This window comes from Pavona decussata, unplaced genomic scaffold (genome assembly GCF_977016875.1).
Source record: "Pavona decussata unplaced genomic scaffold, jaPavDecu1.1 SCAFFOLD_134, whole genome shotgun sequence".
Taxonomy (NCBI): Eukaryota; Metazoa; Cnidaria; class Anthozoa; order Scleractinia; family Agariciidae; genus Pavona; species Pavona decussata.
Genome location: NW_028145547.1, coordinates 277,501 through 393,062, shown reverse-complemented (window position 1 = coordinate 393,062; position 115,562 = coordinate 277,501). Strand labels below are relative to the sequence as shown.

At 38.0% G+C, this 115,562-nt stretch overlaps 3 protein-coding genes and 1 pseudogene across 4 annotated transcripts in view; all 4 read right to left on the bottom strand.

Annotated features, from left to right (window-relative positions):
* Positions 1-5,624: 5,624 nt before the first annotated feature.
* On the bottom strand, positions 5,625-26,096 carry LOC146467571 (uncharacterized; annotated as a pseudogene). Its single transcript, XR_014867668.1, has 18 exons — positions 24,803-26,096; positions 23,773-24,131; positions 21,660-21,824; positions 20,823-20,930; positions 20,368-20,493; positions 19,501-19,597; positions 18,604-18,822; positions 18,022-18,401; positions 17,554-17,721; positions 17,090-17,200; positions 16,459-16,575; positions 15,996-16,086; positions 15,234-15,608; positions 14,858-14,968; positions 14,019-14,129; positions 13,363-13,473; positions 11,302-11,393; positions 5,625-7,026 (listed from the first exon to the last, which is right to left on the bottom strand). The product of XR_014867668.1 is annotated as an uncharacterized LOC146467571 (transcript).
* Positions 26,097-29,794: 3,698 nt separating this feature from the next.
* LOC146467570 (uncharacterized) lies at positions 29,795-61,307 on the bottom strand. Its single transcript, XM_085125485.1, has 18 exons — positions 60,590-61,307; positions 59,996-60,354; positions 56,060-56,224; positions 53,285-53,392; positions 52,796-52,921; positions 52,459-52,555; positions 51,562-51,780; positions 50,061-50,440; positions 49,598-49,765; positions 49,129-49,239; positions 48,212-48,328; positions 47,497-47,587; positions 46,771-47,145; positions 45,862-45,972; positions 44,315-44,425; positions 43,827-43,937; positions 40,721-40,818; positions 29,795-32,169 (listed from the first exon to the last, which is right to left on the bottom strand). Exons 1-18 carry the CDS (start codon positions 60,660-60,662, stop codon positions 31,531-31,533), a joined length of 3,459 nt encoding a protein of 1,152 aa, XP_084981611.1. The 5' UTR covers positions 60,663-61,307; the 3' UTR covers positions 29,795-31,530.
* A 10,838-nt stretch (positions 61,308-72,145) lies between these two features.
* The window catches only part of LOC146467565 (uncharacterized), a 148,591-nt gene continuing 105,174 nt past the window's right edge, over positions 72,146-115,562 (bottom strand). Inside the window, exons 3-15 of the mRNA XM_085125492.1 lie at positions 86,057-86,153; positions 85,167-85,385; positions 84,592-84,971; positions 84,120-84,287; positions 83,646-83,756; positions 83,037-83,153; positions 82,570-82,660; positions 81,804-82,178; positions 81,415-81,525; positions 80,621-80,731; positions 80,084-80,194; positions 77,362-77,453; positions 72,146-73,177 (exon numbers count right to left, since the gene is read on the bottom strand). Of these exons, the coding sequence (XP_084981618.1) occupies positions 72,554-73,177; positions 77,362-77,453; positions 80,084-80,194; positions 80,621-80,731; positions 81,415-81,525; positions 81,804-82,178; positions 82,570-82,660; positions 83,037-83,153; positions 83,646-83,756; positions 84,120-84,287; positions 84,592-84,971; positions 85,167-85,385; positions 86,057-86,153 (2,607 nt within the window). The 3' untranslated portion in view covers positions 72,146-72,553. The remainder of the gene's footprint in view (positions 73,178-77,361; positions 77,454-80,083; positions 80,195-80,620; positions 80,732-81,414; positions 81,526-81,803; positions 82,179-82,569; positions 82,661-83,036; positions 83,154-83,645; positions 83,757-84,119; positions 84,288-84,591; positions 84,972-85,166; positions 85,386-86,056; positions 86,154-115,562) is intronic.
* Positions 86,205-87,928, bottom strand: LOC146467569 (uncharacterized). The gene is made up of 4 exons (XM_085125620.1): positions 87,797-87,928; positions 86,940-87,047; positions 86,466-86,591; positions 86,205-86,219 (listed from the first exon to the last, which is right to left on the bottom strand). The coding sequence occupies exons 1-4, from the start codon at positions 87,890-87,892 to the stop codon at positions 86,205-86,207; spliced, it is 345 nt and encodes a 114-aa protein (XP_084981746.1). The 5' UTR covers positions 87,893-87,928.

The window sequence follows — 115,562 nt, the reverse complement described above, 5'->3', positions numbered from 1 at the left end:
TATAAACATCCCTTGCAAGTACAAAGAGAAGAAGATAAACTGCATTTTTTACGTCACAGATACTCCAGGGCCAGCTATTCTCGGTCTAAAGGCATGCACGGCACTGAAACTAATCTCATTACACTGTTCACTCAAGACAAATCAACTAGACCAGGCTGCTCCGACAAACAGCTTCGTGACCCCAGCTCAAAGCTCAGGTACTCGAAAGAAACGCCCGAATTACATCGAAAGTCAAGTACCACTCAAAGAGCGGCCACCAATCAGAAATAAGCAAGAACTGATGGAGATGTACCCAGAATGCTTCAATGGTACTGTTGGACCATCAAAGAACCAAGAAGAAGTTAGAGATTGGCACAAAGCGAGACAAGACAATCAGAGCTACTACTACAACAGGCATACCAGGGATCTCCCTAAAATACACATGGACCATGCCATCTTTGCACAAGATCCAGTGAGAAAAACGTGGAGCCGTGCTAGAGTCATAGATCAAGGAAACACACCCCGCTCATATATTGTACAAACTAGAGCTGGTGCCCAACTACGAAGAAATAGGATCCATCTTAGACCAAACAATGCTTCCAACAATCTGGCAAACAACTTGTCTAACTACATTCCCCAAGGAAGTATGGCTACGCAATCTTCAGGCGCCAATCCACGAGAGAAGAAGCAATGCACGACCCTCAAGCGCCAATCCACAATGTTCCACCTTAGCGGAAACCGAGGGGGGTCCAAGAAAAATCTCGCTCGGGACGTGAAGTCCAGGCACCAGAAAGACTTAACCTCTGACTCTTGTTTTAGTAGATATTATTAGTATGATGTATGATCTCTAGACAGTGAACCCTTTTCGAATGAATGTTTTTGTTTTGTTTGTTTTCGTTTCAATTAACATAGCTTTTTAAAAGAAGGGGATGTAACATATCAGCATGCATGTGCTAATTAGCAACTATTATATGTTATATTTTGTATACGCATATTTAAGTAGGCTAACACGTTTTATGTAAATGCAGAAAGCACACGTGGCCTGTGTGCAGGAGTCGGATGAAATAAAGTCTTCGACAACATACTACAGTTATTTTTCTTGTGCGAGAAAAAACTCCACCGTTTGCAGTAGTTCATTAAAATTAGGACTGACTTGACAACAATAGGACAAGCCGAGGAACAGTTGCTCGATTACTTGACCAGGCGTGCGTTTCTCAAAACTCCCGAGAACTTTTCGGGCCCGAAAACATTTCGGGGCGCTTTTTTGGTGTTTTTCTCGGGTCCCGAGAAGTGTTTCTCAGAGCACCCGAAAGTGCCCCGAATTGTCTCCCGATATTTTCGGGAATCTTTTCGTGTTAAGGCTGAAAAGATTATTTTAGAACACGGTTTTTTTATAGTACAATTTTAATTTTTTCCAGTGGAAAACTGTAACTGTATTTGTAAAATAAATTTACGTGATTTACAGATTTCAGCGCAGACACTATTGAGCTAACTGGTTCACAACGTGAAGACTGCTTGGTTTCTATTTTAATCTTGACCTTTCAAATTCACCGTTGTTGCAGTTCGTCACTGTTTCCATATATCTGTCAAACCGTCAAGACTTGTCAAAGTTTCCATGATACTATTGGCTACTCGTTTGAATGAACTGAAAACGTTGCTCGCAAATCCCCCAAAAATAAAAACAAGTCAAGGGATGTTTTGGTTTTGAGCAAGTTTTAGCGTCCTCGGACACTGCATTACCATGAACTCAAAATTTCGAGGTGGAGGCTGATAATTATATAAGAAATAAGTTGTACCGCAAGAAAATGGCTTATCACATTTGCAGCTTAGCGTTGTCCGATGAAAGTTTTCCAGAATCAGACAAGGTGGGTATCTTTCATGTTTTTTTAGTTGTTGTTTTTGATTTTCTTTTACGAAGTTGCTGTACAACCTGTTTGGCGAATACTTTTTCTACATTACCTGAGGATGAAATGATAAATTAAGAGATACCTAAGTCTAGATATAAGTCACTGAGGATGAATTTCAGTAGCCTGTGTCTTTTGAGCTAGCGCTTACTTACCATGCACCATGGATGCATGCACAAACGGGGAGTGGTAATAACTGTTTGAATGAGGCCTTCGGTTGCGGTTCGTGATTAAAGCGATCAAATTGTTCTAAGTCAACACAAAACTTAGGCCAACGTTGTCCACTGCATGAAGACTTATATCCTAAGTGAAAGCTTTCTATTTTACAATAAAATAAGCTTAAGTTGAGCTTTAATAATTCTTAAAGCACGAAATCGAGCGCCATGAATCAGTTACAGTTTTCGCAATCTCGGCGAGTAAATAGGCCAATTTCAGTTTGAAAACATTTGACTACATTTGTAGGTTTTGAAGTTGAGCTTCTTCTCAACCGATTTACGTTAAAAGAGACAATTAATTGTCCGTTATACACTTAAAATATAAACTTTAACCACACTATCAAACTCGGCAATATGCGAACCGCTGAGGAAACTATCATACTGTCTTTATTTGGTCCATAATCTCTCAAAAATCAAGTTTTTTTAAGTACAAATTTCACTTTTTTTGCCTTTTCGGTCGTCATTCTTTGAAAGTTCAACTGAAAATACCTGATTTGTAAGAGTTACCTTCGTAAATTTACTGGAATCAACAAAATCTTTAAGTTCATCTATACGAAGTTCTTGCGCGCACTAACGCATGTAAGCCTGTGAGATTTTCAGAAATTTTCTCTTTGTTTTTAAACATTTTTAGTTTAAGTCTAGCCCAGTATCTGTCAATTAACTCAAACTCTCGTTTTGGATAACTTTTTCCTTGATAATAGTAACGCAATACAACCATTTAACTGGAAAAAGCATTCCCGAAAACGCATTTCGAGAGCTTTCTAGCACCCAAAAATTATCGGGGAAAATTACGTGACTTTTCTTGGGCCCGAAAATTTCAGGTGCGCTTTGAGAAACACCAGAAAGCGTTTTCAGGAGCTTTACGGGGAGCTTTTCGGGCCCGAAAAGTTCTCGGGAGTTTTGAGAAACGCACGCCAGGACTGACTAGATGAATCACTCCTCTTCGCTTTCCTTCAACTTTGTAAAAAGAGTAAAACCAAAACTTTGACGGACAAAAATAGTGCTTAATGTATACAAAACGTTGTTTAACTTTTCGGTCTGAACAAAGCTAAATCGGTTGATCACCGCTCAGTCTCTTCGCCTCCAGTTGTTTCGAGGGTTAACATTCCTTTCCCACAGCTACCCCGTCACAGTTAATCTGTCTCTGTGAGAAACATTGTGCTTAAAAAAAGGACATTTGGCAAGTTGACTTTGATTTTAATGTTATTTCTTTTTTACAAGTTAAGTTTATGTTTATTTTGTGCTAAATAATGTACGACACTTCCTACCTACAGGACATCGTCACAATTTCTAATCTACACACGATATGTTTTGTCTTTCGATTTGGCTTTATCTATTTTGTAGAATATCAATATTTTTTTCTCTTTCATGAGCAGCTTTGAGCAGGAAAAAAATTCCACCCAGGGGTTCTCTTAATATTGTACGCGAGGTGTCATCGTATGCCTGGAAATGTAACATGAAACAGCCACAGTGTATTATAGTCACGCAGTTTTATCTTGCGCTTTCGAGACAAACTCGTGCCTTGCGACGCGCAGTGTTTTTCGGAGTGGTATTGTATGATTTTCCACGGTCAACTGCCGATTTTGCCATTGGTTTGCCTTCGTTTTCATAACATTTCCCATCCCAGACTGTCACAAAGGAATGGAATTTTTTGTATTTATCGGAGAGTAATTGCGGCGGGCAGCAATTTAATTTATTGAATAACAGCAGACCACTTCCTCTGCTCGGGGATTGACCTTTACACATGCATATTCGACTTGGTAAGTTTTATCTACCATCAAGCCGAGGAAAATAGTTCTTGGGTCATTCGTTTTTATTTTCTTCACCTGGGAATGCGATGCTCAGATAAATCGACGCCAGCTTCGAGAAAATAATGTACTTCTGAAATTGAGTTGTATTAGTGTGAATTGACACAGCTTTGTCTGTCTTTGAATTTGGCTAACAAATTTCCTCTCAGCATTTAACGCAAGTATCATAGGATTGAAATGTCGAAAAGCAACGTATACGTTTAGGAATTAGAACGATATTTTGGAAGGACGTACCTCTTCAGACCATTGCCGAGAGTCGAAGTCTTGTTGAATCTTTGTTATTATGGCGGGAAACTGATCGAGGTTGGGAAACTCGCGCGTATTCGACATGGATTCACGGTCATATAAAAGCGCTAGCAAGGCAAGGCATTGGTGAGTAGTGAAGTTTGTAAATAGGCTATATCAATTTTAAGATTCGGTTTTTTGAACTTATTGTATTGCATAGCTTGGCTCTTAGCCATTTATTTACTGCACTGTTTTTATCTACCGCGCGCCACATTAATTCAACCATCACCGCGCGATATTAATCCTGTTCTGATTTACTTGGGTAGTCAGTTTTTATTGAACTGTTGTTATCTGTCGAGCAGACTGCTTTACTTGGGTAGTCAGTTCTTCCCAGAACTGTTGTTATCTGTCGAGCAAACTGCTTTACTTGGGTAGTCAGTTCTTTATTAAGCTGTTGTTATCTGTCGAGCAGAACATTAACCGGCTAACCTCGCGCTATGAACACTAACTTAGGTTCTGCTTTAGCTTATCGAGCAGAATTCTCTGCTTCCACTAATAAATATCGCAATAACCAATTCTGCTCTACTTGGGTAGTCAGCTTTCTTTTCAGTGAGCTGTTGTTATCTGTCGGGCAGGATATTAATTAATCTAGCTTACTGTAATATTCTGCTTTGTAATATTTTGCTTCTGCGTTGCGCATAGCTGCTCTGTCGAGTACAAATGTAGTATACAATAACACTGCTTTGTAGTCCCAATTCTTTATAACTCTAAATGAGAGGAATACCAACCTCGCACTCCAGTTTATAAACTATTCCTTTTTTCTTCCATTTTAGGGACGACCGAATGCAACGCGCGGAGACGATCACTTGCTTTGTATCATCAATGTACAATTGTATCACTTTTCTTTCTTTCTTTTTTTTTTGTGGAAAAAATACTCCGAATTTTGTTTAATGTGGTTACAACGTTCACAAAAACACAGTGTCTGGCGCGGCTTGTGCTACAATAAATATTGTTACATTTTGTACAGTAAATAAATGTCCCAAACTCTGTGCCGCGATTCTACTGCTTTTGGCAGCAATTGTTTGCGTTTGTTCTTTGATTCGATGTTCTTTTAAAATGCTAAATTGCCCAGTTGCCTATTTTGAGTGATTCATATTATATTAAGTCTGTGCCCTGGAGTTACTATTCGAGCAAAGGAACCATGTCTTACAAAAAGCGTAAGAACCTTCGTTACTGGTTACCGTTCGCGTGGATAAAACGAAAGCATTCCTCGCGCGTTTGATCTGCACAAACCACGATGTCTGGGATTCTGTTTCTCTCTGCGTGACTGTCGGAACTCCGCACGTGTGAAAAAAGACCATTCCGACCATGAATTATAACACGCAAAGGTGCAAAACGGTTTCTCTTGTTGCAGTTAATGATAAGCCATTGGTGATTTCAACTCACCGTAAGCTCATTAGCATACATTTTTTTCTTCACCTAAGCTCATCATGTTATCATAAATTCACTAATAAAGATTTTATTGCTTACTAGCATCTGTTTTTTGGCCCTACTAGATGCAAAAAAAAAATATATTAAAATAAATTATCAGTTCTACAATGAAAATTTATTTCTCATGTGCTCAAGCGTTCTCTGTCAAGTGCAAGTTTATCAGCGTCAATTGAGTTGTTGAAAACGTTTGGCTAAGATGAAAGACTGGTTCTTACTTTTAAGACCAGTGCTTCAGTAGCCCTAACTACTAAAATCAATGCTTAACAAATTCGACTGCAAATTTGTTTATTTCTTTTATTGAGGAGGTTAGCTCTCATTTATCATCTAAATTAAATTTGGGTAACTCATCTAGTTTAATTATAGTCTGGAAAATAGCTATTAGAAGAATTGCATATATGTTAGCATACCGTATGGCCCAAAAGTTTGGCGGATGATTGACTCAATTTTGTGATTTGTCGATATTTTTGTACCTTGCGATGACTAAGTTCGAAAACTACCAGAACCGATTACAAAAATATTTCTTCGGATGGCAGATAATGAATAATTCATAGGTTGTACAACTGTAAAATTAAGAAAACTGAAATAACTATTTTCCGAAATACTTGCAGGAGCCCTTTGTGGGGGTTGTTCTTTCCATCTTTAAAAACAATAGCAAAGGTCCCAAAAACCAGAGAACGCACAAAAAAGCACAAGCAATGAGGTATTCAACATGGTATTCACCCTAATTACACCTGATAGAATGTTCAATTGGTATACATAGCAGCTACTTTATCCACAGATTGAGAGAATAACCAGTCGGAGAGGTACAGTCATCACCAAAGTCATCATCGCCGCCGCAGTCGAGGTTGCCGGATCCGAACCGAGCCCGATTAGCCTCTGTGATACCAATCCCATGATCCGCCCTGTTGCAATAATCACCTCCACCACCAATCATCATCACAGCTCCGTCACCGCCACCCCAGTCACACCAGAATGACAGATAAGAAGAGCTTTGAAGATTGCTGCTGCAGGATGCATGGCTGAAACCCACTGTTGATGAATAGCGTCCCCCAAAGTATGCATAACAGGATCCACGGCATGCGTCGCTGTTCCAGATGTTACCATATCTAAAGTTCCCGAAACCGGTAATAAAGCTTCTGAAAGTTCTTCCACCTGTGCAACCGCTAGGTACAACAAGGCTGTATTAGAGCTGTCATCACTGCGGGTTATTTTAATGTAACTGCCTCGGACGAGCCAGAATGCGGGTGATATCATGTCATAGTTGTTTGATGGACTGGTAACGCTACCGTACGATGTTGTTCGGTCATACCACCAGCTGCCGCTGTACTGCATCCAGTTTGCAGTGTCAGCATTCGAATAGCGTGAGATTAAAGTCCAGCCACCATTGGACATGTCACAGTAGACCTTAAAGCACAAAGAGGAATCGTTGAGTACCTTGCATGAAACCAATTTTACGAACTACGTTTAGCTAAGAAATCACACAAAAGCTGGAATGATGCATAAATGTAGAATGCTGGCGTCTGAATTGGGAAGTCATAGCTACATTTTCTAACAATAAAAAAAATAAGCCAGGAATTTTGAAAAAGGTGACAAATTATACTCGGGAACTCGAGTAGGAACACTGCCGTAGGCAGTGCTCCACCAAGTATGGCGGATTATTTCATAGGGGGCATGCCGTCAAGGATGGTCTGGTCTGTAAGTCCAGGTGGGGGTACGTCATAAGGTGGGCGCGAATTTGGTTAAATTAATGCTCATTAATGAGACCTATTCATCACGTGAACGTACTGAGTCAAGAATTGAAAGGAATTTCCATTGCGTTTTTATATTATGTGGCCAAGATGATTTGCTTACAATGAAATGCATGCGGGCTGTATTGCATAGCAGATGCTGTCCAACTTAGGTGATATCCCTAAGTGTAAATTGTAAGGAGGGGGAAGGGGGTCGGGAAGCCAGTAGTTCGTTCTTTTGCTGAGTGAGTTGCATTAGTAAGTAAGTAAGTAAGTAAGTAAGTAAGTAAGTAAGTAAGTAAGTAAGTAAGTAAGTAAGTAAGTAAGTAAGTAACAATTTTATTTAAAGAGGGTAACACATAACAGAATTTCTGATTAACTAGTGGCCCTCTCTCCTTAAAAATTAGTCAGTGCTTAAAATACATCTAAGATAGTCGCAGTAGGTTAAAAAACTAAAATATTGAAGTATGAAATACGAAATGTGATAAAGCAAGTTAAAAATATGTACACAAATTGAATATCTGAGTTAAAAACGTATCGCACACTATAAATTACACTAAATTACACTAACCATTACTGGTTAACATTGTTCTAACGTTTCTCTGATTCAAATTGCAGGTTGTATGAAGCTTGATGACTTAAAAGACATGGATAAGACACTAATTGGAGGCGAAAGATGTGATGCACTAATATATGGAACGGAAAATACGTGCAGCGGCAAAACTGCTGTAATTTCACTGCAGAAGTTTATGTTGTCAGTGTATAGGGCTAAAGGAGATGAGAACTACAAGGACTTCTAACTCAAATATCAGCTTTCCAGACATGTAGGCTGTAATAAGAGCTCTTAGACCCAACTTAACAACATCACCAACAATAAAAGACAACACACAAGGTCTCACTAAAAGTCCCAGGACCTTTGTTGAGAACTTTTGTTTTAGATTACAGTGCGTGACTCATTACAGCTGTCATTACTCTGCGCATTCCGTACTGCCCTCCAAATTGGCAGATAAACCACACCCCGTTTAAAATCCATTGGAAAAAAGTAGAAAGAAAATTCACGGAGAAAAGTACGGTTTATCTGTGAGAACATCTACAAGTGGGCCCTTAAATTTCCATGCAAATAAGGTCAAGCCTACATCCACTACTGACATCCAATAACATAGTTACCAAGCAATCCGAAAAGAAAAAACACTGTTTGTGACCTTGTCGAAAACCCTTCAAAACTGAGTTTATTGACGGTGGACTTGTAAGCGCCTGAAAAGCTTTATTGTGTCCAAGTTGATATGAATGGTACAAATAAATGTTGCGCCGCTTGTTTAAGTTCTAGTGGCACAAATGATGGCCAGAGAATTAACTCTGCACTGTATGTTGAAACGCAACGTAAACCCATGAATTTCCCACCGAGCGTTAGCCCTAGTAAGGAAATGGGAGACCCACAAGGCAAAGAAAAAATCTCCGACCTCGGCGGGAAACGAACCCACGACCTCGGAATTTGATCGTCCGTTGCTCTACGAACTGAAAAACGAGGACAGAACTGAGCAATTCGTGGATAATAATGGTGGTAATTACGGCAAATGTGAAGGCCTCCGAGGTCAGAAATGTTTTTCTTTGTTTTGTGTGGCTCCCATTACATTTCCTTACTAAGAATGACCCTCAGTAGGATTTTCATGGGTTCACTTAGCACTTTAACAAACGCTGCAGAGTTAATTCTCTGATCCGATCCATTATAGCTGGCAGGTATGACACACGCACTCAGTTCCAAAGCTGTAACTTCAAGTGACCGTTTACCCGGTTCGCGTCGGGCGGCTCCTGGTGATGTTCGTTTAGATTACAAACTTGCATAAAGGGGCCTAAGACAGCCTTATTTCCTCTATCTCTTGTTCTAGGTATTTAGGTTGTACAAATGTTTTGTAATAATCGTACTTCATTGATTGAATCAGTCAAACGAGAAGTTCACTATTCATAGTCCGATACTAGGCTGCAAAAGAAGTTTCACTTGCCCTAGCTTGTGTGCATTAGCAGGTTAGTATAACAATTGCTACTTTTTTCACCAAGTCACCTACTTGAGCTACGTTTTCTTCTGCTTGCTCTTTCGACAGCCATGTGTTTGGTTTCCTCTCCATTCTTTGTTATCAATGTTGTCTTTTGGTTATAATTTTTGTTTTTGAGTGTCATAATTTGTTCGACCACCCGCCCCCTTTCCCCAGTTGCAATAAATTATTTTGCCGGATAGAGCAAGGAACGCGACATCTCATGTTTAAGTTTCTTAACACTTTGAATGTAGCGAAAGGGGAGGGGGGGGGGGGGGGACGCGATCAAGGCGAGAGTGTAACTATATGTTGTCACGGCCACGGAGGTTGTGTTGTGTTCAGGGCTGATTATTTAAACGAAGTTTAGATCACGCTTAAAGGGGCAGTATCATGGGAGATGACATGATTTTTGACCAAAATTCACTAACTTTAAACTTTGAACACTGTGTTACTTGATTTCTCAAGCGCTAATTTAAAGAAATGTTAATAGTGATTCTAAGACGAAAGGTTGAACCAAAATATAGTACAACCGGCGATTTTTAGTGCGTTACAACAGCGAAATTTGAAAACGTCTGCCAGACGTTTTCAAATTTGAACCCCTCTCTATCTTGGTCATCTGCCGGCGAAAATATCCGTGGCTAGTTTCTTTGCATTCTGATAGCCTTTTAATGGAATTCTGTCATTATATCTTGGTTGCTATCAACCGAATAGCGTCTTTCCGATTTTCCATGTGTTACTAAAAATAGCGTGATACTGTCCCTTTAAGGTGCTCGCGGCTTCTTATTGGAGCGGAACGCACCCTTTATTTAAGAATTTTTGTGGCAAAATTTCTGTGGTTTTTGGTATGCTAAAAACGAAATCCACACCAAATTCAGATCTTACCTCCGATGCGCCAGGCCTGAAGAAGGACAGTTTGACTGTTCAATACGTAACTTTAAAAGCAACTTTAACCTCGAAAACTCCCGTTTGAAAAACCGGCGTTAAACTTATTTTATTGTCTTTTTTTTTTTTTTTTTCATTAAGAAAGAGAAAAGTTTGAGAAAAACTATTAAAGAACCTGCTGGGAAGAGCCTTACTTAATTTTTGTGACGTGATATCTAGTTCTTTGAAAACGAACCTCGTGTGTTTCGATTGGGGTTAAATTATTGTAATTTGGCAGAAGTACTAAGACTCCCACTTCTACTAAGATCGACCTACTTCGAATAAAGGAAAAGACGGCCAAAACATATCTTTTTTTTTTTGGTAAGAAGTTACAGGAATCAACACGAGAAGTGTTCCTGCTAACTTGCTGTTCTGTAGTTTTCCTTACCCATTGTGTGTCCTTACCCATTGTGTGACAGGTGAGTGGAATAATTACATTAATTCTTTCAGGACATAACAGCCATTTTCACGATTGATTTTTCTCATTTGCATTACAATGTTATCCAACGTCGATGCGAGGTAATTTCGGGCTAAAACTGCAAAATAGTCCGAAATTGCCTCACATACATGCTAGATTTCACTGTAATTCAAATGAGCAGAGTTAACCGTGAAAAGGGCTATTGGGATAGTAGCCCATTCAAGTGCATTACATTGACCAATAAAACCTGTCTAATCATAAACACATTGCTTGTATTTTGACGCAAGTTTCATGCCGACATCAATTTAAATTCTCGAAATGAATGTTCAATAAGACACGCTAATAACCAAATAGTTTCGAGAATTTGCTTTTTGGTCTATGAATGCCTCATTCATTATCAAGCATCAGACATCACACATGAATCGTCACTAATTACTGCTTTTTTTAAATAGCACAGCGTTTAAAATATAAATGTATCCCATTGATAATCTTGCACCTATGAATTACTAGAAGGTAGTGATTTTAGTACTTGATCAATATTAACATTGAAAACGTTGAAGAAACAGAAAGAATATAAACTAACCTGGAAAAAATGACCGTTGACTTTCAAAGAGTATGTTCCACTTGAGGTGTAGCCGGCTTGTAGGAGATTTTTACACGATACTCCTGCAACAACTTAACAAGAAAGAGAAAAAAACAAAGACTCAGATCTCGCAAAAAATGTGGAAATAATCAAGTTAAAATACATTATAAAAAAATTCTTATAGGTAGAAACAACAGCGGAAAATTAGCGAGATAAAAATAGTAAAAGCCTCAAACTAACTTCCAAACTGATAAGTTCACATATGTTGCTCAATTACGACAACCTCTAATTCGATAAACCCCATTATTAAAAACTCAATCATTGTATAATGCAATTCGAGGGATTTGATTGGCTTAGCGGCCATGGTATATTAGCCATTATACCATGGCCGAGAAATAGCGCCCATTAAATTGTCTGCTGGTTATTCTTACGCAGCGAATTCAGTAAGATTTAGGAATATTTCTTGATTGTTTTTAATAAAACAATTATTCCACTTGCGCTTGTTGGATATGAGATGATAATAGCCAACTCGGCGCTACGCGCCTCGTTGGCTATCAATCATCTCATATCCAACGCGCGCTCGCGGAATAATTGTTAAATAGTCAACATCCAAATAACGGGCATATTCTAGCGGAAATTAAAATTGTTTTCCTGGAAATTATGCTCGATTTCTGATTGGGTCATCGATTTTTACAGTAATCTGTTCATGTTGTCCTTTAGCAGCATGGTTAAGAATATATAAAAACTGTTCTAATGAGGCCTGAAACTGCTGTTTAAAAGTAAAAACTAAAATCCAAGCTTTCTCCGATCAACGGCATCATCAGGGATAAGAAAATATTCCGCGCACGCTATATATCATACGCAAAGAGAGTGTAGGGTGAAAGGTGAAATGTGTAAAAAATGTGACGTATGTGTGAAAGCTATAGAAATAAACTGTGAGTGGAATACAAATTTTTTTGATGATGGTTGTGGGCTATAAAAGCGTATGAGAGTAGTCTCTAAAATACAATATTAAAGTAGAAGGTCTGCGAATTCAGTACATTCCACTCGTGAATTGAGTGTGGGCTTGTATTTTCTAATGTAAAATGCTTCGTAGAGGCGTAGATTAGCGGGATCGTTTTCGCTCATAATAATCTTGATATTAATGCCTTTATAGTCGTTGTTCTGGCAGGAAGAGATATTTTTTTTTTTTTTAACGGAGGAGTTATCGTTATTGATATGTTCTCTTACGCGGTCATGGAAAAAGCGTGTTGTGCTACCAATGTATTGTTAATGACGCAGCTGTTGCACCTGAACTGATACACTGCATTTCAGTTACAGTGCCTGCACACTGTTACTGTTACTGTGCTGGTACACTGCATTTCAATTACAGTGCCTGTCACTCTTCCACGCTTTTCGATGTTAATCCCAGGGTTTCTCCCCTTATACTTCGCTTCTCCTCCCTCCACAAAAACCGACATTTCCAAATTCTGATTCGACCTGGAAGCAAGGACACTTTGAACGAGTTTCTGAGAGTTCCTTGGTACTCAGGGGAAGGCCAGAATGGAAATGTATTGCAACTTGAAAAAAATTGGCCAAGGTTTTCCAAAAAAATGATTTCAGCCTCTTTTTCATTGAGACAATCAATGTCAGTCTTTACTAACTGGGTCACCTATGATTTATTTTAAAAGAGAACTATCAACTTAATTGCTATCAAATTTTCAAACTTGAACGAATTTTAAATTGTAGCGCATTGCATAAAACTGATCAGAAATTTTTACATTATGAGCTATACATTTTGAACAATTATCCTAATCTATCAACAAACTTACTAAAGATCGCATTTACGAATGCGGTTTTAGAACTGAACAATCATTATGTGGGTAAAGTTCTGACTTCTCCCAAGAACTCAGTTGTTCCACAATTTAAATAGCAAATTCACGGAGATTATACTTTGTGTTTGACCTTAAACATCATAATGACGATTTCCTGAACTCTTCTATATAACTCCTCACACATTTCAGGTCAATGGAATATAAAACACCACACGGCTTATTTCATTGGTGCTATTCTACAAAGTACCTTCACATCTATGCCCGATGAAAACGCCTTGACAAACACAGGTAAAATTGTACACTCCATCTATACAAGTTCCTCCGTTTAGACATGGATTGGATATGCATTCATCCGTATCTGTAAAATAAGAATTTAGGGAACGTTACTCTAAAGCTGTCTTGCGCAGAGTTTCCTACAGCCTTGGCGCATGACGTAGTCAAAGCCGAGAGGCTCTGGGGTCGAGAATGTCTTAAAGGAGGTTTTACATACTTTATGCTCACATCACATGCGCATGCCTCCCTGACGGCTACAGAGTATTTTAAAATTTCAGTTAGATCGGCCAATATGGAAGGCAATATCCAAAACAATTCCAAAATAATTGCAAAGCAGCGAATTTTACACAAAAAATCCGTACATTTTGGTCAACAAACCGATCAAAATTTGGCTAATATGGAAAACTTACACATCATAAATAACCGTTTTTTTTTTTTTTTTTTTACGGCAAAACGCAGCTACTGCAACTGAAAGCCTTATTTCCCGAAATAAACGAGGGTATAGATATTGCTAAGACTAAAGTCATCCCCCAAAATTGAACATCAGTTGTGCAAGGTTCTTAACGGATAATGGAACTAAACATCCCTCATCTATATTTTGTATGATTAAAAGCATTTTGTTGTACATACGTTGGCACTGCTTGCCAAAATACGGTGAAGGGCATGCGCATGTGTAGTTATTGTTTCCATCAGTACAAGTGCCTCCATTCATACAGGGGTTGCTCGAGCATTCGTCAAACTCTGAAAGGCAATAAATACGTTAAAAAGTCAACGAATAATTAGAATTAATAGTTTCCATCCCTATAACAGAAAAATATAGCACGGCCCAACTTTGTCCGCTTTCAAAAGGTTAGATAATGAAAACAAAACAAAAATAAAACAACAAAATACAAATAAAAAAATAAGAATTTTATTGTCGGATCTCCTTTTGACGGCACAATTAAATGTCTGCGATGCACAAAGTAGCTGCGCTTGATTTGAACGTTCATAACGTCCTTAATATCAAGGAAACCAACACCAAACTTTTCATCAAATGGCAAAAATATGTTTATAATGACTTGATATTTCCATGCTTCAAACTTTGGATTTCTTACTTTTTAATAAAAATTTTTAGTTTATCCTCGCAACATTTACACATTTTTGACCTATTTTAACTTTTGTTTAGCGGTTTCCATGACTTTGAGATCAGTTTCGGATGGTTTTCTGAATTGAGAAACCAATATTGCGGATGTGCAGTTAAACGACGTGATATCCACGTCATATGCGGTCAGCATCCCATTTTGCGGACCTCAAAGGAAATAGATATGGAAACACTTCGTATCCTCCAAGGTTTGAAGTCACACTCTCAATACTCTTGAAGTTATTAGTGATCCGGTGGTGATGGTGGAGCAGCCTTGACACAGAAACTCAGAAAAATCCCAGGCGTAATAGGTTCAAAGAGAAATCAGAAAACTGAGTTGTATATTTACCTTCACATGTCCTTCCTTTGTGTGTCCGAGAGCAGACGCAAGTAAATCTCCTTTTGCCGTTCACACAGGTGCCGCCATTCAAACACGGATTGCTGCTGCAGTCGTCATAATCTGAGCAGAAAGATGTTTGAAAGTTGCATTCAAAGGAAATTAATTGTTACTATGACATAAAAGAAAAAAAAAACATAAGTCTAATCAGCTTATAAGAAAGTCCATTTCCTTCCTCCTCCTTCTCCTCCCCCGTTCCCTACCCATCTCCCCCGATTCAATAATAGTATCTCTTTGTTTCTTTTAGAGTCTCTTTCGAGAATATATATTACTCTCAGTATAGTGGAAGGTAATGTATCTAGTTGGGCAGAAACTAATTTCTGATTACCTTTCTTGCATGTGTACTGATGACAGGCAGAGCAATCCACGTCATTCCACATGTACCCATGCCCTGCCCCCAGGGTGTGAACGCAGTCCTCCCCTCTAAAGTCGTTTGGTTGGTTTTGAGCCCAGTAGCGAAATTTATCAGGACATCCATCTACCCAGCTGAACAATCCTTCTGTGGCAATGTCATTTAAACCGATCCACGCCTTGTCACCATTGTGCCTGTGCTGGATATATACGTTCTCTTCCTGGTTTTCAATAGCAGCTAGATTAGCGCCCATGGCTCTGCAGGTTATACTTGCATTGGACCAAGTCTCACATGTTTCGCTGGTGAAATAACAGGAGCCATTGTAGAAACTCCAGCCGGGCTCACAGACATCTTTGAAAAATAAAGTAATAAATTAAACTACGAAGCTGTTGTCGCTACCTTAATGTTTAAGGACAGACCAATGCTACAAAAAAGTTATTTCACGAATCGAAAAAGGGAAAAAAAAGCTAAAATTCTTTTAAGGTTGTGAACCAACCCATAATTTGGCTTGCCTCCTTAGCAGTAGCTTTTCCGTAGGAGAATAATATTTGTCCCGGCTGAAATAAAATTTTCTGTTTTCAAAAGAGGACTTTTGCATGAGAAGATAAATTAGACTTGGGGAAATTTTTTATACAGAAGCAGATCAAATCTGATACATCTAATAACATTCTCTTGAGAATCGATTTGTAGTTGAAGAATTTCAGCGCTATTTATAATTAGCTATGACTCAGAGCCTACCTGGCAAAACTGCATAAGACACTGAGAGAGGGTCGTGTTGTTGAACAAACAGTTCCTTCACACAAGCTCTAAAGCCTGTCTTGTTTATGTACTGCAAAGATACGAAAAATAAAATGTTTTAGAAATTAGTAACATGCAACCGTAAAGACAACTTAAGAGTTGGTCTGTTCCTAAAGTTGCCCATCAAGGCGTAGATGAGCTCCCGTTTTCTTGGCATAAAGTCACTAAAGGGTAACTATACTTCCCTATATAGGAAGCCAGTTTATCGCAACCTCAGTTCTCGCCTCTATAATACCCTCACCCGTTCAAAAGGAGACAGCAAGCTAGGACCAATTCTCAAACCAAGGTTCTCGCCTAACGAGCTCTTAACGATCACTCTACACTGTATGCCCACATCTCTTACAGTGCATCGCAAAACACAAGTGAAGCTAAGATTAACTTACAAATGCCGTTGTTATCTTACCTCAGCCCAAGCTGAAATGGAGTTGTACATAGGATTAAGGTTTCCTCCGCTTGTTGAATGGTTTGCTGACACCAAGACTTCGGGAGAGTCATTGTAATGCTTCTTAAACACGACATCCTAAAGGAAAGAAAATTCAACTGTTTGTGCATGATGGTAAAACAAACCTTTTGTAAGTTTAGAATATTTTCAAACAAAGAATGAAATAAACAATTGAAAAAGTCCACCAAGCAATTATGAACTATAGGATGAAACAACAAAAGGAAGGGAAGAAGAAATGAAAGAACGGGGAAGAAAGATAAGAAAGGAGAGACAAAATAGGGAAAGGAGAGATGAATGGTTGATTAAATTAAAAGTTGAGAATGTATGAGTGGGCAGGAGTGCATCTGATAGAAAAAGAGTAGAAGAGCAAAATAATAGAAAAAAAAAAACGAAAAAGCGAGTGTTAGCATACGTAAGTTTGTCTGCATGAGTGGGTTAGGGTGCATGCGCAAATGTAGGCACTACTGCAAGTGTGAACGGATAAGTGCATATGTTCCCGATCAGACGTGCGGGTGGTCATCTATAAAAGAAGTCGTTACCGTCTAAAGACCTTCAGAGGTTGTAAACGTGAGTGCAATAATGGCCTACCTACCTCACAAAAAGCATAGTTGAAATCTCGGGATGGCTTGTTCGAATTGGAGAAGTATATAGCTCCATGCTCTCTAAACAGAGGTCGGTGAAGCTCTTCAAACGCTATCCAATCCTGCAAAGAAGCCATTGTTTGTTATCACGTTGTCACTTGTAAACCGTCCAAGAGGTTATTGTTTATGAGAGAAAAAATAGCTATGGTGATCTTTCTATAAGAATGCCCAGTGCAAGTCTGTATAAATCGAAAGCAGCATATTTCCATTTGTGATAAAATGAAATAGACGGATCGAAAACATCAAGAGTATGCTTCAAGAAAAACTCCAAGAACAATTGTTTTCCTTTCATCTAGTCTTTTCCGTACCGTCCAACAAAGAGGTATAAATTGGATGCAGTTTTTCATACAACGGGCCTCGGTTGAAGTTTGAACTTGAGGAAATCATAAGACGAGTTACAACTAAAACCACTTACAACGTAAATACTTTGGTGAACTCCATCAAAGTTCTGTAATTCTCGGACGCAGATCTTAAAAGAATTTTTCGTGATATCTTCTAACCACACAGAAGATGCATCGTGCTTTACACCACGCCTTTCATGCTCCGCTGACACTAGAACTGTAGGCGTCGACTTAAACTTGCTCTATAATCAAGGACAACAAAAAATGATTAATTTTTAACGGCACTATGAGTGTTTATATGTAAATAGAAGCGGTAAAAAAAAATATCTTCTGCCTAAACTAAATTCGAATCTTGAAAGTCTCTGATTTGTGGGTTGAGAAATTATTTAATTGACCGTACTTTTTCCCATTATGTCTATAAGTTCAATATACCTTCCAGTACACTGACTAAGCTGGTGCGAAGGTTTGTGTTGTAACCACCGGAGCAGATCAAAATTTGAAACTCAGTTTTAAAAATGAACCAATACCAATTAGCTTCTTACCGAGGGAAGGGAGACGGTTCGACAACTCGTTCCAGTCCACCAAGTCGGCATGTCCATTTCACCAGACACTCCCCCGTCAGGGGCCCCCTGGTAGGCAAGCCAGTCAACAGTTGCAAACGTTTCTCCATTTCTTTTCTCGTTTCTCCCGGCCTGTGTAACGCAAACTGTAAAATTGTTCTCCATGATTTCTTCAACCCAAGCAACAACTGCTTCATGGACATATGAGGGATCTGAGAAGTTCACGTGATTGACAGAAACCTGTATGTGAACCGGTTTGTCAGGATAAAAGACATAAGGAGCCAGTGGAACTTGTTCACAAACCGCTTCAGCCCAAACTGGATTGTGGTGGAGGCGATGCCGGCCCTTTTGAGAAGGGAATCCTGCAAAAAAGTTAACAACACTAAGTCAATTCAATCCTATAATGGGACTACTGTTATCAGACGTGGACACCGTAGATGGTGTGTTTTGGTGTTGCTGCGGTGTTGTTGGAATCTCGTGTAACAATAAACTGTCATCGTCCACTTTACGTTTGTTTCAAATTTATCTACAGCTGTGGGAAAGAAGTGAAATCAGTGATGTTACCTGTACAATCACCCGGATGATAGACAGTGAAGTTTCCTCTCAGATGGCACATTTCTCGCTGGAACACACACTCGTTGTCATATGTGGTACCATTAGAGGAACACACAGGCTCTTCATACGACGGACAATTATCCACGCATATGCACCGCGCGTCCCTGGGACCAAATGCCTTACAAACGGCAAAGTACTTACAGGAGACATTAATGCACGGATCAACATCTGTAACATGAAATGCAAAGAATTTTTTGTTTTGTTTTTCTCAAATTAAGTACTCTAACTTTAGAGGGTTTATAAGGAATAAGTAAACGAAAGAAACAATTATAAAATGCATTATTAAATCGCAAGTTATGTAACGAGACTTAAAAATAGATTGGTAGTTGTTTCCTTGGAAGCCAAGCGATTGTGGCCCCTCACCTAAGGCCGGGTCATGTTCTGCATGCAAACAACTTTCAAATTTTTGTCCATTTCAACTGTTTTACCCAATGAAGGAATTTTAACAAACAAAAAGAAAAACTTCGGATGCTGTTTTCTGTTTTACAGCATTGTTATTATAAACGCCGTTTAATCTGTTCAGATTCTTTTGTTGAAAGTGGCTCAAAATTTTAGCAAACAGATTCAAATCCCCAAAATCTGCCAGTTGAGCTGCTGTTGGCTTTTCGAAAATTCTAGCTAACCTTATGTCACAAACGACATTTTTGTCCGTTCGTTAAGTTTCGTAACAGGACTGGATTAATAAAATCAGAATGTTTAAAAGTAAGTGATTTCAAATATGTTATTTTCATTTTTACATGTAGTAATACATACATGTACTTTTTTCATTGTGACTTCGTGGTGACTTTCGTGGTGACTTCAAAAAATATCAGAAAGTAAAACTGTCATATAATGTTGCTTATTTACCTCCAATAACTGCGTAATCAACTTTGACCGGATCATGTTGGCTCTTCATTCCTGCCAAGTCTTTTATGCAAATGCGGACATAAGAAATAGTTGTTTCCTGTGATAAGAGCAGAAATGAACTCAAATCAGTAAAATGGCAATCAATGTACTAAGCAGTAACTTGTTGCAAGGTTTCAAGGTTGAAGACAATTCTTTTTCATGAAACTTGAAAAGTCTCGAGGAGAATGGCTTGTGTTTTTCATGAAACTAATGAAAGGTTTCGAAGTCAATAGCTTGATGGAACACTGCCGGGTTTAACAGGATATTTATTTAACAAATAAATGATTTTATGCGCCTTTTAAGTGCATCTGTTCTGTGGCTTCCGTTCGGGTGGTAGTAAGGAGATACTCTAGCTAATTACCCTACATAAAGCTCGGTTAGACCATCATTTGTCCTCTTTGGCCTAGATCATACAACAGTGAACTAAGCATATCCAAGGGAAACTCGTCACTTCCCTCCCTCCCTAGCTCCCTTCAAAGCCACAGAATTTGTAAGCATGGTTAGGTCGGTGGCGGGTATCCCCTCACCTTTGCTGGGTACAGCTTTATTTAGAGTTATTCTTCTCTCATTATGTCATTATTTGCTAACAATAAACGGCCACGTGTGTGGCCAAAATATGCCAAACGGTGTCATGTCATCTTCCATCCCAGCAAACGGAGCAAAACCAAGGCAATGGTTACTAAGATCCAGGTTTTGATAATGTGTCTAACGCAAAGGCGCATAAATGTAATTTAAAGGTTGTAAATTCATGTGACTGTGATTCTTAAGGTTTTTTTCTTGTATTAAATAGACCGAAAAATCTACTTGTCAAGAATGATTATAACTTACCTCTATCCAGGTGTTAAGGACGTTGTTTTCCGGCTTAACAGAGTACACGTTCTTGCTATCGTATAGGTGATTGACTGTTACCACGACAACAGGAGGTGCATAAAATTTCTCAGTAAAATTAAGCACCTGTCACAAAGAAAAATGCAAGAGCGAAGCTGATTAAACTGAGATTTGCTTTACTTGTACAGGTCATACTTTAGTTTTCTGGTATTTTTACAGTTTACAGTCCAGGCATTCTCACGTGTGAGATCAAAACAGAAATAAGCGCCCCATCCTGTTATCAGCTCGCTCTTTTGATATCTCCAAATAACAACATTTCCCGAGAGCTAAATCGAATCTCTATGCTGAGTAGTTGGTTGAGGAAGAAACTATTTCTTTATTCATTTTCTGCTCTGATTTGCTTTTTCATCGCCTTCAAAAGTTCGTAAAACAAAACAAGAAGGAATGATCATTACCTTGCAGAAGGCGAAGTTGTCTTGTTCCAGGGGAGCCCCACCATTTTCAAACTGGAGTTTTCCTTGGAAAGTCAACTGAGCAATTTTCTGTGAAAACGCCAACCAGTCCTGAAGGAGAAAATAAAAAATGTTCGCTTAGATACAAGGTACTGATAATCTCTTAAAAAGATCGCGAACACGGAAAAAATCTAATGCGGCAGTTCTCTTTTGACCTTGTAGTTTAGTTTGAATTAGCCTACGTGGTAAAAAAAAAAAAAAAGAACAAAGAACAATGAACTAAGGAAAGGGTGGGAGAATTCTTTTCTATGTTAAACAGGCAGGCTGAAATGGTCTTTCATCTCAACTTTATGACACCTCAATCATCGTCAGCAGTGCATTGACACTAAATTTTGAACTCCACACACAGTACTAATCAGTAACTCCAGCAACAGCAAGTTTTCAGAGGTCAGTACACTTAAGCAAGTTGTATTCTACTCCTCTTGCGTTTATCTTTCTTTCGCCGCAGTTTGCAGTACATTTTTAAATTCCTTTAAGATTTTATGTCGATCCAGATCTCCGTCACAGATTCGCAACTATCACTGCTTTGTATCCTTGGTTACAGTCCAATGTTTTCTATGTCATACGACTGTTGCGTGACTGAACAGAAACGGATGTAAACTCAAGGGTATTTGAGCAAAATCTCTACCGTTTACCCCTGAAGGATATGATAAATTTAGTTTAAACACCGAATTAAAATTTGCTTAAAGCTGGGAATATATAAGTGTGTATAAAGAGGTCACGTGCCTTTTGAGGTAGGCGTCACGTGCACGTGCGCGTTAGCATAAATGAAAAACTAACCACTTGCAGATTCTGATGTTTTCCGTCAAATGTTTTCACTTCTCGGATACAGATTCGGAAATGATCTTCTCGTAATTCTTCTATCCACGTGTTCATGGCGTCCTGTGGTCTGGTGATGCCAGCGTGACGTACGGTGGCAAGTACTTTGGGGACAGAAGGAAATCGCTGTGAAGGAAGAAATAAAATTGTTTACATTTGGTAAGGGGTTACAGCGAGTATGGACTGCTTTATTTAAACCTTTGACCTTTTAGGCAATAAAAGAAGGATATCTTGTCACGAAAAGTGTTTCATGAATTCTTTTCATGTCGAACAAGAAATCACAACTCTTCCTGATTCCTATCCTTTACCTCCCGACCCTCATATTCTAACAAAGAAGACGACTGCCCCTGCTATGTACAGAAATGTCGCTCCAGGAAATGAAATTGTATTTGCATCCTTTTAATCGATAATAAAGTAGAAATTATCTAACGAATAAGAAGCACTTGAAGCTTTTCCAAAGACTTCTTTGAAAATCGTCCAGTTGTTTTGCTCCTCTCGTCTTCTCCATCCCTCCCCCCCCCCCCTCCAACCCCGGCCCATCCCTAACCCCCCCCCCCCCCCCCTTAACCTCCATGAAGAGACGTGCAAACCCTCGAGAAAAGAACAGATTTTTTTTAGGATGAAAACGACTTTTAGCTCAATAATAAGCTTAAGAAAAGCCACTCTATCAAGCCAGCTTATACCTAAACAGTGATAATCCTCACTTTTCGGTATGCAAATAATGTATAACTCATGGCAAGAATAAACTAGGTCAAGTACTGCTTGTCTGGGAAGAAGGGGCAGAAGTCATCAAATATTAAATCAAGGGAAACTTATAGATTTAAGAAAATGCGAGGGCATTATTTTATGAAAACGCGTTTAAGGATTGGAAACGCTTTTAAGGGTCTTTGCCATCGTGCTGATGATTTACGCCACAAACTATACTCCACTTCGTCTCATCCCTCCCAGGTTAACTATTTGTGAGAGCCGTTTGGTGAAATCTAACAAAGCTCTTGAGTTTACCTCTGGGAGTGGGGTTGGGGGCGGGGGTGGTACTTGAATATATTAATGACGAGGAGGTGCGAATGAGGCCAAGTTACTCAATCAAACACAAATCTATTTAGGAGCGTTGCGTGACAGCCCAAAAAACGGCTGCGAGGGAGACTAGTTAAACTGGTGTGCCAGGAGATAATCCCCCAAAAGTCGATTGTTCACCGCATACAACCCATTAAACTGGTCAAACTGCCAAAATCTTTTCCTCTCACATGAAAGGTTCCGAATGAAAATTTCAAACCCAAAACAGTCACCAGTTGAAAAAATTAATCTCAAAGCAACTCCCGTCATTAATACGTTAATACCTGCCTACTCCGTTCGGGGAAACCCTGCGGTGGATTGACGTTCTTTCCAGAGGGGGGTAGTAATCTGACTGCTAATCACTTGGTGTTTAAAGGTCTGGCTTGGAGCAGGCAGTTGTGATCTAGACTGTTCACGGTCCCCTATTTTTCCGTGGGATTTTTGACATTCGTACACTTCGATCGAACTCCCCTGACTAGGGCCCCCCATCGATAGTTTAGGCACTCTCCCCAGGTTGCGCTCGCCTTTACAAACGAAGATGGCGGGAGTTCGGTCTCGAAAATTCCACGGAAAATAGGAGACTGTAAGCAGTCCAGGTGTGATCTTACATGTTAGACCTCAGGTCAGTGAATCCGTTTCCAGTTGATTCATACAAAATGGAATAAAAACTGCTTTTTTTCCCGATGAGATTCCATTACCACTGCTTTGGCGAATTTGCCGACACAAATGCGAGCCAAAATTGTTTTTTGTTTGTTTTATAAAAATAGGTGAGACGCCTTAATTACATTGCGAAGCAACCCGCTTTTCTTCTTTGAGTGACATAACATGCTAACACGTAAGCTGGATGGCACAGGCAAAAGCATGTAGAGTGGATGATGTCATGGTTTATAAATAACCCCAAATTCTAGGAAAACCTCCTCAATATGCTACTTCCTTTGTGTTTAACGAATACTAGGTATCGTCAATTTTCTAAACTTATAAAATAGGAGCTTATAAAACTTTTGAAATAGGGGCTATTTACCTGTGCAAAGTCAACCCTTTCACACTGTGTTCCGCTAGTGAATGCATTGAAGGAGGCGGTGCCGTCAAGTGCTCCAGAAGGAGTTCCACGAAATGCAACCCAGTTCACAACAACAGATCCATTTGAACCAAGGCCTGATTCCAACACACAGACGCGGAAATTATTCTGCGTCACTTCGGCGGTCCACGCTACTGCTGAATCATGAACACTGGGCGGTTTATTTTCATGGCTGATGGATGCAAGAACACGAATATTGCCCGAGCTGGAAAATACCTGAGGGTATTGCACGGTTTTGCAATGAACCAAGTCAGGATATGACACGGAGAAGTTGACCTTTCCTTGCTGGAAGAGATTTTGCCCTGAGGGAAAATTGTATAAGAAACAGTCAAAAAGGAACAACTCAAACGTGACGTTTAAGTTTCCAAGGAACTTATGGCTTTGCTTTATCCTGAGAACAATTTTCAGCGATTCCAGGTTGAAACCATGTATATATTGCACTGCTAACTTTCCCGGTTTGTGGAAATTTCCGGGTGCGAGGCTATTGGAATACAAACTATTCAGCTGAAGTGTAGTCGATTTTTCTTGAATTTAAATTTTGGGCGCCCATGAGAGGGGAGGAAAATGTTGCAACATATAAAACACATCAGTTTAAGGTGCATTCGCATTAAAAGTGAATAATAGCGAGAAATTCCACACAAAAAAAACTGTGTACACATAACTGCTGACAGTGTCCGATAATAGGTTTGCGCACTTGTCCTTCCAAAGAGGTAAGAAACCTTGACCAAATTAATCAAAATTTACTCCGTTTAACTTTTGGTAAAATATCTCCACACGTAACTGAAAAGCTGCGGTTTTTGTTATCATTTTTTTCACAAATTTTAACTCCTTACAGCTAAATTCGTTTGAGTTTGTTATGAAGTGTGTGATTTGCTCTTATCTATCTTGCTTCGATTTTGAGCTATCTTAAGGTATTTCAACATTTTAAACGAAACATAGTTCGGTTACTAACAAATTACTGCACCGGCCTTACCTTCAACCAAACAGGAAAGTGTGCCCAAAATCAAAAGCGTAGCTAACAGCTGAAAATCTGTGGACAACCTCATTCTTGAAAGCGAACAATCGAACTGCTTTTTCAAGGTCTCCACCTGTCTTCCTCCGGTATCCTTGATACCACTGGCGGAAATTCACGTTGAATTCTCCTTATTAGCGGCCCATCCCTTAAACTGACCAAAGTTAGTATTCTCATTTCCTCTTTCCGGGTGGAAGTTTGAGAGAATCTTAATTTTAATCAAGGCGGAAGTAACTAGGAAAAGAAGCGACAAATTTGACAATTCAGAGGGTCAGAAAGTGATCAAATTCGCACCAGCCCTGAGAACATAGCATTTGATCAATAACGTCACTTGGCCAAGTGACGTATTTAATTTATGAAAATTATGACTGGAAGTGGGTCAAAGCATGGAATAACCTTTAGTAGATAACTAGTTGAAAACTAAAAATAGCAGTAATACACGATATTGACAGTTATGATTTAACGCGTATTACGTGGCCTTACACGCAAGAGTAAATCTGCAATTCTATGGTGGATTTTTGCCAGCCATTTAAAGGGGCGAAGTCGCAGGGTTTGGGTCAAACCTGTGTTTAAACAAAAACAATACACTAATTTTCGAACACGCAATGCTCCAGAACCCAGGAAAAAGTTAGGAAGTAACGTTTACAAAGTAACGAAACCATTACACAAAAACCGTAACAATTTGAGCGATTTTCCAAGACACATGGGAAGAAGTTCGAAACACTGGTCCAGCTTTTCCAAGTTGGACTTCATTTTCAACCCTAGCAATCCATAGCCAAAGACATAGGGTCAGTTATTGAAAGACAGTTTTGACAGTGTTTAACAAAACCACGTTCTAAGCCGTTTCCAATTTTGCCAACAATCATATGTAAACATTGTCTACTGCCGACAGTAACAAGACGGCTTGCATCCCAGACTAGAAAACTATTTATCTACTTAAAACAAACCACTTATAAACAGATTTGGCGCGGCCCACTGATTGTCTTAACCCACCGCCTAAGTTAGACCCTGTTTAAATAACTGGCCCATAAAGTTTAACTTATTGCTTCAGAAAAACAAGAGTTCGTTCCGAACAAAATAAACCATCATCTGTGACTTTCATGGAGTTTTTAGGTTTCTAAAATATAAAATAGATGAGATAGCTCTGTAAGCAGACCTAGACTGTAGTAGGGATGTAGCTGTTATTTTAATGACCTTTTAAACTTATATAAACAAACATACACGATCAATTTGGTGCAAGAATGTGCACGGACAATTGTTCTAGGAAATTATCTGCTCCAAAAAGCGGCAGTCTCCTGAATTGATCATAACTTAAAACAATTATGTGAGCCGAGGAGAAATATTTATTGTCTATTAAAAAACCTTTCTGAGCGCGTTGTGTGAGGCATTTTTTTTTCTTGTTTTCAAGTGTTTATTTTATATTCTTGAAAGTGTCGTTCGGCTCTGCCCTCAAGTAAAACGCACTGACTCAAGTAATTCTGATGGCGTTGACACCGGTCGGACAAACCTGATTGCCTTATTTTTAGTATTGAAATTTGTTGTTTAGCACGGGTTAACACAAATGGCTTCCTACTGCGCGTCCCCTCTTCTCGCGGTAAGCGATTTCCGCGTGCAGTCGCGCGTCATTCACCAAGGGATTACTCCTTACCTAAGAGAAAATTACTGAAAAGAGTTTTTACAATGGTCAGACTAGTAGTGTAGACTGGAATTTTTGTGGGTCATGTGAGAGATATTACCCATTTCGAGATTCTATATAATGCCGAAAGGGACGGTCTCAATCTTTTTTCTTAGGTTTTGTTTTTAAGAGCGCTGTTGCGAGAAATGTCAGAATCTCTCTGTATTTGTGTTTTAAGAATTTTAAGTCACAACCCAGATTAGCGATGTAATCCATAAGTTCACGCGATTCCCTTTTTTGTAAGTGTTATTGTTAAAGCAGTTGTCGGCGAAGGCAAAGCCTGGGGCGCCGGGGGAGGGGGAGGCGAAGAGCACAAACTGATATATCGGTTTTGTGAGTACAATGACAGGAAAGAATAAAATTATACTGGTGTTTGCCAGGAAGTTTAGTGTACAGTTCGGTTTCTATGAAGCCATCTTCAGTTTAAGGAAACCATGAGATCAAGAAAAGATGGAAAGATGTCAACTTGATGCGGATGGATTGAAGGGGGGGGGGGGTGGGGGAGTGGGAGGTGAATGTTATAAAGATCCATGTCGACAAATATTTTCAGTGATCTAAACATTTAGTACAGACGATGAAAGTACCGTCGATATTGCTTAGCCATGCATGTTGTCAGCCACGTGCCTTGTTTTGGTTAAATTAAAGTATTTTTGAAGCCGTAATGCTGGACCCCACTGGCACTTTAAACACAAACGCGCTAACAAACAACGTATTCCGACAGAAAACATTAATTGTCATCTTGTAATCGTGTAATGCTCAAGACGAATGAGGTGCTTTGGTAGCTTATTTCTTTCTCGTAATCGCGATACTCGAATTTCGCGAAAATCGAGACACCAAAGAAACTGTAATTACACTGTGCGAAGCTTTGCATGCCTTTAATATTAAAGGAAGTTTTGTCGAAATAAAAATCACGCAGAGCTTCCACGTCGAATAAAAATACATGCAAACAAATTGGACTAAAAACCAAAATTCATCCATTGAAAAATTTCACAACAAACTCATGATACGTACTCTACTTTAGTCTCATACCACTCAGGTTAACTATTTGAGAGAGCCGTTAGCGAAATTTAACAAAGCTCTTGAGTTTACCTCAGGGATTGGGGTTGGGGCGAGCGTCCGAATGAGGCCAAGTTACTCGATCAAATACAAATCTATTTGGTTAAACTGGTGTGCCAGGAGGTAGTCCCCAAAAAGTCGATTGTTCAACGCTTTAAACCCATTAAACTGGTCAAACTTCCAAAATCTTTTCCTCTTACATGAAAGGTTCCGAATGAAAATTTCAAACGCAAAAGAGTCACAAGTTGAAAAAATTTATCTCAAATCCAAAAAGGTCTTAGCAACTCCCGTCATTAATACCGGCCTACTCTGTCCGGGGATACGCTGAGGGGGATTGACGTTTTCTCCAGAGGGCAGTAGTAATACCACTGATCACTTGGTGTTTAGAGGTCTGGCTTGGAGTAGGCAGTTGTGATCTAGACTGTTCACAGTCCCCCATTTTTCCGTGAGATTTTGAGATTCGTATGCTTCGATCGAACTCCCCTGACTAGGGTCCCCTTTGGTAGTTTAGGCAACTCTCCCCAGGTTGCGCTCGCTTTTTCAAACTGATGACGGGAGTTCGACCGAAGCGTACGAGTCTCAAAAATACCGCGGAAAAATAGAGGACTGTAAGCAGTCCAGGTGTGATCTTACATGTTAGCCCTCAAGCAGTGAATCCGTTTATAGTTGAGTCATACAAAATGGATTTAAAACTGCTTTTTTTCCCCGATGAGATTTCACTACCACTGCTTTGGCGTATTTGCCGACACAAATGCGAGCCGAAATTTGTTTTTGTTTTTGTTTTTTGTTTTTTGTTGTTGTTATTGTTGTTTTTTCTTTTTAAACAGGTGAGACGCTTTAATTACATGGCGAAGCAACCCGCTTTTCATCTTGAGTGACATAACATGCTAACACGTAAGCTAGATGGCACCGGTAAAAGCATGTAGAGCGGATGATGTCATGGTTTATAAGTAACACCAAATTCTAGGAAAACCTCCTCGATATGCTAGTTCCTTCGTGTTTAACGAATACTAAGTAACTTTAATTTCCTTCACTAAAGTTATAAAATAGGAGCTATATACCTATGCAAAGTCAACCCTTTCACACTGTGTTCCGCTGGTGAATGCATTGAAGGAGGCGGTGCCGTCAAGCGCTCCAGAAGGCGTACCACGAAACGCAACCCAGTTCACAACAACAGATCCATTTGAACCAATTCCTGATTCCAACACACAGACGCGGAAATTATTCTGCGTCACTTCTGTGGTCCACGCTACTGCTGAATCATGAACACTAAGCGGCTCATTTTCATGGCTGATGGATGCAAGAACACGAATATTGTCAGAACTGGAAAATACCTGAGGGTATTGCACGGTTTTGCAAAGGAACAAGTCAGGATATGACACGGTGAAGTTGACCTTTCCATGCTGGAAGAGATTTTTCCCTGAGGGAAAGTTGTACAAGTAATCGTCAAAAAGAAACAACTCAAAGGACAGTGACGTTTAAGTTTCCAAGTAACTCATGACTTTACTTAATCCTGCGATTTTGTGACAATTTGATCCTAGTTTTAAACCCTGCATATACTGTGCTTTTAACTTTTGCGGTATGTCGAAATTAGGCAGGTGAGAGCCTATTGGAATACAACCAATCTGTTAGGCTGTATTTCCCTTTGATTTTTCTTGTTTTAATGCCATAAAAGCAGAATTTGGAACTTTTCTTGAACTTTTAATTATGGGGGCGGTGTATTCGAATTAACGTTAAATAATAGCAAGAAATTCCACAAAAGACTGTGTGTGCAAATCTGCTGACAGCGTCCGTTAATAAGTTTGCACACTTATACTTTAAAGGAGGTAAGAAATGGTATTAACCAAATCAGTCAAAATTTACTGCGTTTGGGTGAAATATCTCTACACGTTACAAGCTGCGGTATTTATTATCAGTATTTACAAATTTTTACTCCTCAAAATAGATTTCGGTTACTAACAAATTATTGCATGGACTTACCTTCAACCAAATAGGAAAGTGTGCACAAAATCAAAAGCGTAGCTAACAGCTGAACATCTGTGATAAGCCTATTCCTTGGAAGAGAACAATCAAAATGCCGTAATCAGGGTCTCGACCTGTCTTCCTCCGGTATCCTAGATACCACTGGTGAAAATTCATGTTGAATTCCCCTAATAAAGGGCCCATCCCATAAACTGACGAAAATTAATATTCTTATTCCTTCTTTCCGGGTGAAAGTTTGAGAGAATCTCAATTTTAATCAAGACGTAAGTAATTAGGAAAAGAAGCGACAAGTTTGAAAATTCAGAGGGTCAGAAAGTGATCAAATCTGCACCAGTCCTGAGGACCTAGAATTTGATCAATAACGTCGTTTGACCTAGACTGCCAGCAGTCCCTTTCTGGATAGTCGAGAGGTCGCGCAAAAAAGCCGAGCGCGAAAAAAATGGAGCGAACGAGCGGAGGGGGGCTTGGGGAGAGGCGGGAAAAAGGGGAAAGGAAAAGATTCCCCTCCAGTCTCTTCTCCTTTATTTCTCTTCGCTCCAGTCTCGCTGCTCTTTAAGCGCACTCTGTCGACTGACCAGAAAGGGACTGCTTGCAGTCTACGTTTGACTAAGTGACATATTTAATTTATGACAGTTATGACTGGAAGTAGGTCAAGGCATGGAATAACCTTTAGGAGATACCTCACGTTAAGTGTTAAGAACTAATACTAGCAGTAACACAGGATATTGAAAATCACAAAAACAATACACTTATTATCTTACACGCAATGCTCTCAGAACCCGAGGAAAAAAAACATGATATGAAATAATTTTTTCAAAGTAAACATACCATAACAAAAAACCGTGCATAATCAATTGGAGCGATTTTTCCAAGACAAATGTGTAGAACTTGAAAACTTTGGTCCAGCTTTTCCAAGTTCTGTTGGGATTCATTCCACCCTAGTCATCCATGGCCAAAGGCATTAATTTGTTGTTTGAGAAAACTAAGAGTCATATCGTAAAAATGGACCATCGTTGGTAGTTTTCTTTTATAACAAAAACTAATACTAAAAATAATTGGCAACCTTTTCAGCAGTGCCTAGATGGTGTTGAGAAAGGTCGACAATTGAAACCTGTTTTCATTGCCTTTTTTCCAAGCGCGACACTATCGTAATTAAAAAACCAGGAAAGATTTATTGCTGCTCGACGTTTCGGGGTCATATTGACTCCATTATCAAGAGACTAGTTAACTAGCATGCAGTAATAAATCGTCGAGCACTAATAAATCTTTTCTGGTTTTTTTTATGCCTTTGCTTCAGCAAATCGCTACTATCGTAATTGCCGGTTTAACAACGATGAAATAAGTTTGGACGGAGCATCGAAAAATACAAAAGAGAACTAGTTCACTTGATAAGTAACATCACAGTCACAAATAATCTTTAAGTGATGGAATAAACACGAGGAACTGCGTTTCATCTGAGTTCTAAACATTGAAAAGTGACTTGAAAAATGAGGCGCAGCACAGTTTTTTATTAAGCAACTTCGGGGTATTTGGAAATCTGATAAAGTACCCTTACGAGTGAATTTTATAGCTTCTAAAGCATTAATAAAGCTTGAAAAAATTTAAATGAAAAACATTTTCAAGTTTTATGATAATTAAGATCACATTTTCAAACCTCCTTCAAGGTTGTTATTTCCTTTTTTTTCTCTCTTTACGAATTATTTTAAATTAGTTTGGGAAATCAATAAACCGCACTCTGAAGCTCTTTGCAAAAAAAAAAAAAAAGAAATACAAAAATACAAAAAACATTATGCATCCAGCCCTTTGGACGACTTGAACTTCCTTTTAAGAGTTTTAAATCTTGGGATTTCTTTTGTTTTTACTATTAATTTTAATAGGCGACCATACTGTTTTTGGATTGTGGATACACTTTAATCCGTCTTGATGTGTTCTGTAGCTAAATAGATTCAGTATACCGCCAAAGGCTAATCTTAATCTATTTAATCCACAAGTTCAGAGAATAGCCATTAGGAAAATTGCAATTATCACCAAAGTCTCCATCACAATCTCCTGTGCCGAACCGAGCCTGATCAGCCTCTGTGATACCAATCCCATGATCCGCCCTGTGACAACTGTCACCACCACCGCCAATCATCATCACGGCTCCATCACCGGAACTCCAGTCACACCAGAATGCTAAGTTGTTATCACCATATATACCAAGATTACTGCCGCACGACACTGTACTAAATCCCCCTGTCGACGAGTAACTACCACCAAAATACACAAGACAATAGCGCCTGCATGAGTTGCTGTTCCAGATGACACCATTTCGGTAGTTACCAAAGCTTGTTACAAAGTTCCTGAAGGTCATCCCTCCAGTGCAGCCTCTAACAGTGTTTAGCAGATATGTATGGGAGCTGTCATCACTGCGGGTTATTTTGAGATAATCGCCCTGAACAAGCCAGAATGCGGGCGATATCATGTCATAGTTGTCTGAAGGACTGGTGACGCTGCCGTAAGATGTTGTTCGGTCATACCACCAGCTGGCGTTGTACTGCATCCAGTTTGCACTGTCAGCATTCGAGAAGCGTGAGATTAAAGTCCAGCCACCATTGGACATGTCACAGTACACCTTACAATGCAAAAGGATAAAGGCATTCAGTGACTTGCACGAAATAAACTTTACTAACAATATTTATAAAAGGAATCAAAAGTTGGAATAATGTAAGGAATGCTGGCGTCCAATTATGGAAGTCAGAGTAGTGCGTTCTTGGGATTATAGCTTTCTTGATAACAACCCTAACATCCGAGGAGGTAACCACTTAATTATTAGTTAAATGACAAACATTTAAACATGGTAAAATCAGATATTAGTATATAATAAAATGATATTGCCACAGAAAGCGATACCAATTTCAGAAATAAAATGGTATGCTAAGTAAAAAATCGTAGTGGCTGAAATAGAACGGCAGTTCTGTCAAAACCGGATAGCGTCGGATGTCGTCCCTATTTTGTCGCTTGTCTTTCAATTTGATATCCGCGATTTTTTCGACAAAGAAAAAAAGAAAGAATGTTATATTTGGTTAACTGTTCTAGTTTAAACTGACATGATGACTGTATTAAAATCGAGTAAACTGGTCAGTTAGTATTTATTTCCCTACAATTATGTCTTGACCATGACTGGCCATGGCTGAAATTAATCCGGAGTTTTTAAATAAATGAACCCCTTTCCTTAAGATTTCACAGTTGCCACCGAAGCTTCGCGGCCAATCGTTCATTTGTCGGACAATGCTTTCAGCCTCAGCCATGATCCTCTTATATATACTAGCTGCCCGAAAGGGCTTATTTACTAAATTGAACATCACCAAGACAAGTTGTTCCTAGACAGATCCTGCGAAAATACTTTCAGAGACAGATGTTATGGTGTACTAATATTGTGGCCACATAAAACAATTACAGAACGGAATACGTGCAGGAGTAATCTTCGCGAACTTCACTGCAGATGTTTATGCTGTCAGTGTATAGGACTACAGAAGAAGAAGGCTACAGGTACTTCTAACTCAAATATCTGCTTTCCAGACTAACAAGCTGCAATAAGAGCTTTTAGACACAGTATAGCAACATCACCAACACCAAAAGTCACATAAGGTCTCACCAAAATTCCCTAGACTTTGTAGAGAATATTTTCCATAAATACAGTGCATGGTCCATTGCCTCTGTGTAGTCAACAATGCCATCAAGACTGGCATATAAACCACACCTTAGCTTTGATATTCATAGATCTGAGAAAAGTGCGGCTATCTGCGAGAACATCTAAAAGTGCGTCCCTTCCTGTGCACGAAAAATTGCTTTCGCCGCTCACTTTTGACTCACTTTTGACTTATGTCAAACGTGGTAACGCCGCCTTTACCAAGCTTTTTGGCATCGTTAAACTTGGCAAATTAAGGCCTAGTGAAAGGCAAAGCGCCGATGATTAAGATCAAAGGCAGGGTAAAAGTGTTGTCAAATGTTTGATTGACTAGTGCAAAGGTACCTTTGACACACACCTAAGGAATAACGTAACAACTTTGATGTATGTAAAAGGACTGTCAAGTGTGCTATAATTAGCTACTATCAAGACATGTCAAAGGGAGACAAAGGCGTTCGTTCTGCACACCTTTCACGGTTACGCCTATGGTACAAATCAAAAGAGATCAAAGCCAACTTTTCGCTCAAATTTTCATACAAAAGAGGTACTGCCCATTCCGATGCACTACATCCAACAACAAGACTGCCAAGCAATATAAAAATACGAATGAAAACTATAATTTTTATTCACGGCAGATCAGTACCTGCAGTTGAAAGCTCTATCGTGCCTTAAAGTAGATTGCAGATATGACACACACTCTGTTCCAAAGCTATAACTTCAAGTGACCGTTTACCCGGTTCGTGTCGGGTCTTCTGTTGATCTCATGTCTGAGTTGGTCTAGATTACAAACTTGCAAGGGGCCTCAGACAGGCTTATTTCATTTATCCCTTGTCTAAAGTATTTAGTTGTACAAATATTTACAATTATACTACACTGATTGAATCACACGTCGAGTAGTTCGCAAAGGGCATAGTCCATTCCCAGTCGCTGGCTGTAAACGTACATTAACCTACGTACGTACACTGAGATCCCCAGTTCACTTGCTTACTGCTCTAGCTTGCGTGCGTGCACGAGCAGATTAAGCATATCGATTGTCAGTTTTTCCACCGCCATGTTAATTGACTGTTTGAGATACGTTCGCATCACATTTTCTCTTGTTTCTTGTTTGTTTAGAGTTTGGCTGAAACGAGGAAATTACCTTTTCCTCGCAGTAACACAATCAGAGCCTTCTTTTTTTTTGTTTTTTTTTTTGATTGACTGGGGTGATTTAGAGTGACTTAAAGAGCTAAAGAGTTACCATCACGTGCAAAAACGGAATAAAAGGTACAGCCAGCTTCACAATAGATTACAGTGATAGTGGCTTACAATGACTTAAAATAATTCTGAATTACTGATAGCTTACAATGATGCTGTGCATTTATACGGACTAACAATTAATGCGATGTTCCAGTCAGTTGGCTGTCATGCCTACCTACGCGTTGTTTGAAGCCAAGAAAAGTGGCGTGATGAACAACGTGATCAAATTGACGGCGCGGGTGTACGGTGGAGCTCTTTGCTGGTCTAGCTGCCTATGCGCATGTCCTCTTAGTGGCCTTGGAAACAATTGTTAAGTGGTATCTGCTCTTTTTATCAGAACTGAAATCCAACGGTTGGAAATTACGATTATAAAAAATTTCAGAATACTATCACATCGGTCAAAAATAGCCAGTACCTTGCAACTTCTAATGAGGTGTATAGCCAGATACTCAGTGTCGTCTCTAAAAAGTTTTCATTCACCAACTGCAATTTACCATGCCTGCCCATGTAAGATGTACTTTATCACCACTGTGTTATTACTGTATCAGGGCTTCATTTGAACTAACCTTGCTTAACTGGACACCCTGTACAAATATTCTTGGTTTTCACACGTCATAAAAAACTGAAATTCAAAACATAACACAATTTTGGGTTTTTATTTTCAGCACATATAAGAAAATCAAAATTTCCATCGGCTTGCTTGTTTTCAGCAGGATAGCATTCTTTGTTTTGAAAATAGAGCAGTTTGAATTTTAGATTTTTGCGCAGTGCGTGACAGAAGGATTGCTGCTCTAAACATGTCACGTACATGAAAACATCGATTCGCCTCGTGTTTTTTTTTAGGTCTGATCAGCTAACATGTAATAGAAGCGTTAATGTCAATGTGTAAAAGTTCAGCAGAGAGAAGACAGGCTTTGAAATAGCCAAGGTAAACTTCAGATGTTTTTGCTGGTTTCCGGCCGCCATGTTGGTGCCCATCAGACGGGGCACCAACATGGCGTCCCATACTAAACTCTGTAATTTTCCGTGGTACATTTTCTCGAATAACTCGATTAGGAGATATCGCACAGTCCTGTGGCTTTCACACGCTGTTTATGTATCACTCTTCTACAACATATCAATTTCTTGACTTTATCTATTGAATGGTTGAGGATTTTATTTTTTCACTTGCGTGACGATGTGTGAGGTGAAAACCACCTATTGATTTCAATTAAATAAAAAAAATGTGTCACACTCTAGCGTAAGATATATAGGCGGAGGAGTTGGTTTTTAAAAGCTTCGTTCAAATCTTTTTATTCATGTTCAAACGAGATATTCATAGAATTCAACGAATCTCTTTCTTTGTGGCAGAGCAAATAAACAAGCGGATCAGTTAATTTAAACGAACAAGATGCCCCTCTAATGGCATTACACGGAATGCTTAATGTAGCCCCAATTATTCCCCATTGTATGTTTCGCAGATATTTAAAAACTACCCTCCCTTGGCAATTGAAATAATTGTCTGAATGGTTTTATTCAGATTTATTGCGTGATACTTATCGTTGTGTTACTAGGAATCATACCAGAAATAACTATGCAATAACGTCATGACCCCGCTGAACTGGTCTGGCCTCCTCTAGCTCTAATCCTTCGCGTTGATCATTCGATCTGTTTTTTAAAGCGGAGTTTCTTTGCTGTGAACTCTCCCAATTTCCACCGTTTCAACTGTCGAGTACTACCTAGAAGTTATTATTTCGATTTACTGCTTGAAAAAGGTTTGTTTTCTCTCTGAAAACGGCAGATCAAAGTCTTAAATTCATACATGTGGCCGCCATTGAACAAAAACAACTTTTCGAAATGATGACTTGCTTTGACGTCACACAGGTAGAGATAAATGGGTCCCCTCCCTCGTGATATACGCGCCGATAATAGATTTTGATTGGGCTGTTTTTGTTCAAGACAATCAGAACAATAAATCCCTTCTGGGAGAGGGTAGAATTTAATCAAGGTTTAATGAATAAATCAAGTAATGATTTGACGTCACACAGGAAGGGATGAGTGGGTCCCCTCTCTCGTGATATGTTCCCGAATAACAGGTTTTGATTGGGCCGCTTTTGTTGAAGACAATCAGAACAATACATCCCTACCAGGGGAGGACATATTTTAATGCATAAATTAATGTGGCGATTTGTGACTACGACGAAGAAAAAACAAGATGCCTGCTATGCTCGCATTACGTGTGATGCTAAGGCTGATTCATTTATTCCAATTGTATGCTTCGCCGATTGATAAAACAATCCTTCCTAATGGAATAGTTTGAGTCACGACGATCGCGTTACGTTGTTTCCTGTGTGTTACGCGACTCAGACTATCACCGGAAATTTTAGCCTCCCACGCAGACGTTCTTAGGGCAGGAACGCGTGACGAACCCCTAAGATAAAGAACGTCTGCGTGGGAGGCTACGGAAATTTGTGAAATTTCATTGCGATAACGTAAGCTTCTCAATGACCTCTTTTCTGTCTGCAATCGCGTCGTGGTCTAAGACTGTCAAACAAAGCACGATTCCTTCGCTAAGAACTCACCAATTTCCACCGTTTTACGTGTCGGGTGCTTCTTAGAATTTATTTTTTCGATTTACCGCTTCAAAATGGTGAAATTTCCGTTTGAAAACGGCACACTTGAGTCCACAACATGTTAAAACAATATGGCGCGATAATTTAATCCGTCTTTAATAAATATATCAAATGATGCATTGACGTCACACAGGTAGGGGTGAGTAGGTCCCCTCCCTCGCCAATCTCGTACCCAGAGTCTTTAGGCTTTTTGGTCAGCGGGGCAACGCCGGGAAGACCCTGTGGACAACGAAAAAATTCAATTTTTTTGATTGGCTGTTCCGTAACGGTTTCCATTGTTTTACCGCAGAAATCCTGCGGTGATAAAATTTGATGTCCCCAGAGTCTTCCCGGCGTTGCCCCGCTGACCAAAAAGCTTGAAGACTCTGGGTACGAGATTGTTCCCTCGCGATATAAGCGTCAAGAATGGATTTTGATTGGCCTGCTGTTGTTGAAGACAATCAGAACAATACATCCCGAGTAGGAGAGGGGAGAGTTTAATGAATAAATTAATGTACCGATTTGTAGCTACGACGAAGAAAAAGAAATCGTCCCGTTTTTAGACACAGTATGCCCCCTCAGAGCATCCCGCGTAAAAAAAGATACCCGACCGAAACCTAGACACGTTATGCCCTGCGGGCATTCCGTGTAAATAGTAGATAAGAGCAAGATAAGAGTTTCTGAAGAAAAAAAATGGCCCACAATATAGCTAACCATTCCCTACCAAATTGTTTGGCCCATTTTTTCCAAAACGGTAAAGAAAAACCCAGCTTGCTAATGTAATAAATATACCATTTAAAAGATCTTGGTGAGTGCAGTTCATTTCTGAAGTCAAGAAATAACTGAAGGAATTCAGGTCTTACTTAGAAATCGGCTCAGGCGGATAGGCGACACCACAAGTGTAGCTTATTTTGGAGCTTTTATGCATAGAACACTCTGGGATATGTGAGAGTCTGTAAATGCATTAAATAAAAATATTCAACAAATCATTTGGGTGGTAAACCATATCGTAGATACCAGAGGGAACCATTTTTTCCATTGAAATACAAACATCTTTCCAAGACCAATTTGCTGACAAAAGGTCTCTCTAATTGAGCAAATACTGACCACGTTATGAGTTGAGGACCCTCGGTAGGGAAAGGGTTAAGGAGAAAACTGGGACAATTATTTTCAAATACTCCGATCTCCTTAATTCAACTGACCAGGAAGTTATTAACGATTTCTGACTACAGAAAAGTGGACAAATCCAACTTAACTATTTATTACTTAATTAATGAGCCTCAGCAAAGTTCATACAGCTGCCAAAATAGTTCAATATTTTATACAGAAAATAATAAGGAGACGATCAAAACTGCAAAACATGCTTTTAAATTTAGTCCAGTGATTCAAAAAGCCGACTACACGTAATACTAGAGACGCAAGCGACTTCGTACATGCTAAAAGACTTGCCAGAAAGAAACCTCTGCTAGCTGAGGGTAAAAAGTTTATAATACGCTGGTAGCAAACCCTCATGCCGCAATTTTGATCGTCTCCTTATTTTTTTTTTTTTTTATTTTTTTTTTTTCGTGAAAATAATTTTTTATTTACGGTCAGTATTCAATAAGGGACTTCAGTCTAGCTTTTTAAAAGAATGTGACCAAGGCGACTTCATTGCTGATTGTTTAAATTATCCTGTCCGGCCTTTGTTACTTTTGAGAGTCATGCATTTGCCTTGGAGGGATGGGTAAGGGCGTGTTTAGGGGTGAGGGGAGGGGGTGAAGGGGTAAAACTCCATGTAATAGGGTTTTAAGGATAGGCTTCGCCCAAAGGGGGTGCCCTTTTCACAATCGTAGTACGCAATAGTTCAGGAACATGCGACTTGTACACATTTTTAGCCATAACATTAATTTGATTCTTATTTTCTATTTGAAATCCATAATTAAAATTCAGGAGCCAACTCAATAAACCGTTTACACTTATGGATGACAAATGAGGACTGTGCTACAGTCTAATTCGGTACATGTTCTAAACAATCCTTATTACTTGTTTTTAAACTGGTTATTATAATAATTTCATCGAACATTGCGGCATATTTTGCGGGCTAAAATGGGGAATTCAGTGCTGCTCTAAGCCAATAAGAAAGAAGAAAATAACATAGCCAGCCAATCAGAACTGGAAACTATGCAACTGTTCGCACCGTTTTCTTGCTTGTTTGACTGGAAGCGGTGCCATCTACAAAGAAATTGTTTGAGCTACAAAATGGCTGAAAAACTTAACGAAGAAGCAAATTCTTAGACGTGTCAGCTAGATTAAGAAGACTTTTTAAAATACAGAAACTCGTGGGCGATGGTGGAAATAATGCCTGTAGTAGCTCCATGGCCGGTGGCGAGGTGAATGTAAAATTGTCTTCGTTGAGCGAAACCCGCTCTGTTTAGAAATTACACAATTAATTCTAACACTTCGCTGTTGACAAAATTCTTTTATTTTCCTTTTTAAAACTTAGAAGCAAAGATTCTTTTGACAAATTTTGCGGTGTTCTGCCAAAGTTTTAAGTTAATGCGTGGGAGCTAAGGCCATTAAACTAGCTTCATGGGACAAACATAGCATTAATGGCCATAGCTCCCACGATTCTCCTGTAGCTCAGTGGTAGCTAGAGCATCCGAATTAGCAATCGGAAGGTCTTACGTTCGACTCCTGATAGGAGCACTCGGGGTTTTTTTTCCGAGTATGCCTGTGTCATTAAGTGCATGATTAATACATCATCCTCATGTATTCCCCAGGCTTAACATATTCCATCACATTATTTCCAATAGTAATGGAGTTGATGTTATTGGGCGTAAATATGTTTCTGGCCCTTCTTTACTCATTTTAGCCTGTGGCTCGGACTACGATGAGCTGAGTCCGTGCCAAAAGCACATTTACGCCCACGAACATGAACTGTATTGTTATATTAAATTTGTTTTTGCCCTCGCTTACAACCAAAGGGCCCAAAACAAAAAATTTCAGTAACAAGTGTAAACGTTAACAGCGCTTTATTGATTTGGCTCCCAGTTATAAGCATCCTGTTTATATTTAGATAATTTTGTCACTGTACTGTAATATAATTACAAATTAATTAATCTAAACAGTGTCGGGAATCTTGTCAGTATTGTAATGTAGTAATGTAGGTATTGTTTAGTGTAAGCATTGTAAGTATTGTAAGTAGTTATTTAGTATTGCAAAATAAAAAATAAATAAATAAAAAAAAATGGATAATTTTGTCAACTTGTTTCTTTTTGAAAGCTATTCGAATTTCTTGTAATCCTTCTACTTGCCTCTCACAGCTATACCAAGGATTTTGAAGCCCTGTCAGAATCTTTTTTGAATTTGCTGAAACAGTGGAAACTTATATTCCTACCTTATATATCTGCATTACTTAGTAATGGCATCTCTATTTGGCTGATGTTGATATTGTTTAAAGGCGCAGAAAAATAATTCTTACAGAAAACCAAAGCAACGAAGCCTGAAAATTGTTGTCATTATATTAATTGCTTGTCATCATTAATAACGGTTGTGCCTGCACTGGTTGTTCATCTACTTGAAAAACAGAAAAGCAGCTTGACTCCTTTAATCAATTTACTATCTGTAATAATGATCGTTTCATGAGGGTACCCACAGTTGCAAGAACAATTAATGATTGAAATACTCACTCGGAAAGGAAAACCTCCGATGTTTATGTAATACAATCCATTTGAATGTCGCCCAGTTGAATAGTGGCTCTTGCAAGATGCCGCTGCCTGCACAGAAGCTACGAAATAAAAATTTTTAATTAATAGATATGATGATTTTTCGGCACCCTAGGCTGTGATAATGAGGAACAGTACTCTAACCCCCATTAGAGCTTGCTACGGTACGTGATTGATTCATTTATCGATTTTTAAATAGTTTTTATTATGCTTGATTAGTTAGACTGCGTTACAATTAATGGTGTTGTTTATTACAGATTAGTGCAAATTACGAGAGCATACACAGACAAAATATATTTAGGAACACTCTCTCCCCCGCAGAGGTTCCTTCATAAAGAAGGGAAAAAAAAGTCGGAAATGGGAAGAAAAACGGAAATGGAGAAAAACGGGGCGCAGGGGACGTCTCCCTTCAGTCCCTTGTATCATGTTGTTATGTCTCCGCTCTAGTGGGAAAGGGGCCTCTGCTGTGGAGAGAGTTAGAAACATGAAGGGAATGTAAATGGGTAACTTGTGTAAACGACGTCATGACTAACATCGAGGGCGATTCTTATTTCCTAAGGTACCTGGGGGTACTATTTTATTATAATTATTGTAGGCACTGGATTCCTGATTACTGATTTGGAAAAAGAAACTGACTAGAACTATGGCTTTTCATTTAACGTGGACTAAGTAGGGCACCATTATTGTCAATTAAATATAGGTCTGTTTTGATTGGATACCTCTTATTCAAAGATATAATTTTCCTTGAGTTCTTTCGGCTGTTAAACACACATTTATGCATGGAATCAGGATTGAATGAATATGTCATATCTGGCCAATGATAAGGAGTGTTTCAACAAAATGTCATCCGTGTGGGTTTTTAATCCGAACAAACTGAGTTTGCTGAAAATGTTAAGCCCTCTTACTATTTGGTGACGCATTTAAAGTTCTGTGTGGTCGCCACGGATATTATCAACGGAGATGCAACCCCAAAACAAATGAATAAAAGTTTCTTATGAAATGCCACATCAAAAACTGCACATTTTGGTTTTGTGTGAACACTCTAATTGGAACTCTCTGAGTTTTGCAGATGTGTGCAAAGAACTGGAGCTTGAAACAACTTTTACAATCAACAAGAGTTAACTGCGCCTGGGTTTCACATTCTTTTTGTCATTTTTCTTGAATGTCCTGAGAGGAAGTGTTTGATTCCCTCACACAGAAGTAAATAAATAGTGATTCTCCGCGACTTCAAAACTTGTTTTTATTATGGGGGCTAGGAAACAATGTTTTGTTTCAAACCTCAATTTCCTTCACCGAATCTTCAATGACGGTAATCAATGAGTTTCGTTTCCACTTTTGCTCGATGCAGTCGAGCCAAAGTACCCGTACACGCTGAGACTGAAAGAAAAATTGCCATGAAAGTGCATGTACCAAAATGGAACGATTAGCCATGCACAGTTGCCGAACTTTCACCTTATTTTTCTTCAATTACAAGTCTAAGCTGTTTTTTTTTTTTCAAGTCTGTTTATTTTATCATTTCGACAGCTTATATGTCCAATCGAAACCGATCGAGCTTACCCAGAATCGTCCAGTTACTTAGGCGCGTAGGCTGGTTTTGACCCGGTACCTTCGTTACTCTTTAAACGGGACAGACAGGTACATCTCGAAATTGCGTTTTTACTTTTGTCTAACTCAGTAATTTCATCAGGAAGCGGCCTGCACAATGCAGAAAATTAGAGCGTCACTAAAGCAGGATAATAAAACAAAGCGAGACCGATTTCTAACTGAAAGCACAAAAAGAAGACCACTTGCTCAAGTTGTCCGCAAAACAGAAACAATAGCCGAAGCAAACTTTTCCACTTGAAATGATAAACCATAAGAAGGGATCGATTTCTTGGGCAGAAAGCAATTGCACACCTCAGAATACGAACGAGAACTTGTTTCTATAATAATATCCTATATTTTGGCAACAAATAACCTCATGTATACCCGGTCTTATAAAAATTTCTAGAGCCAATGGCTTTGAAAAAAAAATTGCATAAACGCCTTGCGTTGTTGCGTGGCTTAAGTCCTTTCTTTGGTGTGACATAAAGAACACATCGCCAACAAGACTTGGATGTAAACGGCTTCTCTTTAGAATTTTCAGAATTTGTGCCTTACTACAAAATACCAAAAATTAAACATTCAGTGACTGGAAAACCGGTTATTTTTTTGCTGAAAGAGAAAGTATGAATCTGTGTTAAACAAACTTTTTCCCTACAAAGAGAAAAGCCGAAAAACAGAAAAACTCGTTATACGACTCGCTTGTACCCAGACCTCCGCCGTTTCTGAGCACGCCCACGAGACCGGCCATTATCCGCTTTGGGTGAGGTTAAGTTTATTGATTGAGACTCTCACTGGTACACCTGTAGGGTCATGGAAGCTATCCACATAAGACTTCACCCTAATAACATCAACAGGGATAGTGGAATTGAAATTCACGAAGCATGGATGTCCACGGACAAGAAACAATAGGAGAATGGTACAACAGCGAACCGCCGAGTGAACAACTTCTTGCCGGAACATTGAGGATCGAAATGCGCTAATCACAGCCGACCATCGTGATATAAATGATGCCCGTAACCAGTCGACCTGTAAATCTTCATATTAGCCCACGGTAGAGGGCTGAACAGTTCAGTAGGCCTTGCTACCTAGGCTCATTTTATGCGTGCTCCTCCTTAGGTTAGTGAACGCATAAGATAGCTCCGTGTCCTCCGTTTAATTTAGTAGACGCGAAACAAAATGGCGCCGTTTTTGACGGTAGTTTCGAAACTTCGCTGAGCCACAGAAAAGCGCATATGCAAGCAATTCAAAAAATTTGTCTAAGAACTTTTTAACTTAAGGTGGAATTATTTAAGTGCTAGGTGCACTTCAATTGGGGTAATATCAAACCATATGGCTGATAAGAGAAACAATTCAGGCGTCTGCAGAACTTAGGCTTAATCCAAGATTGGTCAAAGTCTAATTTCAACTAATGCGAGTAAGATCATGAGTATACACCAATGAAAAGTGATGGTCTTCAAGGATGATAATTAATTGTACTTAGCCTTACCTTGGCAAAATGTTCCTGCGTAAGCATTTGGACACAGACAAGTAAATTTGTACACATCATCTACGCATGTTCCACCGTTTTGACAAGGGTTGGACTGACACTCGTTTGTTTCTGTTAAGATTGTAATAAAATCAACCTCAACAAACGTCACTCGCACTTGTAAAAAAAATGTCATCGAAGACTCTACCGTGAGGTTTAATGGAGCGAAGAAAGTTAAAATGAGGGCCATTGTGGGTCATGTTTGTTAAAGATAACACTGAAATCCTGTTTTTCTTTTACACTTGTCTACGAAAAATTCTTAATACCTTATTTTTATTTACCAAACGTTATCACCATAAACAACAGGATTAAAGTTTTAGCTCTGTACGACCATGAACCAGCTTAAACTGTCTATCAACAACGTAACTGATGAAACTAACAAATATAAGTAAGCCAACTGTCAAGAAAAAACTACTTTTTCTTGATTTTAAGCGAAATTGATCCCTCACCTTGACACTGCCTTCCATAAAATGGTGAAGGACATGCGCATGTGTAGTTATTGTTTCCATCAGTACAAGTGCCTCCATTCAGACAAGGATTGCTGGAGCATTCGTCAAACGCTGAAACGAGAAAAAAAACATCCAGAATGAGAGTTATATTTTTATAAAATGTAAATTGTAGAGAAGATGGCGTCCAGAAAATTAAGCCCTCGGCCGGGTAAATGAAACTAACGGATGGAGTGGGAAAATGTGGCATCAGGATCCGGCCATTCAAAGAGCGGATAAGATGTACTCCAGCTAATACATTTTATCCGCTGGGTATAGCGACTTATCAGCTGTATAAAGTTAGCCACTCTTTGAATTAACAATTGGAGCTAGCTCTACAATAAACAACGAACAGAAACTACCAACACACATTGATAGATGTATTTTTCAGTTAGTGGCACAGGCATACTCAGAAACAGAAATCCTAGTTCTCCCATAAGGAGTCGAACCTATGACTATCCGATTACTAGTTCGAATGTTCTACCACTGAGCTACTGGAGACTAGTGGGAGCTAAGGCCATTAAACTAGGTTCATGTGGCAAACATCCTGCATACTGCAGCTAAGATTTGAATGTCGATGTGTGGTACATGCGAAAGAAGTGTGATGTTATATTTTAAGTCTGGTGAATCAACAGACATGTTTTTTTTGTTGTTGTTAATGTTGTTTTTTTTTTTTGTTTGTTTGTTTTTTTTTTTTTTTCGCGTAAATGGCTTCAGAGGTTGTTAGCCAAGATATTAACGATAGCAGCCTGGACGCCACACGCAGAGCGAGCTATAAATTCGCGAGCTCAGCAATCTCTCGCCTCTTTTTTCTGCCAATGACGATCGTGAAAGCTGTCAAGCTTTCAAAGCTTACGTTACTTTTCTTTATTCGGCTCTCCACCATCCCCTCGACTCCTCCTCTGCTCTTGCTACCTCTTATTGGGCTATTTTTTGCCCCAACTTAATTCACTGAAAGAAATACTATGAGTTTACAAAAAGCGATGTTTCCTTGATTAATTTGATACCTTAGCATTTAAATGGTTTGAAATAAACACCACGTGAGTGGCCAAATTAACCCAACAAATGATCCGTGATTCAGTGAATCCTGGCCTCGTGCATGACCGCAATTATACCCATTTCAGTCTCTCGTGCGCGAAGGTTACATATAGGCGCCGCTGTCGGCGTAAACACGTTTTTAGCAATGGCTGTGTGACAATTACTCACTGTCTTTGCGAGCTCAAATTTTCCGCTGATTTAAGTCTTGGGCGTTTTTTGGAATGACGTACTGCGTAATTAGGAAAATGTTGCCAGTACGTTGAGCTAAGAATCACGATGGCCGTAATCTGATGCATACGAACAGAGATGACAAAACTATACCATCTAATTCAAGCTGAGGAAATGACTCACAGCATTTTATGAAATCTTTTCAAGTTTTCGACTTCTAAAACAACGAAAGGAGCAGTTGTCAGTTCAAAACCGTGTTCCCAACTTTTCCTTACTCTTGTTTCAACGTTTGTGAGTGAACTAACCTTGACACGTTCTTCCTTTATGTGTCCGAGGACAGATGCAGCTGAATTTTCTTTCGCCGTTCACACAAGTACCTCCATTCAAACATGGATTGCTGATGCATTCGTCATAATCTAGTTTTAGAAAAATAACATCACTGAACTGAATAATCTTAATTTTACCACGGGCTATATCTATCTATACTTGACTAGTAAATAAATGTTTTGTATTTCAAACACTACAAAGTAAATGTATTCAATCAAGTTTTACTGGGACTCTTAAAACTTAGGAGGAGTTAAAACTTAGGAGGAGTTAAAACTTAGGATAATGTAGCTCACTATAGAGCTAAAAATAACAGTTTGATTTAGTCTTGAATCGTACAAAATAACTGTAACATTGAACAAATGAAGAGTTCTTCGGGTACCATGCATTAATTTAGCCCAAAGGTCCAATTAGCTCATTAACCGAAGACTTCAAAATATCACCCGAATATATATACTGTACTTGACTCCAGCGATGTCCTCATCTGCTGTCTTTTTTACGAACTCCTCGCTCGCGGAAATCAGACGTGAAAGACCAAAAATACCGTATGGTATGTAGTGCTTGCGGGTTCTAATTTTTGCGACTTTTGATAAAAAGTAGGTTTCACGAAGAGTTTTTCCCCGATTAACCCACCATCGAATCATTAGTACCACTAAGGTACACAAAGAAAAGAATCTGTAACCTTTAAGGAAAAACAAGAAAATCGCCCCGGGAAAAATTTATTCCCGGAAAACCGTCGCATAATTTACCATACTATTCTTCAAAGTTACTATGCCCTTTTCATGGTGTTCGCATTCTTATTGCTGAGAAGTTAACTACATTTTCAGCGTCTTAAATGTGTGTCAAAAACCTCAGGTAGCAGAGCCAATTATCACGGTTGGCTCATTTACCTTTCTTGCACGAGTACTGATGACAGGCAGAGCAATCCACGTCATTCCACATGTACCCATGTCCTGCCCCGAGCGTGTGGACGCAGTCCTCCCCTCTAAAGTCGTTTGGTTGGTTTTGAGCCCAGTAGCGAAATTTATCAGGACATCCATCCACCCAGCTGAATAATCCTTCTGTGGCAATATCATTCAAACCGATCCACGCCTTGTCGCCATTGTGCCTGTGCTGGATATATACGTTTTCTTCCTGGCTTTCAATAGCAGCTAGATTTGCACCCATGGCTCTGCAGGTTATACTTGCGTTGGACCAAGTCTCGCATGTTTCGCTGGTGAAGTAACAGGAGCCATTGTAGAAACTCCAACCGGGTTCACAGACGTCTATGGGAAATAAAACGATAATGTTACTGTCGTTATTGTAATTTTCCCTTAATTTGAAAATGAAGTCCAACGCTACTGAAAAGGCTGTTTGACGAAAAAACAAACAAACAAACAAACTCGACAACACGTTTGTGAAGATTCTGAGCCGACCCATAATTTGGCTTGCCTTGTACGCAGTAGCTTTGGTAGACTAAAGTTTGGCAAGGTGGGAATAAAATTTCACGTCTGCAATCATATATAAAAATTTCTCCTTAAGAAAAGATCACATTTCCATAATGTGAGAAATTACATCGATTTTTAGTCAGTTCAAGAATTTCAGCACTATAACATTAGCTAAGGCTAACGCCCTACCTGGCAAAACTGCGTAAGACACTGACAGAGGATCATGTTGTTGTACAAATAGTTCCTTCACACAGGCTCTAAAGCCCGTCTTGTTTATGTACTGCAAAGATACAAAGAATAAAATGCTTTGGAAATCAATAATATGCAAATACTACAGTGGAAATAAAGTAAATACAGTAGAACCCCCTAGGTAATACGACCACCTCGTTATTGCGATCGACCACTTGTTTGTGCCCCGAACGAATCAAAAGTCCAGTCATTCCCTTAGATTTACAACTTCATTAATCCGACCACCCCGTTATTACGTTCACATCCGTTTACGTCCAGAAAGTGATCGCATTAAGGATGCTCCCCTGTACAACTAAAGAGTACGTCTAGCTGTTCCTATATAGTTGCTCAAAGCTGACCTCCCGTTTTCTTGGTGTGAAGTCACTAAAGAATAACTATACGCCCCTATATAGGAAGTCAGTTCATCGCAAGGCCTTTCTCGCCTCCATAATACCCTCACCCGTTCAGAAAGCTAGGATCAATCCTCAAACCAAGGATTTCCTCGCCTAACATGCTATTAACGATTACCCTACACTGTATGTTCACATCTTTCTACGTTAACTACAAAGCACAAATGAAGCTAAGATTGACTTTCAAATGCTGCCGTTTGATATCACTCCCAGAAAGTTTTCATTTCCTAGATACATGTTGACAAAAGAGAAAAGTAATATCTTACCTCAACCCATGCTGAAATGGAGTTGTACAAAGGATTGAGATTTCCTCCGCTTGTTGAATGGTTTGCTGACACCAAGACTTCTGGAGAGTCATTGTAATTCTTCTTAAACACGACATCCTAAATTAGAAAAAAAAAAAAAAAAAAAGGAGAGATTTTAACTGCTTGTGAATGACAGTTCAAAATAAAACCGGCCTTGGCAAGTTTGGAACATTTTAAACAAAAAATGACATAAACAAGCGAACGAATTAATCAAGCTATTATAAAGAGGAGGATGGAACAAAAAGAAAGAAAGGAAGAAAGGAAGGAAGAGGGAATGAAGGGAAGGAAGGAGAGACAAAAAAGAAAATGAGAGATGAATGGTTAGGATTACTGTTAAGAGTTGAGAATGTATGAGTGGGCAAGAGTGCATCTGAAAGAAAACGAACAGAAGAGCGAATGAAAAAGTAAACGAAAAAGTTAGTGTGCGCAGGCGTAAGTGCGTGTTTGTATGCGTGGATATGGGTGTGTGCATGCGCAAATGCACCCGCGACTGCAAGCGTGAATGTATAGATGCGCGTGGGTGACCTAAAAATGACGCTGCAGCCGCACAAGAAAACGTGATTGGTTGTAAAGGTGGATGGAGAAGGTAACAAACACGTGAGCAGAATAATAATAATAAATAGGAATTTCAGTGGAATCCACGGGGTGGCTCTTCTCTCCACTGTTTCCAGGTCGAATTGGAATTTGGAAATGTTGGCTTTTGTGGAGGGAGGAAAACCGGAGTACCCGGAGAAAAACCCTCGGAGCAGGGACGAGAACCAACAACAAACTCAACCCACATATGACACCGAGACTGGGAATCGAACCCGGGCCACATTGGTGGGAGGCGAGTGCTCTAACCACTGCGCCATCCCTGCTCCCCATAATGACCTACGTACCTCACAAAAAGCATAGTTGAAATCTCGGGATGGCTTGTTCGAATTAGAGAAGTATATAGCCCCATGCTCTCTAAACAGAGGTCGATGAAGCTCTTCAAACGCTATCCAATCCTGCAAAGAAGCCATCGTTTGTTATTACGTTAATGGCACTTTTTTGAGAACTATTTTCCAAGAGCAAGAGTGATCCTCTGTCCTAACAATACCCAGTGCAAGACTATATAAGTCAAACAGCACGATATTTCTATTTGTGTTAAAAATGGAAAATACGGATTTAAGATAAAACATTAAAAACGTGCTTCAGTAAAACTCAAATAACAACTGCCCTCCTTTTTCCCAGTTTTTTGTCGTACCATCCAACAAAGAGGTATTAATCGGGTGCAGTTTTTCATATAACGGGCTTCGGCTGAGTTTTGTCGCTAAGTTTGAACTTGAAGAAATTATAAAGACAGTAACAACTTAAACTACTCACAACATGAATACTTTGGTGAGCACCATCAAAGTTCTGTAATTCTCTGACACAGATCTTAAAAGAATTTTTCGTGATATCTTCTAACCACACAGAAGATGCATCGTGCTTCACACCACTCCTTTCATGCTCCGCTGACACTAGAACTGTGGGCGTCGACTTAAACTTGCTCTGAAATCAAGGACAACAAAAAGTGGCCTGACTTTCAACGGCAATATGAATGTTTTAATGTACATCAAGGGGGTAAAAGAAAATTTATTTTACCTAAACCGAACTCAAATCTTGAAAATCTGTGATTTTTGGCTAAAGTTATGATTTAATTCACCGTACTTTTTCCCATTATGTCAGTCTTTTTTTCAGTACTCTGCGGAGTAAGCTAGTGTTGAGGTTTGTGTTGCAACCACCGGAACAGATCAAAATTTGAAACTCAGCTTCAAAAATAAACCAATAGAAGTTTGCCTCCTACCGAGGGAAGTGAAACGGTACGACAACTTGTTCCAGTCCACCAAGTCGGCATGTCCATTTCACCAGACACTCCCCCGTGAGGGGCCCCCTGGTAGGCAAGCCAGTCAACTGTAGCAAACGTTTCTCCATTTCTCTTCTCGTTTCTCCCGGCCTGTGTAACACAAACTGTAAAATTGTTCTCCATGATTTCTTCAACCCAGGCAACCACTGCTTCGTGGACATATCCGGGATCTGAGAAGTTCACGTGATTGACAGAAACCTGTATGTGAACCGGTTTGTCAGGATAAAAGACGTAAGGAGCCAGTGGAACTTGCTCACAAACCGCTTCAGCCCAAACTGGATTGTGGTGGAGGCGATGCCGTCCCTTTTGCGATGGGAATCCTGGAAATAATTTAACAACATTAACTCAATTCTTTCTCATAAAAGGACTACAATACTGTTGTCATAGGTATTGAGGGTCAAGTTACCCTACTTTGCTTGAGCTTCACCAGGCTTATGCCCCTACAGATTGCTGTCAGATTCATTGCTGTGAAACAGTTTATAATGATTCAAGCAAATACAGCAAATTCTGTAAAAATCTTCATATTACTTCATATCTTCATTTTGTTGTGATATAGCTGTCGTTTAGGGACGTTGCCTACTTTTGTTACTACGCATACATTCTGCGCATCTGGAGATAGTCGGGTTTCCTATGGGTGGTGCAGGGGTACTTTTACGGGGTTTAAAACAATGCAGAGAAAGCAGAACTCAGCAAGTGTTCTTTATATCCAAAATGAAAATTGGGTGGTAACCATTTCAGAGATAAAAAAGCTTCAATTTGGAAAAAATAATGCCATTTTTACGGCTTACATTTTTACGTATTTTACGGCTTTTTAGAATAATTGTGGCTTAATTATTTTTTTTTTAAATGCGTGGCTAGCCCCAATTTTCTTTTTTGATTCCAATAGTCCTTGGAAAGATCAGCTTTTCCCGCATAGTCATAAACCGCGCAAAAATATTTTGCTATTAGTAGACACCGTCCTTAAATACACTGTTTCGAAGTTCACGCTTCTTATATCGATTCCCATATGACATTCGTTAGAAGCTGTAGTTTGTATTGTCGTCGATTTTTTTTTCTTTAGTTCCGTGTAACTGTTACTATCCACTTTTAATTGCTTGCAATTGATTATCCCTTTGCACAACCAGTAGCCATATATAGCCACCTAATCTTAGAGCTTTCTGTAGTTCAGTAGTTTACACGAAGAGGTTTTACTGTTTTCCGAATATTTTTACTGTTCGTCACGTCGCAATTTTAACAGATCCAGTAATGTCCATATGGTATATACCAAAGTACATTTTATTCACCATCTCAATATAATGGGTTTGTAAGATTCTGTCGAAAAGGATGAGCACGACAAGTGTCTTTGTAAGCATTTCCATTTTTAAGGGAAATAAATTCCCTACCCTGGTAACTAAAGGGTTACAATACCTCTATGAAAAGAGAGTGAATTCAGCGATGTTACCTGTACAGTCACCCGGATGATAGACAGTAAAGTTTGCTCTCAGATGGCACATTTCTCGCTGGAACACACACACGTTGTCATATGTGGTACCATTAGAGGAACACACAGGCTCTTCATACGACGGACAATTATCCACGCATATGCACCGCGCGTCCCTGGGACCAAATGCCTTACAAACGGCAAAGTACTTACAGGAAACATTGATGCACGGATCAACATCTGTATAACATAAATTAAGAGATAAAGGAATAAGGAAAAAAAAGTGATAGAACCGATAATAGCCCGCATCATAAAACAATTGTCATTTTACGAGGGTTTAGATTACATCACTGGGCCTCATGTGAGCAAACATGGATAATTGGACCATTAAAATGTCACATTTCATCACAGTAAGTAATTGTCTACGCTTTTCAACTGTAGCTGGTTCGTGTTCTGCATGTACGTCAAAACAAAACTTGCAAATTTTTCCCGCCTTAAATGTTTCAAGGGCACCCGACGAGAAAAATGTAAATAAAACACTTCAAAGATTGCGTTTTCTGACCTTTCAAACTGATTATTTGTGTAGCTAAATACACTTCCATTCATTCGCCTCAGAGCTGACCTTTTAAGTAGCTCAAACTTTCAGGGAACAGAAACTCATCCCCGGAGTTTGCAAGCTGCTTTCGGCTTTCCAAAAATCTTAGTTGACCTTTTATTACACGCTAAACGACATATTAGTCTGTTCGAAAAACTTTCATAGCATAGAAAAATCAGAATTTCCATCAACAAAGGCCTTTTGAAGACCTACTTCACTTAAAAGAATCGTTGAGTGTCCCTGTTGTTTAATACATCAAGTAATACAAGCATGTGCATTTTTTCAAAGGTGTACCCATTTAGGCCGTATAACAACTTGTTTACCTCCAATAACTGCGTAATCAACTGTGACCGGATCATGTTGGCTCTCCATTCCTTGCAAGTCTTTTATGCACACGCGAACATAAGAAATTGTTGTTTCCTGTGATAAGAGCAGAAATGAATTCAAATAGGTAAAATGGCGATCAATGCTCTTAGTAATAATTTTCTGCAAGATTTCAAGGTTGAAGACAATTCTATTTCATGAAACTTGGTACGTCTCGAGTGAAATAGCAGCCGGGTTTAACATCTAGTTTTGAAGTTGTGTGCTTATGCGAAGTTGGTTGATACCGAATGAGCTTTTCCTATTCATATCTACTTGTTAGTAAAAATGGTAACTCACCTCGATCCAAGTGTTAAGGACGTTGTTTTCCGGCTTAACAGAGTGCACGTTCTTGCTATCGTATAGGTGATTGACTGCTACCATGACAACAGGAGGTGCATAAAACTTCTCCGTAAAATTAATCACCTGTCACAAAGAAAATGCAAAGGCAAAAGGTTCAAGTGTTCTGTGAGATGTAAGTGTGACAGCGAAGTTAATGACGTAAGTTAAAGGAAACCCTGAAATTTGCTTTACATTTACAGGTTATACTTTAAGGTTTTTAGAACATTCGCGGTATTTTGACACTTTTAGTCCCAGATATTTTTCATCTATTTTAATTTCAGATGAACGATATGGTGTCCCATAGTGTCCTCAGAGCATTCTTTTGATATCTCTAAATATTAACGACCTAGTTGGGAAGGAATCAATTCCTTACCTTGATGATCTGCTTTTTTATCATTGTTTAAAGTTTGTAATAGCAAACAGAAACTAAACAGAAAATACCATTACCTTACAGAAAGCGAAGTTGTCCTGTTCCAGGGGAACCCCACCATTTTCAAACTGGAGTTTTCCTTGGAAAGTCAACTGAGCAATTCTCTGTGAAAAGGCCAACCAATCCTGAAGGAGAAAGTAAAAAAAAATGATTAACATGGTACTAATAATTTCTTATTGTCAAATTTGTCAAATTCTTTCCTTTTGACCTTGTAGTTTAAGTGTTAAAAAAAGAACTAAGAAAGGGGCTGGGGGAAGAGTTCTTTCCTCAGTAGAGCATCGACTTCGACACTATATTTTGAACTCCGCAATACTAACATAATACTAGCAATGCTTGCACTACTTACGATACTTGTAACGCTTACAATACTATCAATACTGACACAACAATACTTACAATACCTTCATTACTTACAATACTGACAATGTTCCCGATAATTTTTAAATTAATTGTTGTGACACTATTAATGTCACACTACAGTTACAACAATCACATCAAATAAATACGATACAGGACATTTATTAAGCGGAAAATTTAATTAAATTAGAGGACAAACAATAAAGAGGCATGGCTGAGAGTATCTTTTTTAACTTCATGAGAGGCAAATTACACGAGACAATTTGATACCTCCCATCACAAGAAGGAGGTTAGGAAAGTAAAAAACAAAATTATATCAGGGTCCTTATCCTTCCTTTTACTAAATCAAATAAAATATCTTGCGATTAAGAATAAAAAGGTTCACTTGTTTATTTTTGAAAGAATGAGGCTTTAAGCCCAATATAATGGCTGGATTAAGGTTGATAGCCACTAAATCTGTCATGCCTTTTTCAGTGATAAGCCATTGCTGGAAACACCGCCAGAAGCAGGGCGTTGCCTCGCAAAACCAGAAAAAAAAGACTAGACTTTTCACCTCAATATTGCAAAAGGTGCACATAATATCTCCTTTGATGCCTATTTCCTTCAAGAAACCATTAGTTGCCAGTCTTCTGTGTAACAGGTTGAATTTAAAAGTAATCAGTTTCGTTATTTTGATGCATCGGAGTGAAAGTCCGTATATTGATTGCCAGTCGAGCCTTTCGTGACTTTCTAGTTCACAGTCTGCAGATCATTTTTGCTGACTTCGGAAAGGAAATTGTCGCTCAAAAGAAAAAAAAAGCTTTTCCTACACTATCTCTTTGCTTTATGAGATTTTGAAAGTTTTGAGAGAAAGCTTTCGAAATTGGCATTCCTTATAAGTAAACAGTTTCTGTTGTTTGCCTTAAGGGATTTTAGTGCAGATATCAGACTTTATATTTCTTCATTGCGACACTGCCCAAATATGGTCATGGTGAACTCAATATGCGTCGTTCGCACCTAACAGATATCCTGCGATATACGTAATTTCGTGTGTCGGAAAGAAAAATATATGACAGAGCGCTTTAAAAAAGTGACGACCTCGCAAGTACACCAAATTATTAATAACGCTGTTTCATAAAACACAACGAAGGCAACCAAGTTTTCTGTCAAGATTTGTAATGGTTAGCGCAAAAACTTTTACTGCTTAATTACCTTTTTGCTTATGAACTGGATCGCAGTTCAGCAAAATGTGTTTTTTAGCTAGACTTTTGTATTGTCCCGTATTCTAGTAAAGGCTCAGAAATTACAAACAGTATTTTCTTAGACTGATCATCATCTCGCAACAATTAAACAGAAAGCGCTCTTGACACGTCTCGAAGAAATGGAGAAAACCACCTGAGAAAACCAAGCTCGCAAAGTGCCTCGAGAATGTTATCTCTCTGGTAGACAAAAAGATGGAGGGAGTAAAGTTATCACGACTAAAACATTTCTAGGCATTTTTTATGTTGAATAAATGCGTTAAAATGTTTTGAAATGAATAAACCTGTCAAAGTTAATGCATTTCCATCCACCCCTATTTTCCATACTCCTCGCACTCCGCACTCCGCACTCCGCACTCCGCACTCAGCACCCCGCACTCCGCGTATTCTATCCAACCAACAAAGCTGCCACTTTCATTCATGTGCGTCCTTGCGCGGTCAAATGTTAAAAGCCTCTTTTTTAACAAATAAAGATCGCCTCCAGCTTTTATCTATAAACCTGCACTTTTTTTATCAATGTGTTGAATAAAAAAACAATAATTCTGCTCAATCTTGCGGAATTTCGTAAAAGCCTCAGACACCTTTAAACTGATTTAGACAAGTCATCTTAAGGTTACCTCTGAAAACAATAGGCTCACCAAACTGTTGTAACTCAAAGTCAAAGAAGAATTTCCATTTACCCTGGTTTTCTGTATCTGAAGGTATTTTTTTTTGATCCAGATAGACTTAAGTGCTTTGTAGAAAGATGTTAAATCAATCATCGTCAGGCCACCATCCGAATAGTCGCTAATCTTGACATCTCCTTTGATTTTGTGCTCCCCCTTCCGCTCCATAAAAAAACTTAAAAAATAGATACTAATTGTTATTTTAAGTGTAGCTTCAGCAACTACAACAACAGCAATCCTTCTCAGAGTTATAAACTTACTCAATTGTTGTAGCAGAGGCTACAATAGTTTTGATGCCCAATGTTTTCTATCATCGGACTCTTTCGTGAATAAAAGCCAAAAACGAAGTAGAACTCAAGGGTATTGGAACGTCTCTGAAGGATTATAAATTTAACTCAACTTTAAAATACCAATTAAATTGCAATGAAAAGTATATTTTGGCAATGGTTCAGTGACAATGGCTGTGTATAAAGAAGTCACGTGTGGATTGAGGTAGGCGTCACGCTCACGTTAGCATAAAGGAAAAGCTTACCACTTGCAGATTTTGATGTTTTCCGTCAAACGTTTTCACTTCTCGGATACAGACTCGAAAATGATCTTCTCGTAATTCTTCTATCCACGTGTTCATGGCGTCCTGTGGTCTGGTGCTGCCAGCGTGATGTACAGTGGCAAGTACTTTGGGGACAGAAGGAAATCGCTGTGAAGCAAGAGATTAAAGATTTGTGAGGGGTTTACAGAGAGCAGGGGAAGCTTCATTTAAACCTTTGACCTTTTTTAGGCAATACTAAATAACATCTTGTCACGAACAACATTTAGTTCTTTTTGTGTAGGACCGAGAAATCACAACTCTACCCGATTCCCATCCTTTACTTCCCGACCCTCATATTCTAACAAGGAAGGTTCTAGCCTCCATTGTTATGTGCAAAAAATCGCTCTTTTACATCCTTTCGATAATAAAGTAGAAATTATCTAACAAATAAGAAGCACTTGAGTAGCTTTCAAAAGACTTTTTTCAAAATCATTGTGTCTTCCTGCTCTCCTTATCTTCCCAGCCCCCGGCCCAACAGAAACGTGCAAACTCCTTCCCCTAACGGCTCCGAACAAAGACCAGCAAATCCGCACGGAAAGACAAGATGATTTAGATGAAAAAGACTCTTATCTGATTGCAGACTAATCCTCAATTTAATTAGAGTACAAGATGCCTATACTGGCATTTACGTGTGATGCCCCTTGATTCTTATAATTGTATGCTTTGCAGACTATCCTAGCTAATGGAATATTTTGAGTCACAAAGATAGCGTTATGTTGTTTCCCTTGTGTTACGCGTCTTATCGTTATACCGGAATTTCTATTAAAATAACGTTGCCTGACTCACGTTTCTGGTTATGTAAATAAAAGTGTAAGATTACAAATTGGTTTCGTTTCACCAAAAAAAAAACGGAAAGAAAACAGGCAAAAAGCTTTTCTAAATGAAAACTTTTAGTACAAATGGACAATCAAGCCTTTAATCTTTTTGTAAAGTGGATTTCCAGTTGCGTTTAAGCATCAATTCGACAAGGTGATGCGATCTGCGTTTTAGCTTAATACCAATGACCTTTCCCCCGCATATTCTGGATGGTTCTACAACTGTCAAACAGAAGCATGATTCCTTCGCCTTGAACTCTCCGATTTCCACCGTTTTTACTGTCGAGTGCTTCTTAGAAGTTATTCTTTCGATTTACCGCTTCAAAAAGGTTAATTTTCTTTTTGAAAACGGCACATTGGAATCTAAAACATTAAAACAATATGGCCACGCCACTAAAGTCAAGCCTTTTCAGTTCCACCGAGAGACCGCTAGGACCTGAATAATCACAATAGTAATTAACTCCCCTCTGATCCCTCCTGACCTACACTAAGATATTGCATTCTGATTGGATCGTTTTTGTTAAAGACAATAAGGACAATAGGAGACAAAACAAGATGCCTGCTATACTGGCATTACGCGTGATGCTGGGGCTGATTCATTTATTCCAACTGTATGTTTCACAGATTTATAAAACAATCCTTTCTAATGGAATAGTTTGAGTCACGAAGATCGCATTACGTTGGTTCCCTTGTGTTACGCTACTCAGGGTTTCAAGGGAAATTGCGGGAATTCCATTGCGATAACGTAAGCTTCCCAATGACCTCTTTTCTGTCTGCAATCGTGGTCTAAGTCTGTCAAAGAAAGCACGATTCCTTCGCCAGGAACGCTCCAATTTCCACCGTTTTAGATGTTGAGTGCTTCTTAGAAGTTATTCTTTCGATTCACCGCTTCAAAATGGTGAAATTTCCGTTTGAAAACGGCACACTTGAGACCACAACATGCTAACAATATCGCGCCACAAATTTAATCCGTTTTTGATAAATATATCAAATGATGCGTTGACGTCACACAGGTAGGGCTGAGTGGGTCCCCTCCCTCGCAATATAAGCGACAAGACTGGATTTTGATTGGCCTGCTTTTGTTGAAGACAATCAGAACAATACATCCCGAGTAGCAGAGGGGAGAGTTTAATGAATAAATTAATATACAGATTTGTGGCTACGAGGAAAAAGAAATCGTCCCGTTTTTAGACACGGTATACCCCCTCAGGGCATCCCGCGTAAAGAGCCCCTCTAGGAGAAAACTGAATTTGATACATCTAAAACGAGTTAATAATTGAAAGATGCGCATTTGTGGATACAAAGAAGAACAAACGGCCCCCATTTTATAACGTGGGCTGCACAGGCATCCCACGTAAAAAGCTGTTTATCAAGTCAACTAATACCTAAAACAATGATTATCCTTACTTTCGGTATGCAAACTGAATATTTCATAACTAATCCAAGAATTAACGAGATGCCCTTAATCGGCATTACACGGAATGCTTAATGTAGCCCCATTTATTCCCCATGATATGTTTCGCAGATATTTAAAAACTATCCTCCCTTCTAATAAGAATAAATTTAGAGATACAGTTTTTTCGCTTATTTTTATAGTCAACTGTATCCTCCCTTTGCAATTGAAATAATTGAATGGTTTTATTCAGAGAGACTGCGTGATTTTTCTCGTTGTGTTACTAGGAATCATACCGGGAATAACTCTGCAATAACGTCATGACCCCGCTGAACTGGTCTGGCTTCCTTGGCTTTGAATTATTCGATCTGTTGGTAAAAGCGTAGTTTCTTCGCTGTGAACTCTCCCAATTTCCACCGTTTCAACTTTCGAGTACTAAGAACTGTTATTATTTCGATTTACCGCTCGAAAAACGTCTGTTTTCTTTCTGAAAACGGCAGATCCGGAGTCGTAAATTCAGACATGTGGCCGCCATTGAACGAAAACAACCCAGTTTCCAAATGATGATTTGCTTTGACGTCACACAAGTAGAGATGAGTGGGTCCCCTCCCTCGTAATATACGCGCGGATAATGGAGTTTGATTTGGCTGCTTTTGTTCAAGACAATCAAAACAATGGATCCCTTCTGGGAGAGGGAAGAATTTAATCTAGTTTTAATGAATAAATCAAATGATGATTTGACGTCACACAGGAAGTGACGGGTGGGTCCCCTCTCTCGTGATATGTGCCTGAAAAATAGATTTTGATTGGGCCGCTTCTGTTGAAGACAATCAGAACAATATATCCTTACTAGGGGAGGTCAGAGTTTAATGCATAAATTAATGTGCACATTTGTGACTACGATGAAGAAAAAAAAGATACCCGACCGAAACCTAGACACGTCATGCCCTGCGGGCATTCCGTGTAAGTAGGTCAAGTATTGCTTAAGAGAAGGGGAAAAATTCACGAAACATTAAATCAAACGAAAATTATATACAACATTTAAGAAAATATGAGGTTATTATTTTGTGGAGACGACAAAAAAAAAAAGGTTCCCTGCAGGAAACGTCAAACCCAAAAGAGTTACAAGCCATGCTAATCTCAAAGTCTATGCAGGGCATTAGCTACTCGCCGTCACTTATGTATCTGCCTACTCCGCTCGGGGATACCCAGCGGTGGATTGACGTTCTCTCCAAAGGGGAGTAGTAATACTACTGGTTACTTGGTGTTTAGAGGTCTGCCTTGGAGTAGGCAGTTGTCATCTTGAATGTGAGCCCTCAGGTCAGTGAATCCGTTTATAGTTGATTCATACGAAATGGAATTTAAGATCCAAACTGGCGTGAGACACGAACTGACCACTGCTCTTGGGTATTTGCCAAATATGACTTAAATGTGAGCTGGAATTGTTTTCTGTCTGTTTTTTCGGCTAACGGGTCGAGACGTTTTAATTAAATGGCAAAGCGATATAACTTACAAGTACTTATGGAACAGGGATGGAACAGGTAGTTAGGCATGATGTCACGCTGGTCATTGTTAATGCCAAATGATAGAAAAAAGCTCTCCAATTGATATGCTACTTCCTTTGTGTTTAATGAAGTTTTTCTTCTCTAACTTACCAAATGGGAGTCATACCTGTGCAAAATCAACCCTTTCACACTGTGTTCCGCTGGTGAATGCATTGAAGGAGGCGGTGCCGTCAAGTGCTCCAGAAGGCGTGCCACGAAACGCAACCCAGTTTACGACAACAGATCCATTTGAACCAAGGCCTGATTCCAACAAACAGACGCGGAAATTATTCTGCGTCACTTCGGCGGTCCACGCTACTGCTGAATCATGAACACTGGGCGGTTCATTTTCATGGCTGATGGATGCAAGGACACGAATATTGCCCGAGCTGGAAAATACCTTAGGGTATTGCACGGTTTTGCAATGGACCAAGTCGGGATATGACACGGAGAAGTTGACCTTTCCTTGCTGGAAGAGATTTTGCCCTGAGGGAACATTGTATGAGAAAATGTAGGTTAAAACAAAGATTCAAAAGACTAAAGAAATAAAGCTTCGAGGCAAGTAATGACTTTAAATTCTCCTGTGACAGATCCAAACTGGCGTGATCGGAGTCAAACGTATGGTTCTAACATTTCAAGTTAGTTCAGTTCGAGAACCGGACCTTCAAGGTTAAAACGAATCGCAATTTTAGTGGCAAGAGAATAATACTACTGGTCTTACCTTCGCTTAAATAGGGAAGAGCGCACAATATTAAGAGCGTAACTAACAGCTGTACACCTGGGAACACCCCCATTCTTGCAGCTGAGGAGCAGCAAAACTGCAGAAACAAGGACTCCGACTTGTGTGTTCTGGGTATCGAACATGCCACTGATGAAATCTCTCATCGAATTTCTATATAAAGGGCCCATGTCTTAAACTGACGAAAATTAATATTCTCATTCCTTCTTTCCGGGTAAAAGTCTGGGAGAACTTAGGAATTTAACAAGGCGGAAGTAACTAGGAAACGAAGCGACAAAGTTAAGAATATACCCTGTCGAAGAGTGATCAGTTTTGCAGAGGTCCAGAGAATATAGGCAATGATCAATCAGTCACTGAGCTGATCATTCACCCAGTCAAATGAGGTATCAAATTTATAGAAAGAAAAAGCGGGTAGAATTGGGTCAAGGCAATGAATAACCTCTGGGAAATAACTTCACGTTTATGTTAAAAATAGCAAAGGAACAACGCATGAGATTGACCTAAGCTAAGCAGTCTTAAATCGTTTTTTCTATAGTGGATTTTTGCCAGCTATTAACAGTGCGCAGATAAGCCAGTCAACCGTGTTTTAAGCGGACCCCATATTAAGCGGACACCCTCTATTAAGCGGACAGCAGCACAAGTCTCATCTTTTTTCCCTACATTGACTGTAAAAACTACCTGTATTCAACGGACACCTTTATTAAGCGGACGCGGATACTTTAAACTTGCCTTCTATGGTCCTTTCTATTGTTAAACAACGAAACCTGTATTAAACGGACACTGCAATAAGGTTTATGTCTTTTTGTCCACGTTTAAACAGATCGGTCATTTAACTTTGCCGACAAAAGAGCTGTCACATCTTTGTCGACAATCTCTGTTGGCAACCTGATTAACAAAAGGTGATATATACAGGCCCGAAAATAATCCCGGCCTGCAAATGATCCCCGGACCGAAAATGATCCCCAAATTGGACGCAAATGATCCCCGATCGTCTCACCATAAATATAGAATGGAATGGACTCAAAATCGGATAGTGGATTTACATTTTATACACTACTTTTTTTTTCTTGATTGCACAACAGTCGTTATATTTAAACTATCTAATGTGGCAGCTCCGTGCAACAGAACAATTTACCTATAAACTGGAACATACATGTATATAATTTTCTTATACCATTACAACACCTAAAACGTGCACGAATTGTACAAAACTCCTCATTTTTCAATTGGGCAACAGTACGAAATAAATTTTAACAGTACAACTCAAAAACAGTTAACTGGAACAGATATTTACTAACTTCTAATAATTTCCCTACGATCAGTTTAACACAAGTCCATTGAAACTGCTTATTTGCGATAAGCTTTGAAACCCAAGATCAAATACATGTAAGAGCAAGTGCAAGAACAAAGAGCGACTTGCTTTCCTATTTTTTTTTTTTTTTTTTTTTTCGAAAAAGGAACGAGAATCGGTCAAAGCGCTCGAGATAGCGGTCAAATCTCGCCCACTATCGTCGCCCTTGTTCTTAATCGGATCTTACTAGTGTTAAGCCTAACTTTTTAGTTTCGGTCGTCCAATACGTTATCGTTGGGTTTGTCTCACGTTTTCATTTTCCCGCTGATTGGACTGCCAGTCTTTCTTTAAACGAGAGAATCGGTCAAAGCGCTTGAGATGGTGGTCAAATCTCGCCCGCTATCGTCGCCCTTGTTCTTAATTGGATCTTACTAGTGTTGAGCATAACGTTTTAGTCTCGGTCGTCCAATACGTTATCGTTGATTTTGTCTTTTGTTTTCATTTTGACGCTTATTGGACTCTCAGTCTTTCTTTAAAAAGTTTTCACAAACACGCTGTCGTCGGCATAGACCAGCAGAAGACCACTGCCTCCCTCATAGATGCCTTACGAAAAGCTGTCAAATTTTTTTCCGCATTCAGTTGGGCAAATTTGTAATTCGCTCTTGTCCATACTTCAATTTTAATTCTTCGTTTACATCTGTTATTTTTGCGTCCATTTGCTGAAGGTTATGGAGGTCGCTTTCTGCTTCATGGCCCAACAAAGCAATGCTGTCGAAATAAGCTTCTTCTTGACTGTGGTTACTTGGGTAGATTATATGTAAGCCTTCTCTTTGGCTACACACCACAGCAACCGGAATATCGAGAAGGTTCACCAGACCTAGCAAGGCAACATAATCACCTCACTCGCAGTCCATGGACATCCGTCGAAGGTACGTCTCCCATCCACCATGATTCACGAATTCTCTTAAGTGAATGCGTTCGGGATGGAAGTGGCTGGGTAAATTCGGGGAAAGCTTACTTTCAGTCTGAGTGCGAAATTGTGATGCTTTCTAAAGGGGGTTTCTCATCTGGTAAGTTGGTCTGTTCAAGTTAACTATTTTTGAGTTGTACTGTTAAAAATATATTCGTATTGTTAGCCCTATTTGAAAACTGAGGAGTTTCGTACAATTCGTGCACATTTTAAGCGGCGGATATAAGTAAATTACATACCGTTCATGTATGTTCCAGTTATAGGTAAATTAATGTTCTGTTGCACTGAGCTGCTAAATTATCATTTTTGTTAGTTGTGAAATTTGCATGCAGATAGTTTAAATAACGACTGGTGTTATTGAAGAAAAAAAAAATAGTAGTAATAGATGTTGGAAATTAAGCCCCGTTAGTGTCGAGGTAAGGTCGAGGTGTCGAGGTAAATCATTGATATTCCTAAGCGTCGAGTCCATGACGTCATCTATTGTTATAACCTAGGGAAAAAATGCGTTCCTCCATACTAATGAAGTGTCGAGGTTTACTAATGAGCGTCACTCTTGCACAAAGGAAACAATAGACATGCCCAGGCTTGCCCGCTCTATACCCACCCTGATTGGATAGTCAAGACTCTATTGTTAGAGTTAATAAAAACAGCGCAAAATTTGAAAGCGTTATCATTCAACTCAAGAGAGGATCTCTTGTTCAACTAGAGTAAAGATTATTTTATCGCTGCTATATTTCGCAAGGATGGTTCCAAACATGCAAGTCGAATCGAGCGCTACACCTCTGTCGACAAAAGATAAAGCGAGTTCCTTACCCGGTCAGTTCTGCCCGTTTCATCCCCGCTCAACGTTAGAATTGGTAGAAAAAGCGCAAGGATTTAGCTATGTTTACTGTCCCGAGAAAATGTGCTTTATGTTTGCCCCTGCTTCAGAATGGAAAGAGTACATAGAGCGTATCGCACATCATACACACTCTGATGTGAAAAGGTATGCAGCTCAGTTGGTCTGTGATTGTTCTAACAAGCTAGCATTGAGAAAAAGTAAACAACCGTGGAGCCAGGATCGCATGTTTCTGACGTGCCACAAAAAAGAGTGTAACTTTTTCATGTGGATAGACCAGCCAATATCGCATGCTATCAAGGAGCGGCTCTCATATTCACCTCAGCCACGGTTCACGAGATTTCATCCTTATAGAGAGATAAAGGAGATGTTTGAAAATCATCGCCAAGAGGTTAAACAGAAAGGACTTATTCAGCGCCAGCGCCATGCACGCAAATATGACGAAGGATTTTTAATGTGTGACAACGGATTCAACAGTCTAGGAAGTCCTAAAATATTTCACGGTCTTAGATACAGAAAATGGATGGACGAAGTATGGGAATCTTACAAGTTTTATGTCCAAAAAATGAAAGAAGACTCTCGAGACGACCCAGATCCTTCACTTTGTTTAGATAAAGACGATTTGCTGCGTCAGGCGTATTTCAAGTACGCAAGTGATGACGGCCATCATCCCGAAAGTTTCCGAGTGTTGAAGGTTTTATATGAAAGACATATTGAAGGCAAACACGTACCTTTTGAAGGTTATGTCATCAGCCCCGAAGAACATGAAGAGATAGAAAGAGATAAACAGTTATCTTCTTATTCTAGAGCTTTTGCACGAGATTTACGCAGATCAAAATGTATTGCTATGCTTAACAATATAAGGAACCAAGATCTTCCTGTTTGTTCTAATTAAATATATTGCATTACCGTCTGTGTGGACATAGAGCTGTCTTGAGATCCTTTGAAAGATTTTTAAAGGTTTTGATTGAAATAAAGTTTTATTCATCTTTACACCGCGTTAGTCACTAATTATGTTTAACAAATGTTTGACTCGAGCTCTAAAATTTGCAAGCGAATTATCTCGTGTGTCTTTTGTTTGAGAAACAATAAGTCATATCCAACACCTACTCTGATTGGGTAGTCCCAGAGTCAGTGTCGATAACAATACCCGTACCGGCTACACGCAATCTATTTTATGCGAAATCTTCATCGACTTCGATTCTCAGACCGTCAGTTCCTTAACAACATGGCTAGCAAGTTTACCGCCGGTTGGAACCCCAAACACCCTCAAAAAAGTGTAGAATGGTGATATTGAAATAGAATATCGGAAACTATTAGCGACCTGTTTCAAAACCATGAACGGAACAAGGGAATTATCACAGAGAGCTTATAAGACAATTAAAACTCAGCGACGCGCGACATCCACGCGTGTGTCTGAGAAAATAAAGACACATGACTAGAAATGGCCCGTTTGTCTCTTTTTGTCCCTTTTGGCGTGGTTTTGGCCTTTCAGGCCTGGTTATGACCTTTCAGGCCTGTGTTTGGCCTGGTTATGGCCTTTCTGGTCTTCTTTTATTTATGAAGGAGAACGCTTAGTAACCCCGCCTTCATCAATTTTCTATAAAAGAGACGCGTTACTTTCTGAAGTTTAGTTTCCTGTCAGAAGGCGTGCGGTTCAAACCAAAGATGACGAGCACAAACTATACCTTATACCTGCAACAAGGTGCTGGAAATGATGAAGACAATGAAAAAAGTGATTTCTCCCAAGAAAGCGATTTCTCCCAAGAAAGCGAAGTTTCTAGTCAAGGAACGGAGTCTTCCCAAGAAGAAGAAACAGAAAACTTAGAGCCGTGGTCACGCATTCTTGATGAAGCCGAGAACCGCCACAAGACCCAGCTTAACGCTTTGATCAATCAATACCAAGAAAACGGCGATTCAGAAGATGTGGCTCGTAGTAAAGCCGTAAACGCTCTCGTTCCTGTTTACAGAAAAGAGCTGAGAAAAGTGTTCTTAGAGAATCTACAATGGATGCGTGCAATGAAAAAAGATCCCACCTTCAAAAAAGTGATGGAAACTCAAAAAGAGCTTAAAGACACAGAAGGATTTGATTGGTTGGAATCGACGGAACTTGCTATCGATAAGCGGAAATTCTTACTCAATCGATTGTACGAAAAGTAGCCCAGTCCACAAGATCAAGACTAAACCTACTATGACTGTTATGGATTTTTTTTTTATTTCCTGGATCTTTGTATTGTTGCATTTCAATAAAACTGTAAACAACCAACTTTAAGTGTGTTGATTGATGACTTGAAAATAATAACAATAATCGGTAAACTTGTACAAAAATTTTAAAAAAATCTGAAATTTGAAATACAAATTACTAAAGCAAGATCAAAACTTTTTAATTAAACACTGTTATTTGTGATGACACTTTTAAATAAAGATGATGATTCCAAAGTTGAGAGCTGTTGCGAAACTAGCGACGCGCGACACCCACGCGTGTGTCTGAGAAAAATAATAATAATAATAATAATAATAATAATAATAATAATAATAATAATAATAATAATAAAAACATATAACTACAAATGGCCCGTTTGTCTCCTTTTGTCCCTTTTGGCGTTTTTTTGGCCTTTCAGGCCTGGTTATGGCCTTTCAGGCCTGTGTTTGGCCTGGTTATGGCCTTTCTGGTCTGTGTTTGGCCCTTCTGACACTCTATATAACCTGACTATTTGCGAAAAAGATGTCATTTGTGTTCAGTCACCAAACTGTCAACATGGTTTACAAGAGAGTTTGCAGAAACTGTCCGATTCCATCGTGCGGGGCTAAATACCTTGTCAGATTAGCTAACCATCTCGCGGATGTTCATCAGTTAGAGCACACACAGCGAAGACAGTATTTACAAGAAGCGAAACTGCAACCTAAAGTTAAAGTCGTAGTTTACGAAAGTGAAGCGGATGATTCCGGAAAAAATCACTATCACAATCCAGTAAAGACACAAGAAACGGTGTACGAACTGTCAAGACAGCGGAGAAACGAGGCCTCTTTTAAAGCAAAAACTAAAAGACCGACTTCAAAGAACAAGGCAAACCGCAAGAAACAAAGAAAGTCGAACTCTTGGCTTAGAGGCCGTAGGAAAATTGTGTAGACACGGAAGGAATATTTATTATTTCTCGAAATGAAGCGAAAAACAAAAACGGATTTGTAATAGTCAGTCAAATGATTCATTTTCATTCCTTTTCCTTTCAAATCGCTGTGTATTTGACTCTTTTTTTCATTGTTTTTTAATAAAGTTTTTTAAACGGTATCTCTTGTCTGGTTCTATTGCTAGCAATTATAAGTCGCGTGTTTTAATTGATCCTTGTTAAGTTATATAAAATTGATTATATACTAATGCGTCAAGATACTCCCTTGGGTTTTTCCAGCAGAACTGAACTAATTTGTATGCAATTTAAGGCTCGTGGATCCGCATAATTAACTGACTAACGGTGCGTGACTTTAATAGTTTTTTATTTCCTCGAGATAGATAGGAGAAAACGGTCTTGTAATAGTCAAACAAACTTGAAATATAGAGTTTTTAGCGCCACTTTGTGTATATATGCGTGTGTGTTTTGTTTTTTAACGGTAATGATCGATAATCGTCACGAATAACCTGAAATATCGGAGATAAATTTTCCCAGCAAACGGGGCTTCAAACAACACCTCCCAATCGCGGACAGTTAAACAAGCGCTCAAGGCAGCTTGAAGATCAACAACGTTGGTGAAAAAAGCCATTTTCAACGGTACTAACGTTTTGAAAATCGAAAAAAAGTTTTCCCAGCGAGTTTAAGTTGAATGAAGGAATGACGCTACCAAGAGAAAGCGCGCTTTTATTCAAACTGGTCATACAAATCTTAAGATCCAATCAGGGTGGGAATAGAGCGGGCAAGCCTGGGCATGTCTATTGTTTCCTTTGTGCAAGAGTGACGCTCATTAGTAAACCTCGACACTTAATATTATGCAGGAAGACACTTAATTAGTATGCAGGAAGGCATTTTTTCCCTAGGTTATAACAATAGGTGACGTCATTGCCTCGACACTTATGCATATCAATGATTTACCTCGACACCTCGACCTTACCTCGACACTAACGGGGCTTAATTTCCAACATCTATTACTACTAAAAATGAAGTGTATAAAGTTTAAATCCACTGTCCAAATTTGAGTCCATTCCATTCTATATTTATGGTGTGGCGACCGGGGATCATTTGCGGTCCAATTTGGGGATCATTTCCTGTCCGGGGATCATTTGCGGGCCTGTAAATATCCGCAAAAGGCTAATACAATGGGTGTGCTATCAAAGGATGCTAAAAGTTACTGTTATTATACGGTGGGAGCGGCAGTACTCCTGAAGTGTGACCTTTCACGGCACGTTGCGTTCAAAACTGCAATGCTCTATGAAAAAGCAATTTCATTCAATGTTGGTCATTATTTGGAAAATAAACGACGTAAATATAAACCCATTGTCTTATCCTGGGCTAGTTAAGTTCTGATATTGCATAGCTTTACATTTCAGTTCACTAAAATGCATGCTAACATTTCAATTTTGAACAGCAAGTAAGACTAGTCGGACAATGGACAAAGAATGTCAAAACTTGGTGTAGCTGGAATTTGTTGAAGTTATAAGATCTTTGCCTTTTTACCTATCGTCAAAAGCCTGGGCAATACTTCCTAGTAATAGCTATGGGAATGTACCTCTGGATGGGGTTGCATTTTTGCGACTGAGCTTTTTATCGAAGTAGGCCACTTTTCAATAAGGCTACCGTAAAATTCCGAAAATAAGCCCCTCCGGGCATAAGCCCGTCCGTATAGAAGCCCCCCAAATCTGAAACGCAAAAATACCTCCCATAATAAGCCCCCGCGGGCTTGTATTTAGAAATTATCCTTAATTATAGAAAATACACATAATCACCATTATCAGTAAGCCTTTTTTTTAGTCACAAAAGAATGATTCAACAAGTGTTGAAATTTATTGTCTTTTACGCAGTTCGCTCTTCACTCGCGCCTTGAATGCCTTCGGTCTGTAGACAAAGTACTTGCAAGGAATTTCGATCCCGCCACCCTGAACCCAAACTCCCTCTGGTGCTTCTCGCTTTTCACCTGTTATCTTTGAGCATGGGACCCATAGCCAGTTACACATTCAAACATTTTGACACAAATTTCCCTCCAATTATAAGCCCATGCAATTTTGAAACGCAAATTTTCCTCCTATAACAAACCCCGCTGGATAAAAGCCCCTTCCAAAAATAAGCTTCTCAAAAAGGTCCTTTGAAAAATATAAGCCCCGAGGCTTATTTTCGGAATTTTACGGTATCTGCTTGGAAAGGTAAGCCTTCTAGATTTAAATAATCATTTTCATTCATTTTAACCCTATCTAGACTGGGAGGGGAAGGGGGGGGGGGGGGGGGGCTGCGTTGAACGGATAAGACCGTCAAGATTTTTTACTGTGAGAGATTTCTAAATAAAGACGGCCAAGAAAGTAGGATTGTTAAAATCTGTGCCATTAGCAACGTTATAGCCGTCACCTGAGGGTAGTTTTTTCTGACATTGGTGAGTTCTTTGGTTAAGAATTCAATGACTAGAAATTTAATATTTACTCAACAGTCAAAATGTGCATTTTTGGTAGTGTCTGGTCTTGTTTCATTTCGCTGCTTATCGTTTTTTGGTAACTTCAACCGTCAAAACAATCTTCCCATCAAAACCAGCCCAATCTCATGGTCACATAGCCTGCGACAGTACACGTCTTTTCCGGCTTTTATTTTACCGCCGCGCGCAGAAAAGACGTCTCCTCTCTCAAGTTTGGTCCAGTTAATGACTTTTTATACTTGATTGCTATGACCGTGACATCAAAACTACTATGAGTGACTTGAAAATCTTTTCCGTCAATCATGTCTGTCATGCTATATACGACATATCTCACTGAAATAAATTGGTAAATAGGCTTGTGATGTTCGTCAGCTCGTGGAAAATGCAATGGCATACGATGCGAAGCAGATGCTATTACAATTTAACAGACGCCTACTTAGTGAGGGCTTCAAACGAAAAGCCTACCAAAAGGAGATCGCTCTCTATTATCAGAGGTACCCAAAGAGAGCATTTAAGCAAAATACTTTAAATGTTGTTTTCTGTATTCCCACATCGTTTTCTGCCATTTTTGATCTGTTCGGATGCTTTATCTGAAAATTTAGGTGGAAGAAATGGCTTTAAGAAAATGCCAGTGAATTTTTTCAGTTCACGTTTCTAAAGGGGTATTTGTCCATCCGAAAAAAGAAAGGCCGGTTAATTTTCCAGTGTTAAGAAATTTTGAGCTGTCATTTTGCCGAAGAAAACTGGAGATTTTCTCAACAACTAACGCCAAAATTATGAGGCGATTTTGGTCTTCCGAAAAGATGTCAACTAAAATGAACCTGTGTATTTTGCTGAAGTGGGCGCATCGAATGCCAAGCAAGTTATATGTACTTTCTTGCCTCCAAAAACAAAACCTAGGACCGATGCGAGCAAGTTAATCCGATTAAATGATCAGGACAAGTTAATGAATCGCCGCGCCTTTTCTGCAGATAATTGCAATTTCAACTTCCGCTTAAAAAACGAATTTGAGCGCTTGATATAAGAATCAAAACTCCTTTTCACTTTCCAGGATAAATAGAGCAGAATCGCTTGTACTCTCCTCTCAGTTATCTTCGACATTGTTCAGCAGTATGGCAGCTATCATTGGAAATAAAGTTTTAAAAAAGTTTCTCACTTTTCGCCATTGCAAATCGCCTTGACATTTAGGTAATTTCTACGAAACCTTTTTCGTCGTAACATTTTTCCTCACTAGCATATCTATGGCCGTCGAAAGTTTGTAAATTTGGATTTTATTAGGGCGCTTTACATTTGTCAGAACTCCCCGGCCAGACCGACTAGTCTGTAAGTCGAATGCATCATTTTGAAGGGACGATGGTGCCGCAAAATCTTGAAAAAAAAATCACTCCAAAAATGGTTCGCGCTATTTTAAAGAAATTTGAAGGGCTAAGATAAAACTTAGCTTTCCAATTGGTACATTCCGTTTACGAATTGACCAGTCTGGCCAGCCAGTTCTAAGAAATGGAGAGCGCCTTTAATTTCATTGCAGGGAAGCAGGGAGAATGAGTCAAGCACACACCTGACGTCAGCCGGGGACCTTGGCAGGTATCGAATACTTGAATTTAGAGGAGCATGTGCCCATGTTAGTTCTTTAACAGGGAAGGCAAAGATTAGCTAAAACAATGCGCATCTTGGTTGTAGAAGGCCTAGGCTGTGAGTTACCAAGGAAACCACGAGAGGGGTGCTGTCTCTTACATTGTCGCTTCTCTGGGTCAACGTAAACCAGAGGCGAAAAAAAAAAAAGACATTTTATTTGTGGTCTTTTGGAAAGCATTAAGCGTTGTAAGGCCCATGGTTTAGCGGAGGATGCACTACGCTTTGTTTATGTTTGGCGGATAAATCACACGTGAATGAAACAGTTGTAATGGGATAAGCTTTGAGCCACCATGCCACTAAATGATCAAATGAACTGCACCGCACAAACTCATCGCAATCAAATGCCCACGGCTTTAGCCCAACTGATTCGTCGAAAGGTGAGATATGTCACCAGCACGTAACAATGCCCATGCTCATGTATATGAACAGCTTGTTTAAGTGTGAATGTGACCTGCAAGCGCTCATGTCATTGCCCATTGCCATCGGGCAGCCAAAGTCAACACGCTGACACTAAGGAAGCGCTATTTCACTTCCACATAAGATAAAACTGGATCCATGTTTTCCGACTCAAAGAACACCAAATAAACTAAAACAACAGCTATTGACCTAGTTTTTTTTTAATACTGTCCAAAACTGTACGGATTCCGGCAAAGCCGATCGATTAAATTTGTGCGGCTATCTCCGTTTTTGAATGGCCATATAATATTTCCTTTCTGTGATTGCATTGTGTGGTTTTGAAAGTTGTAACAGGACGAAAAAATACGAAAATAAATCTTGGAACGACTATGGGTCCCACTGAGACTAAAACAGCAAGAACTCCGTCCGCGTTCCTGAAATGACGCCACAATAGGTTTCCATCCAGATCCCAAATTGCAAGACAGTGATTCGAGTATTCCAAACTTTGAAAATTTATGGCGACGCAATGATTTCATCAAACGAGATAGTTTTTTTCAGAGGTAACGGAGGCGATACATAGATTTTATTGACCCAAAAGGGTTTTCAGGTTTAGACGCTTTAAAAGTGGTCCCATAGCCGAATGAAATCGGTGGCTATAGAGCAGTGTGTAGGATCAGTAACACAAGAGTCATAAAGAATACCCAACGCTTCGATGATGAATATTCCTTTCCTACCCATAACCTGACACCGCTTACCTTGTGTCCATGAGCTACATTACATGGCAAAAAATAAAACTTTGGCCAAGTTTATGTTTAATTTATTGTAAATTTTTCTTGTAAAAAAAACCTTAAAAATTGCTATTCGTGAGTCCGCTAGAATGTGGTTCAGTAAAGGACAACTATGAAAATTGACAAGAAGGAACACATTTTGCTTTTAACCTAAACACGTTATGTTTTATACTCCGGTTTGGCTTTATCTATTTTGTGGAATGTTCAATATTTTTTATTCTAGTTTTTCTATTCATGGTAATTATAACTTTATTAATAAAGATCCAACTGATTACTGCATCATCTTGGCCTTATTAGATGCACTTTAAATTACAAGCGTCAATTCTACAATATTCCTTGTTATGTGCTCTAGCCGGTACATTTACTCATAAAAAAAATGGCACAATCTAGCCAATAAAGCACGGTCTCACTAAAGTCAAAGCTATTTAATCCACAAATTAAGAGAGTAGCTAGAAGGAGTGTTGCAATTATCACCAAAGTCTCCATCACAGTTACTTGTACCGAACTTAGCCTGATCAGCCTCTGTGATACCAATCCCATGATCTGCCCTCTTGCAATAATCACCTCCTCCGCCAATCATCATCACAGATCCGTCACCAGTACTCCAGTCACACCAGAATGACAGGTAAGAACGGCTTTGAAGATTGCTGCTGCAATACGCTTGGCTGAAACCCACCGTATATGAATAACGTCCCCCAAAGTACGAATAACAGGTTCTGCGACAACCGTTGCTGTTCCAGACGTTACCATTCCTGAAGTTTCCGAAGCTGGTAATAAAGCTTCTGAAGGTCACCCCACCAATGCAGCTATAAGCAGTCTGTAGAAGATATGTATGGGAGCTGTCGTCATTGCGCGTTATTCTGATGTAATAGCCTCGGACGAGCCAGAATGCGGGTGATATCATGTCATAGTTGCTTGAAGGACTGGTTACTCTGCCGTAAGATGTCGTTCGGTCGTACCACCAGCTGGCGTTGTACTGCATCCAGTTCGCACTGTCAGCATTAGAGAAGCGTGAGATTAAAGTCCAGCCACCATAGCAGTACACCTTAAAAGACAAAAAGATAAATCTTTTAGTATTTTGCGTGGAACTAATTTTTCGAATTACATTTAGATAACGGGATCACGTAAAAGCTGGAAAAATGCATAGTGACCAATAAAGGAACATAATTATAGGCGATTATAGCATGGTTGCCAATCGACAAAAAAGTGTTCTGTAATTTTTTTTCCTCGCATCGTGTTGTTGCTGAATTAAACTTGATACTGATGTCAACGACTTTGGTTGCCCAGCACGTGACCTAAATCTTCCTGTTCTCGGCATGGTAATATTTCTTTCCACGTTCAAACGACGGCTTTTTTCACGTTTCATATCAGAAGAAGCTTTCATTTTTTGATTAGGTTGCTATTTTGGCTGAATATTGTCGCTATACATTAGCAAGTTTACATTTTCCTGTTGAATCGATCTTATGAAAATGAATGAATCGCTCACACTGGACCCCGAATGAAATTTACTGCGGCTTCTGTCTGGGCGAATTTCATCCGCTAGTTGAGAAGACATGTGCTTCTTTACATTAAGGCGTCGTCCACACGTATCCGGAAATTTGTGAAAACGCAAATTTTTTTTTACGAATACGGCTTGCGTCCACACGTATCCAGCGTATTTTCCGGCCGTATCCGGAAATTTTTGAAAACGAAATTTGCATATTGAAATAATAAAACGAATCAAAAAAAAAGCAAAGCTTACTGTGATGGTAAGTCACAAACCATTTCACAGAAAGCTATACTGTTTGGCATTGTACTAAATCATTTCAAATTACGCTAAACCGTTTGAGAATTGACTTTGCCAATTTAACATTGACTACTTCACCACTTTTCATTTACTTTGTCCAATTCTATTTTGCCTGTGCTGTTTTACTAACGGAAGCTGAATTATTCACATTCATACTAGATCATTTCTGTCTTTCGTGTACCGTTATGCCATTGATAGCTGAACAGTTTTGCAATTGTCTAAACCATTTATTGTTTGGCTATATCATTCCATCAAAGACAACCTGTCCAAATGCATTCTAACTGCATCGTCTCTAAATTGTCTAAACCAATTTACAAAGGACAATTAAACCATTTCTGTTTACTCTATATCGTTTGCACTGCTTGTATTTTTGGCGGTGATGGCCGCCCATACCATTTAATAAGAAGACACAACTCTGTAAAAGTTCAATCCAAATAATCAGCAACTTGAAAATCTAAGCTAATCAGAAAGATCGGCTATTTTTTTTTTCAATTCACACACTCTGTGTAAGCTTAAGAAATTCACCCTGAAAAAAATATTTTACCTGCACTCGATGTGGTTTATCAGTCCTATAAGCTGCAAACTTAGAAAGCTCACAAATGAACTTGGTGTAAAGAGTGACAACGATCGCTATTCCAGGCGTTGTCTTTCTGTCCGACCGCTTTCTGAACCACTTTTTGGGCAACGCATTCTTGGATAATCTTAACCCAGCAGTCACATACTTAGGCTGTTTGTGTTTCTTGTTCAACCTTCAATTATGTTTCTGCCAAGCTGCAGACAGAATATCTGTTCCAGTTCAAAGAAGTAATCTTGAGTAAATTCTGCTCCAGTCAGATAAACTCGCAAATAACTCCGCGGTGCGAATGGATTACAAGTTTGCTTCTTTCTGCTCTTTCAGTTCCTTCAACAGCACGAGAAAGGCTGTCAAACTCTTATCCGCTTTAGACAATGTCAAGAACGATTCTAAACGGCTGGCATTGATTATGAACCACATTTCAGAGTCGATAATTAGAGGAGTTTTTTCCGAAAAATGTCAAGTCTATCGTAACCTCGACGTGAGCTTCGACGCAAGTGTCATATTGTCATTCAGCTTTGTCAAACGCTGCAACATATCGCAAAGGTTTTTGCGCCTTTTCCGTTTAGTCGTGATTTACACTTGTTATCTTTGTTGTGTTGTCTTACTGGCAAAAAAAAGTCAATGGAAATTTGGTTGCATTTCGATTCTATGGCGGCTTTTGCCTTGCCCACTTTCAGATGTCTTTGATAGTCTATTTTATTTCCTGTTTTGAAACCTCCAATTCAAAGGCACTTCCGGTAAAATATATTAGCCAATCAGATTTCTATTTGCTGGATTTTGACATTGATTAGCTCAGAGGTCTTGTTTCCTTCGTGCTGACCAAAAAGAAAGCAGCCTCTGGGAACGAGATTGCCCACCAACCAAGTGAAAACCCCACAATCGCTATAACTCGTTCATTGCACATGCGTGCATTCACGAGTTAAAAAAGGGATATCAATTTCAGAAATAAAATGGTATGCTAAGTATTAGACATGGTTGCTGAAACAAAAGACCACTTATGTCAAAGCAATTGGCAAACCACAGTTCATAAGTCGATAGGAATACAGTTGCAATTTTTTGCGATGGTGCGAACGAAAGGTTTGAAGCGAGCGAGAAATGGGGGAGTGAGACAGGTGATGCCGAATTTCCGCGCGCTCTATTTGGATGAAACACGTCTAGAGGTACAAATAGTGGTTATCAGGACGGTAACAGTCATCTGATTTGATATCTGCCGCCCGGTTTTATCGACCTCTGTACAGGCCCGCAAGTGATCCCGGGCCGCAAATGATCTCCGGACCGGATATGATCCCCAAATTGGACCGCAAATGATCCCCGATCGCCTCACCATAAATTTAGAATGGAATGGAGTCAAATTTGGACAAAACACAACAGCCGTTATATTTAAACTATCAAATTTCACAACTTTAAAAATTACAATGTAGCAGTTCAGCGCAACAAAACAATTTACCTATGAACTAGAACATACATGTATATTTTTTTTACCATTACAACGCGTAAGATGTGGACGAATTGTACGAAACTGGTCATTTTTCAAATAGGGCTAACAATACGAAATAAATTTTAACAGTTCCATTCAAAAATAGTTAACTGGATCAGACTAACTTACTCGAATGGGAAAGCCTCCTCAGAGAGCATCACAATTTCGCACTCATGGGCATGTAGTAAGCTTTTTACTTTGACAACGCAATTCAAACGAACTACAATATACCGTTTAATGTCACTAAAGATATTAAACTCGCCATCTTTCAGCACCATATTTTGCCAACTAACGCAACCTTATTTAGAGATAAAACTAAAGAGAAGGATAAATGCCATCTTTGCGAACACAAACAAACACTAACACACTTATTTATATCTTGTTCATTTGTCAAAAGCTTTTGGACGGAATTTGCAAATTGGTGGAATACAAAAAATGAACGAGCTCAACGAAGAAAATATTATCTATGGCTTCCGCACTAACAATATCGCGCTGCAACTTGGCCTGAACCTCAGTTTAATAATTGCAAAAGATTACATTTACATTGACTCGAGAGAAGAAGACCCTTATTTCTTTGATACCTTCCTTGGTGTTCTGAGGAGCAAACTTGACATGGAAAAACCCAATTCAAAATTACAAATCAATCTTTAAATGCCATAGAGCAAAAAGCTACCTTTTTGCCTATTAAACGTAAGCTGCAACTTGGGTATTGTAAATTGTAATCAAACATCTTTTTTTTTTCTGTCATTTTTTTAAAGCTAAGTATTGTATTGTATTGTATTGTATTGTATTGTATTGTATTGTATTTTCTTAGCTTGTATTTATGTTTGTAACTGTTTCTCTGTAACTCTTCATTGGAAGTGAAATAAAAAAGACAAAAAAAAAAAATGGGCCCATTCATTTAACAAGCGTAAGCGTCTTGTAGCTGACAATTAAAAGCACCCCGTGTGTAGTATGCAGAGTTGTTGTTATTTTTCAAGGTCCAGAAAAAGAATCGTTGCAGAAAAGCGTTTTCGCTCCATGGTATCCTCAGAAACGAAGCTTGAAACCTGTTTGCAGATGTAAAGGATGGTGCCTCCTTATACAATGATATTTTTGCAGGATTCAAGACTGCACGGGAAAAGCAGATCTTAGCAAGGGGCGGCCGTATTGGAATCCAAACAGAAAATTTGCGGTAACCACACGTTTTGCAGAGGTAATAAAGAAACAGTAGTAACAAAATGAGACGCCGTCCCTAAAGATGATCGTTCTGGACGGCGGTTATCGAGAATTATAATAACCATTAAAAATGTAGATTAATTCCTTTGACCAATCTACTGTCTGCAACAAGTGATGATCGTTTCGTGAAGATGCGTTCCGTTACAAGATCAATGCAAATACTGTACTCACTTGGAAAGAAGATCCTCCGATGTTTATGTAATACAATCCAGTTGAGCGTCGCCCAGCTGAATAGTGGCTCTTGCATGATGCCGCTGCGGGAGCTATGAAATAAAAAAATGTAAATTAAATGGTAAAAGTTTTAAATACCCTAGGCTCTGATGATAATACTTATTTATTTATTTTAAACAATTTTTTTTATCCTAAAATAGTTAGGCTACGTTACGGTACTGTTGATGCTATTGGTTATTGCCGATTAATGAGAACTGAATGATAACCTAAGGCATCACCTGCCTCGAACAAAAAGTATGGCCTTCCTGCGAACATAGACTCAAAAGCGTGCCATTTTCTATTTCGGAGAGTTCTGACTTGATTGGCTCCTTTTTTTAAGGACATAAGTTTCGTTGAGTTTTTTTTTTTTTGTTGTTGTTTTTTTGTTGGTGAACAAATGTTAATATTACAGCAATTTTCAAACGAGATTTGTGTACGTCATGTCTAGCCGGTAATAATCAATGCAGACTACAAGCAGTCATCCTTTTTCCTCAGATCATACGTAAGAGTTAAAATTCAAATAACTTATTCAAATTTACGGTAAAAACGAGGAGGGATTGGGAGGGAGAGACGTCGCCGCTCGCGTTCCTCGACTTCCTTCTCGATCGAAACAAGGAAAGAAAATGCCGATAAAACTACACATATTGTTTCTGAGTAGGAAGTTATTTTGGAACTGTCAGAGTTTTGTAGACGTCGAACAAAGCACTTGAGCTTCAAACACAAATTCCCAACCAATATGCGTAGTGACCTTGATTTCGCATTCTTTTCGCCTTTTTTCTTAAGGGGAAGTTGATAAAATGCGATTTAGACTGAGTTCAAAAATTACTTTTATTAGGTAGGTCTACGAGACAATGTTTTGGTTCCAACCTCAGTTTCCTCCATTGAATGTTCAATGCCGACCAGTTCAGCGAGTTTGGTTTCCATTCTTACAGTGGCCGAACTTTAGTCTAAATAATTTTTCTTTTTTTTTTTTTTTTTTTTTTTTCCCACTCAGACTGCCTTTAGCATTCCTTTCTCAAGTCTGCTTATTCTATTATTTTGACAGTTTATAGGATCAAACAAAATCGAGCTTGTTAGAATTTCAACTTAGGATGATTTCGTAAATTCCTTCCTTCGAAAATTTCTGCCGGAATATCTTTGAATTTTTTTACGACAGCGAGTCTGAAATAAAGCCTTTCAAGGCAACTGATGTGATGCAAGAAGGAATGGAAAGTATCGTTTTGCAAACTCAAAACACAATCAATAAACTGGCCTAAACAAGAAGAAAGAGAATATTGAGTTAAGCCCCTGCAACACAAACCTCACAGTTATAATGCGGAGCTAAACCATGACAAAAAAAGCGCCGTGAGCTAGACTTAAATAGACTTCAGCCTTCCTTCTACTAAACGCTGCGCACGCAAGGTTCTAATTCAAAAAACGTAGAGGTAACGGTAATCTTTATTCAATCTGCTTTATGACTCTGGCAGCTTGCTCTTCTCGAGAACATGCACTAAAACTACAGGGCTTGCAGCCCACTGTACTCTAAGCATGTTTGTGACTTTATGTCAACCAAGACCAGACGTTTCCCACAAAACGATAAGCAACGGTGTTATGCAAAAACACACTAATGGAGAGTAGTAACATGTTAGTAGAGTGTCTGGAAAGGGTAAACAATGAGAATGACAAAATGGTTTCCTTTTAGCTTCTTAACATTAACCTTCAAGAAAGTCTTGACCAAGGTCAAAGGAGTAGCAAACCTGCCTACAGCACAACTGGCAATTACATCATATAACAATAAAGCTTATTATACGGCCCAAAGAATGTTTCGGATTGTATCGTTAGATGAATCTCAACGGAAGTGAAGTCGTATTATCATGGACTGAAACGACCCCAGCTAAACCTACTTGAAACAACTTAAATAGCACAAGAACCACAGTCGCTTAAGAGAATCAATAAGAGACAGATAAACAGGAGAGTGCCACAGACTACGAAAGACAGAAATGACATTTCAGATCAAAATGCAAAACAAGCGATGGCTCAGTGCAGCAGAAACCTACAAATCACTTTGGTAACCCGCAGCAAACGTATAATTGCCCGCTCCAAATTTCATAAAGGGACTGGGCCCTAGTTAACACATTGTTCAAATTGCATCACATGGACAAAAATAAACCCCATCACCAGAAAGAAGACATAAAAATTGGTAAGTTTACCAAGTTTGGTTCTGTTTCATTGCGTAGTAAGTATAAATTATGCAGGCCTTCCAACCTCATTTTAACTCATTTTACGTGTGCTCTTCCTTCAGATAAATTACTGAATGCGAAAGATCCCCCGTTCCTGCGTAGACGTCACAATAGAGGCCAGACTCATTCAACAAAAAACTTAAACTCGCCAGCGAATCAAAATGGCACTGTTCTAGGGGGTAGTTTCGAAATTTCGTCGAGCCACAGGAAATCTCAGATTCATCCAAATCCATTTTTTCCAGGAGCTATTAATTTTAAGTCGCACTGTTTAAGCGAATTGGGGGCCGGGTACACTTTAATTGGGTAATTTCAAACTGACTGAGATGATACCCGAGTGGCGTCTGGAACCTAGACCTAAGCAAAGATTGGTCAAAGACTAATTTAATATTTGGATGAGTTTTGAGTATACACTAATGACAAAGGAATAAACTTCAGGGAAAACAACTAATTGTATTTGGTCTTACCTTGGCAAAATGTTCCTCCGTAAGCACTTCTACACAGACAGGTAAATTTGTTCACACCATCTACGCATGTTCCACCGTTTTGACAAGGGTTGGACTGACACTCGTTTGTTTCTGTTGAGATTGTGATAAAATCAACTTCAATAAATGTTACTTGCATTTGTACAAAATGGTCACCTAAAACTCTGTTTTGAGTTTTAATGGGGCAAACTAAGGCAGGTAAAAATGACACACATTGCGGGTCATAGATCTAAGTGGCTAAACAGGTCCGGAGATCGTTTAGTTGAGCTCCACGTAAATACGTACCTTGATTTTATTCTTAATTTAGCCTTCATTGAAGAGGATACTGAGTTCCTGCCACGAAAACTTACCTTTCCTAAACGTTTAAGCGCGACTTTTTTGGGAAAAAAAGTCTCAACACATAATATTTATTTGCCAAAAACTATCACCATAAACTACACGATAAAAAGTTTTGGTAACTCTGTACGATCATGAACCAACTTAAACTATGTATCAGCAACTGCGAAATTGGTTTCTTACCTTGGCACTGTTTTCCATAGAATGGTGATGGGCATGCACATCTGTAGTTATTGTTTCCATCAGTACAAGTACCTCCATTCATACAGGGATTGCTGGAGCATTCGTCAAACTCTGAAAGGCAAAAGATACGCTAAAACTTCAACTTATAATTAGAATTAATGGTTTTCATCCCCATAACAGAAATATATAGCACGGCCAAACTTTATCCGCTTCCATAAGGCTAGATAATAAAGAATTTTTATGGTTGGATTTCCTTTTGATAGCACAATTAAATGTCTGCGATGCACAAAGTACCTGCGCTTGATTTGAACGTTCATAACCGGTCCTTAATATTAAGGAAACCAGCACCAAACTTTTCCTCAGATGGCAAAAATATGTTTATAATGACTTGATATTTCCATGACTCAAACTTTGGATTTCTTACTTTTTAATAAAAAATTTAAGTTTATCCTCGCAACATTTACATTTTTGACCAATTTTAACGTTTGTTTATCGGTTTCCATTACTTTGAGTTATTTCGGATGGTTTTCTGAACCGAGAACCAAGGTTGCGTATGTGCGGTAAAACGACGTAATATCCACGTCATATGCAGTCAGTATCCCAGTTTACGGACCTCAAAAGAAATAAATGGAAGCACTTGGTATCCTCCAGGGTTTGAAGTCATACTTTCAATACTCTTGAAGTTATTAGTGATCCGGTGGTGATGGTGGGGCAGTCTTGACACAGAAACTCAGAAAAATAACCCAGGCGTAAAAGGGTGAAAGAGAAATCAGAAAACTGAGTTGTATGCTTACCTTCACATGTACTTCCTTTGTGTGTCCGAGGGCAGACGCAAGTAAATTTCCTTTTTCCGTTCACACAGGTGCCGCCATTCAAACATGGATTGCTGCTGCATTCGTCATAATCTGAGCAGAAAGATGTTTGAAAGTGGCTTTCAAAGGAAATTAATTGTTACTATGACATAAAAGAAAAAACAAAAGAGTCAGTCTAATCAGCTTATAAGAAAGTGCGTCTCCTTTCTCCCCCTCCTCCTTACCCCTCCCCTCCCCCTTCCCTACCCATCTCCCCTGATTCAATAATAGTATCCCTCTGTTTCTTTTAGAATCTCTTTTGAGAATATACATTTCTCTCAGTATAGTGGAAGATAATGTATCTAGTAGGACAGAAACTAATTTGTGACTACCTTTCTTGCATGTGTACTGATGACAGGCAGAGCAATCCACGTCATTCCACATGTACCCATGCCCTGCCCCCAGGGTGTGGACGCAGTCCTCCCCTCTAAAGTCGTTTGGCTGGTTTTGAGCCCAGTAGCGAAATTTATCAGGACATCCATCCACCCAGCTGAATAATCCTTCTGTGGCAATGTCATTCAAACCGATCCACGCCTTGTCGCCATTGTGCCTGTGCTGGATATATACGTTTTCTTCCTGGCTTTCAATAGCAGCTAGATTAGCATCCATTGCTCTGCAGGTTATACTTGCATTGGACCAAGTCTCGCATGTTTCGCTGGTGAAGTAACAGGAGCCATTGTAGAAACTCCAGCCGGGTTCACAGACATCTTTGAAAAATAAAGTAATAAATTAATTTACGAAGCTGTTGCTGTTACCGTAATGTTAAAGGAGAGACCAATGCTACAAAAAAGTTATTTGACGAAAAAGAGAAAACAAAAGCTAACATTCTTTTAAGGTTATGAAACAACCCATAATTTGGCTTTCCTCCTAAGCAGTACCTTTTCCGTATGAGAATAATATTTGTCCCGGCTAAAATAAAATTTCCTGTTTTCAAGAGACAACTTTTGCATGAGAAGAAAAATTAGACTTAATTGGGGAAATTTTTTATACAGAAGCAGATCAAATCTGATATATCTAATAACATTCTCTGGCGAATCGATTTGTAGTTAGACCAAGAATTGCAGCGCTATTTATAATTAGCTATGGCTCAGAGCCTACCTGGGAAAACTGCGTAAGACACTGACAGAGGGTCGTGTTGTTGCACAAATAGTTCCTTCACGCAAGCTCTAAAGCCCGTCTTGTTTATGTACTGCAAAGATAAAAAAAAAATAAAATGTGTTAGAAATTAGTAGCATGCAACCATAGAGACAACTTAAGAGTAGGTCTGTTCCTGAAGTTGCCCATCAAGTTGTAGATGAGCTCCCGTTTTGTTGGCATAAAGTGTCTAAAGTGTAACTATACTTCCCTAGATAAGAAGCCAGTTTATCGCAAGGCCTCAGTTCTCGCCTCTATAATACCCTCAGCCGTTCAAAAGGAGAAAGCAAGCTAGGACCAATTCTCAAACCAAGAATCTCGCCTAACGAGCTCTTAACGATCACTCTACACTATATGCCCACATCTCTTACGGTGTATTGCAAAACACTAATGAAGCTAAGATTAACTTACAAATGCTGTTGTTGTCTTACCTCAGCCCAAGCTGAAATAGAGTTGTACAAAGGGTTAAGGTTTCCTCCACTTGTTGAATGGTTTGCTGACACCAACACTTCGGGAGAGTCATTGTAATGCTTCTTAAACACGACATCCTAAAGGTGAAAAAATTTCACTGTTTGTGCATGATGGTAAAACAAACCTTTTGTAAGTTTAGAATATTTTCAAACAAAGAATAAAATAAACAATTAAAAAAATCAACCAAGCAATTATGAACTAGAGAATAAAACAACAAAAGGAAGGGAAGAAAAAATGAAAGAACAGGGAAGAAAGATAACAAGGGAGAGACAAAAAAAGGAAAGGAGAGATGAAGGGTTGATTAACTTAAAAGTTTCAGGAGTGCATCTGATAGAAAGTGAGTAAAAGAGCAAATAAAAAAATGAACGAAAAAGCGAGTGTGAACATACGTAAGTTTGTTTGTGTGAGTGGGTTAGGGTGCATGCGCAAATGTAGGCACGACTACAAGCGTGAATGTATAAGTGCATATGTTCGCGATCAGACGTGCCGGTGGTCATCTATAAAAGGAGTTGTAACCGTTTAAAGACCGTCAGAGGTTGTAAACGTAAGTGCAATACTGGCCTACCTACCTCACAAAAAGCATTGTTGAAATGTCGGGATGGCTTGTTTGAATTGGAGAAGTATATAGCCCCATGCTCTCTAAACAGAGGTCGATGAAGCTCTTCAAAGGCTATCCAATCCTGCAAAGAAGCCATTGTTTGTTATCACGTTGTCACTTGTCAACCGTCCAAGAGGTTAATGTTTAAGAGAGAAGAAGTAACTATGGTGATCTTCCTATAAGAATACACAGTGTAAAACTGTATAAATCGAAAGCACCATATTTCCGTTTGTGATAAAATAAAATAGACGGATCGAAAACATTAAGAGCATGCTTCAAGAAAAACCCCAAGAACAATTGTTTTCCTTTCATCCAGTCTTTTTCCTTACCGTCTGACAAAGAGGTATAAATCGGATGCAGTTTTTCATACGAGCTTCGGTTGAGTTTTGGCGCGAAGTTTGAACTTGAGGAAATCATAAGGACAGTAACAACTAAAACCACTTACAACATGAATACTTTGGTGAGCGCCATCAAAGTTCTGTAATTCTCTGACACAGATCTTAAAAGAAGTTCTCGTGATATCTTCTAACCACACAGAAGATGCATCGTGCTTCACACCACGCCTTTCATGCTCCGCTGACACTAGAACTGTGGGCGTCGACTTAAACTTGCTCTGTAATCAAGGACAACAAAAAAGGCCCAATTTTCAACGGTAATATGAGTGTTTATATGTAGATAAAAGCGGTAAATAAAAATTTCTTCTGCCTAACTAAAACTCAAATCTTGAAATTCTATGATTTTTTTGGTAGAGATATTATTTAATTGACCGCACTTTTTCCCCGTTATGTCTAGTTCAAGATACCTTCCAGTATACTGACTAAGCTGGTGCGAGGGTTTGTGTTCTAACCACCGGACCAGATCAAAAATTTGAAACTCAGTTTCAAAAAAAACAAAAACAATAACAATTTGCTTCTTACCGAGGGAAGTGACACAGTGCGACAGCTCGTTCCAGTCCACCAAGTCGGCATGTCCATTTCACCAGATACTCCCCCGTCAGGGGCCCCTTGGTAGGCAAGCCAGTCAACAGTTGCAAACGTTTCTCCATTTCTCTTCTCGTTTCTCCCAGCCTGTGTAACACAAACTGTAAAATTGTTTTCCATGATTTCTTCAACCCAAGCAACAACTGCTTCGTGGACATATGCGGGATCTGAGAAGTTCACGTGATTGACAGAAACCTGTATTTGAACCGGTTTGTCAGGATAAAAGACGTAAGGAGCCAGTGGAACTTGTTCACAAACTGCTTCAGCCCAAACTGGATTGTGGTGGAGGCGATGGCGGCCCTTTTGAGAAGGGAATCCTGCAAAAAAGTCAACAACACTGAGTCAATTCAATCCTATAATGGGACTACTGTTATCAGACGTGGACACTGTAGATGATGTGTTGTGGTGTTACTGCCGTGTTGTTTGAATCTCGTGTAACTGTCAATGTCCACTTTACGTTTGTTCAAAATTTATCTGCAGCTGTGGAAAAGAAGTGAAATCAGTGACATTACCTGTACAATCACCCGGGTGATAGACAGTGAAGTTTGCTCTCAGATGGCACATTTCTCGCTGGAACACACACACGTTGTCATATGTGGTACCATTAGAGGAACACACAGGCTCTTCATACGACGGACAATTATCCACGCATATGCAGCGTGCGTCCCTGGGACCAAATGCCTTACAAACGGCGAAGTACTTACAGGAGACATTAATGCACGGATCAAATTCTGTAACATGAAATACAAAGAATTTTATGTTTTGTTTTTCTCAATTAAGTACTCTAACTTTAGAGGGTTTATAAGGAATAAGTAAACGAAAGAAACAATATTAAAATGAATTGTTAAATCGCTGTTATGTAACGAGACTTTAGAATAGATTAGTGGTTGTTTTCTTAGAGGCCAAGCGATTGTGGCCCCTCACCTAAAGCCGGGTCATTTTCAGCATACAAAGAACTTTCAAATTTTATCCATCTCAACTGTCTCACCCAATAAAGGAATTTTAAACAAACAAACAAAAAAAACTTCGGATGCTGTTTTCTGTTTTACAACATTATTATTATAAACGCCGTTTAATTTTATCAGATTCTCAGGCTCAAAATTTTAGCGAACAGATCCAAATCCCCTAAATCTACCAGCTGAGCTGCTGTTGGCTTTCCGAAAGTTCTGGCTGACCTTATGTCACAAACGACATTTTTGTCCGTTCGTTAAGTTTCGTAACAGGACTGGATTAATAAAATCAGAATTTCTAAAAGTAAGTTATTTCCAATATGTTATTTTCATTTTTACATGAAGTAATACATACATGTGCTTTTTTCATTTATTGAAAGCGTTCTCATTTAGCTCGTGGTGACTTCAAAGAATATCAGAAAGTAAAACTGTCATACAATATTGCCATTTACCTCCAATAACTGCGTAATCAACTGTGACTGGATCATGTTGGCTCTCCATTCCTGCCAAGTCTTTTATGCAGACGCGAACATAAGAAATTGTTGTTTCCTGTGATGAGAGCAGAAGTCAACTCAAAAAAGTAAAATGGCGATCAATGCACTAAGCAGTAACTTGCTGCAAGGTTTCAAGGTTGAAGACAATTGTTTTACATGAAACTTGGAAGGTCTCGAGGAGAATAGCTTGTGTTTTTCATGAAACTAATGGAAGGTCTCGAGGTGAATAGCTATGATGGAACACTGCCGGGTTTAACATGTAATTTAAAGGTTTTAAATTCATGTGACTGTCGTTAATTCTGAAGGGTTTTTATTTTTGCACCAAATAGACCGAAAAATCTACTTATTAGGAATGATTGTAACTTACCTCAATCCAGGTGTTAAGGACATTGTTTTCTGGCTTAACAGAATACACGTTCTTGCTATCGTATAGGTGATTGACTGTTACCATGACAACAGGAGGTGCATAAAATTTCTCGGTAAAATTAAGCACCTGTCACAAAGAAAAATACAGGAGCGAAGCTGATTAAAATGAGATTTGCTTTACTTGTACAGGTCATACTTTAGTTTTTTTGGAACGTTCATGGTACTTTTACAGTTTACAGTCCAGGCATTCCCACATGTGAGATCATAACAGAAATAAGCGCCCCATCCTGTTATCAGCTCGCTCTTTTGATATCTCCAAATAACAACAGCGCCCGAGAGCTAAATCGAATCTTTATGCTGGGTAGTTGGTTGAGGGAGAAACTATTTCTTTATTCATTTCCTGCTCTGATTTGCTTTTTTATCTTTATCAAAAGTTCGTAAAAACAAATACAAAACAAAAACAAGTGATCATTACCTTGCAGAAGGCGAAGTTGTCTTGTTCTAAGGGAGCCCCACCATTTTCAAACTGAAGTTTTCCTTGGAAAGTCAACTGAGCAATTCTCTGTGAAAACGCCAACCAGTCCTGAAAGAGAAAATAAAAAATATTCGCTTAGTTACAAGGTGCTGATAATCTCTTGCTAAAGATAACAAACACGGAAAAAAATCTATCTAATGCCCCCCTTTTGACCTGACAGTTTAGTTTGAAGTACTTCTGTCATTTTTTACCAAAAATGGATGAAAGAACAAAGGAAAGCGAAGGAGAATTCTTTTTAATGTTAACTAAACAGACTAATGGTAAAATGGTCTTTCATCTCAACTTGATGACACCTCAATCATCGTCAGCAGTGGATCTTCCCTATATTTTGAACTCCACAGCACTAATCAATACCTCCAGCAACAATTCTTTTCAGATTCTTTACAGTTCTGTGAATCAATCCACTTATTAAAAAAGCAAGTTGGATTCTATTCCTCTTGCGTTTATCTTTCCTTCGCCGCAGTTTTCAGTACATTTTTAAATTCATTGAAGATTTTATTCTGATCCAGATCTCCGTCACAGATCCGCAACTTTCACTGTTTTGTAGCCTTGGCTACATTCCAATGTTTTCTATCTGTCATACGACTGTCTCGTGACTGAAAAGAAACGGGTGTAAACTCAAGGGTATTTGAACAAAATCTCTACCGTTTTCCCCTGAAGGATATGATAAATTTAGCTCAAACATCGAATTAAAATTTGCGTAAACCTGGGAATATGTAAGTGTGTATATAGAGGTCACGTGCGGTTTGAGGAAGGCGTCACGTGCACGTGTGCGTTAGCATAAATGAAAAACTTACCACTTGCAGATTCTGATGTTTTCCGTCAAAAGTTTTCACTTCTCGGATACAGATTCGGAAATGATCTTCTCGTAATTCTTCTATCCACAAGTTCATGGCGTCCTGTGGTCTGGTGCTGCCAGCGTGACGTACGGTGGCTAGCACTTTGGGGACAGAAGAAAATCGCTGTGAAGAAAGAAATAGAATTGTTTACATTTGGTAAGGTGTTACAGAGAGTATGGACTGCTTTATTTAAACCTTTGACCTTCTTAGGCAATAAAAAAGGATGTCTTGTCACGAAAAGTGTTTAATACTTTTCATGTCGGACAAGAATCACGTAAGGTAATTCTTGAATAGTGCAGGGACCACTTGTACAAACAGCAGCAAAGTGTAGCCGGATCTTTGGGTAGATCAGAGTCAGCAATGTTAAATAAACCGTAAAATCAAGTGCAAGACTGATCCTACAGCTAAAATAATTTGATTGCCCAATATTTTGGTTAGACAATACTAAACTTCTTCAGGGGCTGCAAAAAGCTAAGTAAAAATTGAAATCACAACTCTTCCCGATTCCCACCCTTTACTTCCCGACCCTCATATTCTAACTGCCATTTCTAAGTACAGAAATGTCGCTCCAGCAAATGAAATTGTATTTGCATCCTTTTCATCGATAATAAAGTAGAAACTATCTAACGAATAACAAGCACTTGGTTAGCTTTTCCAAAAACTTCTTTCAAAATCTTTCAGTCGTTTAGCTCCTCTCATCTTCTCCACCCCCTCCCCCCAACCCCGGCCAATCCCCAATTCTCCCCCTAACCTCCATAAAGAGACTTGCAAACCCTCATGAAAAGAAAAGATCATTTAAGATGAAAACTACTTTTAGCTCAATGATAAGCTTAAGTAAAAACTGTTTTTCAAGCCAGCTAATACCTAAAACAATTACGATAATCCTCACTTTACGGTATGCAAATAATGCATCACCCCCGGCAAGAATAAACTACAGGTCAAGTATTGCTTGTCTGAGGAGAAGGGGCAGAAGTCATCAAATATTACATCAAGGGAAAATTATAGCTTTTAAGGAAATACGAGGGCATTGCATTATTTTGTTAAGACGCGTTGTCTCAGTGTTTAAGACCTCTCACTATCTCGATGTAGACCGGTTGTCTTTTCCATCGTTCTAATGATTTACACCACAAACTCATGACACGTACTCCACTTTCTCTCACACCAGCCAGGTTTGAATATAGATAAGAGCCGTTAGCAAAATTTAACAAAGTTCTTGAATTTATTCAAAGGGAGTGGGGGATGGGGGCGGGGGTACTCGGGTATATTAATGACGAGGAGGTGCGAATATTTACAAATTACTCGATAAAATAATAATAATAATAATAATAATAATAATAATAATAATAATAATAATAATAATAATAATCTGTTTGGTTAAGCTGGTGTGTGCCAGTGGGTAATCCAAAAAAGTCGATTGTTCTCCACATAAAAGCCTTTAAAGAGTCAAACTGCCAAATTCACTACTTCCCAGAAAGTAGTATGGGATATGAGGGGATCAGCGCCTTTTTTCCAAAATATGGTTAATTTTTTGCGCTGATATTTTTTAAAAAAATAGAATCAATTATTTTTCCAAGTCGAAATATCCTCAAGGCATTTTCAAAAGAAAACTTTTTGGAATTCTATATTAAAATATCCACAAAAGTGCGTTTAAAATAATCATCATATGAAATCATTAGTCATTTCTACGCTTGATCTTTTATTTGGTTTTTATGGCTCAGGCGAAGCCATGAGTTTAGCTTTTCGGCAGCGCAGCGCGAGAAGCGAAGCTACGAAGCGCGAGCAGGGGAGGAAAAGCGTTAAAAACTCCGCCGAGGTTTAGGTGGGAAGAGGAGCGAAGCGACGATGGACCGAGGCTTTATTGTGACGAATAATTTTTCAAGGTTGAACCAAAAAGGCTTAAAGAGAAACCGCTTATATATAATATGGAGAAAATTTCTATTATTGGAAGTTATAAAAATCGTTATAGCGAGGAAGAAACTTCTTTAGCAATGGCAATTCAAATGAGATGTTTGGATAAACATTTGAAGGGATTAAATATGAAAGAAATTTATGATGTCATGTTTGATATTGTTAAAAAATATGGTGATATTTGTTTTTACCATAGATTTTGCCTTTATCATGAGGAAAAGAATAGAATACATTTTGATATTCATGGATATGATTATAGGGAAACTAAATATTATAGAACTGGTATTAATAATCTGAAACAAAAAATTGAAAAAAGTTTGGATTTGGATAAACTGTTTAATTATGTTTTGTTTCGTTATAAAGGTTTGGGATGGAAAGGTGTTCATTACATAAACATAATAATAAGATCTAAGGGTAAAGTTGTTAAACCATTAGAAAACCGGAAAAAACTGGTTAAAACCGGTTAAAGAAATTGCGCAAATAATTTCCCAAGGTCAAACCAATTTTGTTAAAGAAATTGCATCAATGATTTTTTTCCAAATCATAGGCGTTTCTATCAAATTATCATCATATGGTTCAGGTGGAGCCGTTACATTAATATTAAATGTGAATGGTTCGTTACGTGACTTGATTACTTTTTTCTTTTAAAAAATTTTTAGAAAAAGGCTTAAAGAGATGTTATTATATATGCAATATAATATGGATAAATTATCAAAATCTGAATTATTTCAAATCATTTCTCAGCAAAGTAAGAATATTGCTGCATTAACAAAACAAGTGAAGCAATTAATAGATGTGAATAAGCAATTAATCGAACGAAACAAACCAGTTCCAGCACCGAGAACGGAAAAAATTATGGAGCAACCAATTCCAGCACCGCGTAAAAATGTCAAGAAAATGATTAAAGAGTATGAGGAAAATATTAAACCAATTCCACCTCCCCGCACTAAAATAAAGCAAGTGAATAAAGCTTTAAAAGGTTATACTGAATCATATGAGGTGACAGTAATAGATGATAAAGATCCATTAGTTCAATTGCAAAAAACAAGACAAAAACTAGGATTTTATATCAAAAACATATTAGAATCCATGAAAGGTTTGAAGTTTATTGAAGCTCTGAAAGTGACGTTTGAAAAAACAACAGGTGATATAATTATATCCAAGACGGCATATTTTAACAGTAAGGCTCAAACGATCATCAACCAAACAGAAATTGCTGAAGTACTAAAATTGACTGCAGAACAAATCTTGAATAGGATAGCTCAATGGATATCAGAGGGTTCAGGATGGATCATAAAATCAATCGACAATCATTATCTGAATATTGTACGATATAAACCAATGAAGGGTTCATCGTATCTTAAACTGCCAATTGAATTACAAAATAAGAAAGGATTAATTAATCTGCAGAATAAAGACAATGAATGTTTTAGATGGTGTCATGTGAGGCATCTATGTCCAATGGATAAAGACCCACAGCGTATTAAAAAATCTGACCGAAAATATGTTAGTGAATTGAATTATGATGGAGTTGTATTTCCTGTTTCCATCAAACAGATAAATAAAATTGAATTACAAAATAAAATCAATATCAATGTTTTCGGTTATGAGAATAAGCAACCATATCCATTATTTGTCTCAAAAGAAAAGTTTGAAGATCATATGGAATTATTGCTTATATCTGAAAATGAGAATAAACATTTTGTGTACATCAAAGATTTTAATAGATTTATGTTTAACCAAACCAAGCATAAAAATAAGAAACATTTTTGTATGCATTGTTTGCAATGTTTTAGCACAAAAGATGTGTTTGATGTCCACAAGAAAAACTGTATTGTAATAAATGGTACACAAGCCATAAAAATGCCAAGTAAAGATAACAACATTTTAAAATATAACCATTACCACAAGCAATTACCAGCTCCATTTGTAATATATGCTGACTTTGAAGCTTTAACAGAAAGGATACATGGTTGCCAACAGAATAATGATAAATCTTTTACAGATGCTTATCAAAAGCATACAGATTGTGGATATGGGTATAAAGTTGTTTGTTTTTACGATGATAAGTATACCAAGGATGTTCAATATTATAGAGGTGAAAGTGCTGTTTACAAATTTTTGGAAAAAATGTTAGAAGAAGTAAGTTACTGCAAAAATATTATCAAACAAAAATTCAACAAGCCATTGAAAATGACTAATGTTGATGAAGAACAATTTAAAAAAGCTGATAAGTGTCATATTTGTGGTATATTGTATAATGACAAAGATATAAGAGTCAGGGACCATTGTCATATTACAGGTTTGTTTAGAGGTTCAGCACATCAAGATTGCAATTTGTCGTTTAAACTCACTGGCAAGATACCTGTGGTTTTTCATAATCTGAGAGGATACGATAGTCATTTTATAATGCAGCAGATTGGTGAAATTGTTAAAAAACATACATATGTGAATGGAAAAGGTGAGGAGTGTCAAATGAATGTCAATGCCATTCCAAATAACATGGAAAAATATATGGCTGTTATGTTGGGAAATAGTTTGGTATTTATTGACAGTTTTCAGTTTATGAGCCAATCACTTGCTAATCTTGTTAACAATCTTCCAAAAGATGCTTTGAAATACACGAGAGAATTTTTCAAAAAGGATAAATATTTCAATCTAATGACTAAGAAAGGTGTATACCCATATGATTACATGGATAGTTTTGATAAGTTTAAAATGACTGAATTACCATCAAAAGAAGAGTTTTATAGTCAATTGAATGATGAGCATATATCTGATGAGCAATATGACCATGCAAAAAAAGTTTGGAAAACCTTTAAAGTAGAAAATATGGGAGTATATCATGATCTTTATTTAGCGAGTGACGTAATTTTATTGGCAGATGTTTTTGAAAATTTTAGAAAAACGTGTTTGGGATATTATAAGTTAGATCCGTGTCATTATTTCACAAGTCCGGGTTTGAGTTGGGATGCTATGTTAAAAATGACTGGTATCAAATTAGAACTTATGACTGATATTGATATGTTCCAATTTATTGAAAAAGGTCTAAGAGGTGGTATCAGTTACATTGCTAATCGATATGGAAAAGCAAATAATCCCTACATGAAAGAGTATGATGAAAAAGAACCATCTTCTTATATCATGTATCTTGATGCAAATAATTTATATGGTTGGGCTATGTCACAATATCTTCCAACAGGAGGTTTTAAATGGATGTCTCAAAATAAAATCGATGAACTTGACTTAGCTAAGTATGATTCCTCATCAAAAAAGGGATTAATATTGGAAGTTGATTTGGATTATCCTACCTCACTACATGATCTTCATAATGATTTTCCATTAGCACCAGAACAAGTTTGTGTAAAAGAGAATATGTTGTCGAATTATTGTAGTACGATAAAAGAAAAGTATAATATTTCCATTGGTCAGGTTCATAAATTAATTCCAACTTTGTCTGAAAAACGGAACTATGTATTACATTACAGAAATTTGCATTTATATCTTGATCTAGGTTTGAAAATAACCAAGGTTTATAGAGTACTTGAATTTGATCAATCACCATGGCTAAAACAATACATAGATTTCAACACTCTTAAAAGAACTAATGCCAAAAACAGTTTTGAAAAAGATTTCTTTAAACTTATGAATAATAGTGTATTTGGAAAAACAATGGAAAACCTCAGAAAAAGAGTTGATGTAAGGTTAGTCACTGATGAAAAGAAACTTGTTCAATTAACATCAAAACCAACCTATGTTTCAAGTAAAATTTTCAACGAGAATCTAGTAGCAGTTCATAAGATAAAAGAGACATTAACATTAAATAGACCAGCATATGTTGGGATGTGTATTCTAGATATAAGTAAAACACTAATATATGATTTTCATTATAACTACATGAAATCAAAATACGGAAACAGAGCAAAATTATTATTTACAGACACTGATTCTCTAACGTATGAAATTAAAACAGAAGATGCCTACAAAGATTTTTGGAACGACAAAGATAAATTTGATAACAGTGATTATCCAGCAGATAGTCCATTTTATGATGCTAGTAATAAAAAGGTAATAGGTAAGTTTAAAGATGAAGCGGCTGGCAAACCAATAACGGAATTCATTGGTTTACGTAGTAAAATGTATTCATACACCAAAGATGATGGCACCAACAATAAAACTGCAAAAGGTATTGCGAAAAATGTGATTAAAAAAGTCATCAAACATGAGGATTACAAAAATATATTATTCAACAACGAGCAAATGTATCATAACATGAAAACGATCAGAAGTGATTTGCATATCCTCAAGAGTTTTTCACTAAACAAAGTTTCATTGTCATGTTTTGATGATAAAAGGTATATACTTGATGATGGCATAAATAGTTATGCATATGGTCACTACCGAATAAAAGAAGCAGGAGATTGAATCACCAGTATATGCCGGATTAATTTTTCAAAGAATCAATAACGTATTCAATTAATAATTCAATTTTTCGATTTTTCAAAGGTTGTAAACATTCACATATTTTAATCAATGTTGAGAAAAAGCCATTTTCTCCACTTATGAATTTTTCTTTCAAATATTTTAAACGATGTTCAGTGATATATCCGATAATAGTTCCATCATTTTGATAATTATAATATCTCAACATACTATCAAATATTTCTGAATTACATTGGCGATTATGTTTATAACATTTGTATAATAATTCGATGTAAAGGTCTCTCATATAATAATGTAGATTTCATTTTTTATACGGTTTAAAGAATTGTCACTATTATAAAATATGATAGAAACTTCTGATAAAAAATATCTAATACATCCAGTTTATGATTTGTATGCGGCTTCTGATGATGGGAGTATCATAAATGTTGATAATAAAATACCATCAAAGGGTCATAAAAGTTGTAATGGATATATGAAATGTCTGGTTAGAAAAAATGGTCAAATGTTAAGGATAAATTATGTTCATCGTTTTGTTTGGGAATGCTTTAATGGGAGAATTCCGAGAGGAAAAGTGATTGATCACATCAATGATATCAAAGATGATAACCGTTTATCCAATTTACAACTATTATCCCAAAAAGAGAATAATAAAAAAGCAGCAAAAAATCGTGATTATTCGTTTGTGGCAAATAATCATACCAATAAAAAATTTGTAAAAGCCATCAATTGTAGTAATAATGAGGTGACATACTTTAATAGTATGTATGCTATTCAACAATATCTTGGTATTAATGCAGGGATAGTAAAAATGGTTTGCGAAGGTATTAACCACTGCAAAACTGGAATTTCCAAAAAGAATGGTATTTCTTACAAATTTGAATATGTGAAAAAAGAAGATATGCCGGATGATTATATCAAATCATCAAGAACAGGAGAAAAAAGAATGAGATTATTAAGCGATGAAGAAAAATGGGCTAAAAGAACATATACCTGTGAATGTGGTCAAACAATGAAAAATCAATATAAAAATTATCATAGAAAAAAATGTGGAGAAATTAATGTATATTAACACCCAGGTTTTTAGTCATTTTTTTTATATCTTGTTTTGTTAGTTTTACTAAAGAAGGCTTGTTAGAAGACTTTTTTGACATTTTATCTATTTCATCATTTGAATCATCAGAAGACTCTTCTGACTCTTCTGAAAACATAAAATAGTCAGAATAATCATCGATTTCATCATCGTAAACTCTACTTCTAGTTGCTGTTATTTTTTCGTAAATTTTCTTATAGTCAAGGTAGTTACTTTTTTTAATAATGTATAATAATTTATTTTTCCAATAAGGATCATGAAATTTTTTTTTATTTGATGGGAAGTCAACAAGAGCATTTAATTCATCAATATCTTCAATGATACACTTCCAGGAGTGTGCGTCATCATGTGAATATGCCAGTTCATTGAAAAGTTTTTTTTTTTTCCAATCTATATTATCCATATATGATATATGATATATTAATTTCTGTTTAAACCATTAAATTCTTCAACGGTATCCAAGAATTCAAATCATCACTATATCCTTTCCATTTCACTAAAGCTTGTTTTTTCTTGTGATCTTTCCGGATGACTTTGTCAATTCTAAAGACCTCTTGTTTTGCTTTTAACAATTCAGCTTCATAAAAGCTGCCTTGTATCTCTTCATTATTGAGATCTTTCAGTTTGTAAGTGATCGGATTGGTGTATTGGATTTTGTCGATAATGAACACTTCTTCAGTCCAATTTGGTGTATAACCTTTATCAAATACCTTTCTTTTATACTTTGATATCCTGACCTTGTCACCTACTTTAAACTAAGGTAATTTTGGTTGCCTCATATCACCATATAGGTTGAAGTAAACAGTTCCTTTATTTTTCTTTTTTCTGGCTTCTGTTTGTGTCATTTTGATTGAGCTGTGTTTAGACATATTATACTGTTTCAACAACATGGGTAATATATCCAGATACATTGTATTGCCTTGGGCAGTGAACTGCTTCCACATCTTGGTTTTGATTGTTCTATTCCATCTTTCCACCACTGATGATTTTTCTTCATTTTCTGTTGAATAGAGTTTTATGTTGTGTTTATGGAGTAAGTCTTTCATATGTTTGTTGTAGAACTCTGAGCCTTTGTCAGTCCATAGATACTCTGGTTTATCCCCTTCTTCGAAAATCTGTTGGAATGCTTTGGTTACAGTTTCACCTTTCTTATCTTTTAACGGAACAATCCAGCCGTATTTACTGAAGATATCTATAACCATGAGAAGATACTTATAACCTTTGTTCCATTTACTCAACTGTTGCATTTCAACAAGATCAGCAGCCCATATTTCATCAACATGATTAACAATAACACGCCGTCGAGTAAAGTTACGCTTTATGGGTTTATGCAGTTCATCAGCTAATGTTTCTTGCCAGTTTTTACTCGACGGCTTTTGGCGTTTTTTGAAGCTCCAAGTCCAAGCTTTTTCTTTGTGGCTATTGCAGCTTGAGCTAAGCTTGTACCCCAAGGTCTTTCACGATAAGGTATTTCAGATATTCTTTGTAGCATAATATCATCAGCTGCGTGTTTATCGGATAATGATCTAGCATTGCTATAATCTATATCATGTTGTTGGCAAATAGCATCTAGTTTATTTATTGGTTCTCGATAATTGGGATCATTTGATGCTAATCTTTCTTCTAATTTTGTGCCAGGTCCACAATAATTGTATTTTTTCCCCTTAGGAGTTCTCATATGTAATTCTCCAAGTTTGGATAGTTGTTTTTGAAGATCGAAACCACTCCCATCGAGATCCTTTCTGTCAGTAACATATTTTTTATTAGGACGTACTTTGGTAGATAATTGATCAAGCATTTCAGAACCTGTCTTCTTTATAAAAGGAGTAGCTTTTTCTAAAGCATAATCAAGAGCCTTCTTTTGTAGCTTGGGATTTCTCAATGCTTCAGATCCGTAATATCTACCCATTTCTACAGCCTTTTTACCCAACCATGGGATACCATGTTGAATTAACATATCAGTACCAGTTGATGCTAAAGTATCCATTATGCCCGCCCCTTTGGACGGGCTGTTCCGTTTCCCTGATTTTGTTTAGCGAATTTGGTTTTTTTTTATCCCGCATTCTGCACAAGTACAAAAGAACATTAATCTATTTTTTTTTGTTTGGAAATAACCAGAAGGTTCAACACATTCAGTTTGTTTTTTCTGTTTAACACAATACGATTTTACCATTTATACATATATATTACACAATATTTTTGAAATAATTTATTATGAATTCATGATTATCACTATCAGTAGTATTCAAATGGAAATTGGTATTATGAATTGTTTCTAGAATCGATTTTCCTTTTTGTCTTTCAAGCAGATAATAGAGACACCAATATCCACATAATACAGAATCTCGATCTTGAATTTCATCTGATGAATATATCAAAGGTTTACCACTTGTTGCAAGATATTTTTCCACTTCTTTTGGCATAGGTAATCCGAAGCTGTCAAAATATTCAGCATATTTGTTTCCATTTCGATATGCAACCCAATGTGTGCCTGATCCGATATAATCATCAAGATTTATGATCCCCACTTCATTGTTTCTGATGGACATGGGTAATTTATCTTTGCTGAAAACTCCTCTGAAATATTTGATACCAAGCTGTTTAACCCAATTATTTAGATCAAAATTGCTAAGCGGAGTATTAATAAATTCTACAAGATATCCCCGATTAGTGGAATGTTTTTGAAAGGACTGTTTTTTCCCAGTAGTAACCCTTTTCCTTTTTTGGAGGTTTTTTTTTTTACTCCCATGCCTATGGGTTGTTTCCAAGTACCATAAAATGGAGGTGGTCTATAATCAGCCGGAAGAACCAAACCACCAGTGGTATTTTTTGGAACATAAACTGGTACAGACCGTCTCAATCTCTCTCTATCCACTTGTAAACCTTTTCCTGTCAATGCATTTAACAATAAAGGAACGCCAATTGAAGCCAATAATGTACCCAAGAAACCACCTGATTGACTCTTTGTCGGTTTGATAACAATCTGTCCACCAGTATGAATTGCATTAACGATTTGTTTCTGTTGTTCATTTGTCAACCAATCTTTATACTTTATCAATTGATCAACTTTGTTTTGTGGAATTAAGAACCCACCAACCTGTTTTCCTTTTCCAAATATCTTATCAACACCAAGACTGGCAAGACCAGATAATGCTCCTGTAGCCAGTGGACCAGCAGCTTTTGAAGCTAGACTTGTTACAGCTGGAAGTGCCCTCGCACCAAGACTGAATAATGATGACCAAAGGCTCCCTCCCATTTTGACTGCTTTTCGTATCTGTGTTTTTGATATTTTAATGTCAGAACCAGTACCATTTGCCATTGATTTTCTTAATCTATTTATTTGGGTTTTGGTTAACATAAGTTGGTCAGGTCCATTTAGTTCATCATGTGATAATCTGATTGTTATTGCTGAATTATTTCTCAATGCTTTTGCTAATTTTTGTTTTTGTCCTTGAGACACTTTTACACCATATGAATGATAGCTTGTCATATCTTGTATATGATATGTGTAGATAAAATTATATTTATCTGAATAAAAGCTTGCCGTCTTTCTGCACAAGTTCAGCATTTTGTTCGTATAAAGTAAGGGCATAAATTGAATAGTTTGCATTTGTGGCACCTGATAGTTCATAATGAAATACCAGTTTCGTTGTTCCATCTCTAACATCCGTCTTTTGTTTTGTTAGATCAAAGTATAAAAACCCGAATAATGATTTGAAATTAGAAGAATTCAAAAGTGTACCTTGTCCATATTCATTGTTTGCATGAACATACTTCAGTACATCTCGGTAAACACGTGTCATATCAGTTGATGGGTTGTAGTGCACATCAGGATATTCATTACCATTCGCAACAACCAGATGAGCAGAAGATAGTGCTCGATCATTAGCAACATTGAATGTGTTGTACAAGAAAGGATTAGTCGTTTGTGCACCAATATTGGCATCATTGATGATGAACACAAACACATGTCTTGGTCGTTCGATGCCAGTTGATATTGTAAATGTGCCAGATCGTAGTCTAGTACTGTTTGATCGTTCGATGTTTTCACGTAGATATGTCCATTTATGCGGTTTCATAAACTGATCAATGTATAATGATTGTCCTTCTGAATTGAAAGTTATTCTTGGCACAACTAGTTGCATCCTCATTATCATAACACGGCACGCAGCCCCAGCTTGCCAAATAAGATTATTATCTGATTCAATTTGTAGATTTATTTCCATTCTTGTTGAAGGAAGAAGTTCATCTCGTAGTGCCTCAAAAAATGAATAATGATTAAGAGTAATTTCTGTTGTAACATCTGCTGATAAACCCAAAAGTGCTTTTCTTGCAGCAAATCCTTTATTGTAATTTGCCTGAGCAGGTCTTTCTTCAGCGTGTCGGGTTGTATCCAAATAAAATAATTCATTCGTTGCAGTTGATTGAGCATAAACTGAGCTATATTCCAGCAGATTCTTGATATTAACAGCTTGATTTGCATCGTTACAGTCATAAACTTTCCGACCATTTAGTTTAACATCGAAGTTGTTGATGAATGAATGGGATCCATTAACAATCCCATTATGATCCTCAGCCGCAATATTAGCGTTAGCCATTGTTTGTACTTTGAAGGTCATTGAGATTCTGGCATTATACCAGTCGAAAGGTGTTACCTCACCTGTGTTGTCAACCACAAACCTGTATCCGGTTTTCTTCTGAGAATTGTCGTTTCCTGGATCACCAGTATTCAGTGGTGTTTCAAGTTCAAAAAAGACATCTTCATAACGTTCTAAATAAAATGGATTCCTGAATGATTTCATTATACTATTATATTACACAATTTTCCTCCTTCTGATTTTCCCACCAGATATTATCTGATTCACTCGATCTGCTATTTCCATATCAGAAAGTTGTTTTGTCACCTTTGGCTGAGTGGACACGCTAGTAGGTGACATAATTGAAGGTTGTTTTTTACTCAATAACTGAACTATCTTATCTCCGGCTTTATTCCCAATATGCTCTCCAGTTTTTGTAACAGCCTTTGTAGCTGCTGTTTTAACTCCTTTTTTAGCTAATTCTTTGGTTGTTTTTCCGAATAATTTTGATGCAATTGATGTAAATATATTCCCACCAACAATTGATTCATCGTAAATATTCTTTCTAACATAACGACCCATTTCTGGGTCAAATCTTCTTTTGAATTCACTTTGTCTCATTATACAATTTCATTACACAAAACTTGAACGTAGAATTAAACTCATAAACCAATCTATATCATTTAAATCAATGGGTCTGTTTAATGCATCCGTTACCGTTATTCTGATTTCGGATATAATATTCTTTGATACTGGACTGAATAAAGCTCTTTTCGGCTCAAAAGTAAATGGAAATGATCTTCTTAAATTATCTGTTGGAATCATTATTAATGTATTTGTTAATACTCCATCGCTAATACTGTCAGTTATAAGATCACAATTTATGTTTATGACATCAATACTATTGGTTATATTTGGAAGTTTGCTGCTATATTCAGTCTGTGTTATTATTTTGGGCTCAAAACCGATCAGATCACCGAATTTTGAATTGGATATATCTAATCTCCATTTATTTCCAAGCTCGACAACGACACGATAACTTGATAAAACAAAATACAGTTTGACAGCCACACCATTGGCTGGTTTATCACCGTTTTGCTCAATGGCTTGTGTAATGTAATTATTGAGATCATCATAACTGTACATACCATCAACAAATGTGATTGTTTCCCAATTGGCTCCACTATCTTTGGAGTATTTGATTTTATTATTGTTGTTTTTATTATTGATATTATGCCATGAATAAGTCATTGACACACGATTAATTGCTAGTTCATGTTTCATATCGCTGCCAAGATGAATTGGTGGATTAAACTTGATTGAAAAGTCTTCAGACTGACTCCTACCTATTTTTTGACGATTAACGGATGATATCTTTATTTCTCGTTCTTGCATATATATCATTATAATACATAATTATTCAACAGCTCAATGAGTTGTTTATTGGAAATCGTCCCTAGTTGATTCAATTTATGGGCAATCTGTGAAAATTCATTTTTAACGGAGTTATTCCCAGCTAAAATGGATCCGCCAAGAAGTTCCATTCTGTCAAGTAGGTCATTTATATTATTGAAATATACAACTCCTGATCCTATTTTTTTGAACTTATTACTGGTTTTATGGATTGGAATTTCACTCAGTTGGTTTAATTCATTGAAAACCATTTTGGCTATATCACTGTATTTCTTTTTTGAATTGAATCTCTTTGTGAGGAGATCAATGGTGTCAAAATCAACCTTCTTATCAAGCACTTTTTGCCCATCTTTTGATGCAATAAGACGTAATTGTCCCATCAATTTGGGGATATCAATCATGAGACCACCATACTGACCATATTGATTTATCTTATACGCATTCCGCTTTGGTTGTGTATGCAAGCCTTTACCACTGAGGGTTTTGAGACCTTCAGGGATTACTGCAATCCGATCTCTGTATTTTTGCAACGCTTTGATTTCTCTGGTCAATAAATCGATTTTGACTTGATTCTTGGTTTTACCTTCACCTTTTGATAAAGGCCCTTTTTTTCTACCAATTGCCTGTATTGTTTTACCAACGTATTCATCATAATCATCAAAATTAAGCGAACCATCCTGAATACGATGGAATACTGAACTAGGCGGAATTAATTTATATTTCATCATTGTCTCAATTTCATCATCATCGAATCCCTTGTCTAGATTTGCTTCATATGGTGATTTCGTCATAGCTGGTTTGTAACCAATTGGCAGTTTTGTTTCTTGTTGTGGTTGTGGTTGTGGTTGTGGTTGTCCAGGCTGAATTGCTAACATCTCAATGTTCTCCAAACCTGATGTGATTGCTTTTTGGTTTTTCTGCAATTGCTTAATCAATTTATCCTGTTTGTCGTCGATTGTTTGTTTTGTCTCTTCCTGAGCTTTAATTATTGGTTTGAACGTTTCTGATAAACCCTGTTGTAAATCTTGTTTATTATGCTTGTATTCCTTCAACGTGTCTCTTACCTCTTTAGTAAGGATTCCAGCCTTAATCTTGGCTTCAGATATTTGTTTCAATCGTTGGATATCCATTATACTATTTGCTTACATAAACTTATCTCAACTTATCTCAACTTATCTTTCAGAAATCATATACAAATCCATATTAATATTGTCTAATAAAATAGTATAATGGATATACCAAACTATGACAATGAAAATGAAAACAATAATTTCAAACGTCTGTATGGATTTATGCCTAATGATACATTTAGAATGCTTATATGCGGTAATTCTGGTTCGGGTAAAACTAACCTTCTTTATCACATGCTTATGCAGCCATTATTATACTATGATCAAATACATCTTTATGCAAAAAATCTTGAACAACAAAAGTATAAAGATATGATTCAAAAACTGACTGATATATCAGATAATGTTGGTTACGATGTAATAGTTTATGACAATGATCAGATAGTTCCAGTTGATAGTTTAATTGATGATGAATCACAAAAGATTGTTATATTTGATGATTTTATTTGTGATAAAAACCAAAAACCATTAATTGAATATTTTATTGGTGGTAGGCATAAAAACTGTTCTGTTATTTACCTTAGTCAATCATTTTACAAAACTCCAAAGGACATTCGTTTGAACTGCTCACATTTTTGTGTATATGACTTTCCAAGCAGCAATGAAAGAAACCTTATATCTCGTGAGTTAGGTGTTGATAAGGATAAATATATAAAATCAACTAAAGAACCATATTCTTTTCTCTATGTGGACAAACCTATGAAAGTTGTAAAAAGAAACTTTTACGGAACAGTCTAAACAATTAGTATAATGGGAATTTTCAATGATGAAACAACTTCTACAACAGGTTCTGGATCAATAGGACAACAAGGTCCTCAAGGACCTCCAGGCGTTGGTTTTATACTAACAGATAATGGTGATTATAACTTACAAGACAAAAAAATGGTTAATGTCAAACAAGGCACTAATCCTGATGATGCTGTCACAAAGAGTCAGATTCAATTGTTTGAGGGAGCTAAACCAGGTGCAGTCGTCAATAATAAATCAGTAATTTACAGCAATACTGGCAGCGTTCATACCAATAGTATCTATCTACAAGATATACCAGACGGCGCTGGTAGCTCTAATGATGTTCGATTAATGACTGAGCATCAGTCATATGAAAACATTCATCTTCATATACCAGATTTGAAAAACTTTGATGGTTATGGTGGACGAGCTAAAAGCGAAATAATGGTCACATCAACAGAACAACATATCACCGGACGGAAAACATTTTTTGATATTAATGTCTTAAAACCTGATAATGACAATCAAGCAGCAAATAAAAAGTACGTTGATGATTCTGTTAAAAAAATACCATCGCCTGATTTATCAGGTTATTTGGAAAAGAATGGATCATCACCAATGACTGGTAACTTGAATATGAATAATAATAAGATAATAAACCTTGCTGCTGGTACTCAGGAGACTGATGCTGTTAATAAATACTACGTTGATCAGAATTTTCTTAACCGTCTAAAACCTGATGCATTGGATGGTGATCTAGACATGCGTGGTCATACAGTTAAATTTCTGGAATTATCGAGCGAGCCATCAGCTGCTGCTCGGGTGGCTGAGCTGAATCTCAAAGCTGATAAAAACTATGTTGACAATCGAGATACCTTTGTTATCAATACTGTTTCAACTTTAGTTAATACAGCTTTTAACACAATCCTTAGAAAAGATGGGAGCAATTCAATGACTGCTGATTTAAATTTGGATGATCATAAGTTGATAAATGTGAAAGAGCCAACCAATGATAAAGACGGTGTAAATAAAAAGTATTTTGAAGATAAACTTGCTGAATCACATTTGATTAGCAGTCACAAAACAAACGAATTCAAATACCTGTATGACACAGATGAATCAGCTTCGGAGTATAATATAAGGGTAGATGGGTTTGAAGAAAACTTCAGAGAATCTGCTCATCAAAATAAAAAAGCTTATTCAATCATAATGATTAAGGACACTGATGGATCTAATGATTATCGAAGTGGTATCTCATTCAACATTTATCCATTACCCATTGGTACCTACACAATGGTATTCGAGTATTATTTCCCTGAATCCACCAATGTATCATTGTCAACTCAGGGAACAACTGTCTATATTCACAAACAGGTCTATCGAGCATTCGACACGTATGGCAAACTTCTTGTTCAGATTAATAACAACAGTAAAACCACACCTGATCGTATAACATTGGTAATTCATGGCAGAGAAGGATACTTGGTTATTTATGGAATCAAAGGATGGAGTGACAGTGTTGATCCAAGGGTTTATGATGGGTTGAAAAATGAGATGTACGCTGATAATAATATGAATAATAATAGGATCGTAAATTTGGCTGATCCTACAGAAGATAAAGAAGCTGTAAATTTACAATTTCTACAGAAAAAAAATGGACCAGTTCGGATTTTCGGAGATGTTATACATAATGGTTATTTTGTCACAAAAGGCGCTTATCTCAGATTCGATAAAAAAATATGTATCACAGATATAAGACTTATGAGAAGAACTTATGAAAGAGTCACAGACACAATTATTATAACACTTCTAAGTAATCAAAAAAATAATTATAACTTTGATTTTCAAGATGCTAACACAGTATGGATAACTGTAAATAGATTATTCGATACTATTGTTTCACTGCAATGTGCAAAATTAAGAAACATCTATTTTACTATTTATCACAAAGCAATATTAATATAATAATATCATATACAATGCCATACGTAGAAGATGAAAACGGAAATAAGTTTGAATATACAGTCAGACATGAAATGCAGCAAGATATCATATGGAAAGAACCAATTCACGTCAATGATGATGGTCACCTTGACACAGAAGACCGTCATCTGATTATCAAAGATGGAACACAACCAAATCATGCAATATCTCTGAGTCAACTCCAGAGCCACACAGAGGATACTTTCAAACCACTGATTGACAATAGTATAAGACAATCTTTGGTGCAATTGGATTCTGACATCAAAGGACTATTGGAGAATATGATGCGTACTAAAGTAAAACCGTTAATAATCAGCACGATTAATGAAGCTCTTAAAAAATCATAAAATTTTGTATGGACAATAATTATAAAAGACTATGATTGATGTAACAGAGTTCAACCATGTCAGCAACACATTATCATCTGACCAAGTTGATGAATTGAAATCTTATTACAAAACATATCACAAAAAAATGTGGATTTACAAAAAAGCTTATAAATCCTATAGAAAATGGAAATTAATCGGTAACATCAGTTCTGCAATTATTGCTGCTGGTGGTATATCCAGTAGTTTACCCACTTCAGGCATATCTCTTGTTGCGGCTACTGCTGTTTCACTTTTTATTCAAATATATTTGAAGCATAAAAATCTTGACATTAAAACATACCAATGTCACTACGCCTATCAAAGATACGGGCACTTGTTAATATCTATAAAAGAAATCCTTAGAAGTGGCGAATTTGACGATGATCTCCTGAAAAAACTACAACATGCTGATGATTATATTTTAGACAACACACCGATTGTCGATAAACAAGCAAAAATGTATGATAAGTTATTTTACTAACCTATTTCACCACCAATCAAATCCAATACACTATCCCAATATTGTTTATAACTAGCCAATGTTCGGTCACTCTTAATACAAACAAGCGGACTGTGTTCTAATCCCATGGCGCTTAAAATTTGTTCTAATAAAAATTTTATACTGATAATACGTTTCCTTTTCCCATTAATATGGGGAAGAATTTTATTTATTTCGACGAAAATACGATGTATTTTTGCCCTCTGTTGATAATTAACACATATCACCGATGCTGCCAATAAATCATCGATTATATTTTCAAGATGATATTTTCGATTGTAAACGCTCTTTTTACGAAAGCGATAAAAATTCTCTCGGAAATTAACATATTCGTTTACTACTTTATAGCCAGCAACTTGCCCGCAATTTTTACAAACTGAATAACCTCTATCAAGAATTATATAAGAGCCGTCCTCTGTAAATATCGACTATCGTCGTTTGGACGAGAAAAAATGAAATCCCTCAAACTTTCTCAGAAGAATGGTCTATAAAAGTGATTCACATAAATATAACTTTCAGCTCAGTTCGATTCGTATTTTAGCTGTACTGCGACCATCTTGGTTTTGCCGCTCTGAGAGGGCTTTCAGCGGCCATTTTAGGCCACACTTTTAAAAATTTGCCTTACAAAGAAAGCGTTACAAATCCGAACAAAATCTCATTATTCGAAACAAGCAAATGTTTGTTGTTGTGTTGAGAAGCTTTTTTGGGAATTTGATCAAAATCTGATTTTTTTACAAAATTTTTAATTTCTTCCCCATTGAACTACTCTTCAAGTGCCCAAAAAATGGCCGAGTTTAAAGGAAAATATCGCTAAAGATACATTAGTTGGCATCCTAAAACAGCATCCCGGTTAAAGAGCAATGTCTCGTCTGTAAGAATATGCAATAAAATTTTTGGGCAGTTAAAAAGAGAAAATTATAGAAGAAGAAGTTTTAACTGTACTTTTGTCAACAAACACCGCCTTCCTAATTAGCATAACAACATGAAAATAACGATTTACTAAGAAAATAATGATAAATTCCACTTACCTCGTGAAATATCGAGAACTGGATATTTCAAAATATATCAATTTATAGTTTCAGTTGGATACAGCCGCATTTTCGATGATTTGTTGTGCGAAATCACTGTAATACACCGCAGCCGTTAAACTGAGTCGAATTCTTCAAAGTCCGTCAGGACAACCATCGGCCGAAAAAATTGCCTTCCGCCCCATAAGCTGCCGTTTGCAAGGTGTCAAATATTTTTTCGTTATCCTTAATGACCAAAACTTCTTTCAGTAACCATTTAAATCCTGCTTTGAACTGGAGATTCTCGTCAAGAAATCGTTTATGTTCCGTTGACCTTCCGCCGTGATTAAACAATGAGATTGCGTTACAGAAACACGCGCACATCCAGACGGTTTGGGGTAGGGGTGGGGAGGAAACAAAAATGGAAATTCTCCCAAATTAAAAAAAAAGGCTGTTCAAGATTACTGTCAAAGCTATTTTATGCATTTCGGGCACTAAATAGGAAACTGCTGTCCTAGAATAATGTGGAATATGATAAGCCCTTGTGCTCTATTTTTTAGGTTGGGGCGTGGGAGGGGGAGGGGAGGGGGGCGGGTGGCAAGTAAAACACTAATTTACAGCATCAGTCGATCGTTGCTCTTCTGTTTAGGTTTCATACATGATGTTGATGATTAAACAATGAGATTACGTTAAAGAAACGCGCGCACATCCGGGTGGGGTTGAGGTATGGAGGAAATAAAAATGTCACGGACTTTAGCTTGTAAGATGCTGCGAAAGTGTTAGCCATTCTGCGCCTATTCGGGGCTATAAATTAAACACCTATCTTGGAATAATGGAACATGTCTAGTGACTTTGGGGAACGTTGAGAAATTTGTGTAGGTTATAATTTTTTTCTGGTTTCTGTCGTAGTAGGAAGTACCCTCTGTAAAGTCACGGTCTCTTATTTAGATGGGTACCTTTTCCAGCGAGATCAAATATTTTGTTGTAGATCTAGGGGCAAAAATGGACTTCTGGAACTTATCGTCGACAATTTGTTTCATGTTTTCTTTCCCTCTCTCACTGTGATCAAATTGCCCCGCGGAAACGCGAAGTTGATTTATATGCTTTCCATTCGACCAAAAATTCCGGAAATTCCGGGTTTGGGAGCGAATGGAACAGACATTTTCCGGAATTTCATTCCGAAATTTTGGGTGTACCTCGCGAGGTTGGCCTAAAATTCCGGAAAATCGGAATAACCGGAAAATTCCGTTCCATTCGACCATTCCTGCTCGCGTCCAGTTTCTCAGAGCCCGAAAATCGAGGAAAATAGAGAGGTATCGCGCCCTCAAAGTAGTCGTGGACTCGGTTTACAGTCAACCCAGGTCACGCGTGAACAGTATTTCCAGGAATGAAATGAACATTCCAATTTCTCTTTGTAATGTCCGACGTGTGAATGGAATGTTGGACATTTCTCTGGAAATCGTTCCAAAAGACGCATTAACTGAAAAAAAGATTCAAAATACTTGCCTGTGGGAAACAATTGTTATTCTTGAAATATTCAATTTTGCAATGTAAAGAAAAATTCATAGCTTTATACCGTCAATAAGCTAGGGAAATTTATACGGGAACTCTGAAATCTCGTTGACGATTTTCAAAACTGACATGTAAATTTCAAAACTCCGTTCAAATTTCAAAAATATCGTTTACGCGTGACCTGGGTTGACTGTAAATTCCTACGCATGTAGGAACTACCCACACTGAACAGCGTTTTGTCGTCGTCCTCGTCCAATACTTCGCTTATTTCAACTTCATAGTCGTCGAGCAACTCTAAAGCAAGTAAAATAGACAAAGAGTCCGCCATTTTTTGATCCCCCTGTTTATTTGGTATTTTCGCGCGAAAATTGGTACGTGATGGACTGGGACGGCTTGGTTGAAACCAACCGGAAAATACTGTTCCATTCGTCACATGGAATACTCGAAATTTCATTCCGGAATTTTTGGTCGAATGGAAAGCGCCCAAAGACTACATCAAATTAAATTTCATAGGTGTGGCTACTTTTCATTTTATTTCGTGGGGGGAGGAAACGCGTGACGAACCCCTAAGGACATCTGCGTTGTTTAATATTTTAAGTCGTTTGGGTCGCAAAAGAGAACCATAGAAATAAAATGTGGCAATCAAAACGTATTGTTTCCAGTTTTAATATGTACATTCTTTTCGTGACACGCGTAAAGCGAATGGCTTAGTAGCCGCACTTTTAATTGGTCCATGGAAAATTCCTGGTCATGGCCACCTGTGGGTACTCGTCGTATGTTGGAGGTACCTGCGGATACGATAAAAATGTGCAGTGTGTCCTACTGAGTGACTGCTGAGGGGACGTGAGCGTCCATTTAAAAGCACTGCACGTTTGGGCAGGTATAGTATGAGTATTTTGATACAATTTTATTTTAGCAGTTTTCTCTCAAGAAACACCAAAGTACAAATCATAAGTATTCATTCCTTGAAACGAATACATTTATTTTGAACTCCCCCACGAAATTCACAACCTGGTTTCCATGCCATTTCGAATCACAAGTTATCACCTGCAATTACACTTCATTACACATTTTCACACGAAGACGCTAAAAATAGAAGCATTTGCGGAGTGAAAAGCGTGTAACTTTGTAAGAAGCAAACTGTCCCATTAGATCGTACTCTCTAAACTAATGCTTTTGAAAAACACGTATTTGAATCATAAATTCTTCCTTATCAAATATTTGGTCTGAGGCATATATTAATCACGTGCTAGGAGACCGCAGGAAAGTGCGAATTTCATTGACGCCCATACAGTGTATACAAAAAATTTGCACTAATGTATTCACGCACGTGTTCCATCACTAGTCTGAAATGTCAGCCGTCTCCTCCCCCTAACCTACAGGGTTAGGAGGAGGAGACGGCTGACATTTCAGACTAGTTCCATCACCCGTCACGCTGCTTTTTTATGGGCTATCAGGCGTCGCAAAAAAACCCTTTGCCACTCTCAATAAATTCAACTTGCTATTAGCTGTTGTGCCCTATTTGTCAGTCGGTTGCCCTTCGTAACGTTTGATAGCATTTCCAACGATGTTCAGATTTAGTAGTTTTTCTGGCTCCAAGTCCACGTAACACACGTAATGGTGACACTATGACAACGATCCAAAACACAAACAGGCAACTGTAATATACGCACACACACAAAAAAATAAATAAATAAAATAAAAGCAAGTAAGTAACTAAGTCGCTTTTTATCGGAATTCTATGTGAGCTGTTAATTTGCATGTATTCCCATACAAACCCTCATATTAATTTTACGTGCCGTTTACCTAATATTACAAATATATAGCTGTCAGTGAGCTTCAGACAGTTGTGAACATGTATGAACCCTAAACAGAAGAGCAACGATCAACTGATGTTGTAAATTAGTGTTTTACTTGCCAAGCCCCCCCCCCCCCCCCCCCACCTCCCACGCCCCAACCAAAGAAATAGAGCACAAGGGCTGACTATATTCCACATTATTCTGGGACAGCAGTTTCCTATTAAGTACCCAGAATGCATAGCTTTGACAGTAATCTTGAATAGCCTTTTTTTTTTTTAATATAGGAGCTGTTCCATTTTCATTTCCTTCCCACCCCCACCCCAGCCCGTCTGGGTGTGCGCGCGTTTCTGTAACGCAATCTCATTGTTTAATCACGGCGGAAGGTCAACCGAACATAAACGATTTCTTGACGAGAATCTCCAGTTCAAAGCAGGATTTAAATGGTTGCTGAAAGACGTTTTGGCCATTAAGGATAACAAAGAAATATTTGACACCTTGCACACGGCAGCTTATGGGGCGGAAGGCAATTTTTTCGGCCGATGGTTGTCCTGACGGACTTTGAAGAATTCGACTCAGTTTAACGGCTGCGGTGTATTACAGTGATTTCGCACAACAAATCATCGAAAATGCGGCTGTATCCAACTGAAACTATAAATTGATATATTTTGAAATATCCAGTTCTCGATATTTCACGAGGTAAGTGGAATTTATCATTATTTTCTTAGTAAATCGTTATTTTCATGTTGTTATGCTAATTAGGAAGGCGGTGTTTGTTGACAAAAGTACAGTTAAAACTTCTTCTTCTATAATTTTCTCTTTTTAACTGCCCAAAAATTTTATTGCATATTCTTACAGATGAGACATTGCTCTTTAACCGGGATGCTGTTTTAGGATGCCAACTAATGTATCTTTAGCGATATTTTCCTTTAAACTCGGCCATTTTTTGGGCACTTGAAGAGTAGTTCAATGGGGAAGAAATTAAAAATTTTGTAAAAAAATCAGATTTTGATCAAATTCCCAAAAAAGCTTCTCAACACAACAACAAACATTTGCTTGTTTCGAATAATGAGATTTTGTTCGGATTTGTAACGCTTTCTTTGTAAGGCAAATTTTTAAAAGTGTGGCCTAAAATGGCCGCTGAAAGCCCTCTCAGAGCGGCAAAACCAAGATGGTCGCAGTACTGCTAAAATACGAATCGAACTGAGCTGAAAGTTATATTTATGTGAATCACTTATATAGACCATTCTTCTGAGAAAGTTTGAGGGATTTCATTTTTTCTCGTCCAAACGACGATAGTCGATATTTACAGAGGACGGCTCATAAGCATTATCACAAGATTGTTCGCGTTCATTCGACTTACGATTTTCAAACTGCTCATGACAGAAAGGACAAGACTCTTCAAAATCCTTGAAACCTTCATGAATTTCTGCTGAACATAAATCACAATTCATTCTACTATACAATATATTATTGTACACAATATTGTTTAATACATGTAAGAAAAAAATAAATGAAAAAAGAAGCCTTTGTTATGCAAAATGCAAAACCGTTTAAATATTAAACAATTTTAAACTCAAACTCAAACTCAAGCTCATATTTTCATAAAAAAAATAACCACGACAACATTTTCATGGCTGACATATTTCACAGATTTTTACACAAGCTGTGGAAGTTACACAGAATTTTATACAAGCTGTGAAAGTTACACAGAATTTTATACAAGCTGTGGAAAATTTTGTGTAATCATTTCATTCGCTAGAAACTCATACGACTGTCATATGACCATACAATGGACTAAATTTAGACGTAAGCGGGAAAGTCCCAATGCATTACACCATTTCCGAGAAAGTGAAACAGTATTTGGATAATGGCGTGAATGCGTTTCTTACGCGTAAGAAAAAAAGTAACGTCGAAGAGACAAGCTATTGACAGAAAAGAATAAATTTTTCGAGAAGGCTTAAAGAGATGACACTACATAACAGTATAAAAAAATGGAAAATAAATATATCATAAAATTTCCAATTAAAGCCGAAAAACACATGAAGAAGGTTATAATTCCGTTATACAAAATGGAATAATTGGAATAATATAACCTATTGTTTTATCATAATAAAATTCTGGTGATACTTTATAGTTTTTTTTAAAGTATCTAGCCTTTTTCGTTCTTTTATCCATTTTTTTATATTTTTTAATGTCTGGTATACTCTTATACCTTGTAATAAGTAGCCAGAAATTAACTTTATTTTTTGTATTAAGACAATTCATGCAATATGAAGTAATATTGAATTTTATATCAACGAATGATCTAAAAATAAAATTACCCTCAGAGTTTGGGTTTGGAATTTTTCCGCAAAATGAACACTCTATCAAATCTTTTGTTATATCCTTGAAAAAAGATAAGACTAAATATTCTTCCTTTAATTTGTCAATATTATCTGTGGTCATTCCAGATTTTGGTTTAATACCCTTAACTAGCTCTTCACTTGTATCATTAATTATATCCTTTAACATATTACATTGATTTGTCATTTCTCTATAGTCTCTTAAAATTTCTTTATAATCGTTTAAATTATTTAATTTCATAATTTATTTACACAATTTATCTTCAAGCCTTTTTGGTTCAACCTTGAAAAATTATTCGTCACAATAAAGCCTCGGTCCATCGTCGCTTCGCTCCTCTTCCCACCTAAACTTCGGCGGAGTTTTTAACGCTTTTCCTCCCCTGCTCGCGCTTCGTAGCTTTGCTTCTCGCGCTGCGCTGCCGAAAAGCTAAACTCATGGCTTCGCCTGAGCCATAAAAACCAAATAAAAGACCAAGCGTAGAAATGACTAATGATTTCATATGATGATTATTTTAAACGCACTTTTGTGGATATTTTAATATAGAATTCCAAAAAGTTTTCTTTTGAAAATGCCTTGAGGATATTTCGACTTGGAAAAATAATTGATTCTATTTTTTTAAAAAATATCAGCGCAAAAAATTAACCATATTTTGGAAAAAAGGCGCTGATCCCCCCATATCCCATACTACTCCAGAAAGGTTCCGAAAGAAAATTTCAAACCCGAAAGAGTCTCCAGTTGCTTGGCAAAAATTAATCTCAAAGCCAAAACTCGCCGTCATTAATGTATCTGCCTCCTCGGCTCGGGGATACCCTGCGGTGGATTGACGTTCTCTTCAGAAGGGGGTAGTAATACTACTGATCACTTGGTGCCTGTTATTTAAAAAGAGTCTAACTTTGGCCGCGGCTTAAGACAATCAATCTGTTTATAAGTGGTTTATTATAAGTATATAAATAGTTTTCTAGTCTGGGAGGCAAGCTTAGATATGACTGTTGGCAACATTAAAAATAGCTTAAAACGTGGTTTTTTTTAATAACTGACCCTTGGTTTTTATGGGTCTGGCTTAGGATAGGTAGGTGAGACGCTTTAATTACAAAGTGAAGCAACCCGCTTTTCATCTTTGAGTGACAAAATATAGCGCGCTAACACGTAAACTGGATGGCACAGGCAAACGCATGCAGAGGGAATGATGTTTTGGTTATAAGTAACACCAAATTCAAGGAGAACCTCCTAAATTCAATGTGCTACTTCCTTTGTGTTTAACGAATACTAAGTAACTTCAATTTTCTAAACTTATAAAATAGGAGCTTATAAAACTTATAAAATAGCAGCTACATGTATTTACCTGTGCAAAGTCAACCCTTTCACACTGTGTTCCGCTGGTGAATGCATTGAAGGAGGCGGTGCCGTCAAGTGCTCCAGAAGGAGTTCCACGAAATGCAACCTACTTCACGACAGCAGATCCATTTGTACCAAGGCCTGATTCCAACACACAGACGCGGAAATTATTCTGCGTCACTTCGGCGGTCCACACTACTGCTGAATGATGAACACTGGGGGGTTCATTTTCATTGCCGATGGATGCAAGAACACGAATATTGCTAGAGCTGGAAAATACCTGAGGGTATTGCACGGTTTTGCAATGGAGCAAGTCAGGATATGACACGGTGAAGTTGACCTTTCCTTCCTGGAAGATATTTTGGCCTTAGGGAAAATTGTATAAGAAACAGTCAAAAAGGAACGACTTAAAGGTGACGTTTACGTTTCCAAGTAACTTATGACTTTGCTTTATCCTGCGAACAATTTTTATTCCAGGTTGAGACCCTATATATATTGCGCTGCTAATTTTCCTGGTTTGTGGAAATTTCTAGGTGAAAGGCCATCGGAATACAAATTATTCAGCTGTAGTGTAGTAAGTTTTTCTTGAATTTTAATTTTTGGACTCCTATGAGAGGAGAGGAAGGTGTTGCAACATATAAAACACATCAGTTTAAGATTAAATAATAGAAGAAATTCCACAAAGAAAAAATTGTGTACGCATATCTGCTGACAGTGTCCGTAAATAGGTGTCCTTCCAAAGAGGCAAGAAACCTCAACCAAATCAGTCAAAATTTACTGCGTTTTGGTAAAATATCTCCACACGTAACTGACGAGCTGCGGTTTTTACAAATTTTAACTCCTCACAGCTAAATTCTTTTCAGTTTGTTATGAAGTGGGTGATTTGCTCTTATCTATCTTGCTTCGATTTTGAAGAAAGAATCAGATCTTTACAACAAAACAAAGTTCGATTGCTAACAAATTACTGCACCGGCCTTACCTTCAACCAAACAGGAAAGTGTGCACAAAATCAAAATTGTAGCTAACAGTTGAAAATCTGTGGACAACCTCATTCTTGAAAGCGAACAATCGAACTGCTTTATCAAGGTCTCCATCTGCACCTGTCTTCCTCCGGAATCCTTGATACCACTGGCGCAAATTCACAATGAATTCTTCTAATAAAGGGCCCATCCCTTAAACTGACCAAAGTTAATAATCTCGTTTCTTCTTTCCGGGTGGAAGTTTGAAAGAATGTAAATTTTAATCAAGGCGGAAGTAACTAGGAAAAGAAGCGACAAATTTGGCAATTCAGAGGGTCAGAAAGTGATCAAATTCACACCAGTCCTGAGAACATAGAATTTGATCAATAACGTCGATTAACAAAATTACCGTATTTAATTTATGAAAATTATGACTGGAAGTGGGTCAAAGCATGGAATAACCTTTAGTAGATAACTAGTTGAAAACTAATAATAGCAGTAACACACGATATTGACAGTTATGATTTAACGCGTATTACGTGGCCTTATACGCTAGAGGTGAGTAAATCTGCAATTCTATGGTGGATTTTTGCCAACCATTTAAAGGGGCGAAGTCGTAGGGTTTG

Excerpts from the sequence above, each read along its gene's own strand:
- LOC146467570 (XM_085125485.1), bottom strand. The coding sequence starts at position 60,662 with ATGGGGGTGTTCCCAGGTGTACAGCTGTTAGTTACGCTCTTAATATTG. Across the intron at positions 60,355-60,589 it reads TCTTCCCTATTTAAGCGAAG|GGCAAAATCTCTTCCAGCAA; the intron begins GTAAGACCAGTA and ends ATGTTCCCTCAG. Across the intron at positions 52,922-53,284 it reads ACAACTTCGCTTTCTGTAAG|GTGATTAATTTTACGGAGAA; the intron begins GTAATGGTATTT and ends TCTTTGTGACAG.
- LOC146467569 (XM_085125620.1), bottom strand. The coding sequence starts at position 87,892 with ATGAACTTGTGGATAGAAGAATTACGAGAAGATCATTTCCGAATCTGT. Across the intron at positions 87,048-87,796 it reads AACATCAGAATCTGCAAGTG|GACTGGTTGGCGTTTTCACA; the intron begins GTAAGTTTTTCA and ends TTTCTCTTTCAG. Across the intron at positions 86,592-86,939 it reads ACAACTTCGCCTTCTGCAAG|GTGCTTAATTTTACCGAGAA; the intron begins GTAATGATCACT and ends TCTTTGTGACAG.